Source organism: Plectropomus leopardus, chromosome 3 (genome assembly GCF_026936395.1).
Source record: "Plectropomus leopardus strain MGB_pleo_1.0 chromosome 3, ASM2693639v1, whole genome shotgun sequence".
Classification (NCBI taxonomy): domain Eukaryota; kingdom Metazoa; phylum Chordata; class Actinopteri; order Perciformes; family Serranidae; genus Plectropomus; species Plectropomus leopardus.
The window spans coordinates 32,117,057-32,259,669 of record NC_142178.1 but is presented as its reverse complement, the minus strand read 5'-3'; the positions used below and the strand labels follow the sequence as shown (position 1 = coordinate 32,259,669).

General features: G+C 39.1%; 11 protein-coding genes and 1 long non-coding RNA gene across 14 annotated transcripts in view; 5 read left to right on the top strand and 7 right to left on the bottom strand.

Moving 5' to 3' along the window:
* slc43a1b (solute carrier family 43 member 1b) overlaps window positions 1-13,088 on the bottom strand; it is a 24,580-nt gene extending 11,492 nt beyond the window's left edge. Inside the window, exons 1-7 of the mRNA XM_042484278.2 lie at window positions 12,861-13,088; window positions 8,809-8,967; window positions 7,725-7,908; window positions 7,586-7,641; window positions 7,083-7,159; window positions 1,562-1,654; window positions 773-906 (exon numbers count right to left, since the gene is read on the bottom strand). Of these exons, the coding sequence (XP_042340212.2) occupies window positions 773-906; window positions 1,562-1,654; window positions 7,083-7,159; window positions 7,586-7,641; window positions 7,725-7,908; window positions 8,809-8,962 (698 nt within the window). The 5' untranslated portion in view covers window positions 8,963-8,967; window positions 12,861-13,088. The remainder of the gene's footprint in view (window positions 1-772; window positions 907-1,561; window positions 1,655-7,082; window positions 7,160-7,585; window positions 7,642-7,724; window positions 7,909-8,808; window positions 8,968-12,860) is intronic.
* On the top strand, window positions 3,594-8,900 carry LOC148190030 (uncharacterized). The gene is made up of 3 exons (XR_015775660.1): window positions 3,594-3,707; window positions 3,821-3,983; window positions 8,763-8,900. It is a non-coding gene; the product is annotated as an uncharacterized LOC148190030 (long non-coding RNA).
* A 1,478-nt stretch (window positions 13,089-14,566) lies between the features above and the next one.
* Window positions 14,567-39,784, bottom strand: LOC121941478 (sarcoplasmic/endoplasmic reticulum calcium ATPase 2). Its single transcript, XM_042484274.2, has 24 exons — window positions 39,422-39,784; window positions 37,067-37,186; window positions 36,465-36,482; window positions 36,237-36,319; window positions 35,916-36,020; window positions 34,846-34,984; window positions 29,271-29,437; window positions 27,605-27,760; window positions 27,309-27,450; window positions 26,626-26,792; window positions 25,486-25,574; window positions 25,212-25,314; window positions 24,927-25,058; window positions 23,038-23,163; window positions 22,719-22,940; window positions 22,446-22,557; window positions 21,413-21,651; window positions 21,083-21,303; window positions 20,766-20,968; window positions 20,545-20,630; window positions 19,552-19,685; window positions 19,344-19,461; window positions 19,045-19,179; window positions 14,567-18,957 (listed from the first exon to the last, which is right to left on the bottom strand). Exons 2-24 carry the CDS (start codon window positions 37,182-37,184, stop codon window positions 18,775-18,777), a joined length of 3,198 nt encoding a protein of 1,065 aa, XP_042340208.1. The 5' UTR covers window positions 37,185-37,186; window positions 39,422-39,784; the 3' UTR covers window positions 14,567-18,774.
* Window positions 39,785-42,166: 2,382 nt separating this feature from the next.
* Window positions 42,167-47,086, bottom strand: pold4 (DNA polymerase delta 4, accessory subunit). 2 transcript variants are annotated; one of them, XM_042484285.2, is made up of 5 exons: window positions 46,929-47,086; window positions 45,132-45,247; window positions 44,029-44,112; window positions 43,570-43,681; window positions 42,167-42,323 (listed from the first exon to the last, which is right to left on the bottom strand). In XM_042484285.2, exons 2-5 carry the CDS (start codon window positions 45,235-45,237, stop codon window positions 42,299-42,301), a joined length of 327 nt encoding a protein of 108 aa, XP_042340219.1. In that variant the 5' UTR covers window positions 45,238-45,247; window positions 46,929-47,086; the 3' UTR covers window positions 42,167-42,298. The 2 variants fall into 2 exon arrangements, with proteins under 2 accessions (XP_042340219.1, XP_042340218.1); XM_042484284.2 differs by having other exon boundaries at window positions 46,872-47,028.
* Window positions 47,087-47,678: 592 nt separating this feature from the next.
* LOC121941487 (GTPase IMAP family member 9-like) lies at window positions 47,679-51,398 on the top strand. Its single transcript, XM_088073332.1, has 2 exons — window positions 47,679-47,752; window positions 48,898-51,398. Exons 1-2 carry the CDS (start codon window positions 47,710-47,712, stop codon window positions 49,908-49,910), a joined length of 1,056 nt encoding a protein of 351 aa, XP_087929458.1. The 5' UTR covers window positions 47,679-47,709; the 3' UTR covers window positions 49,911-51,398.
* Window positions 51,399-51,475: 77 nt separating this feature from the next.
* LOC121941483 (GTPase IMAP family member 9-like) lies at window positions 51,476-53,991 on the top strand. Its single transcript, XM_042484279.2, has 2 exons — window positions 51,476-51,617; window positions 52,432-53,991. Exons 1-2 carry the CDS (start codon window positions 51,548-51,550, stop codon window positions 53,523-53,525), a joined length of 1,164 nt encoding a protein of 387 aa, XP_042340213.1. The 5' UTR covers window positions 51,476-51,547; the 3' UTR covers window positions 53,526-53,991.
* A 2,230-nt stretch (window positions 53,992-56,221) lies between these two features.
* Window positions 56,222-59,938, top strand: LOC121941484 (GTPase IMAP family member 9-like). The gene is made up of 2 exons (XM_042484280.2): window positions 56,222-56,379; window positions 58,040-59,938. Exons 1-2 carry the CDS (start codon window positions 56,358-56,360, stop codon window positions 59,071-59,073), a joined length of 1,056 nt encoding a protein of 351 aa, XP_042340214.2. The 5' UTR covers window positions 56,222-56,357; the 3' UTR covers window positions 59,074-59,938.
* A 911-nt stretch (window positions 59,939-60,849) lies between these two features.
* Window positions 60,850-72,336, top strand: adisspa (adipose secreted signaling protein a). The gene is made up of 6 exons (XM_042484286.2): window positions 60,850-61,422; window positions 64,993-65,073; window positions 65,608-65,741; window positions 66,050-66,203; window positions 68,064-68,189; window positions 68,366-72,336. The coding sequence occupies exons 2-6, from the start codon at window positions 65,055-65,057 to the stop codon at window positions 68,464-68,466; spliced, it is 534 nt and encodes a 177-aa protein (XP_042340220.1). The 5' UTR covers window positions 60,850-61,422; window positions 64,993-65,054; the 3' UTR covers window positions 68,467-72,336.
* A 1,271-nt stretch (window positions 72,337-73,607) lies between these two features.
* On the bottom strand, window positions 73,608-87,692 carry LOC121941481 (E3 ubiquitin-protein ligase TRIM21-like). Its single transcript, XM_042484277.2, has 11 exons — window positions 87,529-87,692; window positions 81,396-81,999; window positions 80,289-80,469; window positions 79,774-79,869; window positions 78,593-78,682; window positions 78,289-78,432; window positions 77,577-77,724; window positions 76,501-76,545; window positions 76,342-76,368; window positions 76,063-76,238; window positions 73,608-75,454 (listed from the first exon to the last, which is right to left on the bottom strand). Exons 2-11 carry the CDS (start codon window positions 81,986-81,988, stop codon window positions 75,086-75,088), a joined length of 1,869 nt encoding a protein of 622 aa, XP_042340211.1. The 5' UTR covers window positions 81,989-81,999; window positions 87,529-87,692; the 3' UTR covers window positions 73,608-75,085.
* Window positions 87,693-91,438: 3,746 nt separating this feature from the next.
* LOC121941807 (uncharacterized) lies at window positions 91,439-124,888 on the bottom strand. 2 transcript variants are annotated; one of them, XM_042484683.2, is made up of 24 exons: window positions 124,666-124,888; window positions 110,730-112,434; window positions 109,067-109,128; window positions 107,863-107,892; window positions 103,965-104,143; window positions 102,998-103,188; window positions 102,012-102,227; window positions 101,689-101,787; window positions 101,436-101,473; window positions 101,266-101,312; window positions 100,924-100,955; window positions 100,599-100,718; window positions 99,709-99,840; window positions 99,508-99,549; window positions 98,554-98,691; window positions 98,229-98,393; window positions 96,952-97,362; window positions 96,349-96,852; window positions 96,085-96,255; window positions 94,703-94,985; window positions 93,804-94,076; window positions 92,209-92,304; window positions 91,924-92,045; window positions 91,439-91,731 (listed from the first exon to the last, which is right to left on the bottom strand). In XM_042484683.2, exons 1-24 carry the CDS (start codon window positions 124,731-124,733, stop codon window positions 91,681-91,683), a joined length of 5,175 nt encoding a protein of 1,724 aa, XP_042340617.2. In that variant the 5' UTR covers window positions 124,734-124,888; the 3' UTR covers window positions 91,439-91,680. The 2 variants fall into 2 exon arrangements, with proteins under 2 accessions (XP_042340617.2, XP_087929442.1); XM_088073316.1 differs by having other exon boundaries at window positions 103,010-103,188.
* Window positions 124,889-127,312: 2,424 nt separating this feature from the next.
* Window positions 127,313-132,168, bottom strand: LOC121942695 (asialoglycoprotein receptor 2-like). The gene is made up of 5 exons (XM_042485974.2): window positions 131,457-132,168; window positions 131,207-131,314; window positions 129,928-130,088; window positions 129,618-129,721; window positions 127,313-128,880 (listed from the first exon to the last, which is right to left on the bottom strand). Exons 1-5 carry the CDS (start codon window positions 131,569-131,571, stop codon window positions 128,736-128,738), a joined length of 633 nt encoding a protein of 210 aa, XP_042341908.1. The 5' UTR covers window positions 131,572-132,168; the 3' UTR covers window positions 127,313-128,735.
* A 145-nt stretch (window positions 132,169-132,313) lies between these two features.
* LOC121942158 (uncharacterized) lies at window positions 132,314-138,202 on the bottom strand. The gene is made up of 9 exons (XM_042485285.2): window positions 138,060-138,202; window positions 136,585-136,826; window positions 136,297-136,441; window positions 135,830-135,923; window positions 135,652-135,734; window positions 135,096-135,256; window positions 134,514-134,565; window positions 134,264-134,348; window positions 132,314-134,076 (listed from the first exon to the last, which is right to left on the bottom strand). Exons 2-9 carry the CDS (start codon window positions 136,824-136,826, stop codon window positions 133,685-133,687), a joined length of 1,254 nt encoding a protein of 417 aa, XP_042341219.2. The 5' UTR covers window positions 138,060-138,202; the 3' UTR covers window positions 132,314-133,684.
* Between the last annotated feature and the right edge of the window lie 4,411 nt (window positions 138,203-142,613).

The window sequence follows — 142,613 nt, the reverse complement described above, 5'->3', positions numbered from 1 at the left end:
TCTGTTTTCCGTTGGTCCTGGCACAAGCCCAGCAAATGTTGTGTGTATTAGCTAAGTGCAGTCGCCTGTTTACTTGTCACAGCTGTACACTGTAATCTCATCAAGCCTCATGTAAATGTATGTATTTACTCCCTGTTTTCTCCTCAGTCAGTGCCAAATTCATATCTGTGCTACATGCCTTATTCTTGCTACAGTCTGCAGCTCCGTTGGTGACTCTTTCGTCTCCTTCTCCCTGCAGTCTGGGAGCCACATGGGGCCAATTCAGTTATACATGTGACAAACACAGTGTGGTTTTCACAGCATGCCAACGAACCAGCGTTCAGGCTGTGACATGTCTGCACACGCCAGTGAATTACAGTAAAACATTACAGGATGGAATTAACCTGAAGTAGCACCTGAGTGGAAACTGTGATGTAGAAAAAATAATTTGAAACATGTCAGCTGCATTTCCCGAACACTCAGCTGTACAGAATTTCAATGAGAATTTCATCACTGCCATAAAAATGCCTAAATACCCCTGATCTAAAACTGTGATGAGTTTAACTCACACCTTTGATAAGAGACCGAGGGGTGTGTTTCTCCACAAGCATAAAATGTCCAGTTTTCCCCATGCTCGGGGTCTTTCTTCATCTTGACCGCTCACATGTTGATTGACCTTTTCTTTGCAAAGGAAATAAAACCTTGTCGGCCGAAAAAGAAAAAAAAAAAAAAAGAAAAGAAAACTAAAAAAAGCCAAGCACTAATGTGTTTATAGGATGTAGCGTTCACTAACGTGTATCTGACGTCTTCAGGTGCAGGGAAGGACTCAGCAGGCCAGTTTAGGAAGCAGTTGACGAAGACCAAGCAGGCCATACCCGACCAAACCCACATGATGACACGGAACGACACGCCGAGGTCATAAATCAACTGGAATGGTAAGATGGAGGAAGAGGGGGAAGGTTAGGGAGGAAGACAGGTAAGTAGAGTGGCATATAAAAGAGAAAACAACAATAGGGATGGCTATAAGAAAGGGTGAAGAAAGAAAATACATTAAAAATAAGAGTTATGAAACTGACCTTTTTGCATCGTTATATTTGGACTGAATTTATTTTTAAGAGCTGCTTTCTCCCTTCACTTTTTTATCAGTCTAATCACTAATCTCCAACTTCTTTAACTCCCATATTTTTTCCATTCTTCCTTCCATCCTCTCCCTTTCCACAACTTTCTTCCTTTCTTTCTTTCTTTGTTTATGGTCCCACAATGATTCTTGTACTCTTCATGCAGTTATGCATCTTTCAGCTCTCAGATATGACTATTTTCTCAAGATCAGTTGTTCACAACTGGTGGCCCAACTTAGGGGCAAGTGAATCGTTACAAGTTTGTATAAAAAAACCAACACATGCTATATTTAAGTACAGTGAATTTCCACTTGGTCAGTAACAGTTCTAGTAGATTTATTCATGCATGTGTGTGTGTGTTTGTGTGTGTGTGTGTGTGTGTGTGTGTGTGTGTGTGTGTGTGTGTGTGTGTGTGTGTGTGTGCGTGCGTGCGTGTGTGTGTGTGTGTGTGTGTGTGCATGTACCTTGACACCAGGGAAGGTAACGGCTGAAGAAGCGTAGGAGCCAATCATCAGGGAGAGGATGGTTGATCGTACGTTCCTAAACATGTTCGGCAGCTAGATGACAGAGAGGGATTAAAGAGAAAGGAAACGTCTATTATATCAAATAAATAAATAAACAATCTTATCATCAGTTAGCAGTAAATGAGTAAAACACTCTGGAAACACTCTTTAAAATCTATTAACCAGCTCTGATTGCTGTTCTGCAGAAAGCTTATGTTCATTTTCAGTTATTTGAGAGCACCTTAAAAACCTAACCAGTAGGTGGTGCTGCTGCATTCTTACAAACACAAGCTTTTCATGTGAGGAGTGGAAGTTTAATAACACACACACACACACACTCACACACACATCCAGATCCTGTGTGACCCTCACACATCCTTTTGTCACGCATCTTTTGTCATAAAAACCTGGCATGTGTCTGTGTGTGCATGTGAACATTCTCTGGCTGTGCAGATGGTAAGTTTTGAAGTGTATGTGTGTGTGTGTGTGTGAGTGTGTGTGTCTGCAGACTTTCACTCTAACTATAGCCGCAGTTGGAGGGCCGCCAATCACACACAGCAACTGCACGTGTCTCTGTTCACACTACAGGCCTTCGTGCTCAGTTTAAACTTACTGCTCATATCAGATTTTATGCACGACTGTTCGTTTCTATTCCAGAATGTCATACCAGTATAAACCGAGGCCATGTCAAAAACACAATCTAAAAACCAGTTAAGTGTCCCAACAAACTCTGATATTGATTACAGTCCTCAGAAATGTATACAACGGCATGTTGTTTGCTCTAGTGCTAAGAATTTCAGTTCCTTGAAGGGAGCCAGATTTTATGGCTCTATTTCTTTCCATGAGCTGTGTAACAGAGGGTGCAACTGGTGCGACATACAAAAGTCTCACCATGCTAGACTCATAATGTTATAACCAAAGTGAGATGCTCCTGGATCATATTTAACTCTTTGAAATCTGTAGAAACATCTTTTTCTTGTGCTGCTTCCCTTTCACAAGTATTTCAACCACTGAAACGTGAGCAAATCAGTGCAATTTATCTTGAAAAACATGGGACAAAAAAGCAAATTGCAAGAAAGTGGTAGATTTAGAAAATTATTTTCAAAAAGGTAGGAAACAATGTCTAGGGAAAAAAGAAAAAGGCTAGGGAAAAACTATATTCATATTGAGCAAAATTACATATTTAGAATTGTGTTACACAATTATCATATTTCTAAGCACTTTTTGCAGACCATTTATTTTCCTTTTGTACATTTCCTTTTTTTCCAAAATTTTTGGGTCATTTCTTTTGTTGTTTGTTGCCTTCAACCCATGTTTTTGAAAGACATAAGGTAAATTTGCACAGTGCTAAGTGCAAAGTGCTAAGAAACACGTCAAATGATCATCTTATTATACTGTCTTGTATACATTTACAAAAAAAGAAGAGAGAAGAAAGAAATCAGCTCTCAACAGGGAGCTGCGACGTTGAGCCGTCTCCTTTGGCAAACAAAAGTTTATGATACTTACACATTAAATTCAGCAAGATAATCTTTGACGTTTATCTTAGGATGTAAACGAACTATAACTTAACGTCAACAACACAACAAAACTGTAAAGCCGTGTTCGGCGTGATGATGTGCTGTCGTCTCATTTAGCCTCTTATTGACACAAAATTCACAAATGCGGTATTTACTGACATAGTTTAGCAAAACTTCACAAATCTCAGTACACACCGAGAGATTTGTTTACACTTTTACAAATCTGATTATGCACACACTGACTCAGTTACACAAAGCTCTACACACATTTGTAAATAGTTTTGCTATAATAATGACCCATTACACCCCTCAGCCATATGGGCAGTATTTTAGTGGTTTATTACAATTTGTGCACTTTTCCTGTTTTCTGCTGACAGTTGTAACAATCAAAGGGGCGTTCCACCTTTGCACACTGACATCCCTCTCAGAGCTGTGGGTGAAAGAAAATGAGTCAGGCTTGGCTCTTTGACAATCACAGTTTGAGCACATTGTGTACTCTGCTTGTGTGTTTTTTGCCCTCTGTGTTATCCCGACGGCTCTAATCGGACATATTCTACATTCACTGGATAAAATCTTTCCTATACTGACAGGTGCCAGATTCAAATGCCATTCCTTTTGATTCTGTTAATTAGAGCTGCATGAACTGTGGGTTGTTATAAAGGTTATATATTTAATTTGGTCCTGTTTTTCGTTTATGATCCAGGTACTCTAGTTGAGCGCCAGAAAGAGTGAGGGAGGCCAGGCTGTGGGCTCGGAGACAAGGCGTCCACCGGCAGCCACAATCGACTTACACGGGCCATATGGACGACCCTCTCTGGCTCTGGAGAGCCAGAAAAAGTTGGGAAAGTAACAAGGGGGAGGAAAAGGTACATTTTTCTTTTATTAGCATCTTATCTGCTTATACTAAACTTTGTTGATGCCATGATGCTATGGCTACGTGCTTATCAGTTTGAACTGGCTACCTCGGGCATGATGTAGCAGGCGCTACAAGAGGTTTTACTGCATCACATAACTCTTCAAAAGTTGAGCGGATCATCCGGAAGTTTTGAATCTGCAATTCCTCTGTGAAATTGTGGACTATCACCTTCCAGAAATCCCTCATACATGGCCGCTCCCACCTATAAAGTGTTTGTGTTTCCATTATCGCTCACATAACACACCTACGTCGCCTTTGATTGCAAATAATGATGATAAGTGCGTTGGCTTTTAGTGTCCCATTGCAACCCTCTTTGTGTCGTTTAAGATTAGTTTACTGCCATTTCACAATGGAAGGTTGCCCAACAAATTGCCACTGTAGTCTCTTTATCTTTATACAAGAAAAACTCAATAAAAACAGTTATGCATTCTAGAGGTGCATTTCTTTTTAAAATCTGCCTCAAGAGGAATGTAAATAGCAACAACAAAAACAATGAATATGAATAATCTGGGCAGATAATTTGGCCCAAAAATGTATCCCAATCAACTTCAACTATGTTTGAGCAACAAGCATCACCAGTGGAAATGAACACAGCATGACCAAATATCGCCTTTGTGTTTGTTCCTCTGTCTGCAGTCCCCAAGTTCAACTAATGTCATACCTCTGCACTCAGTAATGTTTCCATGTTGTAGGTTTGCTTCCACCTCCGATTTTCCATTCTTATCTGCCCTCCCCTCTTTTCCATGGCTCCCCCTGTGTCTTTCCATTAGCTGTTCCATCTGCTCTTGCCTTCAGTTCCCAAAGTCTCCCTCTTCTCTGTTTCATCAGAGTGCACATGTAGTGTGGAGATGAACCATATATGTGAAAAAAAAAACTTATTTCCACAGCAAGGCTGCACCTGCTGAACAGCTTCATGTCAACACCATCACAGTGAGCATGTTCCAAGAACAGTTTCACAGAGCCGCAAGCATGGCTGTTGACTCTTAGTCTTTCTAAGTATGTAATAAGGACAATATTGAGCCCCACCGAGATCCCTGGGAGATTTCAGAAGATTAAAAATGCTGGCTCGGGTAAGTCATTCTATTATAGATCAAAACTGCCTTATCAAAGTTCACAGAGCATGTGTTTGCTGCTGGTTAGGTTATGTACACTTTTCACATCAAGTAGTTATGTAAGAGCTTATCAACAAGATAAGACACACCAGACATAAACACATAAACACACACCGGACTGGGAATGACAGCAGTGAGGCCAGAATGACCATGTCAAGTCCAGGACAGGAAGAGGTGGGGGACAGAGCGAGAGAGAGAGAGATGGTGTGGACAAGGGCACACGGCCGTGGGTGTGCTGACCGCCCATGCTTTGGATTGGCTGAGAGGCCGCAGCAGAATTTAGAACAGCATGTGCCGCTGTGCAAAACACACACAGCCGCAAACACAGTCAGACACACAAACACGTGCTAATAATCCGACCCAAAGGGAATCTGTGGATTTTCTTTTTACAGTTTTCAAGTGGATTCAAAATTAAAATCTGTGAAATCTTTTTTTTTCCTTGCAATGTGATGTCACAATATTCACTGAAAAAAAAAATCTGCAGAAAATCTGCATAGACATGGTCGAAATTCTGCAGCTGAATCAGACCCTGTGTGGGCCTGCCTATAAACCAAGATACACACAAAAAATTCAAAAGCACACAAACAATGTGCTTGGAATAATGAATAGTGAAGTTTATGGTTGGACGACATAGGCATACTGGACCTAGAAGAGTCACGAATTAAAGGGGTCTGCTGTGTAGGTTTAAACCTTTAAGCTTTTATAACTCTGGCGACAAAGTCTGTGATGTCACAGCAGGTATTTTGATTTTGACAAAGGCAGAGATGTAAAAGTGGGTATATGGGGCGCCCTGGTGACCTAGCAGTCTATGCAATATACCATGTCACTGTGACGTCCCAGGTTCAAGTCCAGACAGCGGGGACCTTTGTCCTACGGCCCCGTCCCCTCTCTACTGCTGACTGTACTTCCCCGCACTGATGATGTACACAGACTGTCTGCAGTATCAATACACCGATGCCAACTGCATTTTCTCATTCTCTTCTCTTATAAATATTTACAACAGTCATCTCCTGTTCTCTCAAATTTACAAGAAAAGTCGTCATTGTGTAAAAGCCTTGTTTTATTTCTTTTTTAATAAATATTTTAAGTTTTATTCCCTCAATGGTTGGTTCAATGATGTCAGACATTAAGCAGTGACCCTATAGTTATTATAACGGGTGAAAATGTCTTTGTAATAAGGAAGATCAGACTGGTGGTAGGGCCAAATAAACACAGGACTTTCACCCAGGAGACCGCTGTTTGTATTGTGTGACACTAAAAGTCAACAGTGACTTATTTTTATTTTTATCGAAAGGCATTCCTATAACTTCTCTTTAAAGGATTATTTATTATTAATTGTACCTAACTCCTGAAATTATATTTAAGTCTTGCACTGCTCTGTTTTGATTTTAAAGTCAATCGTTGTTTTTAAATTTTCTTTTGTGTTGTATTTTTTGCTTTTTAACATTTTTCCTGTGTGTGATTTTTGTTTTTAAGTGTAAAGCACTTTGTAACATTGGTTTGATAAGTGCAACATAAATACATTTTCTTCTTCTTCTTCTTCTTCTTCTTCTTCTGTTACTATTATTATTTTAATCTTGTGCAGATTTATCAGAACATACCTCCTGTAAGTTATTTTAAGCCAAACCGTGATCTAATGGAATAATTTTGGTGCCTCAAGCTAATTAAACTGCAATCGTTTCCAGCATGTAATTTTATCACATTACGTGCAACCACCACTTCATGTGGTGCTAAGGGGTTGAGATCATTTTTTGTATTTCTGTGAGATCAGGTTACAAAAACAGCTGCTGCTGGAACTGAAATTGCTGATATGGAACTAAAACACTGAGTTGAAAAATGCTAAAATTCGTTGTAGGGCTGAGGGAAACAGCAGAGTGGGTGAATATTCTCACTTCTAGTTTGCTTATAGAATATGTGGGTGTGAGTGGGAATCGTACTGTGAGTGAAGTGAAGGTCAGGCAGATTCCTCCAAAGCCGTTGAAGGAGACAGCGAGGAAGATGAGACCAGACAGCACTGATGGATCAAATGAAATGAAGATTTTAATGAACCATGATGAAACTATAATGGTGTTAGTTTCAGCTTGTTTCACAATTTGGGTATCCATTTTTGAACCTTTGTGCAAAAAAAAAGTGCATCTGAGCACAGCTATGGTAGAGTAAGTCAAAGTAAAGAACCAAAGAAGTGTAATTTCCCTTTATAATACACTCAAGGTATTTATTTTTCTCTTTTAAGTTTCTGCAGGCGTCATTATAGCATGTTTATTTTCTGTGTCTGCTGTAAAAATGTCACAGTGTTACAGTGGGTAAAATTTTACGATAACTTTTAACTGATTGCAATACTACAAAAATAAGCTATAAAATGATGCAGTCTTTCCTTTGAGTGATGTATCTTGTTGCAGTAATGCGACCGGATCAAAGCAAGTGTGTCAATGTTTCTTACCTTCAGGATTATATGCAGCCACAGCTATCATTGCACAGGAGGATGCGAAACATGAACTGAAATATACACATAGTGTCAGCGCACATGTGGTTTCAGTGGCATTTTTATTAAATATGTTGAAACATTTTGTCTGTCTCACCTGCCAATGAGCCTCAGCGGGCGCGGCCCATATTTATCCATCAGGATCCCCAGAGGTAAAGTTGCTGCACTCAAGAGGAACGAGCCAATAGTGAAGCCAAGGTTCAACATCTCTTCCTGCTCCACACAGCTCAGCCAGTGGCCGCTCTCCGTTGAGGTCACGTTGGTGTGCACAGTCTCATTTTCTGGAGAGGGTGAAAGAAAAATGAGTCAGGAAAGGATAAATTGTTGAAAGTAGAGAATTAAACTCTTCCTTACTGCACTGACAAGACATCACAAAGTATAAACCAAAATAAACATAATGTATTTCTACTAATGTATATTTTCAAACTGTTGTTTCTGTCATGAGTGCTTTCAAGAAAACAAGCACCCATGTTCAGTGGCTAAAAACTAGAAACACAGCAACCGGTCAATGCAAAACACCCATGTTTGACACCTAAAAAGCTGGTGGAAACACAGTGACAGGGTGGCCAAAAAACCCTGTTTGGCGCCCAGAGAAGCTGCCGAAAATACTGTGACATGTGGCTACAAAATATCTATATTTGGCACCTAAAAAACTGTTGGAAATACAGTGATGGATGGTTGCAAAACACCCATGTTTGGTCCCTAAAAGTTCACTAAAAAAACAAAAAATGATGGCTACAAAACACCCATTATTGGTGCCTTGAAAACCACAGAAAATTCAGTGACCAGTGGTTACAAAACAAACACGTTGGCGCCTAAAAAGCCTCTGGAAATAAGTGACAGGTGGCTGTGTAGGACCTATGTGTGGTGTCTAAAACACTTCTGGAAATACTTCGATGGTGGCTGAAAAACACCCATGTTTGGTGCCTAAAAAGCTGCTGGAAATACAGTTAGGACTCGCTAAACTGGTTTTGTTGGTCTTCAATCCACCATCCTTTCCACCTCCTGATAAAAAAGTCAGCTCATATACTACGTCAATTTAGAAACGTTGATGCAAGCATGAAATGTGCAAATGTAACGTATTTGTGGTATACAGAAACATAAAATGCCAAGCTTATTGTCATTTGTGTCTGAGATATCTGACTGTGGATGATTACGGGCTGACTGGACGATGGTCTTACCGATACAAAGGTGGGAATAGAAGCCTTCATTCTTCAGCATGATGAGCAGTGAGGCCCAGCCCAGCAGAACAGCAGAGAAGAGCAGGTTCTCTATGATGGCTGTGACGGCCATCCACCACCTCCTCCTGTATGCCTGGGCCAAGCTGGGAGCCATGACAGCTGCGGACGCATGAGAACAGGAAACACGGTGGAGGAAAACTTTAGTCCACCAGGAGCTGAAAACCAAGTTCTGCTAGGAACCATCAAAAACTACAAATCCTTACTTTAATTTGCACCATCCTGTTCTACTCATGGTGACATTTCAAGATGTCACAGCAAAGTGTTCGTGAGAAAGGCACTAAACTTCTCATCAATTTCCTCAAAGAAGTCCACCTGCTTCTGGATTTGAGCTTTAATTTGACTTGAGGGTTGGTATATCAAATCTAACATTTAAAATATCTGACTGCTGCTGGAAACCCAGAGAAAACCAAAGGTACTTCATTACAGTGATGCCAAACTGTCACATCAATGTCCAGCTCAGTGATTTGAGAATGATGGTCTATTACAACCAAATATTAAGGCTTTTAAACCTTAGGAACTGGCATGAGAAAGAATAAATGACCTAGATATAAGCAAAAAAATAAATTAAAAAAGTAAAAGAAAATTACCTGAAAATCATAAAAATAATCAATAAAAGCACACAAAAAATAAAATTAAACAAAACTAAGAAATTATATTATTAAATTAAAATGCTTGATCCAAAAGAAAAAAAAAAATCAAAGAATAAATACAATTTCCTTACAATTCAGTGGCATTTACTTTTTAATTTGTCTTAGATTAAATCGGTTGGGCTGTATTATTACTTCTTTAAAATTTCACACTTTGCAAAGTCATCAAGAGGGCCTGATTGTATCCCTTAGTTATGACCTGCAGGCCATAAAATTTAACTGTGAAAATATCCAGGACAAATGTTTGAGGCCACAAAGAGACACACAGCTGGTTTTGGTGGGAAACACTGGATGTAAATTGTGTGTGTTTTCTGGAAAACCCAACGGAGAATCCTTCAATCTGTCACCACATAACCAGCCACTGTTGCATCAGCGAAGCTCTGCAGAGCTGTATACTGTATGTGGTGTCAGCTGAGAGCTGCCATGACACCAAAGGGCGGCTGACCCCACTTGACCTTCTGCTGTAACTCGAGCTATCAAGTGTCATGCACTGATCTAACCCATGCGCACACACCAACACACACCAACACACACCTACACACCATAGACTGTATGCTGCACCAACCATTCACACATAAAGAAACATTCCTGCCTAAAAATCAGTGGACACTGCGTTCTTCCTGAGTGTGTAAATATTTGATGGACTGAATTAAAAACGGTGTGTGTGTGTGTGTGTGTTTGTGTTTGTGTGAGAGAGGCTTTAGAAAGCAGTGACTCAACCTGTGGAAGGCACATGTTTGCACACTGGGAGCACAGCTGATGAGCCATAGATAGACGTCATCCAAAGAGCTGCGTATGTACATTTGTGTTTGGAATTTGTCGGCGTAAAGCTTCAGTTTAAGGAATACTTCACCCTTAAAATAATCATTTATATATCAATTCATGCTGAATTCACGAAGAAACCTTTGTTTTTCTCACCTGTCTCCACGGTGTGCGGAGAAATCCTTAAAAGCGAAACATTCTTAAGGAATTAAAATAAATGGGGATTGTGTTCAACGACAGCAAAACTATATCAAAACATCCATTCAAGGCAGGAAATGTTATAATTAAAAGATCTAGTGAAAATGCATGAATAAAAGAAGTACTTATTTTTCCTCAACTGTATAAATAAGTGTGTACTTCACAATTATTCAAAATTAAGTGGCTTTAGTGTATTATTGAGATTAATGTATAGGTTTTGTATAGGCCTTTTTTTGTTCTTTTTTTGTGTATAGCACTTGACCATAAGGTTTATTTGCTTTGATTTGTGTTTTGCTTTTGCATGTTTGAAATAAAGATTTATTAATTCATTTATTTTTAAAAAAGAAAGGCTTTGATCATACTGCACAAGTTGTGTGAGTTTGTTTCTATATAGTTTTTGCTGTTGTTAATCTCTGTCCGCAACATGCGGTAAATATAAATAGTCATTTTGCAAATGAAATGTTCCAAAACGTCACTGCAGATGAAGTAGCCAATGGTGGATGATGTCATGTTTAGTGGACAAATGATTCATTGTGATTTTCTTCCAACATAAAATCAATACTCTGAATTTTTTGACAACTGTATTACTGATTAGATGTTACTTGATGTTTTTTAAATTGTATTTACCTGCACGGGCCTCCTTTTTAGAAGAATTTGCAAGATATTCCTGAGCTGCACCACATTTCTTGTATTCCCTCGGCCATCTTGGTTTTGAGAAATTTGTGTCACACTTACCACAACTTGCCAGCGGGTGGCAGCGTATTGGTGCAAGCACAAGAAAATGGTTTTTAAATGCACTTTTAAAAGTCTGGAAACATGGAAACCAGACCTGGGTTTCCTTTGAGCAGAATTTATTTTCAAACAAGCAAATTTGATTCTATAAAAGTCAGCTATGATTCTGATTTCCATCCTACAGATCCTCATGTTGTGATGACGTGTGTAGTTGCCGGTTAATATCATTTGCAGCAGTCTGACAGGCTGGATATGTATGAGAGAGGAAATCATATGCAAGCAAAACATTTTTATTTGAGCGAGCAAAAATCTATTCTATGCCCAAAAGATACATTTGCATTGCTGTTATCCATATTATTGTGAAATAATAACCCCACTCACTCTTATGCCCTCTCACAAACTTTTGCTGGTATCCCTTTTCCACCAACATAGGACTGGTTTTGTTCCGGTTGCTGCACCTAATTTTGAACCTGAATTTGGAGAATTTCAGCCAAAAATAAATTGGTTCAGAGCCTGAAAACCAAAACAAATAACAGGTTTTCTATTACCCTAAGCACAAACCGTGACATCAGTGTGCATATTTTACCAGTTAGAAAGAGAGGACAGAGAATGCACAAATAGAGATGTCCAGTAAGAACTTATCAAAAAAGAGAGAATGCTGTGGTCTCATTAATAGCTGGTTCATGCTTGCTTGCTACAGTACATAAAGTTTGCAGGAAATCAATGCCATCTGCCAAATGCTGTTTACTGTTGTGCATTCTTCAAAACCCTTCGCTGACAATGCATCCTTGAATACAATATCATAGAATACACTGGGTCTTAACAAAACTGGAAGAACTGGTTCACTAGATAACGTCAATTTTCCAACAGTCCAGACTAGAAGCCTGTACAAGAACCGGAGCTAATTTGGTGGAAAAGGACTATCAGTGTGCTGTCGGACTGCTGCACATTCCCTCAACCTGGAACAAAGTTAAAATGAAATCAACCAATCACAGCACTGAAGAAGGTAAATTCTGATTGGCTGTCTCCAATTAAATTGTATCTACAGCATGAGGAAACTAAAAATAAAACTTTTATAGATTCCTTGACAGCATCTTGGAAACATAATATCTGACTAGAGCGGTGTCTGGATTAAAACACACAGAAGACCCCAAAAGGCCAAAATAGTGATTTTTTTTTTAGATATCAGAAAATATCCTCTGATGAGGTCACGAATAGCACCTCAGTTGAACACATGATTGCATCAGATGTTTCTACCTTTCTCTCTCTACACAACACGTCACACTAACACCTCTTGGTTGTTGTTATAGATGAACATTTCCATGTCAAAGTGACTCTGACCATCAACAAACATTTGCTGTCAACAACTGAATTAATGCTGAAGAAATAGACTATATTCATTTAATTTCATCATCATGTGTTTCAAATGTTGGAAAATTTGACTCAGTCCAGATAAAAATGGTGACAGGATGGTCATGGCTGACGGGCGAGGGAAATAACTGATTCTAATGCTGTTTTAATAACCCTTACTCAGATCATATCTCCAGAGTGCAATCCTAAAAAGCAGCACAGCTCCAATCATTAAATCTTCATTACAGACTTTATGAGGGGACACATTTGTCCACACTTAGCAACATGTTAAAAGTCACTTACTTTACGAGTTGAGCTCCTCCAACAGATGATCTGTGTTTATATGGTGATGATTCAACACGTTTTCTTCGCTGCTGCTTCTGTTTCCCAACAGGAGAAAGTTTGTTTTAGAGTTTAAACAATCTTTTCTGTCTTTCTTTCTTTCTTTTTTCTGTCTTTCTGTCTTTCTCCTGTAGATTTAAAGAGTGGTAGCAGCTGTATTCACTGGCACATGTGCGCTCACATTGACTCTCTCTAAGTACAGTATGTCTATAAATGGAGCTCAAGTCTTGCCCGCCCACCCTGCTGCTGACCCTAACACACACTCACACACACACACACACACACACACACACACACACATACACACACATTTGTCCACACCTTATGTGTCTTAAACTCTGGACACATGGCTGTAGGTCTGATGGTTTGATATAATAATGTCAGTGTTGTTGCTCTGTGTTGATCTCCACTGGTTTTAATACAAGATAAAGATTTCTCAACCCCTGTAGTCTCCTAAAACCTGAAAAGGGTGGCTCCTGAAAAGTCTCTCACTTAAAACCACAGACACCAAAGTAGGCTACTGGTAGCCTGCTCACTGGCCCCATCATGTGGTAAGCTACAGTACATATATTTATTTTTAATATTGGTTGCACACCTTAATCATACATTTCAACTGCAATTTAACTGCTCGTATTGTACTGGAGTCTTTTGCACATGAGCACTCAGGGTGACTGCACTATAATGTCAGCACACCCTGCAACACACTCCTGTTGATCACAACCCAGAAAGCTGTGCAAAGTCATCACAAACTACAGCAAGAAACTGACAAAACACCAGCATGTGTCCTGAAATAACTGAGCTGAAGCTCAAAGTGTGAAGCTGGTGATTCTCTGTCCATTTGCTGATGTTTTCAATTCCTGTTATGACAGAATGGTCAAGGCAAGGGAGGACAACGGGACGACGGAGCCCGTCGTCCCGTTGTCCTCCCTCCCGTTGTCCTCCCTGCAAGGACATGCAAAAGGCCCCACCACCTAGCTCTCTGAAACAGGAGCAAGACGTACAGACTTTGTGGTGGTTTTGCCTTTTTTGTTTCTGTTTTGCATCTGTCTTTGGCTGATATGCATCATTTTGTCTTTGAAGTAACTTTGTGTGGTTTGGCACCTTATTTTGGTTGTTTTGCCCGTTTTTTGAGTTATTTTAGCCCTTTTTTTACACAGAGATTGTGCTATTGGCTGCTAAAAAGTAAATTGTACCTTTTATACGGAATGGCGACGCGGGGTAAAAGCATCATACTCCCATCCTGAGCAGGCAGTGTAAAGACTGAATTGGTTTTGCATCCACCTTTGTTGTTTTGCATCTGTCTTAAGTCCATACGCATTTTTTGGGGTGGTTTTGCATCTCTTTGAAGTAATTTTGTGTCTTTTTTGACCTTTTGTGTCTCTTTGTTTTGGTTTTGCTTTTTTCGTAGATATTTTGTGTCTCTTTGCAGTTCCTTTGCATCTCTTTCAGGTGTTTTTGTGGTGATTTGGAGTCTTCTCCTGGGCCTGTGTATAGTAGGCCTGATCAGTAATCCATACACAGATCAAGGTCCTGACCACTGACTAATTATAAACTCGTATTCACAAAACATAAACCATTGACAATGTAGATAAAAACAGCAGCACACATTATTATATAATCAGATGTCAAACTTCTGTATTGCGTCAAACAAGCAGAGCACACTTGAGTTCTGGTCCATTTTTATTTATTGTTGCTTTCATCCCATAACATCATTTCCAATGACAACAAACCCTTCAACAGCAGAATGAACAAGAAAGAAGTCACAAAAAAATCGACAAAATGGTGCTCCCTCTTTAGCTCCAGTGGAAATGTTTGTTGGTGAGGGAACAGCAAGGGAAAGAAAAAAATAAACATATTTAAAAACAGTCTTTCTAATTATTATGTTCCTCAACTAAACCTTTATTTAAACAGGTGAATTAGTCAAGAACAACCTTTCATTTATTGTGACAATCTCAAACCACATAAATTCTCACTTCCACTCATTTGTCTCCCAAAGACATGGACGTGAGCTAATAATCATAATAACAATAATAATGAAGGACAGTGTAAACAAAGTTGGTATATTGGGGATTTGTCATGTCAAAATTCACCCTTAGAGAAAAAGAAAATATTAATAAATAATAAAAACATAAAGGAAATACTCACTCTAAGTGCATCTACATGTGTTTCCTCTGCTGTATCAAAATCAAAATATTATATTGCAACAAACGTCCCTCTTAGTCATTTTTGCAATTTTCAAAAGTTAAGCAAAACACAAACAAACAAACAAAAAAAAAATAAGAGGCAGAACTATGGGCAACAAAGAAGAAAAAAACTTCTTGGTTTGAAAAATTAAAATAACGACGAGTAGTGAGTAAAACACCTCAATGACAATTTAATGCTCTTCTATTATAAAGCAAAAGCTTTATGGTTTTATCAAATTGTATCACAAAGAGCCTATGAGCAACTAATAGGGCCACTTTTATGACAAAAGTAAAAGAATTATAATAACAGACATAAAAAATAAATTATTTTGCGAAAAAAGTACTGTTATTTCGAAAAAAAAAGGTGACAAATAAAAGAATAAGGTCACAATTTAATATTATGAGTAAAGTTATAATTTTGTTACAAGAAAATAAATCGGCAAGTTATGGCATGGCATGTTACCATCATTACACTGAAATATTACAAGAATTTGTCATAATATTATTCACTCAAAATTATGATTTTAGTCACAATTTTATGAATGTAAAAGCTCTGCAGGCATATAAGTACCTCTTTTATTGAAAGAATTATATTTTTTCTTTGTAAAATCATGACTTTACTTTTTTGACTTTATTCTACAAATTTCTGACCTTTCTTCAGCGACAGCAGACGTGGGACCAAGTCACTGTCTGTCTGTTACAATTATGTTTTAAGTCTTAAACTTCAATTTTTCAGTCCCGAACTCTGTGCTCTTCATTTTAATTAATGCTGTTTTTCATCTTATAAATTTGCATTTAATTGTTATATCTAGTGTTTTAAAACAATTGTGTGGAGCCTCTGATGTCGTGATATGATAAAAATTCACCTTTTAGGACATCAGGGGATCCGTACAAGTGTGACCTAACTTAATTATTTAAATCCAAATCGAGTTGCAAGTCTCCATTTTGTCGAGTCTAAAGTCACCAAATCTGTGACTCCACACGTCCACACCTCTGCCTCACAGCGGCCCTAATGTTCCCTCATCGTGGCTGAATGTGACACACAACAAAAGTTATTGTAACTACTTGAATTAAATACGCTTTGTTTAAAAATCCCTTCAATGGCAAACAAAGTCAGACATCACAATGGCATCGCTGGAGAAAATGGCAAACAGGTCACTGATTCGTACAAATAAAACAAATTAAAGTGAAAACACTGACTCGATTTCAGGCCTACTGTGCGACTCGATAGAAATTTACAGCTCTGCTAAAAGCTTCAGTCGACGAATTGAAATCTTGCATCTGAGGTACACTAACACAGAGGCAGATTCTAGCAAACAGGAGAAAGAACTAAAATAAAAGTGTTGCAGTGTACTGAGCAGGACTGGTGTCATAAACAGAGATTATTCAAAGCCCTACCATATTATTAATCCATTTAGCTCACATACATTTAGCAATCTTCATCAATCAAATGCTGGCTGGACCTGGAAGCACAGAAACTCTACTGTGTTTAAAAATGAATATAAATAATATCGTCAACATTTCTCCTGTGTGAAGGCTTAAAGTCCGCTTCAGTCCATCTGTGAAGCTTCAGGACGTCGAGTCAAGTTACATTTAAGACTTTCTGAGGGTGTCAGTAACAATCAACAGAAAAGACAAAAGAAGATACTCAACTATAGATCTATCAGAACGACTGGCCTTTAAATGCTATTATGGACCAAACTCCAACATGTGAACCCTTTAATAACCTGCAGACACCCATTATGTCCTGCATTATGTCTTCCGCTTTGAAACGTGTTACAAATGTGTGACGTGCGTTGACATGCATCCTGTATTGGTCTGCTAACAGTCTTCTTTCGCTGGTTAAATGCTTGTTTTTCGTCTCATGTACAGTATCTACAAAGAGCAATAATGTGACTGGATATTTTTGCATCGCAGCATGAAGACTGTTGTAGTGGCCAGTTGGGGAATTCTATTGTACATCTAGTCATCTGGCCTCACCGCCTGTCACTGGCCACAGATTATTACTGGTGAATTACAGTGTGGACGTAAAGCTGGTGTGTGTGTGTGTGTGTGTGTGTGTGTGTATGCATGTGTTTGATTCCAGACCACTCACTTTTCAACCAGACAATTTCATCATTAAAAGGTGCTATGTGTAGCATTTCATGACCAATAAACCATGCTGTTTGAGTTATTCGTAACTCATTAAACAACCTCAGCAGCGGTTTCCAACCTGGTGGTCGGGACCACAGAGAGATTATTAATAAGAAACTTCTGCTACACAAATTATTTCTCTGACTTTCAGATTGTTGCCTTTTTATTTTGAAGAGGTGTTTAATTTCACCACAGGAGCGGCTTGAACCAGCTCTTCTAAAGCTCAGTGTTAGCCGTGTTAGAACAGAAGTTTTCACTAAGCTTCACTAAAATAAAATGAGTTACACCGATGGATGTACAAAGAGAAGTGGATACATCATCAATGAATGTTGCTCAGTGGAGCATGTAGCCAAAAAAAGCTCAACTTTCCGGCAGGGTTAGATTGGGTATGCATATGGTCCAGTTAGGAAGAGGTGAAAGACTGCAAGTATTTGGAGTCATTTTTTAGTTTTCAGAATCTTTTTAAAAACAAAGGTGGAAAAAATCAGCTTTTAAAAATGTCTGTATACATGTAGACAGGGTCTGAAGTCTTTACTACATAAGACATTTGTTAGGTTTTATTGGTGCAGTCTTATTTAGTAAATTTCTAGTTTGACCTACTTATCAGTTACTTTAGACACACATTGAATAAGGAGCTAATGAACAGCTGCTGCAACCCAAAGTGAGACAGACTGAGAGGTGATGATGCTCTGATGTTAAATAAATAATCTGGAGTTTTTTTGTATGTCCTAGTAATAGTAAGTTGAGAGAGTTATTATACTGACGTGACATAGGTGTAAGGTTATCAAAAAACAACGTATATGAGGGAGAAAAAGGAAAAAAGTAACGCCTACACCCTTATTCCATGCCACACAAGTTTGAGGAGGACGTTTTGATTGTGCTTGGATTTTCATCGGGTCAAAATGTGTTCATGTTTTCACATTTTAACCTGATGAAGACCTGAGAAGTTATCTTCGTTAAAGTTGTATGACATGGACTAAATGTGCAGGCATTACTTTTTTCCTCACGTGCTAGTAGAAATAATCATTATTTGATGATGCTGTTCTGTCCCGGGCTCATGACGTACATCGAGCCGACACATTGTGTCCCTCTTCTGAGCGCGAACAACACAAAACAGATCATAGCATGCTAGCATGCTGATGCTAAGGAGATTAGAATGCAGGTTAGCAAAGGTGAGCATGCTATGTAGCATCGAAGTGCAGCTTTGGAGATCGTGTTTTACTCTGGGCAGAAATGACAAACCGACCCACACTGACCTCCCTCAATCCAAATCACACTAGTACAACCTCAGTAAGCTCAAGGATGCAAATGAAATGCTACACATAGCACCTTTTAGTGTTGAGGAAGAAATGGTCTTTCTTTCTTTTTGTTTCTGATTGTCTGTTGGTTAAATATTTCACTCTGATTCTCTTACATTCCTGTATCACAGCAAAGTATTTATCATCTCTGCTTGTGTCTCTCTCACCTCGCCTCTTCCCAGTCCTCTGTGTTTCTTTCCAACAGTCCTCCTTCACATTTTCGTCTTTCCCCCACAGTCCACCTGTCCTCTCTGTCTGCCATCACTCCCAGAAGATGTTGGTGATGTCAGAGTCCAGGCTGAAGATCCAGATCACAAGTGGCGCAGAGATCAGGACGAACGACCAGGACACGCCCTTCAGTGACTGGCGCAGCCTCGTCATAATGGCGCCCGCTAATCCTGTGCTAGCCCCTGTCCTCCGCAGCTCCTCCTCCTCTTCCAGTGACTTTTTGAAAGATGCAATAAAGAAAAGGGTTAAAGCACAGACCACTGGAGTACAATTAAATCTGAACTGTCAGGCTCCTCCTCTGACCTGGATCTGGCTCCCTGGCTCGATGTAGTTGCGGGCCAGGAATTTAAGAGCCTCGTCCATCAAGATGACAGGAAGTGACATCTTCAGCACCACCACCCACTGAGGCCAGGACAGAGGACGTATCTGGAAAATTACCTGAAGACAAAGACGAAGGGAATATGGGATATTTAAACCGTGGATTGATACAAAGTCTCAGCGAACAGATGTATGACAACATGGCATCAGCAAGGACAACTGCATCTCAGAGGAACCTTTCAAGGAATCTTTGGGACTTGGACAGTACTTGCGTGCATTCTTACCGGCAGCGGGTCGACATATAGGATAAGGAAGTGCAGAGCCATGGACAGACAGATGGCGCCCACCAGCCAGGGGTTTGACCAGGGAGGCATTTTCAGCAGGGACTGGTTCTCCGATAGACTAGACAGCACAGGAAGAGAGGGAAGACATTATTTTTACTAATATAATAATATTTAATTTGGTGTGTAAGTGCGTTTGTGTTATTCTTACCTGTTCAAGGCGTTGCACATCTCTATGGTAACCAGGACAGACAGAGCCATAGTCATGGGATAAGGAGACTCAAAGACCGAACACTGCACACCAGCAAACTCAACGTGGCCCTCACTGCACTGCAGGTAGTGGGACTGTGGAGGAAACAAAAGTAAAATTAACATACTTGCAACAGGGCCGAAAATACCACGTGTGCATGTAATTCTCAGGTCTGCATGTGCCGTTGTGTGTGACTTGTTACAGCTGCTAACTCTAACTCTATTGTAAAACTGACTTTTCACTTGCTGTCATGCCATAACTCCATTTTTTAATGTGATGAAAAACTAATTTATAGCTGATAACATTGTGGCACGAAAAGACGACACTGACAACACACAGACAGACAAGACGTCGCAGCACAGCATGAAAGCAGCTATTAGGTATTATGGTATCACGCTATACCACGGTATTTAGCAATCCTGGTGTGATTTTAAATACCGTCCAAAATACAGATCCTCATCTTTCTATTAACTTCACACTGGAGAGGCTGTATTACGCCCAGTCACACTGCATGTGTGAGCAGTGTGTGTTCACATTGGCAGTGTTTTTTGTTGCGGCGCTGCAGCAGAGCCTACTGTTATAACTACTGTATTTCCACAATTAAAAGCCCATACTTCACTCATTTATGAAGCTGTGCAAGCTACTGCATGGTCCTGCAAATGTTTTATGTTAAAATGTCATGTGCCAACAACTGAAAGGATTCTGTCGACAAAAATGTTGTCTGAGGGTGTAAGAATTTGTGTGTGTTGTGTATTGAAATGGCTGAAAATAACAAGACAGCCAGCAGAAAGTAAAAAAGTCTCCAGTCGGTGGTGCCGGGGGTCTGGGAGCATACTGATACTGTTATATGTCGTATGACTATGAAGTGTATCCTGTAAACTACAGTATATGATGTCGAGCGGTGCAGCCTGAGTAGCATGAAGTCGGTGTAGTGATGGAGAGATGTGTGTTTACCAGTTGATAGAAGGAAAGTTTTGGTCCATCGTGGGCCGCCATAAACCACCAGGCAGCAGCTCCTACAGTAGCAGCTCCCACATAACCTGCAGAGAAGGGTGTTAAACAGCTATTATTCAGATGCTCTGATGATGAATGAATAATCTGGAGGTTTTTGTGTATTCTTGTAGTAATAATCATAATTTGATGATGCTCTTCCACGTCCCAAGCTAGAGACTCACATCCGATGATGAGGTAGCGACAGAACAACCAGCTGGAGATCAGAGGCTCTTTGGGTGAGCGGGGAGGGCGGGACATGATGTCCAGGTCTGGAGGGTTGAAGCCCAGAGCTGTTGCTGGGAAACCGTCGGTAACAAGGTTGACCCATAGCAGCTGGACTGGGATCAGCGCTTCGGGCATGCCCAGTGCAGCTGTTAGGAAAATACTGAGGAGGAAGATAAAGGAGAAGGTAACAGTGAGAGGCCCAAATTATCCATAAAGTGAACGTCTGTCAATCTTAAAATTAGAAGACCACGCTTATATGAGCTCTTCTACTGACCAGACCACCTCTCCGATGTTGGACGATATCAGGTATCTGATGAATTGTTTCATGTTGTTGTAAATGGCTCTGCCCTCCTCCACTGCAGCCACGATGGTGGAGAAGTTGTCGTCAGCCAGGATCATCTCAGAGGCAGACTTGGCTACTGCTGTTCCGCTGCCCATAGCAATACCGATCTCCGCCTTCTTCAATGCAGGTGCATCATTCACCCCGTCACCTGTCTGAAACCATGAGAGAGCGGAGGGACAGAGGAGGATAGTTTAGTGATACCACAGGAAAAGTACACTATAAGCCTATAATAATGCTTGAAGTACTAAGCAGCACTCTCACCATGGCAGTGATGTCACTGAGGCTCTGCAGGTACTCCACGATACGACTCTTGTGTGCTGGTTCCACTCGTGCGAAGCATCGGCACGTCCTGCAGGCCTGTCGCTGAAGGTGAGGAGGCAGCTCATCAAACTCTCTCCCCGTCAGGCCCCCGATAACCCCCGCGCCCTCCTGCTCCTCTTCCTGCTCTGTGATGATGCCCACCCTCCGACATATAGACAGCGCTGTCCCTTTGTTGTCACCTAAAAAGAAAAAAATGGAGAGTGATGTAATGTTCGATGAATTTACTCTGTGTAAGATTTATGCCTGGTTTTTGAGTGAAGAAGGTTTAGGACTAAATGGTCCAACAGGTGTAACTATAGAAATTAAGTAACAATGTCATGGTGCGATGCATTCTGAGCGATAACTTTAGGACACACCTCTCAAAGGGAGACAGACAACAACAATGGACCGGTTCAGGAGCAAATGCAGCATACTAGCTAAACAAGGAAGCAAAGAACTGCTACTTTGAAAAACTAAAGGAATTTAACGTTGTGGATCCGTAATGAACACAAGGACTGGTCGGGCGTTTTTAACAAGCTGCCAAATGTTACTTTCCCGGATGTGTTTTCATGCCTTGTTTGTGGCCATCCAGAAAATCGCCGTTTGTACAAAGATAAGTAAACCAATTACTGCTCAAGACACACATATCTCTCTGTTGCTACTTTAAACTCAAGAAAACATGTTTTTCTAATATACTTTGCTATAATTAACATTAGCTGTAAACATGGACGGTATTATTATTGTTTTTCCATTGGACACAAGTAACGAACAAAGAAAGATAACAATGGTGCTGTTGTTGCCTCCCCGGCTGCTGCTCTCTCTGCATTGTAACCAGGCGTAAGCACTACTGGTGCAACCCGCCTCTGGTATATTTCTGAGAGGACTATACTGTGTCTGTGCAGGCTAACACATAAGTATTAAAGGTGTGTTTTTGCACTCATGTGGTAGTTTATATAGTAGTACTTTTATATCATTGTGTTGTTGTGTGTGTTACCTGTGATCATGATGACTCTTATGCCAGCCTGCCGACACATGCGGACTGCACAAAGCACCTCCTTCCTGGGTGGGTCCAACATGCCCACACAGCCCACAAAGGTCAGGTCAGACTGGGGAGAGACGGAGGGAAGATGTGAGAGACAACAGTTCATTTATTAACGGCCAATGCTGACTGACTATACATGTTTTCTATATCTTAATTTCATATCCAAAAGATATGGATACAGTGTTTTTAAGAACCTTTCACCACCATCATCATCATCATCATCACCTCATAGTCAGCAAAGGCAGCTGAGTTCTCCAGGTTGAGACAGTTAATGTCAGGAGGTGAGTCCCTGGTTGCCATGGCGAGGCAACGCAGCGTGTCTCGGCCCGATCCCCATTCCCGCACAGTGGACAGGAGCTGCTCTCGAACCGCCGGGCTCAAAGGCACACGAGCAGAACCGCTGATCCGGATATAGTTGCAGCGCTCCAACACGCTCTCTGGAGCTCCCTGAGGACAGACGGGGGAAACCATTGGACACCAGGGTGAAGAAGAAGACATCACAGTCTCTTTATAGCTACAGGATAACCATAGTGCAGGTACACACCTTGACAAACATCTTGGCTCCAGAGGCCGACCTGGTGAGTTTATTGGATGAACAGAAGACAGACATGGACTTCCTGTCTCTGGAAAACTCCAGCGTCAGCTCCTTCCTCATCAACTGCTTAATCACCTGAAAACAAACAATAAAAACTACATTATGTACAGTTCATCTTTGACACAGCTCAGAGCTTTAGATACAGAAACAAACACACAGAGCATCTGCTGTAGTCAATTTGAAACAACCAAAAAACAGACATACAGAATGTGAAAATAGTGCTCATGGGTCAATGCTCAGCAAAAAGAGACAAGAGGGAGAAGTGAAAGCATGGAAAAGGTTTCAGTGTAATGGATGCAGAGGTCAGAGGAACGCACCAGTGAGTTAATTGCATCAGCATTTTCTTTAACTTTTCTGCTCCCTCACGCACACATGCCAAGGTTTGTGTTTGAAAAAAATGGCGCTGGTCCACGTGTCATAGGATTTCAATGTCCCAGACAAATATGAGAAACTAAGGTCAAACTTTATCAGAGTTTTTTGAATAGGCTTATATCACAAGCATAAATAAAATAAATAAATAGCCAGCCTTTGTTTGGTTGGGCAACATGTCGGCCAAAGGATTTCCCGAAGCTTACAGTGTCATCACTAAATGCGACACATGCAAGCGTCAGAGACATGATAACTTTGATTGTATTGATTTCTATTTGAATTTCTAGCTGGTCATGAGTGATGCAGCATTTCGCATTGGGCCATTCTGGGCTGAATTTTTGTCACACCCTGTTTCCAGTTGTTCATGTTGCTTGCTTTGAAAGCGCCGCAAGGTTCGGCAGATTTGTGAAGTCGAAACTAAGCTTCATCTACATTACAAGCGACAACCTAAGAGGCTGAAAAATGGAGCCAATGCTGAAGTGCTAAAATTGAGTTCCTTGAATGGCCACTTGAGACTGCCTCCAAAAACCAAATCAATCCTCATAGCCCCCCATGTTAAAATGCTCATCTAAACAGCAGAAATAAACATGTTTACAACCTGGTATGATAACCTGTTTTGCTCTCTACAGGTTATTTCCCTCTTAATGACGACTGAACTGGGATGAATCTCACCCGTTAACATTTTATCAAGGCTTCAAGTTACGCATAATTAAGGGTTAGCCCACTTTGAGTGGCAGACTGTCTGCCGTTATTGTTCTCAGCTTCTAAGTGAGATCCACTCCCTCGCCTCTCCAATATCATATCCAAATATGGTCATTTCTGGCTCCAAATGGGTGACGTGTTGGTGGCTACGTCAGTTACAGTCTAAGATATGATACCTCCTCAGTTCATTTTATTAACTTTTTTTAAAAATTCAATTGTGTAAAACGTCCTTGGGTATCATGAAAGGGGCTATATAAATCTAAGATATTATTATTATTGTTAGTTCACTACAAAACATAAAGTGGCACCAGGGAGCTGAACAGTTCTGGTAAATGACCATAGCTAATAACAATCTACTGGCTGTTGGCTGTATTAGTGTGTCATTTCTAGTAAATATCACAATATCAAAAGTGTGCTTCCTCTTTAAAATAACAAATGTCGGAAGATAGCAACCACTCATCCATCTTTTAAGTCGTTACTTCTCAAGTGTGATATCAAGCACACAGCTAATAGGCCCACATGGTTTAGTAACATGACGTGACTGATATCAATATTTAATGGATTCAGTGTGAAGACAGAGAGATGCTTGCGTGGTGTTATGACACAATGTCAGGCCTGCATGTTCTCAGAGGGACATTATGAGAGGAGAGATTAAAACATGTTCGACTTTAACAGATTTTCCTGCTGAAAAACCAGTAATTACCGAAAAACCCTGAAACACACACACACACACACACACACACGAACACACACACACACACACTTACTGAGCAACATGCTGTAGCTCTCTCAGCAGGGCTCAGTCCTCTCAGGTCAGTGTCGAACACATTCATTTTCTCCACCAGACAGCAGAGGGCAGTCTCTGTCGCCTCCCCGACCTTCTCATACACACCCTTTGCCTAGAAAACACACACACACACACAGAAGGAAGAGAGGTTAAAGTATGCTGTTGACGGTATTTATAACGCAGAATCAGTTTCCAGTTGTAAATGTTCCAGCACCGTATACGGTAATCTACGATGGTCTGAGCCGTCGCTGCAGTCACTTCTTACCTCATTGTAGTCCAGTGATGAGTCATTGCACAGCGCACAGATGGAGGCCATCTCCACCAGGCCTTCATACTGACTGGACTTCACCACTGAGCCGTCCTTATAACTGGAGTGAGGCCGCAACAGAGAAAAGCGGAATAAAGAGGGAAGAGTGGAGGGAAAGTTTATAAATTTTGAGAAAAAGGAAGTCGAGATAAATTGTGGGTCTTCACTACCCGTAACCATCCATAATACATGAACCATCAGGGGTTAGGGGTTAAAGGTTAAAGACACTCACACTTCCCCTTCAGGGGCGTAAGTAGATCCAGTCACTGAAAACTCGTTCAGGCTGCAGCGATCCCCCGACACACTGTCTACTACAAACATCTAAACACACACGCATGCACACACACACACAGACAGTTGATTAGTTCGATATTATTAGAAGATCAAATTTGAGGTTAGATTCACATTCCAACAGGCCAGCGAATGAGGCTTTTGATATCAAAGTCAACTCAGTCTTATTGTACTGCACTAATGCTAGTTTCCACCACAGATTTGGTTTTTAAATGTAGATTTAGTAGTAATTGGGCTTTCTTCTTTTCATTAGACTAAGCGCTTCTTATTTTTACACTTTAATGTCTCATGGTACTGAGCACTACAGGTTTGGGGATTTTTATTATTTTAAATTATGCTGACAGTTTTACTTCTGCAAATATTTCGTATCATGGGAACCAGACGCAAGCAAAGTGTCTCTTCTGAAAAAAAAAAAAAAAGCTACGCCACATTGCCCATCTGTGTTTTGCATCTAAGAATAAATAAGTATTTAATTTGTTTTAAAACTGAGTCATCTTTGTCATTAAAAAAATGGTTTGATTAAATTCAAACCTGCTGATCTGCCAACATTTGTCATTATGATATTTTCTGCCAAACTAACAGCATCACAGTGCTAAATCCAAATCATGTTGCATTAGTGATAATTAGCAAGAATATGACGTGATTAACATAACGTTTTGTATGTTTGTTTTTATAAACGGGCAAATGGAGATGCGAGCACCTGACAGGCTGTGAGCCGGGCACAGCACCATGAAGGGGAACAAATTTCAGTCGAGGTGGTGTGGGGGAAGAGCAGGGCATGTTGTGTTTGTTTACAATTAAGTTCATGATTTTTGGGGTGACGAGATGAGATATAGCAGTCTCTTAAGAAAACAAAAAATGCTGCATACATGGTACCATTTGGGATTTGAAGCTAACGAAAGAGTTGTCCGGCTGTGAGCGGTGCGGCTTCACGCTGTTTCTATATATTCCTGTCACTTGCTTTGAAAGGAACAACCTGAAAATTTTCACACCGCCTCGTCTCTACTAAGAGCTAAAGGAGGCTGAGTGGCCCACAGACATGTTGGTTCAAAGCTGATGTTACATTTCTTCCACCTCTTACCCTGCAGACTGACATCTGGTTGGTGGTCAGTGTGCCCGTCTTGTCAGAGCAGATAACCGAGGTGCAACCCAGCGTCTCCACTGATGGCAGGCTGCGGACGATGGCGTTCTTCCTGGCCATCCTCCTGGTGCCCAGTGCCAAGCAGGTAGTGATGACGGCTGGAAGACCTGGGAGAAAACACAACAGACAGAAGATGGTAATGAGACAGCTTTTTTAAAGAGTTTAAAGAGACAGCTTGTTTTATTTAGAGTGAGTGGTGAAAGTTATTTTGTTTCAACAGCCAAATTTTGCTAGCTCAGTGCCAGTAAAAATGTCACACCTACATTTTTGCCCTTGCACAAAAAAATATACCTCTTATTGTGAAAAACACAGGAAACCACATGAACATCGCCCCTATGTATTAAATTAACGCACGTTTTGGAAAATGCAAAATGATCTCGCCCTCGTTCACGGTTTGAGAACCGTAACACATTTTTTATCTTATCTTTTAATATTTTTCTAAAAGGTATCCTTTTAACGTTTTTATTATTATGTTTATATGATATATTTTTGATCTTGACTGTTGCAGTACTTTCCTTTTATTTCTGTTTTGTCTTAATATGTTTATTGTATGTTTAATGCATGCATCAAAGTACAAAGCAAATTCCTTCTAAGTGAAAAAATATTTAAATAAGATGTTTGACCTTCAGGTATGGCGGCTACAGCCAGTGCAACAGCGATCTTGAAATAGTAAACAGCTCCTCTCAGCCAGCTGCCTCCGTGGACCGGATCATTAAAGTGTCCCACGTTGATGGCCCACACTGCCACACAGATCACACTGATGACCTGCAGGTTCAGACAAGACACATGTAAGGTATTGACCGAGATACTGTACATTAATTCTATAGATTATAGCCTTTTTTTTTTTTTTTTTTTTTATAAAGTGTACAAAACAATGAGGGATGCAACAAATTACACACAAACACAAAGAGGTCCTTGCCTTAGACAGCTGTTCTCCAAACTGGTCTAGTTTTTGTTGCAGCGGGGTCCTTTCTGGGTCAGTTGAGGCCATCTCATCTCGGATTTTCCCAATCTCTGTCTGCACCCCTGTTGCCACAACAACCCCGATGGCACGGCCTGCTGCAATGTTGGTGCCCTAAAGGAAAGTTCGTGAACTTTACTGTCGAACTTGTTTACATTATCACAAACACAGAGACAAAGTAATGCATAGCAGTGAGTACATCTGTGTGTGTGTGTGTGTGTGTGTGTGTGTGTGTGTGTGTGTGTGTGTGTGTGTGTGTGTGTGCTTTTATTGCTTTTCCCATTTTATATGCTCTCACATAAGGCAGTCAAAGTGAAATCTAATATCTAAGCGTACTGATTTCTTTAATAACGGCAGCTTCTTAAGTTTTTCCTCCACATCGGTGTGTGAAGCCACGCGGTCCAGCAGCTCTCAGAGAAGCACACCAACAAAGACAACCTGCAGACCTGCAGCCTGTCAGAGTGATGCTGCTGAATAAAACATCACTGGCTGTTGTTCTTTTGACCACAGACCACCTGGTGACTCAGCAGTCTTTGAGGTCTGTCTGAGACAACAAACAAATGCACACACCATCGCTGCTTTGTCCCATCAAATAATGGAGATTTTTCCTTTCACACTCTGTGGTCACATCATGTAAGTTAATACAAGAATCTATCATATATTTGCTTCATTGTGGTCACACATTCTTCATTTTTATTATCCTTTATTATAATTTAAATAACAAGAATCTAAAAATACTTTAAACAGTATATTTCATACTTATTTTCATTTTTGACATCTTATATTTTCATTTACAAACAAACAAACTAAAAAGTATGGCGATGATTATACTGGACACATTTTTTACAACTTTTTCCAAGTTCTTTTTCCAATAGGTCTGAGGTGTTTCATCTTCCCAAATGCATCTCATTCTTGTGTTTGTTTTATTTATATTGTGATATGAATATGAATGTGAATAAACATCAGTATAAAATCAAATGTAAATATGCCGTATTTAGCAGGACAGCTAATTTACATCTGTGGTCCCTTAACAGACAATAGAAATCAATAAATACAGAAAAAAACTAAACAATACAACAAGACGACACACAGAGGACAAAAGTGCAGTAACAGTAGCAATGTAAACTGTCTGGCATAAAGTGCTTTATATGAAACATGGTGCAAAGTGTCTCATCTATGTGAAAAATAAAAACTCAACGTGTTGGTTGTGCGCATTTATTATGGATTTTAAAGGGCTGGGCGCCGAAAGTAAGGTGGAAAAAAAGTGTAACTGCAGATAACTAACACAGCAACTTTTTTTTAAACTTAAGGCTGCATAGTTCACTTAGGTATTCAGTGATTGCTGCCTTCTTACGTAAACTAGAAATATATCATACTCAATGCTGGGATAATTATTGAAGTAGAGATGTAAGGTAAGAACAATAATAAATTATCAATAAAGAAACGTGCAACGTTGTGGCTCATTGACACTTACAATAACAAAAATGAAGAATATCTCAAATTTTATCCTTCAACGCTAAAACACTTTCCATCATAGTTACATGATAGAAAGTCATCATGGTGGCCTGTCTTATGATGATGATTGTATGTGAAGTAGGAAAAGACAGATGTGTTGGAGACTCACAGAGAAGAGCATGTTCTTCTTGTCCTGGTTGACGGCTCGGGGGTCTGGTACAGGGTCTGTGTGTTTGAGCACCGACACAGACTCCCCTGTCAGAATGGACTGGTCCACTCTCAGCGTGGTGGAACGGATGGACGTCAGCCTGATGTCAGCAGGGACCTTATCACCAACTGCAGAGTGTTGGGAACAGAGATTATAAACAACAAAAAATGTTAGTGTACCTTTTAATTTCTGTTTTTAAGTTAGATCAGGACAAATCCATTGAGCTCCACAGACCACGGTGTCTCTCCCCACCTGACGCACTGAAACTGTCTGGGGACATACATATTATCATATTAAGACTAATTTAACAGTTTTGTTTTAGCTTGTGGAGAGCAACAATTTGGCAAAAACAGCACAACACACCTTAACAGACTCAAAATCCCGCAAATCTCCTGCGATCAGATGGTAGACGATGGGCAGGTAGAACTAGCTGTTTCAGTTTTTGCCCTATTTTCAATTCAAATTATGGATAAAGTCATGGAAAAAGAGAACATGGACTGTAAATGTTACAGCACAAGCTGGAGGTGAGTAAATACTAAGTTGAAATCTATTTTATATTGCATGAAAACTCACCTAGAGACCTACCCGACCATCAGTGATGCTCAGGGTTACCCCCTCAAAACAGAATATGTTTAATGTTTCTTATTTGTAATCAGTGTGGCCCGATGGAAAACCCAAAAACATTATGCCTCTGGCCATGGCTATTGACAGTATGGAGGTATAATAATGTATCACTTGTGTTAAAAGAGGTTCTGAGAGGAAATCATGAGAAACATTAGAAAACATGTCGTCTTTATGTGAATAAGAACAGACTGCTACACGTGAAAGGTTTACATTCTTTCTCTAGAAAGAGCACAGCCTTTCATAAACTGTTTACAAGTGTTTCCATAAGTGAGTGAGTCAGAGAGCGAGCAGAGAGAGAAATGAAGAGAAGCCGCACTGATATATCAGCCTTTTACCTCTCTCCAACACTACAGAGAGCTTGACACTTATTTTGAAATCTATCAAAGCACTACAAAGAAGCCGTTTGCCATTGTTGTAGACTAAAACATTTTACTAGAGCAGAAATACTCCAACAACAAGGTCATTTTATTCTACTTAATGTAATGTTGTAGTATAACTGCTATCTATGAATATCTGCACGGATCCACTGAGCAAAAACGAGTCAGGTATCACTTACCGGTAATTTAACGTTACAGGCAGAATGACAATTGCAAAAGAGTGATGTTTGGAAGTATTTTAATGGAAAAAAAAGAATTAATGTGTAATATAGGCTAATTGCTACAGTTTGTACAGCACAGTGAAGTAGTGACCCCATTCACTTTTAATGTGCTTGATGTTCTGCTGCTCCATCTGTGCCCAGAGTACACTCTGCACTCCGAGAGTGTGCTGCAATGAATAACCACTATATATCTTTGACTGTGCACCTAATGAACAGTCCAACTCTAAAAAAAGAAAATCTATTTGTAGCGGCATGTGTTTTAAACATGGTGGACCGTCACAAATAAATGAATGTGTGGGAAACCTTGTACTTTTACTGTTACTTCTTTTTTTTTGTTTGCATAAAATGCCCATCCCTAGTGGGCAGCCATTCAGAGGTCTGGAACCAGACTACGTCCATGGGTAGTTGTTGCAGAAAAAGCTTATCACAACTGGTACAAAAATAAAAGTTCTCCTTTTAAAATCTGCCGGTCTGCACAGTAACCTGACAATAATGCTGGACACAGGTACTTAAAACAAGCCCACCAATACAGACTACTGGCAATCTAATTCCAAAAATGTACGGCTGAACCCAAAAAGTAATTTTGTTCACTCTGTTATTTTTGGCAGAAAACATTGGAAAAGAGAATCTAACAGTGAGCCACATTAAACATGGCCTCCAGCTCTGTCCTGTTGTTCCAGCTCTGATTAGTGTCACTGAGTTCCCATGCTCTGGAAGTCCAATACTTTTACTACAGACAGAAGGGCACTGGATCACACACACAGAAGCACAAAGAGATACACACACTAACCCTGCTTCCTCTCTCTGAGCAGCCTGAAATAGCAGTGGGTATCTGGAGGATTCAACAGTTTTCTTACTGGGTCAAGATGAAATCGTGTGTGTGTGTGTGTGTGTGTGTGTGTGTGCAGACTGTTACTACAGCTGGCAGTGTTCATACGTCCCAACTGGACTGGTTCTTACTGTGTATACAACTGATCTCAATGTGTTTATTCAAATATAAAACATTTTTTCACATGAATCCTTTCAGCTGTTTAATGTGCAAAAAGTCATTTGACTTAGAGGAGAAGGTCACATCTGGTCTCATCAGTCCAGACAGCCGTCTTTCTCAAGTCAAGAGCACCAACAGATGTTAGTAAACACACCTGAAAAATGCTCAGAAGCACGGCTCTGACACACCACACCAACAGTTGGGCATCTGTCAATGTCGGGCTGTAAATGAGCATCTGTCACCGTAGTTTTTGAGGTGATTCCCTCACTGCTGGCACTAGTTGGCCTTTATCTGCTGTTTTTTTTTTTTTGGCCCATTCAGCATGTTCGTGATATTAAAGGAAAACAAACAACTAAAATCAAGATGGTTTGAGATCGTAACGAACTTCTTACATTGCGAAAGATTTTAGCAGAAACAATTCATAATTGTTTGGGTCACTGTTTGTTAGTGCATGATAAATACAATTTGTTCTTTCAACATCTGGTTGTGTTGTTAACATGCTAACTGGCTGACTAGCATCTTGAACCCCTCCTGCTGGTTTTATGATTTCGGTTTTACAAATACAAATACACCCACTACCATCTGTTTTGGGCCGGTCCGAAAGTAAACACTTTTTGGCATAAGATTCATAGAGAATTAGTTAGACAATATTTCAGCCAACAATAACATTTAAGTGGGATGATCTCCTTTTTGGCATTTTACTTTCAACATTAAAACAAAATATAAATATAAATATAATATATATAAATATAATATATTTAAAATAATATTTTAAAACAAAAATACTTGGAATACTTGGAATACTAAATGTAACTGTTAGAAAACCAATTACAAGGAAATGGCTCAAAAACCCCATTTTGAGAGAACTGGTACGACATAATTTATGAAATCTTTATAATGGAAAGAATGATCTTTTCAATCAGGCTTCAGGAAACCAAATTTGAGGGAATTTGAAAGAAGTGGATTATGTATATTTCCCAAAACACATCTCTTTTGCTTAAATATTTTCAACTCTGTTTTTCTAATATTATTATTATATGATTATATTATTATTATTATTAGTAGTATTATTTTTTCTTAAATGCTGAAGACCCCATGTTCTGTTTATGTTTTGTTGTTTTTACATTGTAAAAAAAAACAAAAGTTCACTCTGTAAAAGTAATTAACTAAAAATGACTGCATGACTGTTGCTAGTGAATAAAACCAAATAAAACAAAATGTCAAAAAATAATCAAACAGACTAAAACAAATACAAATACAGGCTACTGTCGCCTGCTGGTATGAAGAAGAGTTATTTTCTCTTTCAATTTGACGCAGGTGCAGAACATATGTGCTAGTTGGTCGCTGGCTTTAGCCTTTGCAAAGTGTTTAAGCGCAATTTTTTGGCCTAGACGACACAGGCGATATGAGGCGACACAGCAGTCGGCCTTTCACTAATTCTTTGATGTCAGTTCTATGTGTCTGGGCCTTTAGAGATGTTGAGAGCAATGCTGTTGACCAGATTATTTTACCTCCTCTGATGAGAATTCAGTTATACGACCTTCACAACCTCCCGAAAAAAAACAGATCACAGGATATACAGGCTCTCACAAGCACCTTAAATCTCCACTTGCACTCTCACACTCTAAAACCCTTGACAAGAAAATGGCTGCACTCAAAATGCACTCCAAGTGGATGAAAAAGGTTTACACACAGAGCCATTAACTTAGATGACATATATATCATTAACATACTGCTCAAAAGTGATACAAACAATTACAGATTTCAGCTTTTATAAATCCATACTACAAAACCCTCTGCGGCTGCAGCTTTGATGATATGCACTCCAATCAAATATTTTCCATGAGGGCCTTGTGTGCCTCTCACTGGGTTTCCATGACGATAACAGCCGGAGGAAAGGGCAGAGATTAAGATGTTTGCCAGGAATGACTAAACAAAGACGCCGCAGTGTTATTTCAGCAATGTCTAAATAACAATCCAGAGTAAATGCATTGTGCTTTAATACAAAGGTCTTTCCAAGCTCAATGCAGTACCACACACACACACACACACACACACACACACACACACACACACACAGCTAGACATCATATCAAGTGTGTTTGTGTGTAACATGTTGGGGCCTTTAAATTTCCCTCCTGAGTGTGTGCAGGTTAATTGTAGGACTTTTTAATACCACAATAAGGCAATTTCATACATTTTGCAATCAAACCATCCAGTATTTGAAAGAATGATGGAAAACAAATGGGATGATATGGACTAAAATTATTCATCATTGTATCACGTTTTATTCATAACCTTCTAGCAGTATAATTAATTACATTAATTCAACCTAAACCCAGTGAATCGGCTTAAAACGGATCGGTGGATTAACCAATGAAAAATTATTTATTCATTTAAGTTCAATTTAGTCTTTGCTAAAATTGACTTTATGTCAGGAGAGCTCCATAGCTACTGTAGCTGCAATATTGATGTTGTTTACTACAGGGCTGACTGAAACAGCTTCCTGCAGCACAATCCCACTTTTCATTTTTAAATGTGTAACATCTCATAGCATGCAATTTATGAATAACATTACTGCCTACAATAGGCTAGAGGAAATATTTTGTAATATTGTAAATTAAATATAAGATTTTTCTATGCCTTCTGAGAGTGCTTTGACTCCAAACCTGTTTGATTTGGTTCGTTCATGTAGTGGAAGCCAACAAAGAATGATAAAAGAGTTTACAACAGCACGCACGTCCAGATAATTAATACCAGGTGCTGGACAAAAGAATGTGTAAAAAAGAAGGAAAAAATAGAGTCTGCACACTTCAACACGCTATGTCAAGCTCTTCTTTATAAATAAATTACATGCAACCAAGAAATATATCAATGCAATTTTAATGGCCTCCTAAAACACTAAAAAAAAGAAACATCTGTACACTGACAATAATAACCTCTGAAAGCTCATCATGTTTTGCTGTGCAGGTGTTGTATTACCTTATTTTTTACTGGAAAGTGTTTCTTCTGCTTTGTTCACAAGGACATATTATTAAAATAAAAAGTTGCAAAGCTTTAAGAGGCTCACGAGATGTTGCAAGTACAAGTGCGTGGATAGAGGGGTCAGTTTGACCAAAATATGGCTGATGGATTATGCTGCAGGACTGGTTTCAATGAAAGATGTTTTGATGGTTGTGTTATGTCGCCATTAGAATCCCTTTAAAAAACAACATTTGCAAGTTACATTTAAAGCCAATAGAGCATGATTATTGGACACTCCAGTGACACAGAGTTAATTTCATTTTACTCTCTCTAGAGGGAGAAGAGAATTTATCACTGCTTACCAGCGACCTCCACTATGTCTCCAGGAACGATGTCTCGGGCTCTGACTCTCTGGACACTCTTCTTGTCCTGTCGGTACACCTTTCCCATCTCTGGCTCGTACTCCTTCAGAGCTTCAATGGCGTTCTCTGCATTACGCTCCTGGAGGTCACAGGGACAAAGAGAGGTACTATTGGTTTGTTTTTCTTGCTTTTGCTGATATATTTCATAAAGTCTTTTAAACTGTATGCCCTTTTAATTTGTTCTTTTGCTGGCTAATTCTGGCATTTTTATACCTTGTGTATTTATTAATTTGCACTGTCCCTTTTTAAATAAACTAAACCTATGAGTTTGTGATGCGGAAGCTACAGTTGCTAATGGAAAAATCACTTCAGCATGGTTGGCCTCATGTGAAGACAAAGACAGCAAGAAAGGAGAGACAGGAAGCAACAGTAATTATACAAAACCAGGTCTTTCTAAGTCAGGCACTTCCCTGCCAGTTATTTCTGTGTGACTCTCACCATCCATGTCAGCATATAAATGCTATAATCCAAATATCACCCCACCGAGCAGAGAAGATGACAGACACAGAAGCTAAATCCAACAAACAGAAGCACATCCAACAGGCTTCAAAAGCCTGTGGTTGCCCTGAATGGTCTTTGTTAAAACCCAAACTAGGTCAACAGGACACAGTGCATCAAAAAAGACACAAACACAACACAGGATGAACCACACTGTTGTCCCACATCATCTCGTCTGTGTCACTGCAGTGTGGGGACCGTGTGCTGATGAGCGATGTTAAGGTTTTGTACAGTGTATGCTTGGCCCGACCCTGACATTCTTTCCCTAACCCTAACCAATCCCACTCGTCTTGCCTAAACCGAAACAACCGAACCAACAAAGGCAACAAGCAGTTCATTATTCTAGGATTCGCAAACTTGCCTCCATGAGCTCCCTGCCTGACTGCCTGCCAAAATCTGCCACATTACGTGAAATGGCACATTTCATGTCATCAGTATTTATTGGTCTGAGAAACTGCCCTAATATGATGATATGATTTTCAGTCCATAAAACTTGTGCACACACTATTTACCTGCCATACTCCTACAATAGCATTGGCGATGAGGATGAGGAGGATGACGAAGGGTTCAACAAAGGCCGTGATTGTGCCCTCCCCTTCTTCGAACCAAGCCAAGGTCTACGGGATCGAAGACAAGAAAAAGAGAAAGATTGTGATTTATGTTCAGTGTGGCTCTGTGCTACTAATACTTGTTTTCTGTGTGTGCGTATACAGCAGGGTTAAATTACTACAGTGTCCATACAAACTCCATATATTCACTGTAGAAACCACAAAAAAAAGACATGCGTTGAATATGTGAGTGTGTATACATTTGATTGGGTTGTGTTTCCTTACAAAGGATATACACGCAGCCAGCAGCAAGATTCGAACCAACAGATCCTCAAATTGTTCCAGGACCAGTTCCCATAGTGACTTTCCTGCAAGAGGACACAGAGGGACACATTGACAAACAAAAAAACCAGAAAGATTTTGATTTGGGTGAGATTATGACAATGGAAAAAAGAAAAAGACAGAAAGAAGCATAAAATAACAGGCTATAATAAAAAGAGGTATATAGTTCACCTTCTTCAGCGGGCAATTCTGTGAGTAAAGTTAAAGGTGGAGAGAAAAAGAGAAGAAGAAAGAAATTACATCATCACCACTGGTGCTCTGTTTAATAAATTACAATGCAGTCATTAGTTTTATTCCTTTTCAAAGCACTTTGTAATATAATTTCTTCTTTTTTTATGGCAGCAGGACGAGATTGATATTGTGCTTGCTAATAATTGAAGATAATGCAGATATACACCGAACTTCTGCTGAAAATGTATTATATTGGATATTAAGTACACTGACTGCACTGTACAGTATAGATGTGCATTCATGTACGTATTTACTTACACATTCACCCAAAAATCATATTTCAATAACGACTGCTGCACACGAGAAGCCTTTTACCTGAACTTAGTCGATGATGATGTTTTGTCTTAATACTTTTTTAAATTATATTGATGGTTATTATTCTTTGTTGGTGAAAATGGTAGTATGAACAGTAATAAAAGTAGTAATTTCATCATCACAGAGCTTTACTCTTATTAGACTGCGTTGAAATAGTTGATTTGTTTTCAAGCAATTTAATAATTGTGCAATTAAAAACAAAAAAAGGAAGCAATTTCCATCAGTACCGTTGGGCCCCCATCTCTCCCTGTTCTTCTTCAGCTGCTCACAGCTCAGACCTGTAGACTCATTTACACTGAAGAAGCCTAAAACCTCCTCCACCGTCTTAGTATGAGCATTATCCATCACTGTGGAGGGAGAAGGAGAAAGAACACATACCAATATCAGCAGTTAGCTTGGTCAGAACAAAAATATTACTATCAAACCCCAATTTTACTAACTTACAGAGATAAAACTGTAAAAAAAAAAAAAAGCTGTTTGAAAAGTTAGTAGTGTGTATAATCATCTTTCTTAACTAGGCTTGTGTGGATGTATTACAGTTTACCAGTTTATTTAGAAATTCAAGAGCTATGATTTTGAATACCATCAAAAATATAGACTGTCAGTTAAACTGATTCGGAGATGCTGTGATGACACACGGTTACAGCATTAGTTGGATGGGGAATCAAATGAACTGCATAGCCAAGCAACCACATAAACTGAAACCTGCAGAGACAAACAGACCCAAGAGACATAACTGTCCATAGGGTGTGAGCTAGCTCCGAAAAAAACACATCTCCCTGTGTTGCATCAAGTAAGACAGGGTCTATTTCTGTGTTTTAAGCTGTGCTTCTCTGAAGGGCGACTTGGTGTTGTTCTAAAATACATGTTTGTTTGTTTTTTTAATTTACAATTTAATACTATTTTGCCTATTGACAAATCAGAGGGAAGGCTTTTTATAAACAGGTAATCTGTGCCACGTCATTTCGGTGCAGGGTACTTGTATCTTATGCATTAGGTAGACTAGTTTCCACCCATTTAAATAATATTAAAACAGTAATAACTCATTTGACTGTTATTGCCTTTATCACCTTCCACCACTATGACCATGTGTGTGAGTAAGCAGCAAGAACATTACAAAATTTACCAGTATGTGCTTCATGATAACATTAAATTAAAAAGCCAGAGAGGCTGTGAAAGTGGGCCTGTGTTTAAGCTAATTTACCCTTTAAAATCTGAGGAAATTGGCACGGTTCCTTTCAAAAACATGGAAAGAAAGTATTGAGCAACTTAACAAGAAATGACCTCCAAAAAACATTTGCAAGAATTGGTACAATTCATAAAAAGTTACAAGCAAATTAAATGACAAGATCTAAAACAGTAAAAGAACAAAAATAGGAGATGACCAGAAAAAGGGCAAAAATAAAATATAATTAATTAGAAATATTTTTTAAAAATTCCCCAATAACCTAATTGTAAATGCATAATTATAATAATCATTGATTTAGTTTTATTGATATTTTTCATTGTTATTTGATAATTTTGTATGATTCTTTCTCTCTTTTTAATTTAATTTTCTGGTCATTCTCTTTTCACCCACTATTTCTGTTCTTTTTTCAATTTGCAGGACATTTCATGTGAAGTTGCTGCTTTATAGGATTTTATGAGGCTTCTGGGACTTCAGGACATTTCTAGAATGTTGGGACATTTCTAGGACATTAGGATGTTTCCAGGATGTTAGGACAGTCCACAGATTTTAGGATTTTCCTGGGATTTTTGGACGTTTCTAGGATTCCAGGACATTCCTCAGATTTAATGTCATTTCTAAGATTTTAGGATGATTAATTTTTATGATGTTTTTTTCATACTTTTCCCCAGTCATTTGATAATTTTCAAACAATTCTCAATTTTTAAGCTAATTTTCAGATCATTCTCTCGTCACCAGATACTAATTATTTTGCAATCTGCAGGACATTTCATGTCAAATTTCTGATTATTTTCCCCCCATGTTTTCAAATAAATTGGCTCAAATTTTTAAAAAGCATAAATGCTGGTGAGAGGCGTCTGAATGCAGCACAAGAAAACTGATGTCGATTCAACCTTCAAAGGGTTAACTCGCCCTAAAATCACTCATGCCAATTTTTGCATCTGCAAAACACAACCGACCGCCCCTGCATCCTGCACAGGAGCCAAGCAGCAGCGCTATGCTAATAACACGCTCAAAGAGCAAACAGTTATAATAATGACAGTTCCGGTCATTGGCAAAATATGAAGGGTTAAAGCTAACACTTTATCGCCGTTATCACGAGAAGCCTCGCTTGAATTCTGGTTAATATGGATGACATAACAGAAAATACTCAGAGACATGTTGCTCACGACTGGTGAGGGTTGCCAGCAATTTGATATGGCTGCATAATTAAGTGGTTACACGCAGATAAATGAGCCATATGTCAAATGACAGGTGAAAAACTACAACAGGCTTCGAGCCACAAGCTAGCAGTTAGCTACTGTGCTACACGGATGCTCTGTAGGTGACTAGCTAGTGAGCTAAAGGGCTAGCGCTGATATAACGTTAATCCTCCGGAGATGAACAGGTTGCTTACCAGAGTGTGGCGTCTGTCCACTATCCCTACAATTTTACTCAAACAGTGTTTATCACAGCACCATTGGATTCAATTGCACACAGCGACGAAACAAAAGAAGCAAAATATACTTGAAAAATTAGTTTCCACAACAGGCTATCTAGCTTGTTATACTGTGACAGCCGCTCATGAGTGAAAAATCATCATATTTCCACTGAAGCAGTATCTGATTCCCGAGTGCTATAAACGTTGATTGTTAACAAAAAAATGAAAAATAAGGCGTTTTTAAGGCGAATTATTATCCGAATAAGTTAAAAGACTATTTTACACAGACAGAGTGGTATTATTACTCCTTGTCCTGGCTGCAGGAGTGTCTGTGGGTCACTAATACTCAGCCCACACGCTACAGCGGCCAATAACAACAAGCTAACGCATGACTAAATGCGACTTCCGGTCTTGACCGTCAAAGTAAAACCTTTTGCTTCAGAAAAACCACAGTCTGAGGAGGAGCATACTGGCTCGAAACCGCATTCGTTTTTGCAGAATAAAAATCCTTTAATTGGAGCTTCCTGGTGTGCGGATCTATATCTCTTTACACTTGTTCATCTTGGATCCAGCACCCACTAAGAGTCTCTTATTTTAAATTTCTCTTCAGAAATACTACAGGCCATGACAAAATGTAAATGCATCCTACAGGGATACTGAACTTGCTTTGCTTTGGAGCCAGTTTTGCAAAATGACAGGAGGCCAGTGGCCAGTTGCAGCAGCCGCAATACATGTTTCGATCAAACTTTATGGTATTTCTCAGACTGTACAGTGTTTCTAGGATTTAGGAAGTTTCTACGATTACAGGACATTCCTGGGATTTCAGAATATTTATATGATTTAAGGACATTTCTAAGACTAGGGTGTTTTATAGGATTTAGGATGTTTCTAGGATTTTAGGACATTCCTGGGATTTTAGGACATTTCTAGGATCTTATTTGGTTTTTAGGACTTTAGGACATTTCTAGAACTTTAGGATATTCCAAGGAATTTAGGATGTTTCTATGATTTCAGGACATTTCTAGGGTTGTAGGGCACGTCTGTGATTTTATGACATTACTCAAATTTTAGGACGTTTCTAGGAATCTAGGACATTCCTCTGAATTTTGGATGTTTAAAGGATTTTAGGACATTTCTATGATTTTAGGACATAAGGGGCTGAGGTAATATCTCTGTCAGGAGATGTGGATGACTGGCACTTTTTTCAAACAGGCTGTATTTTTATGCTGTTTAATCCACTCTGGCATCTAATGTATAATTTAGGTAGAAAAACAATTCCCAGTGTGAATCACTTGATTTTTATTTATTTATTTATGTAAATCAGAAAATGTTTAGGGGGCCACTCCTCATCCTGTTGGAGGTCAGATTTGGCCTGCATACATTGAATATCACTGATCTAAATGCTCACTCCATGACAGTTTCAGAGTATTTTACAAAAATTATTACATATTGGACGATCAGAACATGACATACATCTGTATTTCTTCTAATACCAACAAATAGGCCGATTGGACTTTTATTTTCAATAATTATCATCTGACTTCCCGTATCATCGCGGCTAATTTTCCACATTGACGCCGCTGCCCGTGATGAGAGTGATTAACGGTGTTTGGCAAAGAAGAAGTCCGACGAGATAAGAATGAACCAATCAGAAGCCCGGGAATCAAACTGACGCAACACATCCACGTATCAGCATTCAGAATACTTTCAAAATCCCGCCCACCAGAATCTGTTCCACAGAAGCGCCCGCCCCTGAATCCACATCTCAACCAATCAGCGGCCGGTGCGTCTGCTGTCGCTCAACGGGCCGACATGCGAACCAATCAGTTTTAAGCTTCAAGGGTTTGACGACACTGCAGACCAATCGAGTAGCGCTGGAGGCGGGATTTTACGTTTAAAGTGTAACTGGCAGCCCTCGTTTTCCTCCTGCTGTCCATCTGTCAAAAAACCCCAAAACAAAAAAAAAAAAAATAGTGGGCTTGTAATTATCAATAACATTTTCCAAATCAAATCTGCAGTAACCTCCACTATCAATACAGTTTTTTTAAATGCAAAGATACTTTTATTAATGTACAAAACTACGTTGTGGTCAACAAAAAAAAATAGTTGCAGTATGCAAAATGTGTGGTTTGAAAATGACAGAGGCATAACAACTTCGTTCAACATCTGCAGTGTCACAAAGACCGTTAAATTAAGGCTAATATTACCATAGCGAGCTAATGCTTGGCACGTCTTATTATACTGTTATGGCATTACAGTTGGTGAAAACTGCATAATGACTTGTTGAGGATGTCAAAGTATAGACTTGGGACCTCACTGTCTTGACTTGGGAGTATAGACTTGAGACTTACTTGTGACTTGCATAACATTGACTTGATCCGACCTCTGGAATCAGTTCCAATAACCCTGTTTATCACTTTATCCTCTAATACAGGGTAACAGAGATGCTTCATGAATGCTGAACTCCTTCCAAAATTTCCATCTCTTGGTAACATTGCAGAAAACATTCACCCACTCATTCTCCATCCTGTTGAGCTCAGAGCAAAATAGAGAAACTGTGCTAAGTTGGGTCAGTTATAAAAAGACGGAGGCAAATGTATGTCAGTGTGCAGACCACATGGGAGATGCCAGAGGGAGGCAAATTATGTGAATGTGTAACTCATTATCTTTCATGTCTCTTTCAACATTTTATCCATTAGAAAAAGACAGAGGAAGACAATATTTTGGTAAAATTATTATTCTTTTTTTAATAAAAAAGTAGTAGAGTGTCGAAGAGACAATGTGATACAAAATGCAAGAAAAAGCAAACAAAACTGGATGACATTTTTCCTGCTGTCTCTTAAAATGTCTTCCTCACAATGGGTATTCGCTCCACAGGCTGAAAGACAAAAAACACAATCAGTACCTACAAATCAAGACCAACTATATTATGTTATGAATGTGTAGCCCTATTTGCACAGGACCTGTATTACCTGGGGTGATAAAGAAATAACCAGCAGCGTTTGTGATTCATGTAGCGAATTAGATAAGCCAAGTCTACATTTTATCTAAATTTACTGACAATATCCCCTGAGAATGATGCGCACAGTCATTTGTGAAAACACCGCTGGCAGAATGCTAACCTCCTTTTTTGTGTGGATGTGGATTAGCAAACACAAACAATTCTGCTACAAATTGTCACCATCTCATCATCTTTCAAAATTTCCCTCTTTTGATTGATTTGAGCTTGCTTTTTGCACAAATAGATCTCCACGCTGTGTAGTGCAATGCGCCTCCTGCACCCAAAATGCTGTCAAAACTTTCATCTATACTTTACAAAGTAGCGTACATAATTCTTGAGCTGAGATGCCAATTTGCAGGGGAATCTTAATATCACAAGACCTTTGTGTTTGGCAAAATATGGTAGGTCATTTGCGGTAGAAACTTTATTTATCAAATTACGGACATGGCAGAGTCACCCAGGATTAAGATCACAGATGACTTCCACAATTATTTCAGATTACTAAAGGTTCTCCATTCTGCACAAATCGAGTTTGTGTCTCCAGAGCCCAAATACATTCTCCATGACGTAGTGAATTTAGTGACAGTAAAGGGTCATCCACACCAAGCACTATAACCATAACCTTGATGTGAGCATCCACACTGATGGACGACAACATTCTGTAAACAGGGGCGCAGAGCATACGCTGCATGCTCCATACATCTTTTTCAACATAAAAACATATATTTTGTGGTCCAAATTAAATGTTAGGATCCATGTTGGATGAGACTTCTGAATAAGACAGATTCTGATTGGCTGTTGGAATTTCTATTAATTACGAAACTGCTGTAGGAGTTATCCAAACGGTAATTTTTCTTGGTGTGAATGACCCTGAAGTGACATACTGTGTGGCAACTTGTGTTCATGCAAGTCTGCCATGTATCTCGGCTCATGAATTACACAACTGATATGCCGTCACATCTAAAATGCATTTGTTATTATTTGTATGGATTCTAGAGTCACAACACATCATACTGTAATGTAACATTTCTCATAAAATGTAATTGTATCGTTGTTATGGTGCAGGGTATGGGAATTATAAAGAAAACAAACCCAAAACTCTGGGGTTTTGTGTGTGTGTTACCTCTGGTTGTACTCGGAGTCAGTGTTTGTTTGCAGCAGCAGGTATCTGATCTCCTCAGGTGGGCTCAGACCATGAAGCTTTGCTCTCTCCCATCTCTGCAGCCTGCTGATACCTGGAGAGAGAGAGATGATGTGATAAATGATTCAGTGTTTTATGCGATTAAAAGCTGTTTTTTGCAACCACCATAATGTTACCTTTACTAAAAAGAGCCGAAAAAACATGAACATTGCGAAAAAACTGCAGCAATGCTGCTTTGTGCATAAAAATGATATACATGATGAAAACGCTTGGTAGATCACCTGCACTACATATTGTATAAATTTGTTCAAGTAGTTTGACTACTCAAAAATTCTAATCTTGTGCACTAATTCAAACCTTTGAATAATATTTAAGCTGACACCATTTCATCTTATTCCAGAGCCAAATATGCTTCAGTGTGTACACGTGTAGATGTGTTACCTGTGCAGGGCCCAAATCTCCAGTCCAGATCAAACTGTCTGAGCTTCTGCAGCTCCTCCTCTCGGAGCGTTAAAGTTTCAGTCTCTACTCCAGTAAAAAGATTCAGAGAGAATTCAAGTCACCAGAGTATCGGAGAAACCCAAACAGCCCTAACATTGAGAATATTAAACTGAAATCATCATAAATAAAATAACATTTGAACAGGGTTCCTACAACTTACGGAAAGTTGGATTTAAGACTTTTTTTTAACACCACTCAGAGTGGAATTCAACACTATTTTCACAATAACCCAAACTGAAGGAAAAAAAACAAAATATGAACTGACATCCATTACTTAAAGTGGGGAACAATTTTTCCCATTTTTTTCTCAACATAAAGCATAACATTTTTGGTCAAGTTTAAAAAAAAAATCATTTGATTGGATGTTGCAAATATATAGGAGTGTTGTTGGTTCCTCTTTTCTGATTTGCAAGCTATTAGAGTTGGTGAATTATTTAAAAAAAAAAGAGAGATTTTACAATGCATTGTCAGAAAAAAACACATCTTAATATCCTTCTCATAATGTTTTGCATTTTTAACACGTTTTAATACCAATTATGGCCTAAATGAATTTAATGCCTTAGAAGACTTTTTAAGGATCTGCAGGAACCCTTTTAAAACTAAAAATCGAATTTTCTTTATAATGTTCAAAGCGGTTTTTTTTAAAACAAAAACTATAGAATCTTCAATTACCAGTTATTTTAATTAACTCTGAATTAAGTAAAAACTGCTTTGTTATACATAATAGAGATTATAGATTAGAAATAGATTTTGCAGGGAATATACAGTATGTGTATCAGTAGAAGAATACCCTTAAAAGCTACCTGGACCTAAAGGTATCACAAATGTAACTATAAAGCTATATGTATGAATATGAAAAATATATTTTAGCCTTCTTCTCCAATCTGTAGATACTGATTGGTCTTTGGATTTTATTGACTGTTTATAAAGTGATTTTTCAAACAAAGGATGCCTGTTTCACAGAGGGGAGATCAGAAACAACACAGAACACAGCTGCAATAATCAAAACTTGACCTCTATACAAACACTGTGCTGCTCTTCACCTTGCTGCTGTGGAGGAGGAGACGGCGTCTTTTCTCGTTTCACTCTCTTTCTTGCTTTCTTCACCACCTTGAATGAATCAGTTATCAGTCCGCGCTTGGTTGTCATGGTGACTGATCTGAAACATACATACAGGGATACACTTTACTGCATGATCGACACTGGTGTTCATAGTTTGGTGATTTTTTCCAACTGAATAATTTTATTACGAAAGAAAACTCTACACGCACAACAGAGAAGGCAACATTCTAAGGTCATGATTACCAATTACCATTCTTTTCCAGGGTCTCTACAGATATATGATACTTAATAATGAATTTTAAGACATTTTTGAGATAAGATTTTTAAAAAAATTACCTTTTCTTGTAAAAGCATTGCAGGTTATTATAAAATTAAGACAGAAGATTTATTTATATTTATATATAAGATTTATTTGTAATTTTTTAAACAAAGTTTAAAAAACAAATTTGAAATTTGTCCTTGATCTTGCTACATCTTTAGAGTTGAGGGGTGAGTTGATTAAAATCACCAGTAAGTGCAAGTATAAAGCATGAAGACAGTATTAGGTTCAATGGGGGGTTTAAAAAATTCACAAAATCGTAAATGTTAAATTTCAAAAAATGTACGTATTTTTTGACAACAATACAGTAAAAGCTTAGAAAATGTTTTTGACAATATGGCTCCACACAAGTTAAAATGCAGTTGTATTTAATGACATAGCAGGCTAAATATGTCTAAAATTGTATTTAAGACATTTACAAACTTTTATATGGCTTGCAAACACACTGTAAGATTTGTCTGCTGCACAAAAATGAGGGGGGCTGTAGAGATAACAATGCAAATATTTAGTAATAGCCCGTTTGCAGCTCCAGTGAGAGAATCTGCCAAATCTTCGATTTGACTACATCTAGAATGTACCAATAATTCATATTTATTCCAATTAAACTCACATAATTTCACATTATGAGGGATATTATTTGTTGCTAACTCATTACAGTCACTTACTAGTGCTGGCAACATATATTTAACATTTTTTATTTGAATTTACATAGCAGGCTCTACTTGTCAGTGAGTATGTTTTGATAATTTTGCTTCAAACCATTTACTATAAACTCTCATGAATAGCTGAACATGTTTGGACAAATGCTCTTCTACTGCTCATAACTTTCAAAATAAAAGCAGTGCTAAAAAATAGTAAACTACAATTTTATTTGATAGTTCTGATACAGCGTCAATCATATATGTAAATAGCTATGCATAGTTTGTAATTACAAACAGTTGAAATGACAAAACTCTTCAGGAAGTTGCGCTTTGACATGGCCAACCAAAGTTCCATTTAAAAATAAGGTTATTTAAGTTGATATACACATGAAGAAAATAAGTAAGCGGTGGGATAATTTATTTTAATGTTTACGAATATTGACGATTTCATCATGAATTCGGCACGAACAAATAAAAGCTATATTAATTAAAACGTGAACCACTATCTTATGAAGCCATCGCTTGCCCCTGCTGCCACGCCTTTCCTCTTCTACAAAAATGATACAGTTGTTTGGTTGGAAAGACGTGTTACAACAACTTAGCAATCATCCTTCAGCACCGTTGCTCTAATATATTTCAGACGACTTTATGAAAACAGGCAGAAGAGTCGCAGTATAAGCGTTATTTATGAGAGCTGCAGGAAACATTTTTCATTACAAGATATTAAATAATATAAACGTTTTTCAGCGTGCGTCACTTGCCGTTCAGCTGTTTTCTCCGATTTTCCAAAGTCTTCTCTCCCGGTCTGTTAAACTTACCTGGTTATTTAAACTATCAAAGCTCCGCCAGATTTATCGCCCCGTTCAAAATATTTTCTCCTCATTCAGTCTGCAGAAAAACCAGTCAACCAAAACAATGACGTCTTCTTCTTCCGTCACTTCCGGTGGGCTCGAGACTGTTGGGCTCTTTGCTGCCGCCTGTCGTCACTTTAGGTAAGTACATTAAAAACCAAATCACTATTGAATTAGCACCTTAACCTCAGGGTGTTTGGTTTGTTTGTAGATATAGTATTTAGTCAAAAGTACGACTAATTAAATATACAATAGCAATGGTAAAAAATATATTTAAAGATCCTCCTCTTGAATTTTATACATGGCCCAGCCATATACTAAAGTTTTGGCCCAGTCTTGTTTCATAAGATTTCGCATCCCAGGGCAAACAGGTGGAAAAGGCTCAAGAAGCACATTTTAAAGTACACTGGGTGAAAACACACTGTATGAATTCATTTAGAATACTTGTTGTCACATGGTGATTATGGTGAGGACTTACTCATATAAAGCTTATCTTGTTCTCTTTGTTAAACCAAGGCTATATATACTCATCCGAAGTTGCTAAAGACTGTGTATTTTGTTTTAAATATATTCTCATGTATACCCCACTCATAACAGATTTCCTCCTGTAACTGTAAGTTATAGAGATTCAGTTTCATTCTGACTTTGTGGGTGTGGTGTGGTGTAAACTCAAAGGAGCTGCAGCTGATACATTTGAATCTCTGCTTTCGCTTCAGCTGTAGTCTACTCTGAACTCTTTAACCTCAGCATGGCCAACCACTATTACAACCCATACATGGCCAGCAACTTTGGTAAGTCATGATACTGTATTCATGTTTTAAAGTACAGCTGTTTTACTGTTGTATAATAGTAAGTTCATGAATAATACTTCTGTGGCTCTTATAAACTTGTTTTGTTTTATTTTATTTTATTTGTTTTTGCACTTAATCGTGACCTGACTCATTTAATACTGAGTATCCACTGATACTGAGTTTTGAACCGATACTTTTCCTTTTTCCTAGACAATACAGCTACACAGGGCACACTTCAAGTACTTAAAATGTATTAAAATCAAACCAGTGTATATGAAGTTGCACCTACTGTTTACATCCACATGTAAAAACATGGGTGCTTCACACACACTGCACCTTAGATAACAGCAAAAGGCAGGAGACTCACACTGTCCTAATATGAATTAAATGCTAATAACTTTGGTAAATACCATAAATAAACAGTCTCATAGAGAATTTTGCTGTTGTTTATGGTGAATGGTGTTTCCCCGTTTGCTTTTACAATTGACTATACATAAAAATAGAAGATGCGTACCCATTCACCCCAGCTGTGCTTAAGTGAAGCAAAAATATCCCAGATATGGTCGTTGCCATCTTGCTCTGGTGACGGCATTCGGAGCCAGCATCTGCACAGTAGTAAAATCTGCACAGGGGAGGAGATTGGGGGTTTCTGCCATCCGACCAATCACGAGCAGCCCCATTAAATTCTAGCCTATGGATTGGCTGTCACTGCTATCAATAATGGGGGCAAATCCCCTTTTTGTAGAACTGAGTAACTTATTAAAACCAAACCAAACCAAACGTCATAAAAACAATCAATTGAACAAACATCAAGGTGATGAGAACGACCTTCCGAGACAGACATCTTTGGGAAAAATGTACTTGGCATGTATTTTGAGCTTTTACTTTGGCCTATAGCTCTTTCACGAACATGGAAGGGTGCTCCATGTTAGTGATGGGCTGTCATGCTGTCCATCCCTTTATACAATCTCTGGCTCTAGCACACACAGAGTAGATAATGGACAAACAGACGGCATATAAGCTGGACAGTTGACGACGGCTGCGCTCTTTAACGTCAATGTTTCTTTCCTTTTATCTTAATTAAGTGTAATGTATGTGCAACCTGATACAGATTCTTACTCATTGTGACTCAATTCTCTACACAGGATATTCTGGACAAAATAATCAGGAGCTGAGGATAGTGCTGATGGGGAAGACTGGAACTGGAAAGAGTGCATCTGGAAACACCATTCTGGGACGACAGTGCTTTAAATCCAAGTTCAGTCCAACCTCTATGACTGTAGACTGTTCCCTGGGCAAAGCTGTGGTGGACGGGCAACAGGTTGCTGTTATCGACACCCCGGGCCTGTTTGACACCAGATTTGGTATGGATAAAACAACTAAAGATATCAGCCAGTGCATCTCTTACACTGCTCCTGGACCCCATGTGTTCCTGGTGGTCATTAAACTGGGCCGATACACCGACGAGGAGAAGCAGACGGTGCAAAGGATTCAAGAAATCTTCGGCCAGGCTGCAGACAGATACAGCATGGTTCTCTTCACTCATGGTGACCAACTTGAAGGAAATCCAATTGAGGAATTCTTGGCTGAAAGTCCAGACCTGCAGGAGCTCGTGGCCAGATGTAATGGCCAGTACCACGTCTTCAACAACAAGAACAAAGATCGTTCTCAGGTCACTGAGCTGTTTCAGAACATCAGAAACATAGCCCAGAGGAACGGAGGAAGCCACTACACCAACGAGATGTTCCAAGAAGCTGAGAGGAAAATCCAAGAGGAGAAACAACGCATCCTGAGAGAGAAAGAAGAGCAAAATCGCAGAGAAAGAGAGGAAATGGAGAGGAAAATGAAAGAAAAATATGAAGAAGAAATGAGGAAAATAAATGAACAAATCCAGGCTGAGAGGGAGAGGGAGAGAAGAGAGAGAGAGTTGGAGAGGATTAGGGAGAGGGAGAGGAGGGAGAGGGAGATGGAGAGGGAGAGAGAGCAAAGAGAAGCAGAGAGGAGGAGAGAGGAAGAGGAGAGACAGAGGCAGCTTGAAAATATGATGAGACAGTTAGCAGAACAGCGTGAAAGAGAACTAGAAGAGCAGAGAGAAAGGCTGAGAAGGCAGGCAGAAGAGGAGGAGGAGGAGTCAGATAATGATTGCACAATTCTTTAATTTGATTTTCAAGCCTTTGTATTTGAAGTGACACTGTTTAACTATTTAAATTTCTCAGATAAAAAAAAATTGAACCTCTTTCCCAGCATGGGATGGTACAATTTATCAGCCACCCCAAGCTGACAAGTCAAATGATGTTGCCATACATCATCACCAATAACGACGATTAAGTACTGTAATGGTTACCGCTGTAAAGCTGACAAATGACTCAAGACAACACATACTTTATGAATACCTGAGGGGAAATTGAATTTTTTCACTCTGTTGTCACATAGGCTGGCCTCATAAACCTTTCTGATAAAAAGGACAGAGTGACAACATTTTCCTGCAACTGGAACAAAAAACAAACAGAGATTTGGTCTCTCTTGTCATCAGAAACAAGCTTGCTGGCCTTTTCTTCTGAAAGGCTGGCCGAATGGTGAGGGGTGAAAACTCATGTTTGTCATCTCCCTCGTCATGGAAAGTGCAATTATGAAATAAAAAGTCATTTGAAAAATTAAAAAGAAAGAAATTATAATAATGACAATAGTTAAACAAAAAATAAATCCCAGGCTAAAAATGAAAGGGGAAAAAATAGCAGTAATGAATTGAGTCGTAGTAAGGCTTGATTTTTAAAAAATAATTTCTGGTACATTTTTATATTTCATTCTGTTTATTCAAAAATGAATATTGATTCAAAATTGTGTGATTTTTTTAGAAAATGTTGGCTGTTACGGAGATTTCAACCATTTCCGCAAGAGGAAAACAGTTGTTTTATTTGCTAATTCAGTGTTAGTATTTGTGCTCAGTAGTGTTTTGAAAATATAACCTAAATCAGGGGCCGGTTATGAAGGAGACAAATTCTCAATTGTCTTTATTCTGATTAATATATGTGTTTACTGTGTGTGATGTGTATTAATTAGCTTTTGAGTCTGTGTTGACAATTATGACGTTAATGGCCTGCTTTGGCAGTTTTTTCCACTTTGTATGCTATACAGCATCTCTACAATCTATAATATGTAATTTTCAGGCATTTTTATGTAAAGTAAAAAAAATTGAAATTTGCTGACATACTGTACTATGGCATTTTCTGCCATTTTTTTTGACATCCTAGATTGTGATGTTTTTTTATCTGTTTTTTCTCACTTTTTCTTCTTTGTATCTATGACGCATCTCTACAAGCTATAATAAGTTGTTTTTTCATGACATTTGGCTGACATACTATACTGTTGCTTTTTATATGGCATTCGTTTAATTTTTAAGTAATGGCATATGGGGGACATGTTGTGACACCCCCCCCCCCCTTCTTTTCTGAAAACAGCTAAAGGTTAAACATATAAAAAAAAAACTCTGGGTGCAGACAGAGTGTATTAATTCATTTAGAATAACTATCTCTCTCTGTTAAACCAAGTATATATATACTAATTCAAAATTCACAAAGACTGTATATTGTGTTTTTTGTCATGTATATAACTTGTGTTAAAAATAAAAATTACATAACTACCAAAAGCTTTAGCTTCAGTTTCCCTTTAACTGAAGGCATCTCTTTGTGGGTGTGGTTTATTTCATTTTAAGAGGAGCTGCAGCAGACACACAGGCTGAAATCATTTGTGCTCGCTCCAGTTGCAGTATCTACCTTTAACCTCTTTAACCTCAACATGACCAGCAACTATTACAACCCGAACATGACAGGCAGCTACTACAACCCAAACATGACCGGCTATTTAGGTAAGTCATGACACAATATCCTTGTTTTAAAGTAGTGCTATTTTACAGTGTATAACAGTGATCACAGCTGACAGTTGGCTGGGTAGAGCTGCAAATAGGTCTACATTTTTTTCTGTCATAACCTTTAGTTTCAAGATCATGATCTGGCTACAAATTCTGGAGTATTTCATACAAGGCTCCTGCAGTTTAACAAATTTTGAATGCCACTTGAAATGTAATTTATCACCAAATTTCATAACAACTAAAACTGAATAAGTAAAAAACAAAACCTGAACCAACATCAATTAGGTTAGGAAAAATTTTGTTAAAATGTTTAATTGTTAGGTAAAATATAACCCCACCCCCAGTTAAGTAGTTGGATGACCTACTTTAAATGCTGAAAAATCTAAACAGACAAAGAAAAAAAAACCCTCCTCCTGGGTGCGGTGGAGATGCAAGTAGAACAGAACTGGAGTATGCGGGGTGGTTTTTTGGCAGGTTTACTATACTGGGTGGTTTTTTGGCGGGTTTACTTTACTAACTTTTGTTGTTGGTTCCATTGTCCTGATCTACCTGATATTAACCCATTCAGCCATTCAGTAAAATTAATTGAAAAAAATGTTGTCAATTATGTTAAAGTAAAATTAACTAGATTAAAAAATAAATAAGTAAAAATCCTACTTACTTTCTCCAAAACTTCTTAAAATGCTTTTAAAAGATTGATTCAAGACATTTTAATAACAGATTTGAGGCTTTTTTTAAGTTAGTTAATGCCAGTTGTGCTCTGAAAAATCTATGTCTATAGTTCATCATTGCAACTCATTCTTCTACACAGGACATACCATACATAATAACCAAGAGCTGAGGATAGTGTTGGTGGGGAAGACTGGAATTGGGAAGAGCGCCACAGGAAACACCATTCTGGGGCAACCCTGCTTTGACTCCAAGTTCAGTCCGATGTCTTTGACCGTGAACTGTTTCAAGAGCAAAGCTGTGGTGGATGGGCAACTGGTTGCTGTTATCGACACCCCGGGCCTGTTTGACACCAGATTTGGTATGGATAAAACAACTAAAGATATTTGCCAGTGCATCACTTACGCTGCTCCTGGACCCCATGTGTTCCTGGTGGTCATTAAACTGGGCCGATACACCGACGAGGAGAAGCAGACGGTGCAAAGGATTCAAGAAATCTTCGGCCAGGCTGCAGACAGATACAGCATGGTTCTCTTCACTCATGGTGACCTCCTTGAAGGAAATCCAATTGAGGCATTCTTGGCTGAAAGCCCAGACCTGCAGGAACTCGTGGCCAGATGTAATGGCCAGTACCACGTCTTCAACAATAAGAACAAAGATCGTTCTCAGGTTACTGTGCTGCTCCAGAAGATCAGAAACATAGCCCAGAAGAACGGAGGAAGCCACTACACCAACGAGATGTTCCAAGAAGCTGAGAGGAAAATCCAAGAGGAGAAACAACGCATCCTGAGAGAGAAAGAAGAGCAAAATCGCAGAGAAAGAGAGGAAATGGAGAGGAAACTAATAGAACAATATGAAAAACAAATGAAGAAAATGAATGATCAGATGCAGGCTGAGAGGGAGAGGGAGAGAAGAGAGAGAGAAGAGGAGAGGAAGAGGGAGAGAGAGGAGATGACCGAGGAGAGGAGGAGGGAGAGAGAGGAGAGAAACGCAGAGAGACAGAGAGAGAGAGAGGAGAAAGAAAGGGAGATGACAAACATGATGAACCAAATGAAGGAGCAGCATGACAGACAACTGAATGAGGAAAGAGAAAGGATGCAGGCAAAGCAGGATAATGAGGCCAGAGTCGAAGCTGAGGGGAATAATCCTTTATATCATGTGATAAAAGCTGCTGAAATGGTCGTTGCAGGAGTTAAAGAATTTGGAAAGGCACTTGGGAAGTTTTTCAGACTTTGAGTAGCTCAGGCAGTTTAGGAACCCTCAAGACTCTCCCATAAACAGTGCGCTTTAAAATAAATATATGAAAATATGTGTCATCTGCAGATCTATAATCACACTTTACTGTATTTGTTCAAGTAGAGCTATATTCTGAAGGTTAGTGAGGCTTAGTCGCTCATCATATTAGACTCTCAGGTTGCCATGTAGCGTTCTTTTTGTATGCTTTTTTGAATATAACCGAAGGGGAAATTCAGTGTTTCTATTTTACAGTATGGATTGTTACATATCACACATCATATCTCAATCTGTGTTTACATTAAATGACCTTTTTATGTTTTCAGTCTTTTTTTATGTAAAAACTGAACAAATTGACAGAATTACATTCTTGGGAATTGTGTTTTGAAGTATTTTATGTGACAAATACATAAACGGATCATATTTTTGTGTGCTTAACTGAAAATAAAGATGTGGTGCCAAAATTGAACTTTTGTCAAAGTATTTATTAACTGTTTAACTAAGAGTCTGAGGTCTTCATGTCACACACTACTTTATATGAAACAGTACTTCCTCACCAGCCCTGTGTCCTAGAAATCAGGGGAGACTGGGGTTGGTTGGCACACAGCTGAGGTCCCAGAAACATAAATGCAACATCAAGACGTTTTCTTTCTTGATCTGCACTCATCTACTAGTAAAACTTCTGGAAGTTACCAGTTTTTGGGGATAAGGGTAACATTTCAGTTTTATATTTTTGAAAGATAAAGGTGATCTTTTGACTGAACATGTCATAAAGCTGTGTCAGATAGAGAAAATTTGGAAATGTGTTTTTTTGTTGTTGCAGACAAAAGAACCTGTTAGGGTTTGAGTTTGAATTTGAATGTCTGTGATGGGTGACGGTAGCTGGTGAACATATTTTATCAATAAGTTGGGTCAAATTAGATAAACAGGAAGTGAGATAACTTTTAAAACTGCAACTGAGGACCTGGATTTGACATAGACAGCCACACCAACTCCTCCGCCCACCCTGTCACATCTAAATAAATGATAGTTATTAATAGCTACTTTTGTATCGCTGATAACTTTTCTTTCACCATGATTCGGTAATAACAAGAATATCATGTAAGGACTGAGATATTAAAACACCAATGTGGTCCATTTTGTATTCTTTTGTTATAAGCTTCTGACATTTAAATGCAGTATTTTTGAAAGATTACAACTGTTTTCAAGAAATAAAAATCATTGTTTGTCTTATGCAAACTGCATGGAAGGAAACGTGTTATAGTTCCCTGCAGTCTACCTATAAAAGGTTTTTAATGTGACAGTAGTCCTATTTCAGATTCTCATTTTGCTTTTACTTTTGCGATCTTCTTTTTCTTCTTCTTTATACAGAAATGACATTGTTGGAGGGAGCAAACACGACTAATTTACATTATTAGGGATTATTATCGGCTATATTTGGTGAGCACTGTGTATAATTTCAGCAGCTCTCCCATTTCATACTATAATTGGAGAGCTGCTGTGTAGTGTCTCTGCAGCATTTCTTATACATGGGCTGATTTCTTGTAAATGGAGGAGGGAGGGGGAGCAAAGCCAAGCATTCTGTGTACAAAGCAAGGCTGCAGACTGACGCTGTTGTACAGCACAGGTGCACAGAACTGACTTAACATCAATCATGTTTGTCTTTTGTGCATTAACTCTCCTCATTTAAAAAAATTCTGAAGTCTTTGAGTTTGCAACAGTAAGAAAGGTGTACATTTTGAAAGAATTAACAGGGACTTTCCAAGAAATATAAGGGCTGTAGTCAAACTGAAAGCAGAAGCAAAGACAGTGTAAAAATGTTTGCCAAAGTTAAAGATATATTTAAGACTGCCATTGTGAGAAGTGATCACATGTTAAGAGAACTGCAGGGACATGTCTAGAAGCTCTAACAGAAAGCAAAAGTGTAGGAGCTAAAAGGGCTTTTATTCTAACAGAAAGCAAAAGTGTAGGATCTAAAGGGCTTTTATTCTAACAGAAAGCAAAAGTGTAGGATCTAAAGGGCTTTTATTCTAACAGAAAGCAAAAGTGTAGGAGCTAAAGGGCAAAAGGACTGAGACAGATTTTTTTTGTTAAGGTAGAGGATATATTTAAGACTAACAGGGAGAGATGTTTACATGCTGAGAGATTTGTGGGGACATTCCTAGAAGCTAAAGGGCTAAAGTCAAAGTGAAAGCAGAAGTAAGGGCTGAGACAATGAAGAAATGTTTGCTAAAGCAGAAGGAATATTAAAGACTGCAACAGTAAGAGACGTTCACATGTTAAGAGAATTGCAGGGACATTCATAGCAGCTAAAAGGTTTTATTCAAACTGAAAGCAGAAGTAAGGGCTGAGACAATGAAGAAATGTTTGCTAAAGCAGAAGATATATTTAAGACTGCAACAGTGAGAGACATTCACATGTTAAGAGAATTGCAGGGACATTCCTAGAGGCTAAAGGGCTTTTATTCTAACAGAAAGCAAATGTTAGGATTGAAGCAGATAAGTTTGTTAAAGGAAAATATATTCATAAACCAACTAACTTGTAATGAATGTTAAAGAGAACATGTCTGGTAATGGGAAAAAATGCAGATATGATGTGATAACATTCACAAACAGCCCAGAGCCCATACATAATGTAACAAAGATGGAGAGAGTAATAACTATATAAATAGTCAGTTGCTGTTTCATTGTGATATCAGATATGCGCAGAAGACTGGGTGGGGTTTGGTGCACTGGAGAAGTATAAAGAGGAGCAGCAGCAGCAGCAGCACAAGGGTTTACAACTCAGCACACTCACTCCAGCAGCCGCAGCTACTCCACCGTAAATAGCCCCAACATGGACAAGAAACAAAGCAATGGTAGGTCATGATACTGAGTTATTAGTTATTTTACTGTTAACAAACAATGAAATTATAATGAATCTTTACTAATTATTTACTAACATTTATATTTTAGCAGTATATTGCTGAACAATTTTACATTTTACATACTACGTCAAGTATTTGTTAAGGATTACCGACTGATTTTTAAACCTTTTAAATTTTTGTTAATGGTTATTTAACCGTTAAGAAATAATGACATTACAATTAATAATGGCTAGTAATGCTTAGTAATGCTATAAATGTTCAGGCTGTTCTCATGCACTGCTGGTACACTTTTCTACAAAAAGTAATGCACTAAAATATGTCTGTATTCCTCGTAATGATGAGCCAATAATTTGTGATCAAAGCGCTGACGGGAGTAGAGAAGGAAGTGCTGCATAATGAAGCAGGTGGTGGATAGGTCAATAAACATAGGACTTTCCTGGGGACTTTTCCCGTGTTACGAGTTTTATCCTTATGCTCCATGTCGTACTTTCTGGTTTTGGTGTATTTCTGGGGCAGTGTTACAGCGCCACTTACAGGCCTGGCATATAAACTACAGCGTTTTCAGTGGATTTGTATGGACAAACACATTTCTTGAGACTATTCCTTGTTTATGAAAAACTTTTTTAAAACAAAAAAGAAATAGATCGGTTCCATCTCCGTGTAGACATGGCCTTGGGCTCATCTTAAGGTACGTCCTCAACATGTTTCTTGTCCTAAACCTAACCATATTTACATTCATTACGTAACTTGAGGTTAAAGACATAATGTCATCAGTGGGGAACTAATTCGTAGGATATTATACAAACTCCAATGTTTCAGTTTTCATTGTATATAATATCATCCGTTGTATGAGGATACCTAAAATTCGTATGCAATTTTAACAGTTTAGTGTTGCCCACATTGTAACATTACAGGGTTGGTTTCTTGATTGCAGCCTTCTTATATCAACATATCCTCATACAACATTTCGTATTATATCCTTTAAGTTTGCACCCCACGTATGAAGTTGTGTAAAATACATATTTAACGTAAAGTTACTGTGGTTGGGTTTAGGAAAAAAAACAGGTTCATGACTTATCATAAAATTACTCAAAGTTTAGATGGTAACAAACAGCAGTCTCCTAGGAAAAGTCCTGCGGTTAAATGACATACAACATGGAAATTGCTTTCTTATTTACTCTCATATATGCATTGGTCACGTTATCACAGCCTTCCTGCGTACATGAGTTATATACGCATAAGTGGCTAATGATTACATGGGATATGTATAAATTTTGGTGCTTTACTTTTCATTAAAAAAAACACAGAGCTTGCATGAGAACAGACCTATTAGTCAATATTTAATCTGCAACGTTTTGGCGCATTTAAACTATACTTTAAATATCATAAATATATGGTAAATTGATAGAGTCATTTCTTTTGTCATGGTGAAATTTCACAGATACAAGTAGTTAGTCATACTCTGGAGTACTTGCAGAGAGCTGGTACTTCCATTCTTTTATATACAAAGTCTCCCCCATGCTATCCATTTGTTGTATTATAGTTGTATTAAATAGAATAAATCTACACCCCTGTTTCCTTAAATTCTTTACAACTGCATAATTACTTGAAGCGCAGAAACGTATGTAATTTTAATTATTCTTTTATACAGGGCCCCTAATACAGAATAATGAGGAGCTCAGGATAGTGATGGTGGGGAAAACTGGAATTGGGAAGAGCGCCACCGGAAACACCATTCTGGGGCGATCCTGCTTTGAATCCAAGTTCAGTGCAAAGTCTATGACTATAGACTGTTCCAAGGGCAATACTGGGACGGATGGGCGACGGGTTGCTGTTATCGACACCCCAGGCCTCTTTGACACCAGGTATGGCATGGACAAAACAACTAAAGATATCAGTCAGTGCATCTCTTACGCTTCTCCTGGACCCCATGTGTTCCTGGTGATCATCAGACTGGGCCGATTCACTGACGAGGAAAAGAAAGCGGTGCAACGGATTCAAGAAATCTTCGGTGAGGCTGCAGACAGATACAGCATGGTTCTCTTCACTTATGGTGACCTTCTTGAAGATACAACTATTGAGGAATTCTTGGCTGAAAGTCCAGACCTGCAGGAGCTCGTGGCCAGATGTAATGGCCAGTACCATGTGTTCAACAACAAGAACAATGATCGTTCTCAGGTTACTGAGCTGCTCCAGAAGATCAGTAATATAACCCTGAAGAACGGAGGAAGCCACTACACCAATGAAATGTTCCAAGAGGCTGAGAGGAAAATCGAAGAGGAGAAACAACGCATCCTGAAAGAGAAAGAAGAGCAAATACGCAGAGAAAGAGAGGAATTGGAGAGGCAAATACAGGAGAAATATGAAATACAAATGCAGAAAATTAGTCAACAACTCCAGGCTGAGAGAGAGAAGGAGAGAATTGAGAGAGAGGAGGAGAGGAAGAGGGAGAGGGAAGAGATGAATGAGGAGAGGAGGAGGGAGGCAGAGGAGAGAAATGCAGAGAGACAGAGAGAGAGAGAGGAGAAACAAAGGGAGATGACAAACATGATGAACGAATTAAACGAAAAGCATGCAAGGGAACTGAGAGAGGAACAAGAAAGATTGAACCAAAGGCATCTGGCTGGCGCTAGATTTCAAGCTGAAAGGTCAAATCCTTTTGCATTGCCTTGTGTCATCTTGTAAATGGTTCAGTGAAATCAACTCGTTCACTGTTCATAACCTCAACGGAGATAGAAAAGTTCACCAGTTTCACTTTTTAGGAGCTATTAATCATCCATTTAAATCATGGAACTTAAAATCATAACTTGACTGAATGTTCTACTAAGTGCTGATAATGGTAATCAAAGTAAGTTTGCTGTTAGCTGCTGTAACTGCTGTAACATTTTCCTAAATGTACTGCATTTTGGTTTGATTTTCACCAGGCACCCTTTAGTTCTTTAATTTGAAATGAGTCACATGATGGAAGTAGTTACAGTATGTCTGTTATGTATTTTTATTAACCTCTGTATGTGTTCTCCTTTTATTGGATGATGATTGATCACTCATTGCATCACATTTACTTAAAGGCAGAAGGTTGAGTCCTTCATTAGCTCACACTGATGCCTTGAGTTTATTTTCACTTTCATTTTAATTAAACCTTAATTAAAACTGGATTTCTGTTATTTGTTTGACAATACATTTTTTGTGAGAAATGTGTCAAGGTTACATGGATTTTATGCTAAAAGTAAGCTAGTTGGTACAGAATTTTAATGAGTTGTTTCTTTCTTTAAGAAAGAAGGGTACGTGTGGATGCAGAGTTTTAATGTTACTCAGCTGTTACAGGATGAAGTTCTACAATTGTTTTTTAACAACTGATAACTGCCATACACCTGAAAGTTTAGAGAGTGCTTGCATTTCTTAACAGTGTAAGTTGACTGGGGAACCTTGTTGCATGTCATGTTTTCCTCTGTTTGCCCCATAATTTCTGGTGAGGTATCTTATGCGTGGCATGGAATAAAGGCAACTAATTCTCAAAAATAAAAAATAAAATAATTTAGATTAAATTATACATGCTTGTGATCTCATTTATTGTCTTTTTGAAGCATGTTTTTGTTTGAGGAAAAAGAGTATTGTTTACAAACATCAGACAATATTTTCCTTTAAAACACCCCCCATACTGCCTATACAAAATAATATATAATAAAATATCTGTACAGCAAATAATGCCAAATTAAGTAGAAAAATAACAAACACACACATAGATACAAAAGTATAAAATACAATAAAACATAAATAGGGTATACAGATTAACATTTCACATATAAAACAATATTTACATACATACTTAAAAACAAATGAATATAATATGCAGATGTTCATAGGCTTATTTACCTTTGGTTCTTATCACTACACTGTGGTGTGTCCAGCTTAATTTGGGGAAAGATTTTTATCACACTGCATTTTATTATTAGTATGCCAAAACACCATCCACCTCAAAGCAGCATAGAAGACAGAAGTATAATTACTAGCTCCCTTACTGGCGCCTCTGGAAAAAATAATTGCTGGCTGACATTACTATATTCAAGGAAATCACAGACATCTTACCTGCTCCTCTTTTGCATTTTAAGCTCTTTTAACCCTGCATTTTCTTCCACCTACTCCTGTCTGACTCATGGATGTATTATAAGGAAGTCTGTCTGGATTTCATGTATTTCCTGCTTGACCTCTGACAAACAGGAAACAAATGGTCTACATGATGGACCGATCCACTTTTGGGGGCGGTGATGATGACAGTTACCACTGCACATGCCTTAAGTTATGGGTAGGCTGTTGACTGTTTTTGGGATTGTGTAACCTCTAATCAGATGGACTGTCCCAACACCAAGCCTCAGCTGGTCTATCTTTTGGTTTGTCAACATTTTTTTTTCCAACATTGCTTATGGCCCACAAAATGGCCCAGTCTACCTAGCAGATTTCTAAATTACATATAATAATACTAGCCCTGTGCAAATACGGGTTAAGAAAGTACCTTAACTCTTCATATTAACAGTTTTCAATGAACCTTTGTACTTTAAGAGTATAATGAAATTCAGTTAGGGCTTTTGGTATTGGTGGACCACCCCAACATTTTCTGTGGCCCAATCTGGCAACGACTTTGAAATATTTTTGGGGCCGCCTTTGACCTGACAAAGCAGACAAGCTGATCCATGCCCAGCTTCCCCAAAACACCTGTTCAAATGATGGCGCAAACTCATAAACTTGACATATGTTCTGGCGCCACCCTCTGGCCAAACTTCACCTGACCGACAGTCTGGACAGTCTGTGTTTATTCACGACGCAGACGACACGCGCGTGTCCGCCCAGAAGGCACACGCCCGCGCGCATGAAACATGTTTGATCCCTCTCTGTGTCTGTACCACGCAGTAACATTTTGGCAGCGCTTCAGCAGGACAGATGCCGGCGTTTCTGCACAGAGAGGAATAACGACGTGTCACCAGCGGTGCTGTGAATGTAGAGAGACGCTTCAAACGTCCAGCACATCTGCACTAAACGGTATGTGCTTGATTTCATTGGCTGATCCGGCTTTGCTGCAGGATGCTGGAGCCTATTGACGGGCGTCTATCTGTGTTATGACCGGTCGAGACACTTTCATTATGTTGTCCATGTGAGCTAATGAAGCTCTTTTGTAAACAATTATGCCAAATATGCAAAAGATGTGCAAAGAGCTTAACGAGACAGGTCATGTCCGCGAGGTAACGTTACATTTGAGGAGGGATTCCCATTCAGTGTAAACTGGGGTGGTGCCTTTTTCTCTCATCTCACTCCCGGAATAAGACATCACCCTCACTCAACTAATGGCACTAAACCCTTACTTTGGCCCAAGTGCAAAGTGTATATTTGTTATTATAGTGTCTCCCAAAATTACAGTTTTCAGAAGAACCTATGTGTTTGTTTTGCAGCTGCAGTCGGTGCAGACACTGTGCTGTATGATCCTGTCTGAATTCTGGGACACTGTGAGAGAATACATTTATATGCGAAATTCTGCCGTAGTTTTATGACTAAAGACATTACCCTACACCAGGGCCGTAATCATCTATTCAACCTTGCAGGGGACCATTTTCAATCGACACCTCCTGCCACCCAATCCTACAAGGGGAATTTTTTGTTTTTATAATCACAACTGCTCAATGACCACCAGGAGAAGCTATAGCCTGTATAGCCTTATTCTCTAGCATTTGCTCAACTTTTCTTCATACTGAGAAAATAACTCTTAAATCTTGTATCTCAAGGGATGTGCTTGTTTTTGCTCTGGTTGCACTGGTTTTAGATATTTGTGGTTATTTACAACAAAAGGGTTGAGCATATTTGAATATTGCATGTGCCCCAATACATATTATAATTACTGTCTAAGCCTTCACCAAAAAAATACAAAAACACATTTGGAAATACTCGACAGCAAAACATGACCTGGTTACTCAAGATAATCCACAGACTTTGTTGTTAGCGATTTCATACAGGAACTATTTTCTTTCTACCGAACTTTACCTGTCAGCGTGGAAGTAAGCGGACATCTACTGCAAGCTCACTTTGCACCACTGAGCTATCGTTAAAGCTCAGCTGAGGAGGACGTCATTAATGTTTACATTTCGAGCTGTTACAAGTGCGAGCCTTTCATCAGTGAGTAGATGCACACTTCCTTCTACACGATGATTCAGTTTGCATTTTGGTGTAGTTTGGTAGAAAGAAAATAGCTCCTACATAAAACTGCTCACAACAAGGTCTGTGGATTTAATTTTAGGGCAAACTGTCCCTTTAAGGCTTTAGTATGCTTCAGATGATGTGCAATCACACCACATCTAAAGGCAAAGCTGATCTGTTCCAAAGGGACTCAAAGGCAGGATAAAAAATCTGCTGTTTTAGCATCCTCCTGGCTGCATCCTTAAGCCACTATGATCTCTCTCCAGGGGAGAAGAGTACATGTTTTGGAGAGTCTCTCGTAGAAAGTATTAATGTTATGGCACTCTACCGTACACTCATAAAGTGACTGAAATGGTTGTCTGAAGAATGAAAACAAAAAGACCAATTCCAAGGTCAGACAGAGGGAGCCAAACACTTTTAGATGATAGACAGGTGCTTTGTTTGAAGCATACTAAAGTATTTGGATCCGGTACAGCGCAACTACTGTAGAAGCAAGGAAGTGACTCAGGGTATCTTTGTGAACACACCAATGCAAACGTCCTATTTTCTAAATGTTGGTTCATTTTATTTTTTATTCGTTCAAAAAAATGTATACATAGCCTTTTATCTCATGAACTATCACTGAGAGCAATGCAGCAATGCTCTCTTTTAAAGGAACACCCTGTTCACATTCACACACTCACAAACAGCCCAGGACAACCAGTTTGATCTGATGGCCAACCAGCAGCTCCCCATGGTTGTTGGGGATTTTGGGTCTTGCTTAAGGGCACCGTATACTGCAATTCATTGTACTTGGAATTCGGTAAAAAAACAACCTCAGACAAGGAAAAGAACAATGGCGTGGACATTGAGGTCTGAATTTAGGTCTGAATCTCGCTGACATAAACATACCTGACATCATAGCAACTAGGGATGCACCATATTGGATTTTTGCCGATATTTAACAACTCATTAGGCCAGTAACCGATATCGATATATCCCCCTTTTTCCCCACCTAATTTTAGTGACCATCATGTCTCTTCTGTAGTTGAATTAACATCATATTATACACACTCTTATCATGATGGCCCACCAGCAAGAGACAAAAAATAAAGTGCTTTTCAAAGTATGTAATATTAACTAATTGTGTAAAATAAGAAAAATACTTTAACTTAGGGGTGATGTTTTTTCACGTTTAGTTTGTCAATGAAAAGAAGCAGTTTGTGAGATATTGGCAGAAATCAGCGTGATGGCCGATTCCGATTTTTCATTATAAAGCCAATATTTGCCAATACTGATAACCTACCAATATTACCGTGCACCCCAATATAGCGGTTCAAACAGTGAATTGAGCATTATATTGGGGACAGGGCTCAACATAACCAACAGCTCGGGGCCGGACTGAGTGACAGCGTATGAGAAGTCCCTTTTACATAGCCTGTTCAAGTGAGTGTGCTGTTATACCACCTCAGCCTTCTGTATAAAAGGCATTGTAAGTGACGTGGGTGTGTGTGAAAGAATAAATCAATCCAAACACGTTCTGGGTTTTCCTTAGAACTTTTCGTAACTCCAAATGCATTTTACAGTCAGCTGAAGCCACATTTCAATTCCCCGTATTTTATTGCTCGTCCTCACTCCTTCTTCTCTCCTCCCTTAACCTGACCAACTGACAGCTGCATTAACAGCCACAGGTAGCTGTTTGAACTTGTGCTCACACCATACAATGAACATATCCCAGTTTCACTTTTACAGTATGATCGCAGACTGGGGAGACAGAGTTGTCTTACCTTAAAGCCGGCAGTGGAGGTAGTGATAGTGCTTTTAGTTGTGGTGTTACAGCATCTGATTAGGATGCCTCCTGGGCGCCTCCCATCACAAATTTTCCAGGCACATACAACCGTTTGGAGGCCGCGGGGCAGAGCCAGAACATGCTGGAGGGATTACATATTTCATCAGGCCTGGAAAGCGTTGCTAAGTGGATGAAAATGGACGGATGGCTGGATGGCTGGATGGATGGATGGTGGAGTACTTACGGGTGGTAATGAGGGAGGTGTCTCTTTCACTTTCCTCACCCAGATTCATCCTGCCTGTCTGGGGAATGAACTTGTGACCTTTCTGTTACAATCCTGCATCTGCAACAAAAAAGAAAATCTGTTTAAAAGCTATGCAGTTTACACCAGCAGCATATTTTGCTTGATGTATTTATCAGAATAGACAGCAAAGTGCAGGACAGAGACATGATAAGAGTGACATGTGAAGCGGAGCCCTGTCAGTACTCTTTGTACCCTCTCTTATGAAGCCGTGGACAGAAAAAAACCCTCAGGAAGAAGATTCTGTATTTTTTTTTGTGAATTATGCAACATAAAGCCGACACTGACAGACCTAACAAGCATATCACTGTCCCTCTCTGTTGTCCTCTCTGTCATTGTCTGTCCTTACACTCAGGAGGTCAGTGATGACATCACTCGGGTATTGTCTGACACTCCCCATTTCCTAACCACATTACCATGGCAACAGGAAGAAAAGGTAAGATCAATACTGTCCATGTGTGCCTGTGTTGTGAGTGCCACAGAGTGGCAGTAGTGTTTCCTTCATACAGTTATGTCTGTGAACGTAACCAATGCATGTTAGACATTTTCTCAAGGAATCGACAGGAAACAGTGTAAAAGCTTCCCAAATGCATCAGTGATGATACTTTGAAAAAAGGAGAGGAGCTGGAGAAAGTAGTAAAACATTATATTTTGCAAATTTTACATGTTTGGTGGCTCCACCCGTCTTTGTTAGACACTGAAAATAAACATCTGTGTGAAATTCAAATCATTTTGTTTCATTTTTTCAATACTTGAGACTTTTTAATATATCCAGTTGTTTGTTGACTCATATCTACTTTCCTTTACCATTGTTTGCATTTTGAGTTTCCTGCTTTACAGAAATGTATGAAATATTTATAAATATATGCATATGTTTTTGCATTTAGCCATTGTCTTAATTCTGTCTCCATAATTGTTTCTGCGTTGGTTGCTAGATATTTTAAAACCTGCATTTTCTTTTTGTCACCAGGCTCCACCTCAAAGGCCGGTGGGGTGCGTTTCCCTGACGATGACGAGCCTCCCGGCTCTCCAACACGAAAAGATGAGTCAAACCTCTGTTCTCTCATTGCTGTCCAGGAGAAGGATGGCAGCTACTTGGTCAAGGTGTGTCACTGTGTGTGCGTGTATGCTCATAGACACAGAGGGGCTGTTTCATGGCTCGCCATATGCATGCAGCTATCATCAATGCTTTCATAATAACAAGGTATGAAATGACAGCAGTGTGACAAATTAAAAAAAAAATTAAAGAGGTCACTCATAGTGATGAATCTGCAGCTCCTCTCAGCTTTACAAAGCTTTATAGTGAGTTTATGTTCATCATGTAGCTGACTAACTGGAGCTTCCCTGCTCTGGTTCACTCTATCAATAAATACCCTCTAAACTTTCTCCTTTTCTGTGTGTCCTCTCTCCAGGCCGGTTTCCTGAGGAGCCACCACTGTTATGAGATCATCTTTACTGTCCCAGATGTCCCCACACTGGGGAAAGAGCTCTCCTGTCTTCCCTCCTCCTCTCCATCCCGGAGGTTCCCCAACCTCCGAGTCCATCGTATTACCTCCACACTGGAGGGTAAGTCCAGGCATCAGTACAGCTCTACAGCGTCAGTGAATGTCAGTTGATTATATGAGTAAGTAATTGCAGTAGAGAATTGGTCAACTAGGTTTGAGATAATTTAAAACAGTGTGCACAGATTGTTCAACAGTGCTGCTCTACAGTCTCACAGCTGTTAGTCTGTAGGCAGTTAATTTTGCTTTCTTTATTGTAGTCCAGGTGCATTGTGGGTGTATAAGATGTGTTGATGTACACTATATTACCAAAAGTATTCGCTCACCTGCCTTTACTCATACTATGAACTGAAGTGCCATCCCATTCCTAACCCATAGAGTTCAATATGATGTCGGTCCACCTTTTGCAGCTATTACAGCTTCAACTCTTCTGGGAAGACTGTCCACAAGGTTGAGGAGAGTGTTTATAGGAATTTTTGACCATTCTTCCAAAAGCGCATTGGTGAGGTCACACACTGATGTTGGTCGAGAAGGCCTGGCTCTCAGTCTCCGCTCTAATTCATCCCAAAGGTGTTCTATCGGGTTCAGGTCAGGACTCTGTGCAGGCCAGTCAAGTTCATCCACACCAGACTCTGTCATCCATGTCTTTATGGACCTTGCTTTGTGCACTGGTGCATAGTCATGTTGAAAGAGGAAGGGGCCCGCTCCAAACTGTTCCCACAAGGTTGGGAGCATGGAATTGTCCAAAATGTTTTGGTATCCTGAAGCATTCAAAGTTCCTTTCACTGGAACTAAGGGGCCAAGCCCTAACCCTAACCCTAACCCTGAAAAACAACCCCACACCATAATTCCTCCTCCACCAAATTTCACAGTCGGCACAATGCAGTCTGAAATGTACCGTTCTCCTGGCAACCTCCAAACCCAGACTCGTCCATCAGATTGCCAGATGGAAAAGCGTGATTCATCACTCCAGAGAATGCGTCTCCACTGCTCTAGAGGCCAGTGGCGGCGTGCTTTACCATTGCATCCGACGCTTTGCATTGCACTTGGTGATGTGTGGCTTGGCTGCAGCTGCTCAGCCATGGAAACCCATTCCATGAAGCTCTCTGCGTACTGTACTTGGGCTAATCTGAAGGTCACATGAAGTTTGTAGCTCTGTAGCAATTGACTGTGCAGAAAGTCGGCAGCCTCTTTGCACTATGCGCTTCAGCATCCGGTGACCCCTCTCCGTCACTTTACGTGGCCTACCACTTCGTGGCTGAGTTGCTGTTGTTCCCAAACGCTTCCATTTTGTTATAATAGAGCTGACAGTTGACTGTGGAATATTTAGGAGCGAGGAAATTTCACGACTGGATTTGTTGCACAGGTGGCATCCTATGACAGTTCCACGCTGGAATTCACTGAGCTCCTGAGAGCGGCTCATTCTTTCACAAATGTCTTGTTTCACAGTCTGCATGCCTGAGTGCTTGATTTTATACACCTGTGGCCAGGCCAAGTGATTAGGACACCTGATTCTGATCATTTGAATGGGTGAGTGAATACTTCTGGTAATATAGTGTATATAATGCAGCTTTACAACAAAATATGTAGCTCAGGAAACATTGTTTTGATGCAAAGCTGATTAAGCAATATCCTGCACAGACAAAACACTTCAGAGTGCATCTGAATGGCAAGTAGAAAATACAGCTCCCCTCTGTCAGCACTTTGTGTGATGATGCTGCACAGTTCCTCTCTCATCCTATCTTTTCTAATTTATCTGCCCCTCAGTATCACTTTCCTCCTTCTGTGTCCAGACAGGCACACATGATTGGCTTTATAAGACTCTTTTCATGCAGCCGAATTAAACAGGCTACACAAATTAAGAGTTAAAGCAAAATTATACTAGTAAATGTATTTGTTGATGAACCCTTTCTCGCTCTCACAGGAGGAGTAAAGGTAACATGTGAGTACAGGACTCATCAGGAGGGAGTGCTACAGGAGGAGATCACTCTGGTAACCAGGGGGAGAAAAGGCAGCAGTCTGAAGGTCAGATTCCAGGCCAAGGTCATTGGTATGTACACACGCACATACTGAATAAGTAATGAGTATGCAATCAGTTAAAATAAAGTGGCCGTGGTATAAGCACCATAATGCACTCAGCTGTATCTTTATATAGAAAATAATGGATTGTGTTAACACTACTCTCGTGTCCCCCTTGCCCTCATCCCTCTCTCCTACTCCACACAGACCCACATCACGGGACTCCCATGCTGCTGGAGGGGGTGAGGTGCCTGGGTTCTCAGAGAGACGCCCACACAAAACACAGCAGCAACCGTGAGAAGATATGATGCAAATACACACATACGATGTAAAGTATACAAGTTTCTAAACCCCAGGTTATTCAATGATAGCGGATCTCTGGATGACAATCAGATGTCGATAGTCGTGAGCCTTTGTTGTTGGAGATACAATGAACACTCAACAAAAGCCAGCGAACACGTTACACACACATATACACACCAAGCAGCTCCCTGTAGAAATAAGTCAAAATCAGCACTACTAATATAGTAACAGACTGGAAAATAACTAAATACGTTATCATTTAACAGCAGCACAATCACTCGGGGAAAACTCAGATTTGGACTCATAATGTCCCCTGTTCCTTTACTATGTGCACGCCTACTATCAAAACACAGTACAGTAAATTGTTTGTGATTAACATCCAGATTAACACAGAGGTAATGTTGCAACAATCATTATTTGATCTTTTAACCAAATTTCAATGGTGGGTTAATGAGTGCTGATTTAAGTCCTTCATTTCTCTGTTACCTTCGTCAAAAGAGAGAGCCAGCAGACCTGCAGTCACTCACATTTTATAGTTCTACCTGCAGGTGGTTTAACTTGAAATTCAAAATAAATTAAGTCCAGCTATCAAGTTTAGCTCAAATCTGTGAGATGTAGTTAGCAGCGTCTGTGCAGAATGACACAGCTGTTTCCCATGGCTGCCACCAGATATTTTACTGATTGCACCTCACTGTTGCACCACTGCAATTCTCACTGTACTATTGATACAAAACGCAAAGTAAGCTTATTCAGCTTTAGAGACAACAGTTGTCGAAATGCACTTTCACATTAGAGCCACGTGTGACTACTCAGCAGCTTTCACAATCGCATCACACTTTACTACAGCGGTTCTCAAACTTTCTGTTATACCCACCACCGACTCGCCACCCCATGATTTAATTGATATATATTTTTTTATCAGTTGGTAACATTAATTAATAAAGCTACTAATAAAAAACAATTCATGTTGAATTTTAGTGAAATAAAGGTTAGTATATTGCATTAGCCAACAATTTTTATTTTCCTTAAAAAAAAAAGAAAAATCATATTCATTAAACTTTGTTTCACTAAATATTTTCCTCTGGTTGTCTAAGTTTGAGAACCACTGCTTTACTATCAGGTGACATGATGGCATATTATTACTGTATTTCTTAGTAGCCATATATAAAAGGGGAGCAGATGAGGATTTTATGTATAACTACACCATCTGTTGTATGTATTTTAACTGTGGCGGGAAAAATAACTAATCAAAGCATGATACTATTAGAACATTTTAATACGTCATCTTAAAAAGCAAAATATGTCCATCCTTCAAGAATATGAAAAAGGATTTTTTAACAGATTGGGGAAGAGAAAAACAAGTAAAAATGAGATTGTCTCTGATTGTTGCCATTAATAATAATTACAGTAATTTCATCATCACCACCGTCTCTGCAAATCTTCAGCCCGCTCTCAATGCCAGGGTGCCAAATCAGGCGTCTTTGTTATGCCTCTCGGCATGTGCTATTATTGCCAAGGTACTCATTAGCGTCTTGATGAAACACACGGGGCTTTCAGGGAACTCCAATTAAAACCCATCTGCAGCAATACTTAACACTGGGCACAAGTGATATAGTATAAGTAGCAAGAAATGTTATACAATTGATGTACGGTCATCACACCCTGATGTCAATCATGTGACATTTGTACATCAGGTTACATTATGTAACAAACATACCTATTTTAACCCAAAATATGATCTTTTTTGCTAAACCTACAGCCAGGTAGTTTTGTTACCAAAACCTTACCAGAATCGTCTCACAACATCAAACATGTTACTATGTGATTCAACTGTGCATCACATAGATATGCTAAAATGTGCTCTGTGCGTCGCTGTAAGACGCCGAGGGACGTGACAAAGTGTCGGTATTTGACAACCTGGTAATGAGAACAGGTTGAAATCTTTTCTATCTGAGGAGTACTGTGCATATCTGTTTAGTAATACATTCTTTATTTGCCTTAAGCATATTTTCTATTGTCATCAGCATAGCCTTCTTCATGTGTATTATGAAAGCTTAAATCAGCAGGTGATACAAAAACATGGCACTTATGAGTTGTTTTAAATATACAATTAATGCTGTAACAGAGAAAGGATTGCAGTTTATTTGCATGCTTTATACTGTCTGTCATGAAGTGTAACCAAATCAACAGTTTGACCAAAAACTGAGACGGGTCAGGTAAATGAAAGACCATAGTGGCATAAGAAATGTGTTCATTTTTGTGTTTATTTATTTATTTATTTTATTTACCGTACTGTATTTATTGCAGTGTGACTTCAGAAAACAGAGGCTGCAGCCAAACATGTTACTCTTTTACAGGAGAAAGTAAGTTTTTGGCGTATTGTCTGATCTGAATAACACTCCGATTACGTGTGTATTCTTGGTGGATTATACTAACATTGTAGCATATATTCTGCTGAGTAATAGACCTGATGCTAACCCTTTAGCATACAGTGAATTAAATGATTGTTTCCAAAGCAGTTCCCCCCAAAACCACCCGAATTAGTCTAGATTATTTTGGTGTGAGGTGCAGAATGTCAGAGATATTGGCTGTAGAGATGTCTGACTTCTCTCTAATATATGAAACTAGATGGCACTTGACTTGTGGTGCTCAAAGTGTCAGAACATAAATTTGAAAGGTCAACAGCAGTGTTGTTGTGGTGAAACTGATTACATAGATATCAGCTGGATAAGAAGAAGCCTGAAAAGCAGTTCCCAACCATCTATTATACAAAAATATTCACGCGGAGAAACAGCTCTCACAAGATCCTTCACAACGAAGAAACGCTTCCTCAAAAATATAAACAAATGCCTCCTATAATAAATAATGTTTATACATGGGGTTATTTGTTATATTGGGTTTCAAAGAAAATAAACCAGTGAACAAAACATTAAAATAAAGTTTGATGATCATTAAGCAAGCAAAGGTCTTTCACGAAAAGCACAAAGAACGGTCCTGTTGCAGATAAGTTGTTTTTCAATATTCCATCTTTCCATGTTTCAAAATGCTCACAATCACCCTCAACCAGAACAACAAAAGGAAGGACAGAAGCCTCAAATGGGACAAGGTTTCTGGCTGACAATATCTGCCAAAATGAGGTTTGCATTTGGTTGAGGGAAGATCAGAATGAAGTACATTTTTCTACCTCCTTATGCTCTAGGAAAGGGTGTGTTCACACCCTGATTGGCTCAGAGAGTAAAACTCACCAAGCTGTTCTCAATTCTTACTCAGGAGTCAGTGCTCACACACTGCTCAACAGGTGATCTGATAACCCTGCAATCAAGTCAGGGGAAAAGTAACAGTCAACTAAAATGAATTAGGACAATAAAAATGGCAACAAGTACCAAAAATGCTGCAATATCTCTGTCCAGAAATCACAATCCGATTACTAGTCGTTTGTTTATCAGTTTATGTAGGAGTTTCATTGACAATAATTGCATTTTAAACACAGTATTGGTCAGAAAATTCACAATTAGGTATTTTACTCAAATTGGTCAACCTTAGTGTCAGTTCAGCAAAGCTAAGTTGAGGCCAGGTTTCACATTAACACTTAATCATACAAGTGGGCTATTACTCAACATGAATTTTTACTGGAAGTGTTGGAGTGGAGTTCTGATGCCTCTGATCTACTAAAGACACATTAATGATGAAACATGATGATTTTGAATACATTTTCTGTTTGTTTAAACATTGCTGATTGTGGAAGTGTCACCTGGACTGTATGTTGATATGTTTTGCTCTGTTGTCTGATAGTGACCTGCTACCATACAGTATGAAGTCCTTTTTGCACCATTTGTCTGTTTACCTGATGTTAATAAAGTATCCTCTCACATGTATACACAGTCCTGCACTTTTCTGTTTAGATTTATATCCCTCCTGTGAAGTCACATGACATCATATTATTTAAAACAAGATGCACATTTACTGCAGTCAATATTGTTGGTAAATGTTTTCATGCAGTTTCACATATTACTCGACAACATATGCAGATAAATATGGTGCATCAAAATAATGCCGGCTTCAATGTCTCTTTCCAGAAATAATGATCTGGTTACTTCAGATAATCTACACACCTAGTTGTGAACAGTTTCATGTAGGTACCATTTCCTTTTTACTAAACTACACCTGCAGAATTGCATCAACCTGCAGAAGGAAGCGTGCATCTACTCATGGACAAAAGGTTCATGCTTGTGACAGCACAAGATGCAAACATTAATGGGGTTGTCTTCAGCTGAGTTTCAATGTTGGCTAGATCAGTGGTGCCATGTGAGCTAGCAGTAGATGCACATTTTCTTCTGCATGGTGATACACATGGTGTAACAGGGTTGGAAGAACCCAACTGCAGCACAACAGAACAGGAAAGTAGTTAATAATGATCTCTAATTAATGGCAGGTTGCATGCAGTTCAAGCGTCGAGCAGAGTTCGTAAATAGACTGGGGTTAGCTCACGTTCACCGGTGATAGTTCAATGTTCAGGTGGGGAAACTGAATGTGGACTTACCACAGGGAGCTTGTGAGGAAAAGCAGGGACTCTGTAGAGGGGCAGGCAGGGCTCATGGTCAAGAAAGAAGCAGAGTTGGCGTCGGGCAGGCAGGAAGCAGAGCAGATGAATCCAGTAGGAGCAGGAAGCGGGATCAACGAGGACAGGCAGGGAAGTGCTGTACCAGAGGACACTCAAATGGAAGAGATGTTTTGCTCGGCGATAAAGATGGCAGGAAGAATGGCGATCTCTCTCGATGGAGCCAAAGAAGTAGCCTAAAACACCGCAAAGTCACAGGCAAAACTCATGATTGGAGACAGAATACTATTAGGTTTACCGGGGCAGAGATGAGGCGAGGTGGTCAGAGATGAGCCGATTCAAAACAAGGAAAACCGGAAAGCTGCTAAAATACTGTCTTGATCGGAGATGAAGAGCAGCTGGAGGCACTAGGTGGAGGCTGATGAGGAGGAGTGGCCGGGTGGAGAGGGAGGCGTAAGTGGGGTAAATGGAAAAATCTTGCAGCAGCAGGAGAGAGTCAGGGCAGACTGAGACACATGGTGGATGAAGTTCAGTGGAAATACAATAGTTCCTCCCGCTTATTTGTTTTGACAAACTGACAGTGCAAGATTTTGTATTTTTGATTTTCCATTTAATCAAATATGAAAGGGAAAATGGCAAAAAGGAAATGATTGCATGTATAAAGATAAGTTTCAAAAAAGCGATAGTATTGTACGTCATTAAAAAAAAGTCGTAGTACAATATATCCAAATAATCATTATAAGAAAGTTGCAAGCCATTAATCATTCAGCATGACTGTTCACTTCCCCTTGGCACCTGCCCTCGGGGAATCCCCACCACCATCTCAAGGACTGTTCCAATAGTCTGAAAAATTGAGGTGAACTTGGTGTGAATCAGATTAAATACAGTCATTATCTTACACGCTTTTCAGTTTCGGCTTTTCTAAAATATCTTATTGGTCTGTTCAGGTAGGTTTACATGTGTATAGATTTAGCCCACTCATCTATTAGTAGATAGTTGCTGAGGAAAATTTCATTGACAGCTGATATTTTATTGAAAATTGTCATATAACCAACTGCAGTTAATATTTACATATTTCAGATTGATATTATAAACCTGTAAATATAATATTAATGATAACCATGATACATATCTTAAACAAATATTTCTAAATAAGAAACTGGTGCAGCTAATTACTGGCGGTTGATCAATAAAAGTTGGGCTGAAAGTGAAGGAGGGCAGGTGTGTTTCATTTCAATCTCCTGCCCACTTTCTTTGTGCTCTCCAAGTGGCGGCTGTGTGTGTGTGTGTGTGTGTAAGCTGTTACGTAATACTAAGGGCTGTGGCGAAGGGAATGTGGGGAAGAGAAACTGTTAATGAAATGCAGTGATTCGTGTGTGCACTTATCTGGTGTTGCCCCTTAATTAGATGCTCGCTCCCTAAAATGGCAATCAGTCATCAAGAATTTTAGAACCCTGATTTAAGGTATTTGTTTCAAAATGCTCTGCAATAGTCTGTTAGCTGTTAATTTAAAAACAAAAAATTCTACAATGGGAATTCCTCCCAGATCCCACTAGGCGGTTGGTTCACAGAGGATGTTGATTGAAAAGTTAAATGGGTGATTACAACCCTGACCAAACCTGAAGATTCATTACAGCTGCTGCGGAGTGCTTTTGACTCTGATGAAGACACACTGGTATTGAACTGTCATTGTGCATCGCCATTTGCACAATTATAGGCTGAAAATGTATTACTGTGCTCCAAGTCTTCCTTTTTCTTTGGAAGTCCTTTAGGTCCGAGGCACCTGATTGAGCTGCTGCCAGAAGACGCACAGAGAACGATGTTTCAACTGGCTACTGCTGACTTCAGTCTGAAAGTGTTGAAATGGGCTCATAAAACTAACACTACATCAGAGTCACCTTACCCTAAAGTAACCTCAGTTAACAAATGGCCCACTCATTATCAACTCTATTGTAATGGAGGAATGATGTGATCTTTTCTTCATGTTTGTGCATCTTAGTCTTCGACAAACATACATTGAAGCTTGTGGAAGCATCCTTCATTGGTCCTTAACTCGCTGGCTCATTTCATTCTATCGCTGCAACAGGGCAAATGATTAGCGGAGCCTCATTCCGCCCTGACTTATTGGTACAGGGGCTGAAGAATGGATGGATGGTGTCAGAAAAGATATCGGTGAACGTATAGATGAGCAATCTGGCCTCCACATTGTAGAAGGACACCAGTCCCTTGTCACAGTCCACGTAGATTCCGATCCGGGAGGGTTTGAGGTTGACTGTCAGGTTGGTTGAGGGCTCGGTCCGAAAGGCGTAGTTGGTCCGATCCCGCAGGCTGAGAAACCAGTAGCCATGGGCAGGGCTTACCGTGATTTTGCCCTTCCGATTGACAGAGCGGCTTGCTACTCCCACGTCCCAGTCTGTCTTTCCTTCCACTTCCACCTAAAAGAGAACAGTGTGATACAGTTTACTACAAAGATAGCAGACTTCCCACCTAATGGGTAAAGTAAATATTGAATTGAAATTAAAATTAGACATCAGATAGTCAAGTTATTCACTTGTGATGGAGTTTCTTCCCTTTGACCAAAGTGAGACTGGGTCAAGGTGTCACATCGAGTCATACAATTGAGGTGAACTGACACATTTGTAGTTTAGTCTGGTCTGCACCAAAAGGCTGAATAGCAAGTGTACTATCATAGAATGGGGATGATTGATTAGTTTGACTGATGCATCCCTTGTTGGCTTTGCCTACACTGAAGTATGTTCCTGAAAACATCTGAGGCCTTTCGCAACACTTCCAGCAAATAGAAACAAAAATGTATTGACATAAAATTTACTAAGTGTATATTGAACACTATTCAATCGAAAAACTTTTCTGGGACCATTAAGAGCCCAGGGAGGTGAGTACTAAATACAATCTATACTGGTTTGAGAGTAATGTATTCCTATAAGCTTGCTGACACTGGAATTCATTTTTGTGGCAGGTGGGGTGCCGCTCATACGTCCTCCACCATGGACATGTACAAAGCTTCACACTGTGTCCCACCTACCTCCCAATAATGCCGTCCTGAGTTGAAGCTCTGGGTGGCCAACACACACACCACCCGGTCAAAGCGCTCGGGGTTGTCAGGTACGGCCTGATGGCGGTCACCACAGTGCACCTGCTTCCCGTCTGCTGAGATGATGAGACGTGGGTGGGCTGTGTTGGCGTCTAAAGTGATGTCAGCTGATGAAGTGTGACAGAGTGATAGTTGTGGTGATTAAACAACCAATGAAAATAACACTACATATAACTAATGAGGAAACAATTATAAACTATACACCCTTACCTGCATATTCTTGAACCCTTCTCACCTCTGCAATGAAAAGACATTACATTTACCTTCTTATTCATTTTGCTACTTTTCAATTAATTTGTTCAATTTAACAGGACTGGAAAAAACTGGAACTACATTACAGTTTGTGCTGTTAGCTAATCAGAATCTTACTTGTGTTAGGTCTGGGTACAGACTGGTCCGACAGGGATCGCTGGCCTGTTTGGGGAAAAGAACATTTGATCTTGTACATTTCAGCCCTCAGTGAACAGATAATCTATGCTCTGAATCAGAAAGATAAGAGACATATTAGAGCTTCTTGAACAAAAATAAAAGGGAATATTTTAGGTGCTTTCCCACAATCAAATTCAAATACTGTCTCGCTACAGAAGAGTTGGTCTATTTGGTGTAATAATACTAACACTAATACTGCTAATAATAATCTTTATTTGTATAGCACCTTTCATACATAAAATGCAGCTCAAAGAGCTCTACATGCCAAAGTGCTAAAAATTAAAACAACAACATAACAATATATAGAAATATATATTTATAACTAACTAAATAAATAAATAAATAAAATAAACTCAAACTAAACCACTACTCATTATACAGCAGATGGATACCATAACTCTGGAAATAAGTTGCAGACAGGCCAGAGGTGAGACACCATATATATATATATATATATATATATATATATATATATATATATATATATATATATATATATATATACACACACACACACACACACACACACACACATATATATATATATATATATATATATATATATATACATACATAAGAAATACTAAAGTCACAGCAGTAAAGGTGCATTTAAAGAATATAAAAAGTTTAAAAGAAGCATCAACCATAATATGTCATAAAAATAAATAGACGATGGAATTAATTAAAAGCAAGAGCATAGAAATAGGTCTTGAGCTGCTCCCTAAAACTACAGACATTACTTATACTGTATATATAAGCAGTCTTTTCCAGGCCATTTGTGCATAAAGAAAAAACGCTGCTTCACCATACTTTTCATAATTCATTTTAGGTACATTAAGCTGGCCAGCACCCACAAGACATGAAAGATCGGGTAAAGGCTCAGCAGAAAAGATTTAAGAAGAATTCACCCATTTCTTGATTATAGATCTGAGTTTTAGGTGTGATTTTAGTGTCCTTTAAAAACAGCATCCTTACTTGACTATCAGGTGTTATTGTCTGTCCAAATGGAAACTTACAGACTTCTGGCAGTTTCTGCAACTCTTCCTCAAAGCGCTCCATCATTTGATTGACAGTCCTGAGGACCACCCCTGAGGTCAGCTCAGACACCACAGAGACACTGGACCAGTCCTTCGCTTGTGGAGGGGTGGACACTGCAGGGAACGTCTGCAGAGAGAGGAATCGTCAGAAACAGATGTGGCTCCAACAGACTTAAAAAAAAAAAACTTAACCTTTTGAGATTATCCCTTTGGTAAACATAATGATGCAAATATTGTCTCCATCTGCTGGTAGATAATTCATCCAGATCTCCACCGTGTAACACGTTGTTTCTTCAATAGGGTTACAGAAGGGGAAAGCGAGGTCAATTGGGACATTTTAAACTGACATGAAAAAATGTTTTATTACTTACAGATTACTTGAACAATACTGGAAATAATTAAATTACTGAACAGATATAGGTGTCCTAATTCATCAAGTGTTTTAAAAACCGACCCAAATGAAAAACAGAAATGTACAAAGAATGTATTTTCCCCAAATTTAGCCTACCTGGGACTGTTAGGACACCTAGTTCTGGGTTAAAATACAATATTTAAATTTAAAAAAAAAATCAAATAAGAAGAAAAGAAAGATTATTGGATGCATAACTAGTGGACACCTTAATTTTTATCACTATTATATTTTTTGGGTGTTATCTTGCTTAATTCTGTTTACCCGTCCATTCATCCATACCTTGAGAAAGTATACGCAGTCTTCAGACAGAGCCAGCTCGCTCAGTGCTGCACTCCTGTTTTTCAGCTCAGTTATCTCCTCCTCCAGCTCTCTCAGCAGAATCTTGGCTTTGTGCTCAGCCGCTCGCCGAGTCATCTCTAATATCTGGGGATAACAGATGCCATGGAGCTTAGTTAATATACCTCCAAATGCTCATTTCTGTTAATAATGGTAAAATGACTACTTTTATTTTTGTGAAAACGGAAAAGGCTTTGAGTGTTTGTTTTAAAATTCTCTCCACACTTCCCGTTTCAGTGTTTTATACCTCCAAGACTTCAGCTTGGCAGCGCTCCAAACTGGAGATCAGCTTGGAAAACACACAAACAGCTCCCTCTGTCTCTCTCTGAGCAGCGGCCTGAATAAAAAATGAACAGCAATACATGTCAGGTGTTTAAAGGTACCCACTGAAAGTCTGTCAAGTCAGCAACTTCTATAAGCTCATAAACAAACTGTCAGAGAGACAGGGGATATTTTACTAGCCAAGTGTGAGACAAAAAAACTGACAAAGAGTGCTTGGGTGTGAGGGCACAGGTTTTAATCTAACACTGGAGGGGACACATTTTAAATAGCGGTTTCTGGAGGTGACCCTCAAGAAAAATTTGAGCTTCAAACACTTAATTTTCTGCATTCTGATTAATTTTTATGCACCAACTTTTTGCAGCATGAAAAAATTGGAATTGTCTTCATTGTTGCAAAGAAAGACACACAAGATTCAGGCACCACATGCATAAAACGTAACAGAATAAAATGAATCAATTATTTATTTAGCATGAGTTCCCCCATGCAAGTCAACCATGCAGCAATTCATTTTCATTTATTTACAACCACCTGGACTTTACTGGCTCATATGTGTTTAAGCAAGATGTCTGCTCATGTTCAAAACTTTCAGCACAGTCAAAACATCTCATATTCTCTGAAAATTCAGTAATAAACTTGTAATGCAATGAGGATAAAATCACAATATCTCAAGAAAAAATCTGCCCGCTCTACCTGCTGTGCAGTACGTTATTACTCTCTCTCCTGCCCTTTTAGATGTTCTGTCAGTGGTGGAAAAACCAAAACTAAATAATAATCTTGAGCACTGCGTGTCCTTAATGAAATTTGAACCAAATGTTAACTTCACCACTTCCACTAAAGCGCAGTTCACAGACTCATGCCTAAGCTTTGTAATGGGAAGCACAGGGGAGCCTGCTTTGCCATATGCCACAAAGTCTTCTTGATCACTACCACACGGGGGAGCTGACAGTTGAAAAATGTCAATATAAGTGTAAACGACAGATGCAAGATGGGAAAATTGATAGTTTGTTTGAACTATGGTACATATTCTGAGATTTTACCTAACCCTATCGTTCTTGGGAGGCTATACGTATACAGCACTGTCAAAAGGTTTTTAACAGATACAAAAAGTGACACACTGATCCACTGTGGCACAGACTGAAAACTCACCTGTATTTCTCGTAAAGAATTTTGTATCTCCTCGACTTTTCTCTCTCTCTCACAGATGAGATCCTTCAGCTCCACCTCTGCAATACCTAACTGGGACTGAAGAAGACAGAAAACAAGGATTAACCTTACTTTGTCTAAAACAGTACACACCATATGGTAACACAAGTATATGGGATGCATAAGCTTTTAAATTTCTGTGGCTGCAAAAAAGAGAGCATAAGATGGTCAATAACATCCTTTAGATAAGTCCTTATACAATTTAACCTCTCCAGTTCATTTGTTTACAAAGAGAAAATATATTTGTAAGATTTATACCATTTTGCTATGCAAGAGAATGAGATGCAAACACCCCTTTTGTTGCATTATTTTACGTCCCATATATAATGTGCCTCACCCCAGCCTTTATTCATCTGGTTTAAGCAATTTACAAGTTATTTGTATTTTTTTTCTGACTTGGTGCATTCAGATAACTGAACCTAACTGACTGACACACACACAGAGAAACACATAAATACCTTCTTGATGTGCCACTCTCTCTTGGCAGGGATGACACTGTGTCCTCGGTGCTCCGCTGTCTCCACGCAGACGCTGCAGACGCAGGTGTTATCAGTACGACAGAAGAACTCGAGACCTCTCAGGTGAATGGGACACAGAGGCAGACTGGGGGGAGAGTCAATGGAGCCGCTCAGAGTGTACCTGTCATAACATTTAAATAAAGACAAGAAAACAGTCAGTACTTCTTTTGATAATGGATTAACATTTCAGTCATTTTAAAGCAAGTTGAATCCACTGCTACACTCACACCACACAATCCTCTCATTGCAACTTGTATCCAACACACACTTAACCATGGCAGTGTATTAAAGCTGTCAGTGCTCTGCTTAGTCTTTTGCTGCTGCTTTCTTTCCAACTTTATAAAGCAACTTGCTGCCACGTAACCCTTATCATCCTTCAGGTGTTTGAAAAGTTAATTATGGTGTTTGCTTTGCATTTCCCCGCGCCTCTCCCTGGGGAAAGTTAAGCTGGCAAGTGGTGTTAAGTAGGGTCAGAAACGCCAAACATTAATGCTGTACCTACCCTACAATTATATTATAATGTATTTTATGTGAGATGGCAACCTTAAATCTCTTTAGTTGGATAAAGAAAAGACATTTGAAGAGGTCAAGGTGGATGGGCATCTTACTACTTCTTGAAAATTCATAGATTTAAATGCTTAGCTAATTAGCAGATTTATCAATAATGTGAAGAACTGTCAGTTTTGGCCCTATTCTGAATTAAAACTGCTACAGTTAAAACAAGCAAAAAAAAAAAAAAAACATCAATAGCTCAACTGTATATGAGTCCATGTGGTTGCCTTGCATCATTTAATTGAACGAGCTGTGCCAAAATATCACACTCAACACAGAAAAATTATTCATCCCTCCATCCACCTTCTGACGCATTACTGGGGCCGGGTCTGTTGGCAGCAAGCTAAGGAAGGTAATCCAGACGTCCCTCCACCAAGCAACATTTTCCAGCTCCTCCTGGGAGATCCCAGCCCATTCTCACTACGAACTCGTCAAATAGCGCCACTCTGTCTGAATCCACCCATTTTAAGTAGTCAAAATGATATAATATGGCACCTGCGGGAGGGTAAGTAGGCTGGAGGTGAGTAGGGTGGAGGAGGGTCGTCATGGGGCATATGGTTCTGAGCCTGGAAGGACCGGTGAGCATTGACTGAACCGGGGCTTTGGTTGTGAGGCATCCTGGAAGTTGGCAGCAGCTGAAAACGAGACATCATCTCAGCAAAGACAGTCTCTGGCATCTCCCCCGGCCTCTGAGGTGATGATGTTGTCAGTGCCGGGTGATGATGATGCTGTAAATGTGAGTTTGGATCCTCCACTCCTCCTCCACCGCTGCCATCCCACGGCACTCCAGCGTTGGCCATCTCCTTGAACCGTTCAGTGATTTCCTTCAAGGTTCGGTTGATATGGAGCTCAGGTCGCTTGCGGAAGGACTCCTTGCAGAGGGGACACTGGTAGGCCTTGGAGTTTCTCCCCTCTCCTCGTCCTCCTCCTCCTCCTCCTGTTGCTGATCCATCCCAGTAGGAAGAGATGCAGGCCTGGCAGAAGCTGTGGCCACATGGAGTTGAGACTGGGTTGGTGAACACCTCCAGACAGATCGAGCAGGTGAACTGGTCTTCAGATAGAAAGGCTGCAGGTAGCGCCATCGCCATCCAGTGTTTGGCTGTATGAGAGACAGTGTTGCCATTAGAAAGAAATTTGTAATTCAGGATATATAAAACCATAATGATAGACTATTCTTGATGCCTAATATCGTTATCTAATCACAGCTAATTGCTGTGTCTTGTCTGTGAACAATATGAACTCAGGTTGAAGAAGGTTGATGGTAATTTCAAATATAGTAGAGGCAGTTTTACACACACGAAAAGGCCTTGATTTCACTCTACACTCATAATCTGCATGTATTTAGATTTAGTAAGGCAGCAGCTGACAGTAGTAGTCAGTTACAAAAAGTGACAAAAAAGTCAAGTTACTGCAGAAAAAAAATATTTGTACCATCTAGCCTTAAAACTGTATAATTCCCATGTAGTTCTTTGGCATCTACAAATGTTTCAAACTGGTCTTGCAGGTTCATATTTCATATTTGTCACTCTTACTTTTTTAGCATTACACCCATACTGTTTTGCATTGGTTTTGTTGGTCTGAAATAAGGCTGGGTATCAGTAAAAATATTGCAATACCAGTACCATTAACATGATAGTACAGATACTAAGGTACAAGGTACAAGGTAGATTTATTAATTATAGTTTAAACAAAGTCTAAAAACTGAAATTAAGATTTATCCTTAAATCCTGCTTAGGAGTCGATACCAATGAAGTACATTCAATACCCGTAATGTGAAGTGGTGTGTAGTATAGCCATACTTTTGAATGTTTTGGTGGTATCTCAGTATGCTGAAGTGCCAACTCTCTTAAAAACGCTGCGCTCGACTTCACCAGAGACTGTACAGATTTTAGCTGCTGCTGCAGGAGTGTAAGCTTCCCATCGCGGGCAGTTGATTAGAGTTCGCCCGCACACAAACAATGACAGGGCTGACTGTTAGCATCACATGGCAACAGATCCATTTTAGTGGGAGTTTGCTTTTTGGGCTCTGGGTTGGTTGTTATTCATTACTGCTGTGTTAGCTCATGCTAACAGGGCGGACATTGATCTGACCATTTACCAGAGGGATATGGCTTCAGGGCAGCTACAGAAAGTTTGATGATCTGGTGGGGAGTCGGGACGGTCCATGATCAGACCCCCACCACCAAAAAGATCAAATGCAGATACTATTTGACATTTCAATACTATTTTGTACTGTGTTCTGATACACAAGCTCTAGTCTGAAAGCGCATTAACAGGAGGATTATTTAAATTAAGGAAAGTCAGTTCACAAAAATCTTTTTTTAATGTTTTGCTGAGTTTTGTTTAATTTGTCCAGTTTTGAGGTTTTGAGACCTAATTCCTAATGGCTAATTTCCACTGTCTTTAGCCCTGGGTCAATAGAGTAGCCAAGCACTTTGTATTCTGACCTTAATACCCAAAATGTAATCATGGAGTACTAGAACTAAAACCATCGCAATGTCTCCAGTCTATATCTGGTGCATGAGCTCAATCTCTACAGAGTTAAATAATCATCTGCAGTCGTACTAAATTCCAGTCAGTATTCTTACTCATTATGAAAAGGATAAAGTAATAAAAGAGAACAAAGAAATGAGCCCATCTACTTCAGCTGAAAGGACAGAGCTAGGACACCTAGAGTGCACTGAATGAGTCTGACAAAGAATATCACATTCAGTCACATATTTATAATTGCAAACACAGTGTTTGGAAAAAAAGGGAGGTTACCTCCGTTGAGATAAGGTGAACTGGAACAAGGAACGTTTGTCCTCCAAGGACAGTTGGTCAGACAATTAGCACAAGTTCATATGAGTTAACTTCAGGTCAAATCAAAGGTTAATATAAGACAATTAAAGTGAATATATAAGGTAAAGGACAATTTTTCTTCTCATTTTTGTCTCTACAGCCTGTACATCCTGCACTTAAACACACCCATGGTAACATACACACCAAAAAAAATATAAGTGAGTAGTTTCGCAAGATCAGGAAATTCAGGCTTGGCTGGAATATTTAGACTTCTTCTTTGAACATGAATTCATTAGTAGCATGTTAAAAATGAAAACAAACCCCAAACCTGAAAGTCATTCACATTTCCCCTTTGTTCTGTCCTTTTTTTTTTTTGCTTGGAGTATTACATTAATACTCTTTACAAGTGCAACTTAAGTTACTCCACTAAATTATAACTGCAGGTGAAACAATGTGTCGACAAAGTTTTTAAGGAATCTCTTCTTGAGTTATTGTGATATTTTGCCAAAATTTTAAAGTAAAAGCAAAAGCTGCTTCACAAGAGCAGCAGAGAATACTTGATTCGGATTGGCAGGAGGGTGTGTAATTTTCTTAGATCCTAGATAATGATCATGCCTCTGACGTGGCATGATCGCTGTTGTATAAAATCTCATAGCTGGAAGGCAACTGGTTTCAGGTGTTAGTATGCAACTTAATCCAGTTGTTGAAAGAGAAAAGTAATTATTGACTCATACTTAACAATACTTACATCTAGGCTTGAGTGGTATCATGGTATGATGGTATACCAAAGTATTTAGAAATCCCGAAGGTATGATTTTCAAAACAGTCATAAATACAGGCCCTCCTCATTGTATGTAGTGCACAGCACACACCACCAGGGCTCAGTCACCGGTCTCTACTGGTGAAGCAGCTCACTTTGGGCTCAGACAGATTTTTTTTTTTTTTTTTTTAACAAAAAGCATATATTACAAGATAGAGGTTTGGATTTTGATATATGTGGGCAGGGAGGGTCTACCTGGGAGGCATTTTGGAAATGTAGGATTAAGTGTTTTTTAGAGTTTGACTCAATCTTGTGACTAAAGGAAAGAATGTTTAGGCTTCTGCTGCTTAAATGTCCTTTCTTGTTCTTTTTTTATTCACCCCCCAAAATATGAAATGCTAGAGTACCCCTTGAGTTATGTAATTATAAATACTTATTTAGCATTTATTCATTAATAATTAGCACATTTCTTCTTTGCTTTTTTACTACTCTACATTTTGATGAGAGAAGTTCTATTTTATCATTTCAGCTTTAAATGACAGCAGGTTGTCTTTAACCGTTTAAGCTCCTGAAATGATTTGAGAGATTTAATGGCTGATTAGACACGTGTTAGTTGCAGTGTAATGAAGGTGTCAACCAGCACAATCATCTGTTTATTTAAGCAGCTAAATTGCTGAGTCATACACCTTGTAAGCAGCGTAATTGGTTTAATTGTGTTTGTCTGTCGCTCTTATTGTCTACTGAAGCCTATATTGGTAGTAAATGGCAGAAACACACATTAGAATTAATGCAGAACTAACCCTGTGTGCATCCTAGGAATGCATGTAGCCCAAATGCAGCTTTCTGCTCTTAACAAACACGTTACAAGCACATGTACACGCAGCTGCAGTACAGGTAGTGCCAGTTTCCTATTGGTGAACTAAAGCCAAAGGAGTAAGGTATGCAGTAAACAACCGAGCATAATGATCGCTGAAATAAAGAGGAAATGAGACACTGCTGATTGTATTTCTTCCGTGACATTTAAAGGTATTCACAGTTTTATAGCTACATGTGTCACTGCTTCAGATCGAGATTCCATTCATACTGGTTATATAAACACAGGAGGACTATCGTCACCAGGAAGCACAGCCATACATTTCTATTCCTCCTATTTCATTTGTTAGAATTAATTCTCTTTCTTTTCCAAGCATTTCACTTTTACACGACTGATCTGTGGGCAAACTGTCTACTGAAACATAAACTTAGAAAGTTTTCCAAAATATGTTTGCCGCAGTGCTCATTAGTTCGGTTTCAGTCTGAGGTAACACAAATGTTTACCAGATTTTTAGGAAATCTGCAAAAGAAAATGTGAATTTAAGCCCTTTTTTTCATTCAGTACTGTTATGCAAATATCAGGGGTTGCATGGTTCATGGAGATAAGCAGAAGGTTTGGCTAATTCTCCAGTCAGGTGCTATTATGTAACTGCAGAAGAGGGTGCAACGAGATTACATGACAGAGCCCCGGTCAAACCTACACATCCATTGCAGGAAAACAATAAATGAAAAAACACCGGACAATGTAAATCTATAGTTTTGAACAACTAATTTTATAGCTCTGTGCTTGTTTTTTTCTTACCTAATTTTAAAAAGTGTTGTCACACCTTTATTGTTAGTGTTTTTTATTGTACATCTCTGCAAACCGCAGATTTATCACATGAACACATTATTATAACAGATAGATTGAAACTTAATCTTTCTGTGGTCAACACTGAAGTTAATGTGTGGTTAGATTTAGGCACAAAAAACACTTGATTGGGGTTAGGAAATTAGAATGTTTCTGGTAAAATACCCTGTTTCGGTAACACAATGACCACAGGCAACGTGGCAAAGTCTTTGTAAAAAAATCAACCGCTTTTCAGGGTACTATTCCCAGTGGAAAAATCACAACAGGATACTAAAACATTCCTGTAGGCAGCTAAAAAGCCACAAGAAACACAGTGATGACTCACTAGAACACCTGTTTTATGTCACTGGAAACATTGATATGATGTGTATGAAACATGCAAATGCAACGTATGCGTGCTTTACAGAAATGTACAACGCCAACATTTTCCTGGCAACTGGGCTGCCTGGTCCTTTGTAAACTTGCAATTACTCAATGGAAACACCACAAAATGCATTGCAATAAGAAAACACGATTTCCTGTCAACCCTCTACATGTTTGTTTAACTTTCTCTTGCAATTTTTCTCTCAATCAGTCAGTAACAATCAGAACTGTGAAGTGCTGCTCCAGAGATCGTCACATCTTAGACACATATTTAAACTTCGTTCTCTGTTCGCATGTTTCAGGTGTTATACAACTCAGCTCTGTGTCACCTGTCAACACTACTATTCAGCACAGTTACATATTGAGAAATCGGTCTAAGTTGAGTTCTGCATGGTGAAACTGTAAAACCTGCAATGTAAACAGGCTCTAAATGCTATTGATAAAAGTGCCTGGTGTCTCCACCTGTATTGTCTACCATTATTCCCCAAAACATTTGCATTACACTCATTTAGCATACTCTTTTGTTCAAAGCAAGTGTATTCAACAAGAGGTAGGCCGATAATGGGTGTAATCTACACTTTCTACAATCTCTACTTATCCACCTACACCCATTAAATCACTTTTCACATTCTTTCACACACACTACTCACAATCACACACTTCTAACAATAAAACAATTATCTAAAACATATTAATGGCGCTTAGCTGGACACATAAGAAATACTTTGATCAGTATGAACCTTTTAAGACGTGTGTACTCACAGGAACATGTTGTTCATAGATTTTCTCCTAATAAAGGTGGCACATTAAGGAACAGTACTTATATACAAGTACTATTGTTTGTTATCTCACGTACTTACTTTGAGATGACAGAAAACAGTGTAAAAAAAACTTTTTGTTTATCGTGAATGTGCTACAGTTTGGTTTTGATGAGCAAGAACAAGATACTACCCAGACACTAAAAGAGAATAACACAATATAGTAAGAGACAACATGTGAGACACAGGTTCCTGTTGAACAAGGATTCCAGTGTGTTTCTACCTTAGTTAAACAAACCTCACCTGCTCTGAAGACTGACGAGATTATTTCAGTGTCACTGGCGGTAAGCAGATACAGCGGATTTCCAACAGTTTCTCAGTGCCAACTGTCTCTCTCCCTCTCCACAGCAGTTTCTCCTCATATTAATCGCTGTAAATGTTTGTCATTTGTCGCATTCCTCTTTTTTCCAACTCCCCTCTGTCACTGCTGGTTGACCCCTCCCTCCTACCCAAACCCCCACCCACAAAGTTAATCCAATCCAACCTGCTGAACAGGTGCAGCACACTGACACGCCTCTTTGCTCTTTTAAACACTAGGCCAAAATGATTTAAAAGATGCATGCACACAATTTAGTTGTGAAAAGACCGACCCATTTGCCAGAAACAATGTTGGCATTGTAAGTTTCTGCTAACTGCAGGTATGTTACATTTAAAATTTATTAGGTTGAAGCTTTAAGTTTAAGCACCGCTGTGGTTAACATGTGGTTAAGCTCAGTTTTGGGGACACAATCTCAGCAGGAAAAAGCAACACTGTCGCAATTAAAAACAGCCGCTTTTTATGCCTAAAATGCTGCTAGAAACACAGTGATGGGCCATTACAAAAAACCCACATTTGGTACCAAAAAGCTACTACAAAAACAACGTGCCACTAAAAAGCTGCTGACAAAACAGCAGCAGGTTGTAACAAAACACCAATGTTTATTGCCCAAAAAGCTTCTGAAAATACAAGTTGATTACTGAAAAAGCAGCTGGAAAACAGCAACAAGTAATTAATAAAGCTGCTGGAAACATAAGAGGTTGCTAAAAACGCCACGGACAAAAAATGTAACACGTCATTGTAAATCACCCGTTTGGTGCCTGAAAAGCTCCCTACGACGGGAGCTGAAAAAAGGGAAAGACTTACATCACATCCAGTTTTGTCATTAGTTGGTCTTGAAGTGGTCTGCAGCTTGGCAGATATCTCCCCCAGGTGTCAAACCATCCACCTTCAGTGCCTGTGGAGAAAGTCAGCTCATACTATGTAACTTTAGAAATGCTGATGTAATTTGTACAAAATGTGAAAATGCAACATGGGCAACAATTTGTTTTGGTGACTAGGCAGGAAGAGAAGAAATGAAAGAATTTTAGCGATAAACCCCCCTTACTTATATCAGCTTGAAAAACTTTACCCTCAAAATGATTATGTGTATCAACTATGCATGTGATATTTTTCTGGCAAGCTTTCAGTAACAAAGAATCCAAAATCAGCAAATATTGTTGATTAATTGAAGTAAACAGAGAATAGGTTAAGCAACAGCAAAACTAAATCAAACAATAAATACAAAAAAGTGTGCAGTATAAGCCAAGTCTCATTTAACAAGTTGCATGCTCAGTACTTCCAAAACACACTGCATTGCTTTGCCTCAGCTTCTGTTTGAGACTAGAAGTGAAACTTATCTTTGCTTTCATTTTTACTCCTTTTCACTGAAGGCATACAAGAAAAACATTTTCTTCATGAATACAAGGTAACACACCATTAATAATTGATATAAAATTGATCATTTTGTTGGCAAAGTACTTTTTAAGTAAATTTACCAGACCAACTAGTTAATTTTGACCCTTGAATCTTGAATCTTTTTAATCTTTTCCCTTGTAAAACAGACTTACAGAAATACTGTTTGAGAAGTGTCACTGTAATGATTGATTTTACATAAAGTATTTGCTTTTAAAGAGAAACTAAAACCCCAAACCATTTCTTAAAGTTAAAAAGCAATATATATATTGGTATTTATCTGTGTTGATTTATTGAGGTTCAACTCTTGGCATTTGAGTGTAAGATTAAAATTCTATACATTGTAAATAAATGTGCATAGTGACCATGCTGTAAAGGTTGAAACTTGGCTTTTCCAATTAATTTTTGCTGTTGGCTGATCCTGGTAGCAGGAGCCTGCTTTCATCAGCAACTGAGCCCCTTGTGGCCGCCCTCTCACCAACCGACCACTCTGTGTGTGTGCAAGGGGCAGGGGGGTGCTGTGGATCAAGAGGTGGCACGATCTGGTGACTGGGCATGTTTTAGCACTCCTCACAGTCCTGCCCAAATTTGACACTTTTTTTCCACATTCCTGGGAGGAGGCACTCAAACCAAAAGTGGGGGGTTTAGCAACTCTTTAAGTGTACATAACTATCAGGTAAGAAAAGTTAAGCAAACACAACTAATGGTAATGTTTACTTACCTTTCTCCAGGCAATCAGTTTTCTAGATTTGTTTAAGTAAGATCATCTACTCGTCAGATTTTAAACTGTGTAAACATTCTAAATAAATCCCTATTCATGAGCTACGGCTCGTATATTTGTAAATCTTTTATTATCAGAGTTCCCAGATTCCCCAAGAACTAGAAGAGAAGACACACACACACACACACACACACACACACACACACAAACACACACGGTACTGCAGTCTGAGTAATAATAACATTAACAGTATTAATTCTATAATACTGTACATGAAAAATCAATCATTGTTTAATAAAAACATTTGAAAAACTGAAAATGCTCACCAGCTGGATATGGGTGTCTCTCCTGTGTACAGTAGGCTGCAACCGGTTCTGATCAACAAGTAATTTTATCCATGACAATTTGCATGCCTGGTTGATTTGACTAAAAACTCACTTGTCTTGACATATCAGAGGTTTTTTCCTGACATACTGCATTTGCCAGTCATCTGAACCAACTATAATTAACAATTCCCTCCGCCCAAAAAGTTTTTTTTTTTTTTTTTAGCATAACCAGGTTCAAAGTTAAGTTAAAGAAATGTTCATAACCAAAGGTTTAGAAGAAGCTAACTAATGTTGTGAATCTATTCAAGGGCTCAACCATTGAACTCTAAAATGTGCAGTCATCATGCACCGTAACACCACCATAATATCCCTCTCTCTGTTTCTTCTAACCATGAATATGTTAAATCTGCACATTAATAGTGTTGCTAATACACTGATACCTTGCAAAACAACAAATTTGTCATCAGTTGTTCGCTGTCAATCAAAATAAAAAATAAAAAAAAGAGCAGTATATTTACATGGTAAAATAGCTAAGAAATATTGTCACGAGACTAAAAGTCTTTGCTGTTTTGCTGTTGTCCACCTGTCCCGTTAGCTGGTCCCGCCTGTCTCGGAGCATATTCATCAACTTCCACATCGTGATGACACATCAAATATCATGCAAATAGTTTATATGTGAAATTTAAACTGATTCCTGAGCTCCTATAGACATGCGCAAATGACATCCAAACATCTGTTTAAACTTCAGCATCAATGCAAACTGACAACACGCTTCTATTTCAAGATAAAAGGGCCTCTTACTTTTAAAAGTAGTGCATGGTGAGAATTAGTGCCTGCAAAAAAACTTTTTTCTGGTTTTACTGTATGAAGCACTTTGTGTTACAATCTGTATGAAAAGTTCTATGCAAACTAAATCTGGCTGCGATTTAGTGTTATCTTTAAATGGAAACAAGATACATTAGGAAAACTAACACTTTATTGATGCACAGCAGCAGAGCATCAAAAAAAAGAGAACGTTTGAATGTGTTTAAATAAACTCATGACAAGTTTCCATCATTTAACTTAACTGCACGAGAATGAAAGTTGTACATGTAACCTCTGATGTGTGTAGTTTTATTGTTTTGCCCAAAAAAAGGTTACATTTTAAAAAGTACTGTAGTTTATGTGTGCCACCAATAACGATAAGAGTATGAGTAATGTGTTTATTCCACTAAAGGAGAGACTTAATGTTCTCTGCATTTAGGTGGATAAACATATGTGCATATATCATTATTGGCATCGGACGAACTGAGTCACAAAGTATCGGCATATTGGACACAGGAAAGAAACCAATATTGCGTATCCCTAGTTGTCTGAGGATGCAGCATACAAACATTATGAATGAGTGACAGACAATTCAAAGACCAACAGTTTATTGATTGTGCACACTTTTTACTGCCAGCCAACTTCCACTGCACAGTTCTTCACTCATTTCTCTTAGTTTATTGTACATGGAAAATCTAAACCGCATATATTTAAACTGAGACAGGACATGAGACTAATCTACATCAACGAAAATCTGGACCCTTAGTGAGAAATGATGGGACAATACAAAAGGAGGGGAATGGTGAATTCAGTCAAGGTTTTCATAGCCGTATTCAGACAGGTTTAGCAGTCACATTCGCCGTTTTCATGGTCTGCAGGTATTTCTACCGAGAGAATGAACAAGGAGACTCGATTAGACCTAAATATTCTGGCTTCTTTGTGACCAAACTGTAGATACTGAAACCTGTTTTGTAATAAATCAATCACGGGAAGAACTTTTTTTTTAAAAAGAAATGGTCCAGTATTAAAATGATATGAGAGGTTGCAAGAAGAAAAAAAGTGTGTGTGTTGCCTACCTGCAGGCTCTCATAGTGTTTGAGGGTTTTGCAGTGGATTATTTCTGCCTCTTTGTTTCCGCTGAAGAACCTATTACACACCTTGCAGAAGAAACCTGTTTTTGGGACTAAGTACTCCATACCTGTGGACGCACGCACGCACGCACGCACGCACACACGCACGCACACACACACACACAGTGAACTCTGATCGTTATCAAATTATCAGACATTCTGAACAGACATGTAAAAAACAGATGAACACCGAAGTGAAAACCTGATGGCATACACAGTGAATAATCTTACCAACTGGTCTGCTGGGGTCAAACGGAGGGAGGGAGTTCTCTTTGCTTGCACTCTCCTCTTTGGTTTTTGTTTGAGCGTCAGACTTCTCGGGCTTTCCTGTAACAGACATGGAGTTCTTTAAAGTCTGAAGCAGGGACTGATGTAAAAGACATGGTCAGCAAGCTTATCCAGATCACCTGGTAATCTGGAGCTGCTTTTACACAGAGATTGCGCTATAGAGCCGCAACAAAGCTCCCCCTTTATCCCGCCCCTGCAAACAGAACCTAACAATGGCAGCATCATTCCTCTCCTGCGTGATTATACACTGCATTGTGGCATCCCACGCTTAAAGGAGGCATGACGGGCGTGATGTTTAACACAACTGTGCTCATGTTACACATCCACAGTTTTTCAACCAATTCAAGGATCCAAATAAAGATATCCTTGTAATACATCATCTCTAACCACTAAGGCAAAGGATGACACAATAACTGGTTTTACAATAACAATTCAAGACAATTGTTAATACCATTTAAAATATAAATTCATCATCATTAAAACTGTATTTGATTACAAACAATAAATACTGTTAAGAAGCATCAACAAAAGTTAGCAACAATCCCCCAGACGCAGCTGTAAAGGCGCAGCATGCATCACGGCTTTGTTTTGCTGTTCCCGTGTTTGCAGACTGTGTGTGCAGCACGTAAACCCAGTGATGCTGCGGGTCCCTTGTCCTCATCTACAGTGATACAGACACTCGAGCAAGCGTTTCAGAGACAGGCTATCTTTAAAGTGATCTTTCATGTGATCTCAGCACCTAAGCACTTAATGTATTCAGCCTTCAGCGCTTTCTTGTCTTTATCTGAAGTGATCTTGCATTTGTACTTACTGTCCTTGTTATCTGTCTCCATCGTTGCATTATGTGATGATCAGGATTCCCACGCAGTTTTATGAATGAATTTTCAAACCTTTCCAGAACTTTTCCATCATATTTTACCCTATTTCCATGACTGTAAGTAATTTCTCATCGTAGGCCTATTAACATGCACTGCTTTGAGGATAAGCAACCTGCTAGCACTTTTACCATCTTTACTCCCAAGCAAGATATTCCTGCCAGCAACTAGCTGCATATGTTCATGGACCACACTGGCACATATGGATTATCTGCAAAACATAAAGGCCACGCCTCTTTTGGGAGGATAGAAAAATGAAGATCCAATCGATGTTCGAGCAGCGCAGCACTAGATTTTTAACACAGCATATTAAGAATAATGTTAGATGAATATAATTAAAACAGCCAAAACAATGTCTATTCAAAACTTTTCCAAAAAATTTCCAGGCCTGGATAACAGTTTTTCTGATTCCATAACTTTTGCAGAAATTTGTTGACTGTGGGAGCCCTGGATAAGTTTTTTTTGTTGTTGTTTAATGATGAATGTGTTCATGAACCTGGCTGCAGCCAAGCCTGGCTACTTGATGTAAATGCACATTTAATATGGTTTTGATATTTTTATATATGGTACTGGCAATGTTATTACTTTAAAGTTCATGCAAACAAAAACTCAATTGTGCTGTTACTTGTATTTGTGGTTTTCATTATAAAACTGTAATAATACCTGTCTCCACAGCAGGAGCTGCAGTCTCTTTGTCCTTGTCAACTTGAATTTTCTCCTGTTTCTCAGTTTTTTCTGACACCGTCTCCTCCTTGTTAGCCTGACTGTGACTGACAGCACTGTCTTCTTTCTCATATTTCTCACTCTCTGAAGCCGCTGCTGCTGTTGCTGTGCAGTCTGAGGAGGATTCAGCCGGGGCAGCAGATGCTTCAGGAGCAGGCATGGGAGGAGTTTCAACCTCAGCGGTGGAGTCCACAGTGGCCGTCGGTGTGACCTCTGAAAAATAATGACAGATTTCAGGCCAATATTGATTACACAATCTCCAACAGGGTTCGTACAGACAGGTGCAAGTTATATTCAAGGACTTTCAAGTACTTTTTCAAACTGTGATTTTCATTTTAAAGGATGTAACTGTTTTCTCTACAAGGATCAGTTGCAAGACAATTGCACAAATTGGCTCCACCACCCACAGTCAGACACACGCAGCTGTTTTTTTACTGCAAAATTACTGCTCTGTTGTGAGTGCTTTGTAGACTAGTGAAACATCCTGGTGCCGCCTAAATACCGGTGTTTACCAACCCTTTGCTTTTTCGAGCTCATACGGCATTAGACAACAACTGCTAGCACGCCTTTCTTAGCGTTCTAGTTTGAAACATTTATCTAAAATGTTTCATAAAATAATGTGTCTTTCTGTTTTCCTCCATTATATTCAAGTACTTTTTCAAGGATCGAGTAAAAAAATGTATAATTTTCAAGGTATTGCAGTACGTTAATGTATGAGTGCCGAATTCAAGTACTTCAAGCACTTAAAGCACTTTGTATGAACCCTGCTTTAAGACACAATATCTAAGATGGTGTTTCCTTCACTTCATGATATGATAAAATAGGCGTTTGGATTCTACCTGTCTCAGGTGAGACTGTATCTGTCTCAGGCGTGATCTCAGTCTCAGATGCTTGTGGTTCACACGCTGGCTCATGTGTTTGGCTGTGTGAAGCGTCAGGCTGTGAGAGGGATTCTACGGAGACGATGAACGGACCGAGTATTGAATCTGATGACTCAATATCATCTGAAGTGTCGACTGTTGGCATAGTTACAGGTTCTGACTCTGATACGTGCTCATCAGATTTCACCATGGTCGCTGTGGCGTCCGACAGTGTTTCTGTGGTGTCCTCCATTGGCGTGTCCTAAAAACAGAAAACAGGAGAGGAACATTTCATTACACTGAGAAAATAAAAGTGAAACAATTTTCAACCAGCTTTGTATCAAAACAATGTGGATAATATGTGCACATGAACTGTGGTAAACTTCCATCCATTTAACCAGTGCAGAAATATCCCTAGATAGTATTTTATGTCATTTGACAGTTTCGCTAGCTCTTAGGCTGTTGCTTCAACTACAGGCTGTATTTCTGCATTTTTGTATTGTTCGCCACCCATGCTGCCTCTCTCTCTCTTTCTCAAACTTGGACCAAAATGCGATCCAACGGTAAAACTAGTAAGTGATGACTGAATATAAATCAAGATTATGCTACTGTGTTGCCTCAAATTTTGTATTTTAATGATGGGTTTAGCTGTAACAATGGATGTTTGTGAAAAGGAAGTGGCTCTGATCAAATATAAAACAACATTTGGTTCCTGCGTTGCCTATTTCTCACCTCAAGTGTTTTGAAAAAACTGTTTAAACTTACCATTTAACTGTAAAACAAAGCTGTTTGTCACCGGCCAGCTGCTATTGTTTCACACGGACTATTCCACACTACGTCACTCATCAGTGGGAGTCATTATTGGTGTGGTACCAGGGTTCCCACACATTTTCACGTATAACATTTCCAAACTTTTTTTAAGGACCTATAATATATTTTTTTATATTTGTTTTCAAACATAACATAATTTCATCTAGCTGCCATACAGGAAGAAAGGGGTGAACCCAGGGAGAAAATGAAAAAAACGTATGTGATGGTAAACCCGTTGTTGCACACTGACGCATATTAGAGCTGAGTTAAGCCGACCTGTGTCCTGTGGTATGGCATGCTGCATTCTGGTTTTTGTAGGTTTTCTATCTTGAGCAAAAGTGAATATCAGTCCCTTTCCCCGGTTTCTCTGGTCATGTAGCACCAATTTCTTAAGTATTTGCATCTTTCAGCTGAATGTCTATTAGGTCTATTTGGCCTAGTTTTATGTGAGGAAACATTTTACATCTGTGAAATACTTTTTTTAAGCTTCAGACACACAAATAACCACGTAGAGAAGAAGTCTACTGCGATGTAAAGAAACTAATATCTACCTCTGGAGTGTCCTGTTGGACAGATGAGGAAACTTGCTCCCCTTCTTCTGTGGTTTCCATGGGAACAGAGGGGGCAGGAGGGGAAGGAAGGTCGGTCACATCTCCAACTTCATCTACAGTCACAAAGTCGCCCATGTCGAACGGGAACTCATCATCCTCCTCCTCCTCCACCTGAATGCAGGACCAAAAACAAAACAAAACTTTAGTTAAAAATAAAGAGGAGAATTAACTCACCAGTTTCGACACTAAACGATGTCTTCTTACCTTTTTGGTCTCCGCTTCTGAGTTGTCGTACTGGTCATCCCTCCAGGAGCTCTGCCTGTATCCCTCCGACCTGAAAGACGACCTCGACCCAGACGAACCCTCACGGTATGCTCTCTTCCTCTCCCTCCTCTCTCTTTCCCTCCTCTCCTCCTCCCTCCTCTCCCTCTCCCTCCTGGCTCTTTCGTCTCGCTCCCTGTCCCGCCTGATCCTCTCCTCCTTCTCCCAAGCCCTCCTCTCTCTCTCCCTCTCCTTCCGCTCTCTCTCCCTCGCCTCCTTCTCTTTTCTTGCCTCCCTTTCTTTTCGGTCCCTCTCCTGCTTCTTTACCTCCTCCTCTGCGTGGTTCTTGGCTGGTTCTTTGGTCTCCTTTGCTGCCTGTTTGCCCTGCTCTGTCTCCACGTGTGTTTCCCCCTGTTCTCCATTAGCTGAGGTCGCTGTGTTGTTGGTATGGTTGGCGGTTCTTGTTCGGCACTCCACGAGCAGTGCGTTGACCATTTCTTGAGTAACCTGTTGAAATAAAAAGATGTCAAAACTCACAAATGTCAGTTTTGTAGGGACGTTTCTGACCCCCAACAGAAGCAGACTGACGTTTCCCACATCATTTACCTTAGGGAGCTCTGGCATGGCTGCGTCCCGGGAAGCTGCTTTGTCTTCAGAGCTAACTGGCTTTGTCTCCTCAGCAGCAGGGGTCTCGTCAGTTCCTGTTGTGGACACTTTATTTTCGTCTGTCGCCTCCTTGACAGTTTCAGCAGCTGATTTTTCTTGCATGTCTGTCTCCATGTCTGTTTCTGGTTTGGCGTCCGGTGCTGCCAAAGAGTCCGAAGGAGCATCAGTATGCTCATCTTTTATGATCTCTTTGTTTTCACCAACTGGCTCCTCTGTGCTCTTCATCTTCTCATCCTTCCCGTCAACGTCCTTTTCAATATTCTCCGATGAAGATTCTGAATTCTCTTTATGTGCTGTCTCTTCTTCGTCTGCAGCTGCTGCTTGGCTGCCTTTGCCACTCGCAGGTGTATCCTATGATCAGAAACAAGGAGGTTTCAACCAGTAACAAGTCAAAGTCATGCATTCAGCTGTTTGATACAAGTTAAAAGTTACAAACATTTTTGCCAGTTGTGAATAAAAATGTGTGTCTAAATGGTAGGGCTGACACTTTGTGACTGGTTGCTCGATATGTTCTCATCTGATTAAATTCTCATTGGTTGGACAATCACTCGTGTCACTTTAAAAGCGTTTCTTCTCAGCTGAAAAAGCCAGGTGCTCTTTTGAATACATCAAGCTGGGAGCGCTTGAAAGTGCTTTGGAGATGCAGCTTTCTCAGCTGAGACACTATGGTTGTCTCTGGTTGCTATGATATGGCATATCTGCTAAAGTAACAACGTCTCCCCAGGGTAGAGCGGATGCTCTGGCCCTTGCTCTAGATGCAGGGAAGGCTGAAGCACATGGGGAGAGAGGATGGACCTCTCGGTCTGTGTGGCCAGCAGTTCAGTCTCCCCCCTACTGTTGTTGTTCTGCACTTGTACATATGAGATGTGACAGTTGGACTTTGTGCTCAAAATGCTCAACATGCAGCACTCAGCACCAAAATAGGCACTCAGCGTCTCATCACACTGCTGTGGTTTGTAGCATAGTGAAAACGTGGCGCTCCCACAGCAAAGAATTCAACAGAAAAAAACACCTTGGTGGACACAATGCTGCCAGATAGAGTTCACTCAGTGCACTGTTAACCTGGAGATAACCTTTAGATCCCCCCCCACATAAACCAATCGACTGGTTGAAGAGTAGGCAGAATTTTAGTCAACCAACTTTTTTTGTTGTTGTTGTTGTAGTTGACTACAGCCCTACCACATGGATGTCCCGTAACCATTTCAAATGTAACTGACCTCAGGTGAATCAAGGTAAGCAGTGATGACTTTGGTCTGTGTGCTGATTTTGGGATCAGCTTTGCGGGAGAAGAACAGAGGGTTGTTCTGGATGATGCATGGAAACATCTGGAAGCGTTTGTAGACAGACAGGGACATAGCTGCAGTTGCCATCTCGCAAATGACCTGAGCAGGGTGAGAAAAATCATCATTCATGAGGAGGTGCAGATTGCAGATTTTGGGAAAACTGATTTTTCAACACAGGCCACAGCTGTGTTTTATGAGAAAAAGGTTCAGGAGTTAATAGATTAGCATGTTTGAAGCTGCACAGACAAATTGCTCGTACCATGTTGTTCAGCACTAGAGTCTTGATGACGGTTCCAAAGCGCCGCACCAATTTTTGGACCTCAGAGGAGGCGGATGGCGTGTTGGGAACATTACTGATCACCAACAGGGAGCTCCAGCTGACTGGAACAGGACTCTCCTGCAGGATGCAAAGGAACATTTTGTCGCTCATTAGCTAGTAAATAATTACTCGTCCATCACAAGTTTAACAATGTAACAGTTAATCAGTCAGTTCAAAGTATACAGACTATTCAAGTTCATTATGTGAATTAATGATGGTTTCACAAGCCCTTGAAACACTGAAACATTATATGATAAGCATGAAAATATTGTAAGTCAACTGTTTTTTTGTCTTCGTAAATCAGAACCTCAACAAACTTGAGACTAAGACAGAAATATTAGTTTTTACAAAGTACAGCACAGATCACTTAATACACTGTGTGTGTTCTTGCTTATCTAAATCTAAAGACCGCTACCCAAAGCTTCTTTCACACTGCTTCAGCCAAGCAGTAAATAAATAATCTGAGCAGACTGCATCACAGAGGCAAAACACAGCTGAATAATAACAGCAGTCAGCAAGTGTCAGAAAAGGAGATGTGGAGAGAAAAGCATGTGAAGACAATATTAGTCTGATGCTGATGCAAACTGTTGCAGCTTCACAGTATAACTCCTCAAATAATGCGATTCGTTAACTGTGAAGCAGCCGAGGATGTGTTGATTTGCAGTCACTGTAAAGTAGCTGACTTAAGGGTTGGCTAGTGCGATAAGAAGGTTCTAATTTTGGATTGCCAAATGCATAAACACAATTTTGAATGATCAGATACATGACCACTGTCACAGGACCACAGCTGGTAAACTGCCATTTGCCTTACGAAAAGTTTTTTAAATCTTCACTGCCTCTGTTAAATAAACCACAACAAACTGGACAGAGAACTATACTGGTAGAAATACTCACCAGTGGGTCTGCTGATCCAATCAGAAGATTGTAGAGAGCAACCTGTGTTAAGAGATTTTCTGTATTAATCTGAGTTATTGCTCAAAGTTCATAGTATAACAAAAGATAATATCAAAAGGAAGACAATATGGCAAAGAACACAACATTCAACAGATGATCAATATACTGCAGAGGAAAACTGGGCAGTGATGAGTGTCCTACCGGTGTGCTGAGGCCGATGCGCTGTTTGACATGGACAATCTTCAGCTCAGAGTCATTGATCTTCGCAGGAATGAAGGTGTGAACTTTCACGATTTCTTGCGCAATCTCCATGTCTGGCACAGACACAAGTACCTAACATACAAAGAATATTTTTTTAATATTGTATTGTATGTACATTATTTTTGCTTTTCCAGTCACAGGAAATAACAACCCCATGACAGGGTTACTCAACTAGATGTCAGGAGGCCAGGGGATAGTGAATCAACAAACAGTAATAATCAATAAATAAAGAATCAGCCCGGACATCTGTCAGGGGATTCTTCTCACCCCTTTTTCTGATAAAAAAAACCCTCTATTTTAAAATTTCTTATGCACTCTGGCACCTTCTGTACATTCAAAGTACCAGAAAACTACCAGTTTAAATCAATTTATGATTATTTTGAATTAGAAAATGGTCAGCAGGCTGGCCGACATCCTATTGGGTTGTAAATTGAGTATCACTGTAGACATTACCTTGAAAGGTTCCAGGGCATTTTTTCACTGATAATTAGTAATACCAATAATATCAATAAATTATCAAAATGTGACATGTCAATAATATAGATAATAAACTGCAAAATAAATGAAATAACATCAACACCACTCTTTCAAAAATGTTATGGGCAGATTAATTCAGTTGTCATTTTGTTTTGTACTATGGGTATTCATGATCATTTATTGTAGATTTCCTCTTGAACATCTGTTTTTGTAGCCTAAACTAACAGAGAAAACCAATTATCTTGCAATAACATACTTAGTACCTGCATTTACTAGATGTACTGCTGCTCTCCAATAGTGTTTTCTCCTCTCCAAGACACTGTAAGAGCTTCAGTATAACTGCTTGTACCGACCTTCCCGATCTGTGCCGCCAGTATGATGTCAGAGGGAGTCCCAAAGGGTTGGACCAGCTTGGTGATGTCACTCTCCATCCAGCCGCTCTCAGGTAGTCCTGTGATCAACAACATGCCCTTCTGTGGAAACAATGTTTCGGGTATAAAATACCGGAATACTGACATTTTGTCACAAGTGATGAAGCCAAATTTTGTATGAACATTTCCCCAAATTGCAAAATCAAAAGCAGAAAATGTTGAGTTTGGCTGAAAACATTTTATCATCCTTTTTACATTGTTATTTATATTTTACAGCATGTGTGCTTGTACTGTATGCATCATGTACCTCATCAGAAGTCTTCTGGTCAGCTTCACCTCCTGCGGTGGGAAGTAAGAGGAAGAGAAGATTGTTGGCCAAAGTGGAAAAAGAGCTACAATTAGTATGTTTTCAACACCACAACCAGAGGACATGACATCACAAACCTGTTTACATGTGCCTTAGCTGTTACTGTTACTGATAATGTACAGTTCTGACAGAATATTTTAAAGTTGGAACACTGAGTAGAGTACAGTATGGTACAATACAGTACAGTGCAGTACAGTACAATACAGTATTGTACTGTATTGTATAATACTGTGTTGTATGTCAGCACTGCTGACTCTCAGTAGCTATTTCTTGTTTTCATACCAGAGTCTTCCCCAGCAGCACCTTTTTCCGGTCCTGGAGCAGGTTTGCTGTAAACACAGAAATATTTATAGCTAAGTGCAACCAGAGCAGTTTTGAAATTGGTACGGTAAGCGTGCAGAAAATGGGGTTCAAAAAAGAAAATGCTTTAGATGACAGTAACTGTGACAAACCTGTTGTTAGCATCAGAAGACTGTCCTGCTTCAGGTTTCTAGAACAAATAAAGAAATTAAACATGTTCACTGCAAGGGTATAAAAATTAAAACATCAGTTTTTTTGTGTTTCAAATAACAACAACAGCCCCTTCTTGCAAATGTTTTACACATTTAGGCAAAATAAAAAGTCACTCCACTTATGTTTTTTTTTATGTATCAAAGGGTTAAGAATAAGCCATCAATAAAAATGCGTATATTTTCCACATGGTACCTTGGCCACTGAAGCAGTGATTTGTTGGTCTTTGATGGAGAGATCTGTGGAGTTAGCCAGAGCCTGGGCGTCATCAGCACTCATCATACATACAGATGCCTGCAACAGGGAAGGGTGACAAAGTTATAATTTGGGACATCAGTACATCACCTTTAAGTGATGAATGAATGAACAAAAAACATTTGTATTGTCGCAGGTCTTTAGGCTTTAAATGGGCAAATGATTAATTTATGCTTTATTTAAGTTACTGTTTGAAGATTTTTTTTTTTCCAATAGAAGTGAAATTTATTGGAAACGGTTATTATGTTCCACTTAAATAGTACCTTTTGTCCTTCACCCTTCTCGCTCTCTTCTTCGGAGCATGGCATGAGGATCACGTTGTTGATCTTGCCAAAGGAACCCACCAAGTCAGTAACTTCCTGCTCTGTAGCATCCTTTGGGATGCCTGTCAGAAAAACCAGACGATCTGCAACAGACCAGTCCTGGGAGGCTGGAGTCACCACTTTCTTCTTCTTCTTGGCTGGTGGAGGTTTGGCAGACTACAAACCAACAGCACAAATTACAGGTCAGTTTTAGGAGGAATCCAGTTTGAGTCAGCCAGAACTAAATGAATGCAAGATTTTACTACTCTGACTATGTACTAAACTGTAATTTTTTATTCATTAAAACAATGGACTGTGGAGCCACTGGCACTGCAGTTTGTTTGTGAGTGTTTATAGATTGTTGTCTTTTTTAATTACTTGCATAATGTAGTGTTGTGTAGTTCCTGTTTTTTTTTATCTCATAGTTATATTACCTCTTGTACATAGACTATCGTCTGTTTTTATGTAGTAAGCTATGGACATTTTCCTAAATTCTTAATGAGGTTATTTTTCTTTTTATTAATGGCTTTAGAAAATACTGAAGAGACCTAAGAAAAGTCCTGCTAACTTTCTGAAGTGTAATAATTGTGTAGTGTAATAATTCAGTATCAACTTGTCACAAACATACATACTTCAGTGAACCTAAGATGTGTAAATGCTAGTGTCTACTGTATTCATTAAAAAAAAAAAAAAAAAACAGCAGGTAAAAGGAACAATCATGAAGATGTCAAATTGTCACTGGCTGTAATCAGAGCAGATAACTCAACAATATTCATAGTCCAATGATTGATTTTTCTGATATGAGTCAGTCAATATTCTGCCTTCATCAATGAATCTGAATCAGTTACTTAACTGTCCTTAAGCCACTATATGAACATGGTTGCTTAAAGACACACAAGCCAGTGTCTTTGTTGTTGTGAAATTCAACCTTAGTGAAAGACACGCACTGTGTCACTTGCCATCTTAGTGGTCTTGGTTCCAGGTTTCATCCCGCTCTTGACAGTTTTGCTGGAGGACTGTAACGGTCCATGTTTGAAGCTATGACCCGTCTTATAGGAGGATGGATGACGGCTGGTCTCAGGGGAGAACCTGGATGAATCATCATGTGGGCGCTTCAAACCACTGTGAGAGGGACCCCCTGCAGACACGCCCCGAATCAGAGAAAGCAGGAAGATAAAAATATTGATTTGTTTGTCATCAGTTTGTCACTTTACAATTATATGAAAGAGAGAAAACCAATTAAATCCTTGCATTTTTAAAGGTAAAGCCAGCAATTTTTGAAAAACACTTCAAGAATATGCTAGTACTTTGGGGTTTTTGCAAACATCAAATTTTAGAAAGAAAATGTGTTCACTGGAGGCATACATGCAAAAATTAAAAACAGCAGGTTTTGTGTTTCAAATACTCTCTGACTCAAACTTCAAGTTTAAAGGGACCGTTCATTCCAAATCAAAAATAACTTCTATTTTTCTCTGACCTAGCTTTTTAAAAGTATAAATTATTTTGATGTGAGTTTCTCAGTGTTGTAGATATCAGCTGAAGATATGTCTGCCTTCTTTTAAATGAATGAAACTACATGACACTCCACTTGTTGTGCTTAGTGCCATTTTTTTTTAAACTTAAACTTTTTTAAACTTAACTTAATCCAAAGACATGATTGTGAGCAGTTTCACATTGGAACTAATTTCTTTCTACTGAAAAAAACCCACCAACCATATCACCACGCAGAAGAAAGGTTGAATTAATTGCTAGCTCACCTTACACCACTGGAGCTAGTTATTGTAACAGCTCAGGTGAGGAGGATGTCATAAATGTTTACATCTCGCTTTCTCACGAGCATGAGCCATTCTTCCATTAGTAAATGCATGCTTGCTTCTGCACAATCACAGGGTTGGTCTCATACATGTGGTTTACCTGTGTAGTGTTGGTGGTGAGGATGGTAAGGCCCTGTGTGCAGCCTGTGGGAATGGGGGCCCACCCTGTGTCTGCTGTGAGAAGGACTTTGTGGAGGAGAGGTGGAGATGGATCGAGAATGAGATCGAGAGTGATCCCTGGGATCCCACTGAGCTCGACTTCCATATCGTCCGCTCCGACTGGATAAAAGACAAGATTCATAAACAGACATAACCAGTGAAGTTTGAGCAGACTGTGACAAGTGACAGCCTGAAGGCCTTCATTTGCATAGATCAGTGTTTTGTTTCATGCTGCTTGGGCAACACGGCTGGTTAAGATTCCACGAATCTAAAACATTTACAGATAAGAGATTCTGCTCATATTCAGAAATAACACACTACAAAACAAATCTGTTAATGACTATTAAGTACTGAGCAAATTGTGTTGGAACAGGAGAAATTAAGATAAAATTATTCACACAAGTTTGTTCTATTCATATTTTACTTTCTAACATGAACATTAACTAAATGTTCACAATATATGTTATAGCTCTAATAGATGTATGAGCCATTTAACATCTCTTCCACCAAGAGCCATATCTGTATTCGAGGGGGAACCTCTACAGTATGGATCTTTTATAAGCGCTTTCGAGCAAGGAATTAAAAGAAAAACGATAAATCATTGAGATCATCAGATCATCAACAGTACACCAGAGGGCAGCTAAAAGAGATTCTCAGGAGCTGTTTTTAATGTGCCAGAGGAGCCTGGCTATGAAGGAGCCCAAAATGTGTTGGAAATTAAATGAAAATTGCAACGGCATACATGAAAAAGGTCCTAGGCTGGCCTTCAATCAAGTCAGAGGATGTTGCCTCTCTGCATGCATTTTCATTGTTTCTTAGAGGATGCTTTTATATGATGGAAAGTTTGTAGTACATGGAAGAAATAAATATGCCTTCCAACCTCAGGCTAATTGCACTGAAGCTACCATACAAGATATGGGAAAAGTGGAGAGCCGTCGCCTGTGAGTTACAAGAGAGCAGTGACCCTACGGTCACTGCCAACAAAATTTCCAATGCCAGAGTTGAGGATCTGTTAATTGCTCAGTACAATCAAGACTTTAACGAGAACATTTCTGATGAGATTGGGATGTCAAGGGAAGACCTGAAATTTCTGCAGATAGCGGAGGATTCCATTCATCTTACAGAGAACCACTATCGCACCAACTTGCCTTTCAAAAATGACAATGTTGAATAACTAGCCGTAATTTTGAAAAGGAAATTCAAATTGAACAAAGAGTATCATCAAGAATATACACTCTTTCTCACCGATGTCATCAAGAATGATTATGCTGAACAAATACCTCAACATCAGCTAAACGTTCCTGGTGGCAAAGTATGATACATTCCACATCACAGGGTGAATCATCCCAAAAAGAAAACCCTAAGAGTGGTGTTTGATTGCGGAGTAGGTTTCAAAGGAACATCTCTGAACAATAAACTGCTTCAAGGACTTCACCTAACCAACTCCCTGTTGGTGTCCTTACAAGGTTCAGGCAGGAACCCATCACCCTATTGGCAGACAGTAAAGCAATATTCCACTAGGGGAAGGTGTCTCAGAAACATGTTGACTTCCTTCGCTTCCTCTGGTGGCTGAATGATGATGTGACCCAGAACTTGGTGGACTATAGGATGAAGGTCTATCTCTCGCATCTCTCGCCGAGATGCGCCAACGATACTTTAAGGAGGGTTGCTGAGAACAACAACACCCAATTTCAGCTCAAAGTTCTGAACACCATCCAGAAAAACATCCATGTGGAAATCTGAAAAATCTGTACCCTCTGTAACAGAAGCATTGCAGCTGGTAAAAAATCTCACTACTGCATGTTCCAGTGGAGGTTTCCAGCTTTCAAAATAGATCAGCAACAGCTGTGCAGTCTTGGCCAACATCCCCAAAGAAGAAAGATCTAAAGAAACTAAAGTTTCAATTTGGACAAAGACCACTTACCTATGGAGAGAGCTCTAGGTCTGCACTAGTGTGCAGAATCTGATGTGCTCGTGTTCAAAACTGCAGCTGAAGAACATCCTCACACAAGATGAGGGATCTTGTCAGTCATAGGTTACATCTACGACTCTATTGGATTTCTGTCACCATTCACTCTTCCTCCCAAGCTCATGCTGTAGGAAGTTTGAAGGAATATGGTTGGCTGGGACAACAAGATATCCCAAACTTTCTCACAGCAATGGTCAGACTGGGTTTCAAATCTAAATTGGGTGTCTGTGCTGAAAGTTAATCGATGTATCAAGCCAAAGGACTGTGGACAACTCAAGCAAGTACAGTAACATGATTTTTTTGATGCAAATGAATATGGATACGGGAATGTATCCTGCGTGAGGATGGAGAACGAGTGCAACAAGGTGAATCTTGCTTTTATGCTCGGAAAATCCAGAGCAGCACCACTAAAATAAACTACAATCCCCAGACTTGAACTCACTGCTGCTGTATTGGCCGTTCAAGCGACTCCAGCACATTATCAGACAGAGTCAGAGAACAGATGCAGAAGAAGATAAAAAATAAAAGTCTACTCACTGAATTTAAATGATCTTTCCAATGCAGAAATAGCCATCATTCAATTTTGTCAGCAAGTAAAATTTCAAAAGGAAATCTCCGCTTTGGAATTTGGTAAATCTGTTGTGAGAAAAGGCAGTGCGATCTACAAGCTGGACCCCGTGCTTCAGGATGGACTCTTAAGGGTAGGAGGATGGGTATGCCTAATGAATTAAAACATTTAAAACACCCCGTCATCTTGTCTAAGGATCAACCCATATCTAAACTAATTTAACAACACATTCATTAACAACTAGGCCACACAGGATGAAATCACATATCTGCCCTATGTAAGAAATACTGGATCACCAATGCAAACTCAGCCTGCAGAAAAATCATTGCCGACTGTGTTGTCTATTGCCGTCTTCAAAGGAGAGTTAGAGAACAACAAATGACCAACTTATCAGTTGGAAGGATTTTACCAGATTTGCCACAGTTTACCAATGTAGGGGTGGACTACTTTGGACCGATTGAGGTGAAGAGAGGTCGCAGTCCGGTGAAGATATGGAGTTGTCTTCAACTGTATGACTAGCAGGGCCGTACATCTCGAGGTAGTCTACTCCCTGGATACTGATACCCATGCACATAAACTTTTTGGCTCCTTTTGATTATTTTCAATGGGGTTATTGTAGGCACCCACCAACACAATTATGGGGCCGGTGTGTAGGAGCCATTTAGAGTATCTATTGTGTATTATGTTGTTTAATTTGATGAGTAAAGACTACATTATTTTGACCACTAGATGGCAGCAATACCTTTTGGTCTATTACAGGTTCTATTGTTTTTGATGTCACATTGGGTATGAGTCAACGTCATAGAGGGTGTTTGATATATGTATTTTAAAGTCATGGTGGAGGTAAAGAACACAATGGAGCTAAGGCGCGGGCACATATGATTCTTGCCGTAATCACAGCAAAAAGACAGCAAAGGTAAACTAGATCACTTCACCTCATCACAAAACCATCAATCATCATTGTGCAGTAAATGGGAAGATCACCCAGACATATTTCATTGTTCGGACATTCATTCATTCATTTCCTGGATACGAGTAAGGAACAAGTTTCCGCCCATGCAAGTGAGTGTAGCCTATTGAACTTTTTGGGATTCGTTTTAACAGCACAAGATATCTGAAACAATACATAGAATTATTTTCAAATGGATAACCAACAAAACTGCTTTGTAAGAGCTGTGTCAGATGTATATGCAAAGTAAAGCTTAATGAAGAGCATACAACATGGTTGAATCCCATTGGCTGCTGGTCACAGCTATGAACACAAATACTTTAGATAAACATGAGAATAAGAGTCGAACTGACCTTGGTAGATTTGGTTTCCAGTGAGGGTACCTTCAGACACAAACACAAACACTCATTAGAATGTCATTTAATATTTTTACTTCTAACTTGTGTTGGAGAAGAATTATCAAATGTAATTGTCTGTATCAACACAAAGGTGTGCTTTTTAAAATCTGCATCAAGCAACAAATTCTATACTATTTTGTGTTGTTTCAAATTGCCGCCTTTGTTACCAGGCCCACAGAGTTAAGTCCTTTGGTCCCGATCAGACAGAGCATGTTTTGCAGGTTTTAAAGACCTGTAAATTAAAATTTGCCTAAAAAATGGGCAGGCAGAGGGCTCAGACTGAGGGTGAGAGGGTGTTCACAATAATTAGCAGAAACATGGAAAGGGACTCTGTGTGGATATATGAGAACTGCAGAAACAGCAAAATCAAAGGGAGTATTACCAAGTGGTCCAGGTTCACCTGGATGAGGTTCCATTCAAAGCTTACTTTAGGATGAGTCAGGACAGTCTGACTATCTGCCATCAATTATCAAGCTTAATTACAGTTGGTAAAACATAAGAAAGTAGCTTAAATTAATCTAATAATAATAAAGTAGTTTAAATTGATCTGATGGGAAAACTAAAAAAAAAAAACCTCTGATGTTGGATGCTTTTCCGCTCTGAGTTAAGGTTTTTCAAATAAAGGTGTTCAGAGCTCTCCGGCAGAAACAGTAAGCACGTAGAGCAGATAAGCAAACTCAGCGATGCACTAAAAAAATTTAAAAATTAGAAGCAAAACACAGTTGCACTTCACTGCTAAAATGCACAGTCTGGTCAGGGACTTAAAGAGTCAAACATCTAACAAAGAACCAGGAATTTTTCTCTCAGGATATGGTTAATTAAACAAGAGCAAAACAGCATGTTAATATTGAACTCAGGTACACACTGCAAACTTAACAACTTAAGTGAAACAATAATGTTATCTGCCTCACCTGGATGTGCAAGCAGGAAACTGTTTGCCAAGACATTAGCCATGAGTAAGCCAAATGAATCCCTAGGCTGTGCATCTTAGTGTTTGTTTCATTGTTATCAAAATTGATTTATGCACCTTTAATTATCTATCTTATATTTGACACTTTCTGGCAGCCAAAGCTGAATGCACAATGCTCATTTAAATTACTATGATACTGAAGATACACTGGAGAGGTAACTTTAGCAGCACATTAAAAAATGTCCTCACTTGTTGCGCAGGTCTCTGCAGGCAGCAGTGTGGTTGACGGTGTTAATATGGTCAACCCAGTCCTGAAGAAAAAAGGACAAATGGGAAAAGACATCCAAATCAGACACAAATGTAACAAACCTACCTTACCTTACAAACCTTTATCTCCTTTTTACATCTATGAATTTACACAAAAGAAGCAACATCTAAGCAATCAGATAACTTATGTATATACAGTGGAAGACTTAAATACTGAGGAAAAAGCTCAAGTGGATCTTTGTTTCCTGTTTTTTTTTAACATGGCGGGAAATACCTGAACAGTTGAGGCCCAGTTCTTTTACTCCATGTTCATGTTCAAATTTTGATATAATTACTTGCAGAAAAACAACACAATGCTTAGTATTGAATTGATGGTCATTCTTGTCCTGGTTAGACTGGTTTCTACTCTCCATCATCTTCAATGTGACTATAAATCTTCATCATTAACACACTATGTATCACTAGCAGAAACAAAAAAATCAAAACAAGTTGTTTTCCAAGGTCATTTTCCAATGCCTGAAAAGAACATCGATTTATTACACCGTTTGGTCCTGTGCTATATTGAATTCCTGTCACACTCTGTGAGATATGACAAGTAGTTCAAGATAAAAGAAAAAAAAACCTTTTTCCTAATTATTGTAGCCTTGTTGAACAAACCAAAAGAGTTGGAAACCTAAAAACCATATAGTACCTGATATTTTGACAAAGATCAATTCACATTCTGCAGATGATTATATGCAATTGACTAATGATGAAGGGACTACTAAATCATCAGACTTCAACACTAATTTTACCAATGACATTTTAAAAATTTGGGGAAACTAATGAGAATAGAAACTATCCATGTTTAAATGGAAAAATGTAAGGTGAAAAAGATGACTTTTGCTTTTGTCCAAATATACCAGATTTTCAAAACTTCCACACTTGGCATAGCAAAAAAATGAAAATAGTCACACTTGTCTACAAACAATTACTGAAACAACACTAAAAAAAACATACAAGTGATTTTAATACTACTTATTCTGCTTTTTAGTCAATAACAACACCATTTCAGAACCAAAACAGAAACCAAAGTTCTGGATATTTTTCAGGGTGCAATATTGTACATTTCCTGTAAACTGTGGACAGGTCCGGTACTTACCAATATGTCATATTAATCCTTGAAACATTAAGGTTTACTGAGTCGCATTCTTTTAATGAGTAAAACAGCCCAAGCACTTTTTCTTCTCTTCATAAACCTCTCTTGTGGTTATGTGAAAAAAGTTTAATTGACTTCAACATGTTACCTCTAATTGGGGAATTGGATTATTTGAAAATGTAGTTCCAAAGCAGTATCTTTGAATACCTGGAATTTACCGGTCAAAGCAACATAAAGCAACAAAATGTGGTGGCTCAAAAGAAAACAAAAAAGGAGGGGCTCTTGTGGCCTTTTTCGGTACACCTTAACAGTTTAAACAAGTCATTTTACTTCACCAGACAGTTGTCTGTTGACAAGCCTGACTGTAATATCCACGCAAAACACTACTTGAATGACATCAGGATCACTCTCATCTCGACAACTGCCTGATGAAGAAAGGTTGTACTAAAATTAAAAATGTGGAGGTATTCCTTTCAGACATTGGTACGAGGGCATGTTGGCACTCACCTTTTCCTCATCACACTGTGTGTGGCAGAGGGAGCAGGTATGGGGATACACCTTTGGAGACACAGCTGAGAAATCACTTATCATGGTGGGCGTTGGTAACTTCTTGTTGCTGCTGTATGGTTTTGAGCCAGACGAAGAGGAGAGAGACCGCCTTGAAGAAGTTTCGCTCTTGGTTTCAGATGGGGGCCGAAGTTTGGGTCCTTCACGCCTGTAGTCTCGGTCTAGATTACGAGATTTGGATGCTGGCGGAAATTCTCTCGCGGGTGATCGATTGCTTCTGTGACTTTCACTACCCGACCTGCGATAGTCCTGGTCTCCGAGCTTGCTTGAGTCACTGAGTTCCAAACGGTCATGCCGCCTTTCAACTTTCTCGATTTTTGGAGCTGATGAGGATGACGAAGATGGGTACATTTTAACTGTCCTTTCACTGGGGAGCGGCTCTCTTTTGAAAGTCTCTCTGGTACTTTTACTTTCATCCTTTGCCCGACTGGCATGACCATAGTCAATGACTTTACCCGCCGTCTGTGTAACAGTAAGAAGGCTGGGCACTTCTGGTGTACGTGAACGAGCCAACGGCGAAGAGCGTGAGAAGGAGGACGAGGAAGTGGGAGCAACAGTTTTTTGATTGCCTGACTTGTTGATCTGGATGTCACGGAGTATGAAAGGTAAAGTGTCTGGGGTTAGCTGATCATCAGGGTAGTGACTCAGCACTTCCAAATCCTCATTTGAAAGTCCAAAACTAGCCAAGATGCTTCCTGCACTCTCTGGTGTGTACAAAGCCTGACCATCCCCACTCCCGCCACTTCCGCCACTATGTGGGTGCCGGGCTTGGGGTGATGGTGAGTCACTTACAGGAGTAGTCCAGCTTGGGATGTTTGTTCCAGTATGGCTGCTCTGTGGCTGCTGTTGAGGCCCCTGGTGTCGTGGAGGCTGGTGGCCAGCACTAGGCGGAGGACTGGCAAACAGTTTGGTTGGTGGTTGGTAGCTTGACCAGTCTACTCCTTGCTGGTGACCAGCCTGATTATCAGAGGTGAGTGAGCCATAGTTTCCATGTTGACTGATCCCAGGACCTGAACCTTGGTTCTGGTGTTGGTTCGGTCGGTTCATGTGGTCAATGATGCGGTGATCAATGTCCCTACCACCCCGAATAGCGAGGGCGGACTCTAGCTCATCAGGGAGCTGGGTGGGACGAGGAAACTGGAAACCCATCCCTTGAGACAGCATATTAGAAGGAGAACGATTCTGGTGTTGATTTTGAGGTTGTTGATGATGTGGAGGCCTGGGTCCATTAGAGAAGGGCTGTGGCCCTGGTTGCTGGGAGTGGTGGTGGTACATGGCAGCAGACAGACTCAGTCGTGTGTTTCTGTAAGTTTTACTGTTTGTGTCCACGTTAAACCCAACAGTTGAAACCTGTTGTCTATTGAGAAGATTGAGGAGGGCGAGGTGAGGAGATAATGTTGCAGCAAATCCGTTGTTGTGACACTGGTTTCCAACAGTTACTGTTGCTAGAGTGGCAAGCTGCTGGAGAGCAATCTGTGCCTGAGTCTCAATCTGAGCCAATCGCAGAGCTGTCACTGCAGCAGCACCAACCACAGGTCCAAATATGAAATGGGTCCCTCTGGTGCTGTTGGCGACGGAGAATGCGCTGGGCTCCAAACGAGGGGAAGGAGCAAGGTGCAAATTACTGTCGGTGTGCACAGCGAGGCTGTGAGGTGGAAAGCAGAGATATACTATTACAGATGAACAAGATTTTATTTTTCATTTCAAATATGGCTTTCAGATGAAGTCCTTTTCCCCAACGCAGTTTTTTTTTCTTTAAAACAAGTCGGCTCATTCCTCATTTTGCTTGTAGTTTCTTTCCTTAAAAATTTGTCAAAGCATTAAGAAATGTGGTCCACCTCTAGAACTTTTTCCTGTAGTCAAGTGTGTCCACTGTGCTTTTCTTTCAGGATGGGAAAGCAAAGCAACATTATGCAACATTGATCAATGAAAACCATGAAAAGGTAAAACAGCATATATGGGTTTAACCTACAGAAACCTTACTAAAAACCCTAAAATTCTGGGCTTTGTAGTAAAAAAAATATATAATCCTGCTTCCAAAGAAACATTTGCTAGCTTGGATATTGTCCAAATATGGCATTGACGTCTTTGCCAAAATGTTGACAGCAGTGCAAATCAATTGAAAGAGCACATTGTTGAGTTTTTTCCCTGGATACTCCCTGCAGGCAAAATTAGATCATTGCAATGTCTACAAATTCTAAATACACTTACCATGTCCTGGTACAAACAAAAAACACACAAACAGTGAACTATACTGTGCTTTTTTTTCTTTTTTTTTTTGCATAACACCAGCAAAACTCAATGAGAAAGCAAGTCTAGTTTTGGTTTAAGACTAATCACACCTGACAGTCTACATGATCTAAACTTTTACTTTTTTTATGATGTAAGTATCTTTAGTTCTAAAGTCTTTGAGGACATGTTTCTTTTCAACAGACCAAGCCGAGCAACCTTCGGGCAAATATTAGCTTTTAAGAATGATGTCAACTTGCATGCTGAGCAAGACACAACCAATTTTGTTGCTAATCATCTCACCACATACACAGGTTAATAGGCTCAAAGTTAAGCAAAACCTAATTTTTCTGAAGAATATATCGCATGCAGGTTGACAAAAAAAGATTAATTTCACTGTTTAGTAACATCAGCTGTCTGGAATTTCACCCAAAAAGAGAGTTCCCAATACTTCAATAATGAAAAAAAAATCCAGGACTCAGCATTTCTTACCATATCATGTTTTAAAAGTGCTAACCTCTGTTCTGTTTATTCTGTTGAATAAATGCAACTACATCATCAATTTGCACATTGTCATCAGACATGTGCATTCACGGGGTGGATAAGTGGGCAGCTATATTGAGAGAATGGCATGTCAACTTTCCATCACTGAACACTAAAGGTCAGCACATATACTGTCAGTTTTAAAGTTAGAAAATTTGATTTCCGGTGCAACGTATGAAGCAAGGTGTAGACTTTAAAATTGGAAAATAACAGAGCTCGTCTTGTTTTCGCCCTGAAATGGGTCATCTATAATAATCCAGTAAACCAAAGGTAAAGTATTTATTCTGTTCCCAGTTGTTTTTGTTTTGTGCTGTTAATCAGCTGCAATCTTGAGCGTGCACTTAACTCGCGGGAACATGCAGATTAAATAAAGATGTAATTTCGCACGTTGGAGAAAATGCACAAATCACAGCAATAGAAAGACAGAATTAAAACACACAAATCATAGTAACAGAAAGACAGGATCAAGTCAGTTTTATTTGTTTCCTTTTGAATTTGATTATCTATTTCCAAGTTGAAACAAGAAAAGCATGCTGTCATTTTCCGCTTTTAAACCTAAAACCGGTCTTTCAATTGAATTAAATAATGAAATGATATCTGGACCTGTTATACTACCGTGCTAACAAAGTCACTTGTCACAGGACACTCTCTGCATGTCGCATTATAAGCCTGCACAGCTGTCACCAAAGTGTTTCAGGACCAGACCGAAGCTACTGCAACCGTCTAATATTTGGATTAAAACCGGCTAATTGCTCACGTATCTTCCACCCTGCTGAACCCATACATCACACATGATTATGTGCAAGTGTAAACGTCGCGATAGATCCTGAAATGTTGTATTTGCTCGGAAAAATAATCGTTTAATTCGGGAAATTCAGCCTACGTACCAGCCATTTTGGGTGTTTTCAGTAGTTAGCTAGCTGGCTAACGTTAGCTACAAGAGGAGTGCATCAACATGTTCGTCACATTTACTGACCACTGGTACTTTTTCCGAGTGCATTACACATTCAGTAAATACCTTTGACAACGACTCGACGTGTGTCTTTGCTGTAACCGAAAAGTCCTGGTTCCTTTTCAACGAAGAGAAGTCAAAAAATCAGGTAGCGTTCCGCCATTATGAACAACGGAAATCTTCTAATTCTTCTTCTTTGTTTTTTGTCTCAATGCCAACTTTGAGGCGCACACCGCCACCTACCGTACCGGAGTATGTACAACCCCATCTAGTTTAAAGCAGTTAAAATATATATATATATATATATATATATATATATATATATATATATATATATATATATATATATATATATATATATATTAAAATAAAAATATTTCAAACACATTATTATTATTATTATTAAGAAGAAGAAGAAGAAGAAGGTTTTATATATAGCTATTTTTGTTGTTGTTCTACTGTTAACTTATTTTAGTAGCTCTATGTTGTTGTTTTTAACAGACACATATTTAGCATATTGCTCGGTAGTTTTATTTAGTCATTCTTCTTGTTCTCACTATACCCTTTGCTGTTTTTATGATGCACATTTTCCTGCTGTGAGACTAATAATCTTATCTTTGAAAGAAGAAGAACTTGAAATTAACAATCATAGTAATAATAAAGATATATATATATATATATATATATATATATATATATATATATATATATATATATATATATATATATATATATATATATATATATATATCTTTTTTTCCTGTTGGAATCTGTTGGTACTGTTTTTTTTTTTTGTTTTTTTTTGAAGACTCTATAAAATATTTATATGAACTTGCATCAGCAGTACTGGTGGCTAAGTTATCTGAATGGCCAGTTTCACTAGCCATGTCAGCGTTGTGTCGAAGTCTGTTCTCATGTCAAAAGGTGTTTCCCACCTGTTAAAATATGTTGCATCCCCTTCTGTGGTAAAGTAAAAGGTTTGGTCCACATTTAGGTAGAGATAAACTATATTGACAGGAAAACCATTTTCAACACAGCACTGGTATACTGGGCGCTGTAAATGCTTGGGCGTGGTAAAATGCAATGTGTGAGCATAGGTAACTATCTCAAGAATGAATCACACTCATGTCGACATAAATTAGCTGCAAACAGAAAACAGATACGTTCTGTTCACCTTTCCCTAACCTTTAATGCACAACACTGCACCAGACTACAATGTAAGCAGATGTTTTCTCAAAATATGAATAAGAATTCAGATTTTATTCTTGTCAAATTACAACTCCATTTTAATAATATCATACATTTTCCTTAAAATATAATACAACTTTATTCTCAACTTTTCAGAGAACACAGATATGTGGGGTATTTTGGATGTGTAGAAAGTTTTGGACATAAGCTGTGATCTTGCTCAAGACACTTTCCATGACCTGTGTTTAAAGACCATACTGCGACTTCACTGTCTTTTGTAAAATAGGTGACGCCATCATAGCTTTCTTGTGTCAGCCTAAACAATCTGTGAGCCTATGAGTGATTAATGTAATTATCATAATTTTAATTTCGCTTACATTTGAACATTATTTCCCTGTTCACGATCTTTCTATTTTATCCTGCATTGTGCAGCAATTTGAAAAGTCTTAATTAATCGTCAGTAATCTGTCTGATGTACTATGATGATGAGTGTGGTGTCACCTTGAAGATGGTTTACAGGCGCATGCGATGAATTAGTGGTATGGGCGCTATAGCAACCTCTGTGCTTAATGGTTGCACGCAATGGCAGGTGTTTTGTTGAAAAACCTTGCCGGTGCAAGACAGTTTGTGAAACTGGGTGAGCAGCTGCCGTCAGACATGCAACGGCACATTTTACCTTTAAATACAGGATGATTCTGTATTATACGGGGTGGGTGGCAATACTACTCTCACCCATCTTTTCCCTCTTGCTTAGTCAAATTAAAGCAAAAATAGCATAGTCAATCCAATCCCAATCTCGCCAGTCAGAGAATGCCGCACTCAAATTTCAAATTCAAATCAGCTTTACTTGCATGAATGTTTATCAGATTGTTGCCAAAGAAAAATAAATCATTATAAATATGTTAGATACACATTATACTGTCCAGTCCATAGGTTTGTAAATTAATTGAAAAAAAGATATATCACTGATGTGAACAGGTACCAGATACACATGTAAAGAGGTCACTTACATGTTGCAAAAGAAGAGGGAAAAAGAAAAGGGAAGAGTAAATCATGCCTCATCATACATGTTGAATTGTCACCTGCCATTTGAATTTTACACTTTCATTTATATAAATGAATCTTAAATTGGTGCACTAAAAGTGTTTAGGGTGTGTGACGCTTAAAATTTCCTGGGTGAGAACCCCCAGAATCTGATAATGAGCATAATAAGTGAACTTTAAAAACAAGAATATTGGATATGTTTCCTCAAGAAATTGTTTCGAAAATTATGGGACACTGAAGCCAAGTATATCACACACACACACACACACACACACACACACACACACACACACACACACACGCCTGTTAAGGCACTCCCCTCTTTCATCTGGTGTGATGGAGGAGGTGAGAGAAACATTTGTCAGTCATAAATTGAACCGTCTCATCTCATTCCCTTAATCACCACATCAACAGCCGGCCTCTCCCAGAAATGATGTTATTATCGCTCATATTTTTAGGTGGGAAAAAATGGTGGCCCAACAATTCTTTTGGGCAGGGCTGGCCTAGAGTTAAAAGAGAAAGCTTGCTGAGTGATAGGAATGGAGAACAGACCGAGAAAAAATGTGAGAAAGCACGTGATGAGCCAGCAACAGTCTGAGCATGTGACAAAGATGATACATGGGCTATGGTAAGTGATATCTTGTTTGGTCCTCACTTGGTTCAGATTGAGATAGCAGCTGAGATCGTAAATCTGAACGGATGACAATGTCATGCAGAATCCACCAGTATTTAAATCATATTTAATCTCTGTCTTATTCATTTAGGCCACTTGTGGTAAAACACCAGGATTGTGGCTATTCCGATTACTCCTGAATTTACTGACAATAATTCATGTAGTGACAATTTCTTTAAAGGTGCTGTATGCAAGGCAAGGCAAGGCAAGGCAAGACAAATTTATTTACATAGCACATTTCATACCCAAATGCAACCCAAAGTGCTGTACAGATGAATCAAGTTGATTGTTGCCCAATCATAAAGCATGTCCCAAAGGGCTGTACAAGTAGTACTTTCTAATTTCACCTCAGTTTCAATTTAATCTCTAAAGTACAGTGTCACAAATCATAATAAGCTTCGGAGGGCTTTACCACATATGACATCCCTCTATCCCTGGACCCTCAAAGTAGATAAGGAAGAACTCCCCAAAAAACCCATATAATTGGGCGAAAAAATGCAACATTCAGAGCATTAATACATCAGTAAAACACAACAGCTCAGCTCAAAAAGTTCTATAGATAAGACATAAAATTACACAAAGAGCACATACCCATAAAAAACACACCAAAAAGTCATAATTATGGAAAATATCAAATTATATCCTCAGACTCAGATCTTTATTAGCAGTACACTGGGTTTGGTTAAGCAACAGGATACACTGATGTTTAAATGAGTTTTTCAGCCTGCTGCATTTAAATGGAGGGACTCTGGAAAGCAGAAATTGGTATTCTCCATTTAGAGCATGCATGGGTCAGTGGACATGCTGTAACTAAGTCTGAGCATGCTCTTTTTGTAAGATGCCTGAAAGAGGTATACAAGTTCATTTTATAACTTAGTTTTAAGTCATGACACCACATCCAGAAAAGTAGGACTGAATATGGCAAATACTTGGGGACAGACTGGTAAGCATGCTCATATCCGAATGTGCTGCCAAGGACTTATTAGTGGATGTTTGCATAAGTAACACTCCGTACAGACCAATGTAATCATTAGCTGCTGAATGAGAATCCCAGTGATGATTACACAACACTGTCTCGGTCTGGCAAAAGGCTCATTACATTTCTCTTTGGTCTGCATTTGTAGACACACACACACACACACACACACACACACACACACACACACACACACACACACACACACACACACACACACACACACACACACACACACAGCCAGTGTGGATGCTAGTAACCTGTCATTGCTATGATAAGCCAGCAAGGGGAGACTGATTAACTGGCAGTGAAGCTGAAGAGAAAACAAGGTGACAAAATGAGGTGGAGGGGTGCAGAAATGTTGCTTATGCCTGTTTATATTAGGGCCAGATGAGACATACAGATGGAAAGAGCTGGAAATGGTTGAGAGAGCCAAGATTAAATTTGTACCATGTCAGAAATGCATGTAATTTCTTCTTATCTTCACTAAACAAGCAGAATATATACGGTTTTAATGTCAGTATGGGAACACTTTATCAACAGTAGATGAGAAAAAAACTGTGCATGTACAGGCCTGGCCCACACAACATTTTTGACAAACTTTTTAAATTCATATAAATAAAATCAGCAGTGGAGTTCAACTTCGGTAAACCATTTGGACTGTGCTGACCATGGATGCATTTAAGAACTGGATACCGGACTCCAAGATTCATCAGAAAAAAAATTGCTCATCCAGCACGAGCCAAAAAAGTTTTACTGCTGCTAGTATGCTTCTATGTTGTGTGCTTTTAATGACTAGAAATGACTTTTTTTATGGCATGGAGTGAAGTGTGCAGACATTACTTTTTCATCAGGACCAGGTAGATATACCTTTAAAACATAGGAGGAAGGATGATGGTTATTAGCCTTGACATACCAAAATAACTCTCCAAAGTGTAATTATGTAATGTTCATGTTATATTAGATAGAAAGAGGAGACGGAGAGAACAGAATGTAATCAAATGGCTGTAATGTGGTCATCTGTTTCTGCAATGAGTTTGCACTGCTGGCCCCTCTTAACCTGAATGTCAGGGGTTGAACTTTATTAGCAACTAGCCACTGCTCTGTGTCACACACACACACACACACACACACACACACACACACACACACACACACACACACTACAGCAAGCTTGACCATTGCAATGCGGTGCTGTAATCTTAGCTATACAGAGTGTTGGCACATGCAGAGTATGTGTTTGGTTTCATTTCTGTCTGAATCACACCTAATAGAGCTTGCCACTATTTGTCTGAGTAGTTGACCTGTCTCTGGTTCAATTACTATGGAGCACCTCATTAGGTAGTGTTATTTTTATTTAGGCATATTTTTGTCCAGTTTTCAGTGGACATATCCTGAACATATTCAGTCATGTTCAGGGTGGACCACATGCTGCAGTTAGCCCTTATGTTCCCACTTGATACTTGTTTCTACACCTAGACAACATTCCTGCACTGAGTCATATGAATGACTTAATTAGATCGTCTGGATCAAGTGTTGCCTTGGGTGCTGGATAGTAGATCAACATACTGCCGGGAAATACCTGCTAAAATATCGGTCAGGTATCTCTCAGAGGGGGAAGCAGGAGAAGTAGGAAGGAAAGGTGGATATACGTGCAAGTGGAGGACTATGAGAGAGGCCGAGAAGAGAAATGGAAAGGGAGTGGTGAAGTGGAAAATGTAAGCATTGTGTGTTTGCATACATGTCATACAAACGTTTCTAAAGTGCCATGATACAAGCCACCAGGGGGCGACGGGGGTGGGGTGGGGGGCAAAACTTTGAGGGGGGAAAAAGGGGAATATATAGTATAAATAGTTAGAGAAATAGAAAATAAATAGTTAAATCAACAAAAAACATAATCTAGATGTCATCAATCACTGCATAACAAAATCTGTGTCTACTGTGTGTTTACTGAATATAATGAATGAATAAGAAAAGAGAAAAATACTTTTACAAATTATTACTGTTAATGTTGCTGTTGAATATTGTTGAGACAGAAATAACAGAATGTTTATAACAAAGGACACTGAATGTAATTGAAACTACTGTTGAATGAAATGACAAGAAATGTTTATAACAGAGGAAAGACTGATTAGTATTAATAAAATAAGGAAACTATATTAAGGAGTTGTATGTTTGATTTTTGACATTTGCCATTATAATGTACATGTAATTTAAAAAAAAAATGCACAGGGGTCCGAGCCAGAGGCTAATGCAAGGTTCTTGGCATGGCAAAGTTTGGGAACCCCTAGCATAGTATATGAGCTGACTTTGTTATCTGGAAGTGGAGGGGATGATGGATTGTGTGACACCCAGTTGAGACACTTGCAAAACAGTTTGAATTCGTTCGGGACCAACAAACAACAAAACCGGTTGTTTTTCAGTGAGTCATCGCTATGTTTCCAGGAGCTTTTTAACTCCCAAATGTGGGTGTTTTGTAGTGACCCTTCACTATTTTTCCAGTGGGAATTGTGTCCCCACAACCAGGTATTTTAAGCCAAATAGTGATGTGACCTGTTTAAAGTGCACGGTGTAACTGCCAAACCGTGTACATTACATTAGTTTTTTTTTTTTAAATTGTTGATGTTACTCACTCTGTAGTGGCTTCACTGACTTGTCTTTATAGGGACAGATGGTGGATGTCAGTCTAGAACAACTATTTTAAGGGTCTATCACAACTAGAACAAACGTATGAAGCACATGAGCACTAGATGCCAACACACTGACCATCAAAATACCTCTGAAGGTCAAACTGTGTCAAACACCCTGCATAAGTTGTCTAATTGTGTCTTCAAGATTTATGGACCATTTTACTGCTGGCACTTCTCTGAAGGGACAAGGCCATGAGGTCATCTCAGGTCATGTTGGTGTTCTCGCTTGTCACCACAGTGAGAGTCAGTTCAAGTTTTAAGGCCTTGTCTTTGCCAGTCCTCATTTCTTCAAGAGGTTAGTTTGGGAGTTACATGGGTTTAGGGTTAGTTTAGTTTTGAGTAAAAATGAAGTGCATTTTGAGATTCATATACTGGATAGTCTGATTCAGATTTAGATTAAGGTCCTGACAACACAAAAAAGGGAATATCCAAATGTTGGTCCAAAATCCAGAAACGTTTATATCTGTACTGTCAAAGTGGAGAAATTCAGAATCTTACTAGAAGTTCAGCTTCACCCTTTTCCTGCATCTCAAATAGACCACTATTCACATTGAAAAAACCTGACAAGTCACTAAAAAGAGCCATGTTTGTGCCTTAAAAGCTACTGAAAAGAAAAAGTGACGGGTTAGTATAAAACACCCATGTTTGGTTCCAAAAAATCTGTAAAAATATGGTGCAGGTCTTGACAAAAAAAAAATCCATGTTTTGTTCCTTAAACACAGCAACAGATTGCTACAAAACACCCATGTTTTTTTATCAATAAAGCTGCAAAATGCATCAGTAGATCATGACTGGTTTTGTTGGTGGCGGTCTCAAACAGTGGTCTGCAGCTTGGTGGGCGTTTTGCGAGAGTAAAAAAAAAGTCACAAAAAATGTGCTGAAAATGGTTCATCTCCACCTGCGTGTTTTCTGTTTCTTTTCGGACCTGAGTAAACGGTGGATATTGCAGTCACATGGTTTGTGTTCTGCTGGGCTATAAAGTTGGACACGGGGGAAATTATATCAAAACATGAAGTGACTGGTCCTCGTCTCTGCGCCTCAACAGCAGTGTGTGAAATGTGTCAGTTTATATGCAAAGTGTTGCAAAAATAGACCATTAACGTAATTGTTATTAGATGCCAAAGGTGTGGGGGTGATTTGGAGGTTATTGAGTCCCTGTGCTGGGGCACACTCTGCGTCGCTGTGTGTTGGGCAAGATGCCTGCTATATGACTAACATCCCAGAGTGTGTGAGCAGGACAGGTCTGAGCTAACTGTGATTTGTAGCAACAGGGTCATGGGGAACCCTCTCCTCTCTCGTGGACCAGAAATACTACACTCTTCTGCAATCTATGAATATTTTTACCTGCGACAGCAACTGGTAGCAGGTTCCCACAATTCCAGATGGCGTGGAGAAAGCTGTGTCAGTAAACTCAAGAGTCTGCCGTTAGTTAGTTTGCCTATGTCATGGTGCTGTAAGCATTTCCCAGACCGGACCTGACATGTGACTCACACACAGATGCCAACTGATCAGATCATGTTCACACAAGCATCATGGTCATAGTGCCACAGGGCCGCATTTAGACATCGATGAGCTAGACGCCTATGGCGCGACCAGCTGAAGGAGTGTCAAATAGAAGGAGGAATGGGCAATTTCTTAACCCTTTAAAACCTGGTTGAACATCAGTTTTCTTGTGCTGCCTGCAGACACAAATTAGTTTGATTTCTTTCAAAAACATGGGGGAAAATGCAGTAACCAGCTTGGCAAGAGATGTCCCATAAACTGCAAGAAACTAGCCTACTCAAGTTTGACAAAATTATCAAAAATCTATGGAAACATGCTCAGAAAACTATATTTAATACAACTTAGATAAAACTCATATAATATGTGCGCAGGTGGGTCCTCAACTTCTGTGATTAACAAAAAATGATCTGATAATCTGTATGCTGAAATAGAAAAAAAAAAAATAGATAAAAAATAAGGGGGTCCCAAGTCAAGATCAGGACCAATAAGTCCATACAAAGATATAATTTCAGATATTTGCTCTTAGTATAACAGCTATCGCATTCAATATTTAGAACAAATGTATAACCAGAATGCAGGAAATGAGGTGTTTGACATTTAAAATGACATTAAAAGGACTCCCAGACCCCCCTGTTTAATATGTGTCCCTCCTAATATTCAAATGAAACCTACACCTTTGGCTACCAACTATCTCGTGCTGTGAGGCTGTAATGAAAATATATCATCATGGCTTCTCTGGGGACCTGGCTGCCAGACCAGACCAAACTTGACCCATGGAATAAAAACTGGACTGTTGCATTTATTTCTGTGGATGCAGTAATATTTGAGCTACTATTTTAGTTGATAAGGTAAATACACAAACCTATAGTTCTATGTGCTAACCATTACTATGAGACACTAAATGGTTGGCAGCGGTTTACAGGGATGTTGTTACAGCTTGTGTTAAACCAACAACGAGCATTATCTGACACTGGGCTGAAATTAGAGGTGACATTAACATCATAGCTTCTTTAAGTGATAAATGTTTTAACTGCTGCCGAGAATCAGTATTGCATTGTATGTATGTCTGTGTGTGTGAGAGAATATTAAAGCATGCTGACAAGCAGAGGCTTATGGGATAAACCTTCAACATTACAGCTGTCTTCACCAAATGAAAAATGACTCCTCTTTGAAAAAAAAACATGGAAATGATACGGAGCACAGCTGGAGTCATGCTGTGCACATCCATTAACACCTAGCTGCATGAAGAACACAAGCTGACAAGTGTAAATGCTAAGTAGCAAAAACACTAGTCGAGGCTGCTGATTCATATTTAAAATCACTGCGTATGCCGATTTACGCACAGCAACATTAAAGCCGTGTTGTGGACCTATCGATGAAATTTCAAAAATACTTGAAATTTCAGTACATTTTTCTTTAACTCATGTTTTTATTCTTGCCTATAGTAATTGGACCTCAAATGTTATTGATTTTACTTTCTTGGTAAATTGTTGACATTTCCCCTATTTTAAACCCAATTTGGTCCGTTTGAGTGAAATGTCTGAGTTATACATGTTTTAACAGTTTCTATTGCATTTATCAGTCCTATTTGAAGTTTTACATAATGATTTCAAAACTTCACTCATCATTCAAAAAGTAGGGGGGTGGATTAGATAAGTAGCATGCATAAAGCACAACACGCAAAAGTGGTAGTGGGATAGATTAGTTGGTGAGAGAGATAAGAACTGGTAACACAGATAATTACATTCATAGACTAATCTATGGGCAAAGTGGTAAAATAAGCTGTGCTCCAAAAACACACCAAGCTGCAAAATCCGAACAATAAAAAACACAAAGTCACACTCAACCTCTGTATACCTAAAAAAAAAGATTTTGCCAAATGCAAAATTATCTTGTATATATCAAGAAAATGAACCTATATCACTGAAAGGCTTTCTATTTCATAGTAAGAAGGGTGAACAGGCACAAAAGTACATACAGATTACCACTTATTTTCAAACTCAATTTCACTGACTTTCCTAAACTGAAGTGGATCTTCTGTCTTCAACTTCACCCTGTCACCTAACCTTGTTACTCACTGATGAGCTGCTTTCATGAGGTTAGTGCAGGTCCTCTGAGCTCGCCTCTTCTTGCTTGTCTTCTGCATCTCCAAAGCAGTCTGGAAACCTGGATCACCTCCCTCAAAGATCCAGTGATTACCAATAAAAATAAAGGATGGAAATAAGGGATGAAAAGACCCAAGACTGAAGAGCAAAATACGGGAATCATCCAAAAATGCAAAACCCCCAAAGGCCTCCACCATCCACAAAGTTCCAGCTGATATTTCTGTGCACTGAACACTGCTCTATGTGCAGCCAGTACAGTAATCTGAAGTGCTCTGACCTTCCTCCCTCTCTTTTTCCCTCCTCCCTCTGAGGCATGTCATACACACACACATTACCCCCTTCTCCCTGTATCACACAGATACGCTGAACCAGTGAAAGGAATTTTTACAATCGGAAATGCATGCCTTAATTAACAGTTCACCCACAAATGAAAAGCATCTATATTAACAACACATAAAACCTGTTACATGTTGCTTTGTATAGAGCAAACAGGTGAAAGCTGTCATTATTAGCTTTTGGATTAAAGTATAGCATGTACAACACATACTCCATTTAAATTCCTACATCGTTAGAACTGTATTTAGCTACTGGTAATGTTTTTTATTTCAGTCAGTGGGGGCAGCATCCAGGGTTAGCCCTCTTTTACAGGATGGCAGGAATTACTGGGTCACAAGTCAGAGCTTCTGAGTCTCCAGTTACACAAGACCGCTGATTCAGAGGTGGACTGGTGAAGTGTAGAGGGACAGTGACAGGAAAGATGAGTTGGACTGATGTAAGAAGATAGAGCAACACGTTAAAAGAAACAGGAGTGGTGTGTTTTGGGGAAGCGGGAGGGTGAAGGAGGGAACACCTCAAGATGATCAAAATGAGCATTAACCTAAAGACAGCAAATTTTCCAGTGGCTTTGGATGCCACTGTGGAAACTTTTGCTCTTGTTAATGTTTATTTTGCTTCTGCATCAGTCACAAATACTAATTTTTGCAAGTGAAGTCCCAAATATTGTTGGGACACAAAAGAGCAAAGAGGAGCAGTTGTCATAAGTAGATGCTTACCAATACAGACAGACACTGTATTGATTTAATAATGCACTTCTGTAAAGCTGGGGGCTTTAAGGGACACAAGCCCCTCTTACAGTGCCTGTTCCAGCTGGCTGTCCACCACAGGAGGTAGAAACAGTACCTAAACGGTGTCTGTGTAAACAGGACAGCCGGCAGGAGGGGAGCATTCGCAGGATGGTTGTGATGTTTGGACAATGTGCTATGTGCGCTCTTCATAGATAAAATAGGGTAAAATCAGTGGAGAGTCCCTGTAAAAAGCTCACCAGCAACACATTTTATCACTTACCACTAGTGGTATCTAGGCATGAAGATAGTTTGGGTGTATTTGCAAGAATTAAGATGAATGGAATTTGTTTAGGTCAATCAAGGCACTTAAAAAATTAATTCAGATATCTTTTTATGTGCCTTTTCAGAAACAATTTCCCAAATACAGTTGATAATCCACGTATAAAAAGTTCTTGTATTTCTTCAATAAAATGTAGCTGGAGTGAAAATATACAGTGAGGTCTGCCAGAGCAAACAGGACATTGTTTTTTCAAAGACATGCTGCTAGGCGAGTTTTTTTTTTTTTAAGGGCTTTGAGCAGCTCAAATTAAATTCCATTCATGTTCCCTGTCTTGGTCTAGCTGTCCAACATTCAGAGATGGATATCTCAAACCGAGACATGCAAAACCAGAAAGTTCTGTGTGACTCGACATCACTGGTGTTTAGAAAAACAGTTTGACATGTAATATGTTTGCTTTCATGACCCTTTCGTAGCAGGGGACAGCCAAAGGTCAGTGTGGCAGTCAAAGCAATGACAGGAGTCATTCCAATATGAAAACATGTCATTTTGGTGTACAAATGGAAAGAGTTGTGGCCCTAATCGGGGTTAAACTTTGCTGCTTTGAGGCACTATGTGACAGTTTAGTACGAAACTGGGATTGAGTTGCAGAGAAAACACCAAAAACCAAGAACAGACAATCAGAACCAGATCTTCACTCAGATATTAATTATATTATTATCAATAATAATCCGTTGTTTTCACAGGCAGTAGTAACAGAAATAATTGTGTAACATTTTTACTTTATACCCCTTAACTTAAAATAATAAAGAAACATTTTCTCAGAGGCCTCTACTTTTTAGATAATTACTAGTATAATTATGATGTACGTAAACAAGTGTTTGCTGTAAACTGGCCTGTGTGTGTGTGTGTGTGTGTGTGTCCTAGGGAAACAGCAGATTGACAGGTGTTGATTGATATGAGTAATCACGCTTCCATTTCTGCTCAGGCAAAAAATGCAAAACCCTGAGCAGCATGAAACTCCATCTGTGCCCATGAGTGTGTGTCAGCGTTTGTGCGTGTGTGAGGAGAAATGTGTAACTGAGCTTGGTCTAACATACACAAACGTCTTGACAACAGCCTAACTTTTTAACTCATTGACTCTCCTCTGCTCATTAACATCGCCTCAGATTAGCCACTCTATGAAACAAGCACCATTTTTTTACCTTCATTTATACCTAAAAAGTCAGAGATCCCTTACTCAGTCCATTTGAAACAAACAACAAATTCCACATGTTAATCATTGTTTTGTTTTTTTTAATATGTAACAAATCCCCCTCAAAAAGGTAAAATCTTAAACTATTAAAGGAACATAAATTGACGGCCACTTGGCGGCAACATAACAAGCTGTATAAACAATATTGATCTCTATATCAAAGCGTAAAATTGTTAAGATTTACATGCAAATAGTTGCCTATTTACACATCCAGGGAGCAGGCAAACACAGACGGAAGTGTAGACATGAACACATATAAACTAATAAATAATGTCATATCCGTTTACAGTTTGTTATGTACCTGTGTAAATTATTTATATGCTTATGAATGTTAAATTACTAAACCCATAAATAGAGGAAATACGTTTAGATAAAGATCTCCTTTTGTTTCCTCTCTTCTCTCACGGTTACACCTAGTTTACTCATTTCAAATGGGTCTTACCCTAAACAGCACGACTGACATTTAAATGTGTCATCATTCATTTCCTCAGCACACAGTCTACCACAATGACCACATGACAAGCCCTGCTCAGGAAAAGCTGACTCTTACAATCCAGGAGTGACTCTAAGCAGACTTGTGTTGACAATTAAAAGCCTTTATTTTGTACCAACGATTCTGATGTGTAACTTTAGCTCCACTTTGTGGTAGATTTGATCAGCGCAGCTCACAGAAAATATTTTAAATCTAAAAGCATATAGGTTTCATTTCAACATTGAAACATTGCATTTCCAGAATTCAGAAAATTACATGTCACATAATTATAATAATAACACCACAGAATTTATTATAATAACAACACATAATTTCCTGCATTCTGGTGAATTTTAATGCACCAAGTTGTGTCGTTTCTGCATCAACTATACTGTTAATGTCTTTAATTTTGGCAAAATAAGTCCTCTCTTGATGTTTTAAATATTAGCCTGTGCTCTCATGGATAATGTTAAAAGGAGCAGTAAAGAGCAGTACAGCTGCTGTAGCCATAGCCTTAGATTGAAGCACTAAAGCAGCTGCAGTCTGAGCTCTAACCGCCACAGCCACAGATTCATGCAGCACAGCCAGGCAGAGCAGCTGCAGCTGTGCTCACACACAGTGGATGTTACCATCAGTGCTCGGCCTTTTGAAAGGAGGAATGAGCATTAGAGTGTTCAAGGAATAAGTCCAACATGAGTTCGCTTTTTACCACTCACGGTTCCCTCATCTCAAAGGGTTTTTTTAAATTTCTTTCACGTTTTGTTCTAGGTCTTGTAAATACCCAACTCATGAATTTGAAAGCTTTTATGGTATCACTATCATCTTTCATTATGTCATGACTTGGTTAATGACATCACCTTATTGTTCAACTCAGCGTTCCTGCTGGACACTCTGTTTTATTTTTATGTCACATACACGTATTGGTCTGGTTAAAGCAAACGAAGGCGAGGTGTACACACACCCAAATAGTTAAAGCTACCACAACATTTTCTCACAGATCCACTGGTTTCTGGCACTACAGTTGTAATCGTTTAAGCCAAGGAAATCGATCATTGTACGAAGGTCACCACAGTCTTCTCCTCCATATGCATCATCAGGCTGCCCAAGGGCCCACTGCAACCTGCAGACAGACAGACAGACAGACAGCTGGAACACTATTCAAATGATCATGACAGTAGCACAGTTTGACCGCTAGTTAGTTGCAGATTTTTTAAAATATGCATATTTTTATTTTTCATTTGCTAATTATGTAAGGTCTCCATTAATGATGGAATATGTGAAGGTATGACTTTACGCTGAACCCAACAGAAAGTTTGTCATTTTTTAACTGAATGTGCAAGTTTTTGCAAATTACAGTGGTCTACTTAACAAACTGCTCCTGAGGATATCACTCAGCCAACTTCATATTTTGTCTGTGCCATCTTAAAGCTTTTGAGATTAAAATCATTTCAGACAGGAACCACCTCAATTGTGCCTAGCCTTGAGACTTCAATGACGATGTTTTATCGGGAAAATTTTGAGTTTTTGTTGAAGCACCATCGACTGACATGAAGTCAGCTTCATGTGACAAAAAATCATCCAGTATATACTAAATTTACATGGTGCATTATACACTTGCACACACTTGTTCATATACACAACATGATATTAAATTAGTGTGTGTTGTCTAGCACCACATAGTGAACACAGGAAGTGGTACACAATTTGCAATGTCGGTCACTCTGTGTGCAGAGTCCGACTTTCACAGATATACCAATTTGACGCTGCTTGGAGCTTTAATTTATCGTTATAATGCAACGATTTAACAACGCACATATTTGCACAGTATAGATACCCATGTGTGTATCAAAATCTCACCCAGCTTTGTTCACTGGTGTTCCATCCACCCAGATCCAAGTTCCTTCCTTCTCTCTGTCAGTCATACCAACCCACGCTGCTGCAGTGAATCCAGTGAGGAACGCCTGTCAAAAACCAACAGTCTCATAAACAGCAGGCTACAGTATCACACACAGGTCATTCAAATGTTTCTGTGTCATCCCACACAGTATTTGTAGCAATTCAGTTTATTAATGAGACATTCTCCCAGGCTATTCATTTACGATACAGTTTTGAGGGTCTCAAATAATGAGTCTGTATAATGCAGCGGTGTACGGGAATATGAAGGTACCTGTTCCTGTCTGCTGTTGATGACGACCAGGTCAGCGTCTCTCCGCAGGCAGTACTGCCGGCTGTCGTCCCAGCTCCTTCCTCTCTGCGAGGAGATGAAATAACAACTGGAGCCAAACATCAGCCAGCCCTTGGGGCAGGTTTCTTCCTCTGTGGTTTCACCTCAACACAAAAGCAACACAGACATCATGTCCCAACATTACATTTCACAACACAGAACATATAGAACAGAACAGCCTCGTGATGCAACAGAGAACAGGATGCTGCGAAACACAAATCACAAAACTTTGGAAGCTAATGTAGATTCATGTAGGTGAAATCTGTGGCTGACTTACACTTTAAAACAGGTTTTATTTATTTTACAAAATAGTTTTTGCACTACTCCTGGAAAGACATGTTGATAGTTTAAAATATTTCAAATCTGAGAGCGCCACAAACTTAATTCTCTTGACCTTGAATTATAATGGTGGCAGACATCTCAAAACCAAATAAATCAAACTCCAAAAAACTAACTAAAATGATTTTACATCCAGTTTTAGTTCACTTTCATTTAACTAAAAAAACCTGCCTCTAATAAAGTGCACAGATTTTACATTAAGATTAACAATGACCCTTTTTGTACTGATTTTAATCAAAGATCCTAAAGCAGTCAATTATTTTGTTTTTGTCTCAGTTACTTTGCCAATCACCACGCTGACAATCATCACCAAATAAGCAAGAGTTACACATCCAACAGACACTGAGCGACATCAGCATGTATTTAGAGTTGTGTTTTTGTGCATCTCTCCTTTTATTGAACGCAAAAGGGCAGTACAAAATCAATAAAAAAACAGGGTACTGATAGGCAGTGCTTACATGGGGATAGATGGAAACAGAAATGTAGACGAGACCAGACAAACAAAACAAAAATACAAAGAAATGATCAAGCATGATGGTATTCTTACTGTTACTGGTTATTTTACTATGGTATGAGTGGCAATATAAATCAATTACCACACTCTCCCTGTCTAAATAAAATCACATTACATCTGATGAATCTAAGTCCAATATTCAGTCTCATCCAGACCTAGTTTCGTCTCCACGACAACCTGAGGGAAACATCTGTCTCTATAGCTGTTGCGTTCACCAGCTTGTCTCTGACTCGTCTTTCTGCTGTTTGGTGCTGAGCAGGCAGTGCGAGAAGTGAGAGTGAACAAAAAAAAGAACAGTTAAGAGGCAGTAAAAGTGAAGCAGTGAGCTGAAGGCTGCAGAGAGCTGAAGTCAAGTGTCTGTGCACCTACCTGCATCAGTGGGTTCAGTCAGAGCAAGTCTCAGAGTGACGTTGAGAATCGCTTGAAGAATACACAGCAGGCCAAAGCTCAGCAGAACCACGCTGAGATGTCTGAGCTCTGTACACAAAACACACACACACACACACACACACACACACACACACAATGTTAATGTTCTTATGCTGTATATGATATTGACATATAGAACAGCAAAAGCACAACAGCACTTGAATAACCTCCAAGATCTTTGATTACTTACTTGGTTTTTGAGTCTTCTCTGCAGCAGCATCCTCGGATTCAGGTTTGGGGAATTGCTGATACTCGCCAACTTCAAAAGCGACACGAGATTCATTTGAATTAAAGAACACGGCCATTATGAAGCAGCTGCGGTGAGAGAGTGTTTCAGGTTTCACACTGTGCAGCGCTTTTAAGACTTACACCTTTTCCTGTCGGTCAATGGCCTTCCTGTCTTGTGTAGAGGAAGTATCGTGCCATCAAATGTTTCCTATAGCCTAGAGGCAGTTGAGACTGGATGATTCTTTGTCTCATTAATGTGTTCAAAGTTATTTAGTTTATATATTAATGAACATAATGAACACGAGAAAAAGCCAGTGTGAGAATATTTTCTGGTTTCTGAGGGTCTGGTTTGGTTTTGAGTTAATGAAGGATCTTAAAAAAATAAATAAATAGATTTTTTTTTTTTTTTTTTTACAAAATACGGTAGTACTGTTTACATTTTGTTTGCAAAATTAAAACATCACCGCTGAACTTAAACTACAAAAATTTAAATGATTCCATGATTAGCCAGTCAAATCAAATCGTGATGTTATTCTAGATTCCCTGACTGCAGATCAGCTGTTGCCTAATTCTTTAGCATTTAAATCTAAACCAAGGATAAAATATAATCTCAGGTAGGACAGAAAAATTTGAAAAGGAAAAGTCTGCTTCACAAAGCATCTAAAAAAAGTCACTCATTTATTTGTTTTGTGTCTTAGTTTTGTGTGAAGAAATGTCCTGTTAAGCAAATGTTGTGGAGCAGCGTAAACGCAGCAGCAGCTTTACACAACAGCATGACAGAAACATGTTAGACAACAGAAATGTAGCTCAAACTGCTGATGTCAGTCTTACACAGAGACATTTATTTCCCATCGACACGGCTCATCAAACGGGAAAATACTGATATTTACAAAGCATTCTGGTAAAAAATACAGTCCATATACAATATCACATATGAGTGACAATGACTTTCACATTCTGACAGGACAGTTGATTACTTTCAACAAATGCCACTGCAAAGTCCTTGAAGGTCTGAAAACATGTAGCTTCATCTGAATCCAAACTGAACAGTTCTTTCATAGTCTATTTTTTCAGACCACAAAACCATCACATTTTCGTCCATTGTTTGCAGACATGATGACTCTATGAGGGCAACAAGAACTAACAGATGACACTGGGAAAGGTTTTAAGTACAAAGCCTTAGTGGAGAATTGAAAATATAGCAGTAATTATCATAATTAGTAGAAAGGTGTTCAAATCGGTAATCAAAACAAACTTTTTCTAAACTGCTTTTTACGTGTGATTAATATTGCATGTATTCGATTTTAAACAGTACAGTCTGATGCATGGCAGAGTAGCAGGCTTGGGAATGAGTTTGAACTCAAATATACAAGCATGTATTCAGGTACACTCAGGGCACGCTACTCACAGGCGTACGTGCATTTGTACTGTAGCACTTTAGTGAAAATGCACGTTTGGAAAGTTCATACGACTGGATAAATTAGAATGGCAATGGATGGCAGCCTGTTGCTTCTCCAGTATTTCAGTGTGTGTGTGTGTGTGCGAACAAGGCGTAAGGCTGAATTCATACCAAATTCAGCAGTCGAAGAAGATAAAAACAAAACAAATTTTGGTGGGTCAGGATTTTTTGTTTGTATGTGCGCACACGTGTCGTTTTGTGGCAGTAAAGACATGACAGTATTGATACCGAAAAGGAATTCTACAGACCTTTTAAGCCAGCATAAAGAAACGTCTTGGAGAGAAAAACTCTGCTGCTGGGATGATAAGACTGGCTTTCTGTGGCATTTGATTGGAAAAAAAAAGTCATATTGACTTGGAATATTACAAATAAAAATATCAATTTAATCAGGGACTACTTTCCCTCAGGAGATCTACATGGTAAACAAGTCTGTACCAGTGAGAAAAATAAAATAATAATCAAAACTTAAAACACTGCAGTGACTTAATATGTGGTTTGTCACTGTATATCACTGGGTTTTATCAGCTATATAAATTTGAATTCATAATCAATGATTTTTCAGCCTAATTAGCACTGCTTACAAGCAGAGCCAGTGATTGACACAGAGATAATAAGTCCAGCTGTCCTGTATGACAGTCGACAAAGAAATGACACATTCCTCCAACAAGAATAAACCAAAACATCAACTCACCAGCAGGAGCTCTGGTTAGTGTGTACGTGTACAGAGGGCTTCACTGAGGAGGAGGTGGGGGTGGAGGAGGCGGAGGAGGAGGAGGGAGGTCGGCGAAGGGGATAGAGTTTGGTGGCCAGAGATGAGAGGAGAAAGATGGATTGAAGTAAGAAGGAGGAGGAGGAGGAGGTGGGGGATACAGAGGGAAGTTGGGTGGAGGGAAAAGGTGAGGAGGCGGAGGGTAAGGGCAGGGAGGGGGGAGGTACATGGGAGGGACATTTGTGTGTCCAGGAGGTGGGTGTGGGTGTCTGGGTGGAGGGGGTGTGTGGCTGAAAGGTGGGTGTTTATTCCTCGGGTTCTGGTGCCTGTGTGGATTTCCTGCGTGCCTTGGTTGGAAACCCCGGACGTTACGCTGCTGTTGCAAGGTGTTATGGGTAACGTTGGCAGGATTATCTGGAGGAAAAAAACAAAAAAAGATTAAGCAAAATTAGAAATACATGGATGTCTATCATATTCTGCAGGATGGTTAATTATTTTCAACTTTCATTCAGATGGTTACACCACAACACAATCAAAAAATATTAGTTACTGTCTTTAATCTGGAGTGCAGAATATACTTCCTGTTTATGTGTGCAAATACCTGTACTGTTGTTGTCCCTCTTCTTTTTGTTTTTCCCTTTCCTCTTGGCTTCCTGCTCTTTCTCATCATCACTATAATCTAAAGCCTGGAGAGATAAGAGAGACAGACAAATAATAAAGTAAACAGAGCAGTTTTTTGAAAGTGGTGGAGGCTTTACATATAAAGTTTACAGATAATGAGACATTGAGACAGATAATCAGTGAAAAAAATTATATTCTTGTTCCGTTTACGTTCCTGTCTATGTGCTTACCTCCTCTGGTGGTTCTTGGTCATTCTTCCAAGAGGCATCGGATCCTTTTATGCTAAAAGAAAAGCATTTTCACTTTAATACTCGAGTCAGAAGTTTGGTCAGAACAAACTTCACTTCATCAGATCAACAGGGATTCTCTAATAAACCTTCTCCTGCCAAGTAAATGTGCTCCTAAAGTGAAGAAATTCTTAAGCACACAAAAAAATTTAGAAGCTCAGTGAAAAAATGTTCAAGTCCTAATATCTGGGGCATCTGATAAGTCTTTGCAGCAAAGGTCCAAACCTCATAGTGTCAAAAATTGCATCCTATAGCTTGCCCCTCTGTCCTTTTAATGAAATCAACATGCATTTCCAAATCATTACAACAATACCTAATATCTGCTTTCAAAGTAGGTCACTTTTAACATACAGACACATCTTTACCATAAATAAAATTAGTCCAAGTACAATAAATCTTAAAAGAAAAAAAGACTGAATCTGAACCTGGAATGTAGATCTCTTATCAAATGTGATTCCTCTTTTGCAAATAAAATAAATAACTAATCATTACATTTGTCTGACTTTAATGTCGGCGTGTACTTACAGTTTGAGCTGTTGTGTGAGGATGACTCTTGTGTACTCTTTGATGGTCGGTGCGTAATACACCGTCACTCCCTCCTTCAGCCCCTTGCTGCTTATCTGGTCCAAGGAGTTAAAACGCAAAATATACAGCGGGCTTGTCACTGGGCCAAACACCTCGAACACCTGCAACACAAAACATCAAAAAGTCACAGGATGCAAACAAACTGATTAGATTAAACACTGGGTCCGCTCCATTTCCGTTCCTCAGTACAACTGTGTGTGTGTCGTGTAATCTGTTAGTCAATTGCAAATTGACAAAACAAACAAAAATATTGGCCTACAGGCGAAAGCCTTGGTTGACTGCACATCCGTGACAATGGACATCCTTTAACCTCTCTCACTGTGCTACGTGGGACCACCATGTTAAAGCCACAACCAAAGATGTCACCACATTTCTGTCACTATGGCTACCTTTTGTCTAAGACAGCCCAAAATCGCACAGTGTATACCGGGCTTTACACAAGACCCGATCAGACAGTGGTTAAGACAAAAACAGGCCCCTGCTGGTTCACACCCACCTTGCCAACTGCAAGCCTGTCAGATGTAAAGATGATGCTGTCATCAGTCAGAGGGGGCGTGTCTTTCAGAGACTGGATGACAACTGCAGACACAGATAGTTTGGTGTGTTTCCAGTTCTTTAACAATCAGACAGTATAAGTTGCAGTGTGACCTGAGCATGAACGTGTGTATATTTACCAAGTTGCTGTATAATGCTAGAGATGGTTCCTATAGGCTGCAGCTCTGCATCTTCTGGTAACAACACGCACACCTCCTCCACTGCTGGCAGCTCCTACACACAAACACAACATCAGCTTCTGGTCTGATGGTATCAAAGCACATTCATTTGTAGGATTTAGAAAATGATGGGAAAACAAATAAAGTGCACAATAACATGTTTATTAAGCTGCTTCTGCATTCTCTGGCAGCTCGTGGTGACTGTTCAGAACTTACAAATGAGAATTGAACAATACGAGTGTGTGGAAGAGGAAAATAACCTTGACACTGGAGGGCGACTGCTTTTCTTCTAATTTGCTCATAGCTAATAAGTTCATCCTTGAGTTACACATTATTGTCTTTCTCTTCAGCATAAAGTAAAACAGGAACTCCAGAAGACAAAGTAAAAGCCTCCATTTGACTCTTCAAACAAACAATCACAGACTGACCTCGAGCAGAACTTCATCTCTAGTTTTGATTGGAGCTGGTTGGCTGAAACCCTCGTCATCATCATCATCCTCAAAAATGGGGGCAGAGGGAGAAGACGAGGATGAGGAGGACGATGAAGAGGAGGAGGAGGAAGACGAGCTGTCACTGAGGACAGGAAATGAGGAGCATCAGAGTCTGTTTTTTGTTTCCATTCTCGTACTGCTTCCTGATCATAACTTTTCTGGCATTCTGCTGTGTGTCTGTGTGTGAGTGTGTGTGTGTGTGTGTGTGTGTGTGTGTGTGAATACCTGTCTGAATCCTCTGAATCATCATCATCACAGTCCTCTGGTCTACATACAGTGTCTGAAGAAAGCATTGCTCCTGTTGACTCTGGATGTGTTTGTGTATTTGAAGATGTCTCTGCGTCGGTGGGGGTTACATTTAGATTTTCTAGTTGCGTTGTCATTGTGACCTCCATCTCCTCTTCTTCTTCCTCTTCCTTGGGCTCTGGCAACGTCTGTCCATCCTCCTCTGATAATTTTTCAGCCATCTGGAATGAACATACACTTTGAACCTCTGAAGGCATATCTTCAGGTAACACATGGAATAAAGGGATTCACAAAACAACCTTTTATTTTAGTCTAAACATTTGGTTTGTGTCTTTTACCAATTTGTCAACTGGCTAAGCTTATTTATCCCTGCCAGAGTCACTAATGCTGTTAAATTATAATCAGACTTACAAAACTTAATCTTAAATTGGCATTATTGTCTTACAGGCTGTCGGAGGGTAGCAGACACTTACATTTATGACTTTGCTAAACCTTTTGATTTGTGGCTTTATTTAAGACAAAATTTGAGACAAATCATGTTTTTTTTCTACAAGCATTTCAGCTAAGTAAAATACAAAGTCCCGTGCAGAAGTAGACTTTATGTATAAATATTCATTCAGGTAAATATTTTGAGATAAAATATTAAGAGATAAGTGCAGGTAATAAGTCAAAAGATAGTATGGGGTTCAGAGGTAGGTTTAAAGAGTTGTAAAATCAGAAATATACTTACTTAAAATGGACTTACATGCAGAAAAGAATAATCATTTTGACAAAAATGCATTATAATAGGGAGAAATCAAATAGATCGTTTACTGCGATTAAGACCTCACCAATTCACATTTAAACCCGCGTAACGACTTACAAGCCCTAATATGTATAAAAACTGAGTTTCAGACTTTTTAAGGACCTGCAGACTCTCTGTCTTTGAGTGATTAAAGTTAACAAATGAAGCAAGAGTCGATAAAGAATGATGTTCAATATATTTTAAGGTCATAGAATAAATGGCATCTTGAGCTTGAATATGTCACTTATTGATAAAATAGTGTTAAATAAACGTGTTTCGCTTGGAGTTATGTGACTAAATACCCTTAACACGAGGGCGAAACTGTAGACTTTAACAGTTTTCTCGATATCTTACAAAACAAACGCATGACAACATCGAAATTAATCTCTGTACAAATCCACGAATCACACAACTAGTGGATATGCAGGTTAAAATTACAGTGCGGACAAAATAAAACAAAGTAAAGCTTTTAGTGTAACGTTGGCTATATACATCCACGCTAGCGGCACTCGGCTAACTAGCTAACAGGCTAACCAGGGCTAACAGCGTTGAAATTAAGAAACGAAGCGGACTAAATAGTCGCGGGGAAGCGTAGCGCCTGAATCTCCTTTAGGAAGAACTCCACAAGCAACCTGACAACAAGGTAACAATGAGTTTTTATGAGTAATACCTGTTTGTTGTTGAGGCTACTAAGCCGGTGTTGTGAAGAACCTCATGCAGCTCCCGAACAGCGTGAATACCACCACGATGAGCCAATTACTTCCGCTATCAAACTTCAAAATAATAATTGTTCTTTCTCAAAATCAGTGTTAAAGTAACAAAAATCATCATCAGATAGATATCAACATACAGTACAATGAAAATTACATAATGCAAAGGGGAATTTAATTTTGTTTAGCCTATATAAATCGCATACAATAAGCTGAAATAATACACGCATTCAGTGGGTGTAGGCAGTCATATGACAATAACAAAATATGCCTTAAGTGTTATCAAAATCTAAGAATCATATCACATTGTAATGTACTAAATATTACTTAATTACGCATTGAAAGGAACTGTAACATGTATATCAAATGAACTAGGCTATATTGCAGACCAACTTAGTCCTACAGTTTATTCTGAAGGTGAAATTCTTGAATTCCGGTGGTAGTCGTTTCTCTCTCCGTTACTTTACGCAGCTGGAAAAAAATCCAACCCAAAACGTGGGGTTATGTTTTTCCGGGTGTGCGCATGGCTGTCTAAAAACAACTGAGAGACACATTTCTGTAAATATAAATAAATTATAGTAAATATAAATAAAAGTAAAATAAAGTAAAAATAAATAAATAAATAAATACATTAAAACGCCCTCATAGGCCACACTGATATGTGCGATAGTAAACAGGAGTGTTTATAGTTTTTATTGTTCCTGTGAAATAGGCTAGTGGTATTTTTACTTTATTTAGTATCTTATCTTATCTTATTATTATTATTATCATTATTATTATTATTGTTATTATTATTATTAACAATTTATTATTATTGTTATTATTATTATTATTATTATTATTATTATTAGTAGTAGTAGTAGTAGTAGTAGAATGGTGGTGTAGTATTAAGTGTAAAAACACACGTGCATTTATGTCCAAACACAGTAACCAGGATTGCTGATGGTTTACTCTGTTGAGGTCTTACTACTAAATCACGTAAAAAAAAATTTTTTAAAAAGCCTACACTTATGCATATCTTTTATTAACAACAACTAGTCCTCTTCTCATTGGCTGGATCTGATGAGTGACCTTGAGTCCACAGAGGCAAGGGACAGAGGCAACTACTCTGCCACAATTCTGATAATGCAAAACGATCAGATTTACTGATCTTCTTAAAGGTGTTCTTGGTGGAATGAACGACGGGTCAAAGACTACTCTGGACAAATGTAAACCAAAAATGATCCAATTTATATATTTTTCCCTCAATGTGCTATTTCACACAAAACAAGCGATAATCCAAAATAATCTCACTGGGCTATCTTCTCTTCATTTTAGTGTTATACTGTTCAGTCAATCAGTCAGTCTATGTGATTACACAACAATGACAGTGGAACAGTTGCAAGCAATGAAAAAGGCCTACTTGTTCTCAGGCTCCCTAAGGCAATGCTAATATAATCTATAAAAGGAAAAAAGTAATAATGACAATCACAGATATAGACATGAAACACAATATAGTGAGTTAAAATACAAATTAAAAATAGCCTAATGTATACAATACAATATAAAGCCTTAAAGTGGTTGACTAAAATATACAGTCTATGTAAACTGCAGTGTGTGCAGGTGTAGTCTGAAGCTGGCATAAGTGTTTATGGGGTCTATGGGAAAATACATGTACAATCATACTAACAGCATAACTTATAACAAAAGTGGCAATAAAATGAAATACTTATACTTCAAGACCGTATGGAAGTGATGGAAGAAATATTCAGAATTTCTACTTTAATTAAACTAGCAAAACCAATATTTGAAAATACTTGATTACAGTTAAAACTCCTGCGTTGAAAGTTGAATTAAATTATAATCACATACGCATTATTGGGAAAATGTACTTAAAGCAGGCTTACATGAAATATCAGTAATGCACCATTGATAATACTGGATTATTATTACTGATTATTACTGAACTATTAATCATCGGAACACCCAATTCTCACTGTTTTTGGCATCTTCTTTTGCTTTGTAAAGATGGATTTTTAGGTAATGCTGTAGCACGTTTTTACACATTGGAAATTACTATAGACATATTAGCAAAACATTTAAAATCTTGTTTTACTTTATCATATATGATCAATAGGTGGCAGCACAACCCTTTTGACTAAATTTCTTGGCTACGGTCTCAGGGAGTGTGGCTCAACACAGAGAAACAAAAAGTTCGAATCTTTTCATAAAGCACAACTTTGATCCTGATTTGAGTCATGTGATATTTGGAATCAAATATTTTAAACTGCAGATGCTCTGGTTTAGGAACCACGAAACCTGAAAAGCCCAATAACAGTTTTTGTCATGATTCAATTTTACATCAGAATGCATGACTAGTGTTTTTCTTTGAATTGAACTTGTCAAAAGCGGTGATAGATTTGAGGATGTGGACTGTGTATTTCTATGTGGTTAAGTGAAAGTCATGATCCAAGAAATGTTTTCAGCCTTTGAGTGGTTTTTATATTAGAACAGCCAAACACTGGTTGACTTGTAAAATGTCTCAGTTTTCAAAATGTCCTTTCATGACCTTTTCTTAGCTGAATGTTTGCACAAGCCTCTGTTGTAAAATGTCGAAAATCAACGAAGAATGGACATTTCTAAATACACAAATTAATTTTGTTTCTCAACAGCTAATTTTACGTCAGAACCCCTTGAATCAATTTTTTTGTCTGGAGTCAAAAAATGCAAGACCATTTCCTGTACAACCAAGATTCCTCAATGATAATCGTGTTACTTAAAAGTTTTCTAATTTTTCACCTGGCAGCAGGGTCAATAAATACGTCATAAAATCAGCTGATGTTTGCCCCTGAATGGCCATATTGTTACTGTGCTAATCAACTGGCAGCGGCTCAGTGCCACTGCTTTACTTCAAAGTCAGTTCACACATCAAACACTTCTCAAGCGCCTCAGAGTCAGACCGCTTTGTGCCAATCAGTGCTGCTTTTGAAAACAAATTGACATAAATGTCTGCAGTCACAGCTCTACATCAGTAGGATAATTATAAGATAACTCTTGCAGGATTCACATTTGCATGCACCAAAGGAGCTGAGAAATGTGCCATTGTTGTCGGTGTGTATGACTCACCTCCATAGAATGTTTTATTAGAATTATACTGGTGTTTGCATTCAAGTGAACAGGAAGTGGAACACCAATATGTCTTATTGAGACAGTGCCTCTGTGTCCTATGATATTTCCTTTGATAACATTGTATGAGCCAAGTCTCTAATACTGATTCCCATTGTTCAACAGGGCAAAATAGAAAGGAGACATAGCTAAGAAATCCCTGATGTGCACACTCAAAGAAAACCTTGAAAATCTTTGTTTTGCTGCATAGAAAAAACAATTCAGCTAATTTATCCTGGTGACTCGGGAGGCTGAGGGACATTATTTATACATATTTTACTGTAGTATCACTGATGGTCCACTGTCTGACAATTGTTCAGTTCATCCCACCTGTTTTCCTCTGGGTTTTGCCAATGGTCTGAAAAACAACACAAAAATGTATAAAAATAAAATGAAGGCAGCCTATCAAGGTCACTGAGATATTGTCTCACAAAAATAGGAATGTAACTGTTGGCAGTCACAATTTATTATTCTGGTCCAGCAATTACAACAGCTGTTTTTAACATGTAATCATTGTTTCGGAAATGTCTAAGGCATAAACCTATGAAGGTCACCTCACCAGAGGAATTGCACATTGAAGCTTTATTTATTAGCATTAGGTTAAATGTGTCCTCTCACAAGCTGATCTCATGCACTGTATGTATATCTTACAAAACATTATGCAACAGATTTTGTATATAACCCATATAATCAGGACGGCAGCGATCATGTGACCAATGCTCTGACGGTAGTAAAGAAGGAGGTAGTATAAAGAGTAAAAGCCTGTGCAAGGACTAAGGTTGGGGTGATGGATGGATCAAACAAACACCAGACTTTCCCTGAGGAGACTGTTGCTCGTGTGTTGTTTGAAACCAAGTGAACTTGAGTTATCTTAAGGTACAGCTTTGCCTAAACCTTACATACACAACTTTATGTTAGGTAGGTAATGAGACAATGCGAACATGTTTGTTTCCTAACACTAACCCAACCTTAACCCCTAACGCCTTTCAAAGGTTAGATTTAAGCAAGAAAAGCTACAAAGGTCAGGTTTAGAAACTTTACTTTAATAACTGCATAACATGAGGACACATTTCTTGGGGCACTTATTTGTTAGATACACAAACCACCGTATATGCATCCACCTCCCCATCCGCTCACCCTATATGCGCACCCGTGCTCCTTATATTACGGGGTTAACAGCAGCATTATTACCTGATGCTGTCTGTCAGCTCTTCAGGTGCACGCGACCCGTTTCATCCGGCTGCATTGTTAAGTGACGCTATCCGTGCACGTTGCATGTGGACGCTGAAGGTGGCTTTTGGTGTCACACTCGTACGCCAACAGCACTGACAGAGCGGGCTATTTGATGAGTTCGGAGTAAGAACGGGTTG

Coding starts and splice junctions, on each gene's coding strand:
- LOC121941487 (XM_088073332.1), top strand. CDS start 47,710: ATGGCCAACCACTATTACAACCCATACATGGCCAGCAACTTTG. Junction 47,753..48,897: donor ATACATGGCCAGCAACTTTG/GTAAGTCATGAT, acceptor TTCTCTACACAG/GATATTCTGGACAAAATAAT.
- LOC121941807 (XM_042484683.2), bottom strand. CDS start 124,733: ATGCAGAAGACAAGCAAGAAGAGGCGAGCTCAGAGGACCTGCACTAAC. Junction 112,435..124,665: donor CTCATGAAAGCAGCTCATCA/GTGAGTAACAAG, acceptor TCCACCTCACAG/CCTCGCTGTGCACACCGACA. Junction 107,893..109,066: donor TGCAGAGACCTGCGCAACAA/GTGAGGACATTT, acceptor TTGTGTCTGAAG/GTACCCTCACTGGAAACCAA.
- LOC121941481 (XM_042484277.2), bottom strand. CDS start 81,988: ATGGCGATGGCGCTACCTGCAGCCTTTCTATCTGAAGACCAGTTCACC. Junction 80,470..81,395: donor GCCTACTTACCCTCCCGCAG/GTGCCATATTAT, acceptor ATGTTATGACAG/GTACACTCTGAGCGGCTCCA. Junction 77,725..78,288: donor ACTGCGTATACTTTCTCAAG/GTATGGATGAAT, acceptor CTCTCTCTGCAG/ACGTTCCCTGCAGTGTCCAC.
- LOC121941478 (XM_042484274.2), bottom strand. CDS start 37,184: ATGGATAATGCTCATACTAAGACGGTGGAGGAGGTTTTAGGCTTCTTC. Junction 22,558..22,718: donor CTGCCTTTGCTGACTATGAG/GTGATGATGATG, acceptor GTCTCTCCCCAG/TCTGACCTGACCTTTGTGGG. Junction 21,304..21,412: donor TCAGTGACATCACTGCCATG/GTGAGAGTGCTG, acceptor TCATGGTTTCAG/ACAGGTGACGGGGTGAATGA.
- adisspa (XM_042484286.2), top strand. Junction 65,742..66,049: donor ATGGCAGCTACTTGGTCAAG/GTGTGTCACTGT, acceptor TCCTCTCTCCAG/GCCGGTTTCCTGAGGAGCCA. Junction 68,190..68,365: donor ATTCCAGGCCAAGGTCATTG/GTATGTACACAC, acceptor TACTCCACACAG/ACCCACATCACGGGACTCCC.
- LOC121942695 (XM_042485974.2), bottom strand. CDS start 131,571: ATGGCCGTGTTCTTTAATTCAAATGAATCTCGTGTCGCTTTTGAAGTT. Junction 130,089..131,206: donor GACTGAACCCACTGATGCAG/GTAGGTGCACAG, acceptor TTTTGTGTTGAG/GTGAAACCACAGAGGAAGAA. Junction 129,722..129,927: donor TCAACAGCAGACAGGAACAG/GTACCTTCATAT, acceptor GGTTTTTGACAG/GCGTTCCTCACTGGATTCAC.
- LOC121942158 (XM_042485285.2), bottom strand. CDS start 136,826: ATGGCTGAAAAATTATCAGAGGAGGATGGACAGACGTTGCCAGAGCCC. Junction 135,735..135,829: donor TAGCATTATACAGCAACTTG/GTAAATATACAC, acceptor CTGTGTCTGCAG/TTGTCATCCAGTCTCTGAAA. Junction 135,257..135,651: donor ACAGGCTTGCAGTTGGCAAG/GTGGGTGTGAAC, acceptor TTTGTGTTGCAG/GTGTTCGAGGTGTTTGGCCC.
- pold4 (XM_042484285.2), bottom strand. CDS start 45,237: ATGACAACCAAGCGCGGACTGATAACTGATTCATTCAAGGTGGTGAAG. Junction 44,113..45,131: donor TCCTCCTCCACAGCAGCAAG/GTGAAGAGCAGC, acceptor TTACTGGAGTAG/AGACTGAAACTTTAACGCTC. Junction 42,324..43,569: donor GACTCCGAGTACAACCAGAG/GTAACACACACA, acceptor TTTGTCTTTCAG/CCTGTGGAGCGAATACCCAT.
- LOC121941484 (XM_042484280.2), top strand. CDS start 56,358: ATGGACAAGAAACAAAGCAATG. Junction 56,380..58,039: donor GGACAAGAAACAAAGCAATG/GTAGGTCATGAT, acceptor TCTTTTATACAG/GGCCCCTAATACAGAATAAT.
- LOC121941483 (XM_042484279.2), top strand. CDS start 51,548: ATGACCAGCAACTATTACAACCCGAACATGACAGGCAGCTACTACAAC. Junction 51,618..52,431: donor AAACATGACCGGCTATTTAG/GTAAGTCATGAC, acceptor TCTTCTACACAG/GACATACCATACATAATAAC.